The 144,179-nt window shown below is 36.9% G+C and overlaps 1 long non-coding RNA gene and 1 pseudogene across 1 annotated transcript; one reads left to right on the forward strand and one right to left on the reverse strand.

Moving 5' to 3' along the window:
- The first annotated feature begins 44,156 nt into the window (after positions 1-44,156).
- LOC140818813 (uncharacterized) lies at positions 44,157-52,890 on the forward strand. The gene is made up of 3 exons (XR_012115066.1): positions 44,157-44,227; positions 52,079-52,167; positions 52,761-52,890. It is a non-coding gene; the product is annotated as an uncharacterized lncRNA (long non-coding RNA).
- Positions 52,891-55,863: 2,973 nt separating this feature from the next.
- Positions 55,864-109,666, reverse strand: LOC140817927 (uncharacterized; annotated as a pseudogene).
- Positions 109,667-144,179: the final 34,513 nt, after the last annotated feature.

Genomic DNA, 144,179 nt, shown 5'->3' on the forward strand with positions numbered 1-144,179 from the left:
TATCTCTTGTGTGCGTTGATTAAAAGAGTTGTAATATCAAAAGAGTTGTAGAAAAAGAGTGAAAGTAATACTCTCGAGTGGGTTGTAAAGTTCGTGGCTATCCTTGGAGCCCTCAAGGCCAAGTAGACGCATCGAGGCGTGGTTGTAAAAGCTAGCTTGGAGCTCCTAAAGCCAAGTCGTTATAGTGATACCTAGATCCTCATCGAGAAGGGGAGATGTAGACGATTCTTCGTCGAACTTCCATAAACATCTCTATCCCTCTTTACTTTACGCATTTACTTTATTACATTTAAATTACACATTTATTTTACGCACTTACTTTACGCATTCATTTATCGTATTTATTTGTGATTGTCCCTCAAGTTTTCCGCTTGCAATTTTTGCAAACTCGTTTCAAAAACGCTAAAGGGCCTTAGAGAACCTATTCACCCCCCTTTAGGTTCTTCATATTGGCTTTACCGCCATATTTGTCCATCATTCGTAATGTCTTTCATGTATCGTTGCTACGACGGTATGTAGCATATGAATCACACGTTCTTGGTCCGACAGATGTTCAACTTGAAGAAGACTTGACTTATGTCGATCAGCCGCTTTTAATCCTGGGTAGGAAAGAGAAAAAGCTCAGAAACAAGACCATTCCACTTGTTCTAGTACAATGGCAATGCCGAGGTACTGCAAAAGCGACTTAGGAGTTAGAGAGTCGTATGCGCTTAGAGTATCCTCATTTGTTTTGAGTTGTATTTTATTCAGTTGTATTGTACTTAGTTTTGATTTCGAGGACGAAATCTTTGTAAGGAGGGGAGGATGTAATGACCCGAATCCTTGTTTTCAATGAAGTATTAATTAAAAGATAATTAATAAGTTGTTAATTAAGTTTTAATGAATTGATAATTCGGGATTAAGCTGTTGGTATCCACCGAATTTTAAATGGATAACCCGACCTACTTTGGATTATATTATCTCGAGAAATCCAACTAGACCAATGAGATTCTGACACGTGGCACATAAGATTGGTTCGGATTTTCTGAAATAGTGCGGATGCAGCCTATAAGTGGAAGCCGATTTTTTTGTTTCTTTCACCGCATTCTTCAGAGAGAGTTCTAGTTGAACCATAGTTTCTAGTCAGTTTCAAGGGAACTTTGGTGTCGGGAAGTTTCGGAGCTAGTATCGACTCGAGGAGGGGTCGGTGAACTGAGATCGAGACATCATCAGCGGGCTGAAGACGGACGCAGGTATAATCCTAAATCCTTAGATAGTGATTTAAGGATCATTAGGGAGATCTTTGTAGCATGTTTGATCTGGTTTGTTAGTGATTTCATTATGTTGGTATTGTCTAAGTTCAGAGCTTTCTGTCAGATTGTTTTAGTGAGGTACGTGATGTACTGACTGAGATATTCAAGCATAGTATACACATTTATATGCTGCATATTTATCTGTTGCATGATACATGTTTTACTGCTTTGGCATATTATGCATGACATATCATGTTGAGCCTGATATCTTTTGAGATATACCTCGTTTGTTGGGGCCGCTTAGCCCTATTCTGTTTTGTGGACGATGTGGCATCAAGAGCTACAGTGTCCGACGGGACCCACGGGCTCTGATGACCTGGACATTGCAGGTCAACGTCTTGATGATGAGTCTGGGAGCCAAAACATGCCTAGGGTAGATCAGAGACTACACACTCAGGCGCCTCTAGACTGAGCATCAGATTCTTGACTTGATCCTTGATACCCGAGCATATTGCATTTTGCATGCATTATATAAGTTTGTATACTCGTACATTCTCGTATTGGGTGATTGTTGCTCACGTCCTTGTTTTCATTTTGGGCACCCCATTCCACGGGGCAGGTCTTAGGTTGGACGGTTCGGACGACAGGGCAGTGGCTAGAGCAGTTGGGTTTTCGGTGGTGATCCAGTGGAGGTTATCTGTGGTTTATCGTTTTCTCGTTCAGGGTTACGTTTTGTTTTTGTTATGGTTGTATTAATGTTTAAGACTGCTGTTATTGCTCTGTTTTCGTTTGGGTTGTAAGATGATTAAGTTATTTGGTTTCCGCTGTTTAATTCTTGTTCTTAAGTTTAATGTTTCATGTTTATTAGTCTATTTAGTAGTGGCTCGGGTAAGAACGCTACAAGTTTTATTTGGTATTCTAAAATATTTGTAGTTATAAAAGTTTTATTTGGTATTCTAAAATATTTGTATGGTTAAAACAAAATGTAAACAACAGAAGTTGTAAAAATTTTATTTGGCATTCTAAAAAATTTTGTATGGTTAAAACAAATTTAATCATTTATGCTTATTTAACATATCTTTAGTGAATTAATTACTGGACACCAAATATTTTTGGATTGGTGTAAATAGCTAGTAATTTTTATGAAGAGTCTTCTTAAAATCTTCTTTCTTCAAACAAGTACATGACTGTAATATTTGTTCATCTTCTAAATTGCACTAGAAAGTTTAGAATATATTTAACATTTGAGATCAAAAATTCTTTGACGGCTCAAACCAAAAACCCTTCTTGAGGTGGCCGAATTTTTTAGAGAAATTGACAGGGTATTTCTGATAAACATAAAAATTGTACATTAATTAAATGTTTTATAATATAAATATATAGTTTTTGTTTTATTAAATGTTTAAATATTATATGTTTTATAATAAATTGTATAAAATATAAGTTGTTGTGTAATTATAAGTTTTTACTATTTTTTACAGGTTCGATAAAACAAGAATAACCTTGGCGTTGCAAATGGGATTAAGATGATTCTTGGACCTGTAGAAAGTTGATTATAAGATCTACAATATTGTTGCCAAGCATGAGATAAAAATCCTCTCACAAGTGGGATCAAATTAAGCAACAATTAAAGTTACCAAAGGAGTGGCAGTTTTACCATGCTCTAGTATTTTGACCATATCTCTCAAATTACTTGGTCAAATATTCTGAAAAAAATACCACAACTAGACAACTCAATTATCCACATGTTTCATTTTATGTGAAGAAGCAAATTCGGAGAAGAAGATTTTCAAAAGTGGTGTGTAATATAATATAATATCTTGGAACACCAATGAAGACTTTTGTGTAAAAAAATAATATTTTATTTGTGGTTGTCTCCCCAAATTTGGCTATAAATAGGGGTGCATTGTAATGTATTGAGATATCCCTCATTCTATGAACAAATCTTTGAGTTCATAATATTTCTCTCTATATTTTTCTTTTATTTCTTCATTTAAATATAATTAGCATGTTAATTTCATATTCAAAGTTTTACACTTTGAATAATGAATAGCTAACTTCCTAAAGTTGAGATGATAAGGTGAAGCTCTTGGCATGATAATAAGGTTATTATAAGGTAATAATCTATGTTTTATATTATTTAATCATTATTTATTGTTTATGTTATATTTATTTCTTTAAGCATTTTTATACCCTACTTATAAGTGGGAGTTTTGATTTATTGTTGCTATATGTTACACTAAATTCTTGGAACCATTTAAATGTTAGTTTGGTATTACCAACCATTTAAAGTGGATGCCTTGAGTTATTATATATAAATATATTATAATATTAAATTCTTGGAACCATTTAAATGTTAGTTTGGTTTTACCAACCATTTAACTTGGATTCCTTGATTTATTATATATGAATATATTATATTATTAATTTATTGGTACCATTTAAATGTTTGTTTGGTTTTACCAACCATTTAAAGTGGGAACCTTGATTTAGTGTTTACAAATATATATAGCACAATAAATACTTGACCACATTTATAAGTTTTGGTATATATTATATACTTATAAGATAATAATTTATAACATAATATAAATATGATTATTTAATATATTGGAACCATTTTATTAAGTGGATTTCAATATTGTTCGTTAATGTTAACTTTATTATAATACCAAGAGTGGATCCTTTAATCTCAACTACTTAAATTTAAAATTGAACAATTAAAAATATTACCAATTAAAGATTCAAACAACTAAAAGAAAAAAATAAATAAAAAGACATTGTAGTGGACTTGTAATTACCTTAGCTTCCTCGTGGATACGATATTCGGACTCATCGAATTATACTACTTGTGGACAACCTGCTCTTGGGAGTGCAACAATCAAAGTCGCAACAAGTTTTTGGCGCCGTTGCCGGGGAAGTATAATTTAATTTCAAGTCTATTTAATTTCTTTTATAGTTTATTTTTCTTTATTTGAATTTTTATTGCTTTTGTGTGTTTTTATTCTTTTTCGTTTGCATTTGCATAAGCATTTGGTCACGTACACTTAGTGGTCGACTCATTCGAAATAACCCTTTATTTTTACAAAACATGGCGGAAGAACCCATCCAAGAAAATGAAGATGAAATTCAATCTCAACATGATCATGATAGACGAAAAACACTTAGAGATCACATGAATCCTACACGTACTAGTGCACCTTCATATCTAGTTTTTCCCCCTGATGCATCTCATTTCAATTTTAAGCCTGGTATTATCCAACTTTTACCCAACTTTCATGGCTTAGATTCTGAAAATCCATACATGCATTTACGAGAGTTTGAAGAAGTGTGCAACACATATAATGATCTAAATTGTAGCATGAACACCATTCGCCTTAAGCTTTTTCCTTTTTCTTTAAAAGATAAAGCTAAAACTTGGCTACAAAATCTTAGATCGGGATCCATTCGAACTTGGGATGAATTGCAACAACAATTTTTGAAAAAGTTTTTTCCATCTCATAGAACAAATTATTTCAAAAGGCAAATCATCACTTTCACTCAAAAACAAGGAGAAACTTTTTATCAGTGTTGGGATAGATACAAAGAATTGCTTAATCTTTGTCCACATCATGGTTTTGAAATTTGGAGAGTTGTTTCTCAATTTTATGAAGGCTTAACACCTAAAGATAGGCAAATGGTTCAATTTATGTGTAATGGAACATTTGAAGATAAAGATCCAAACGAGGCAATTGAGTATCTCGATTAATTAGCTGAAAATGCTCAAAATTGGGATACTATAGGTACAATCGAAACATCAAACAAGATTCAATCTCCTACATCTGGTGGAGGTATGTACACTCTCAAAGATGAACATGATCTTCAAGCTAGATTTACCTCTTTGGCAAGAAAAGTTGAGGCACTTGAATTGAAAAAGAATGGTCAATTAAAATCTGTTCAAGAAATTGCGTGTCACATCTGTGATACAAGTGATCATTTTACAAAAGATTGTCCCACTTTGCCCTCTTTTAAAGAATGTCTCCATGAACATTGGCTCAAAAGGCCAAATTTTGAACCATTTTCTCAAAGTTACAATCCAGGTTGGCGAAACCATCCAAATTTTAGTTGGAGGAATGATAATGCTGCACAATTTCCGCAACCACATTTTCAAAATCAACAAATTTTCAAAATTATGCACCTTATGTTCCTCCGCCGAAAAGAAATTTGGAAGATACATTGAATTCTTTCATTGCAAAGCAAGAGTCTATCAATACTCAAACTGCTCAAACCATGACAGATTTGAAAGATACTCTTGCTAAATTTGCATCTGCACTTAATGTTCATGAGAAAGGTAAATTTCCTTCACAACCTCTACCTAATCCCAAGGATCATCATTCACAAACTGGAACTTCTGGAACTCAACCGATGGATCAGGTAAAATCTGTTATTACCCTTCGAAGTGGTAAGGTTGTGGAAAAATCCATTCTTGAACCTTGTGAAGATGATGATAAATCAACTTCAAAGGGTAAGGAAGTGGAACCCATAACTTCCGAAGAGGAGATTCAACAGACAGTGTCACCACCATTCCCTCATGCATTGAAAAATACAAAAAAATCAAATTTGAATTCTGATATATATGATATTTTTAAACAAGTAAAAGTTAATATTCCTTTATTAGATGCAATAAAACAGGTACCATCATATGCTAAATTTTTGAAAGACTTGTGCACTGTGAAAAGAAAATTGAATGTGAAAAAGAAAGCATTTTTAGCAGAACAAGTAAGTGCAATCATTCAAAATAATAATGCTTTGAAATACTAAGACCCTGGTTGTCCTACTATTTCATGTATTATTGGAGAACGAAAGATTAAAAAAGCCTTGCTTGATCTTGGAGCTAGTGTTAATTTACTTCCATATTCAGTTTATCAAGAACTCAATCTAGGCGAGTTAAAACCTACTTCGGTGACACTTTTACTTGCCGATAGATCTGTTAAAGTGCCAAGAGGTATGGTAGAAGACGTGTTGGTCCAAGTTGATAACTTTGTATATCCTGTCGATTTCATAGTTTTAGATACACAACCTATCGAAGCTTGTAATGCAATTCCTGTAATTTTGGGTCGTCCATTTTTAGCAACTTCTAATGCTCTTATAAATTGTAGGAATGGAATAATGAAGTTGTCATTTGGTAACATGACCTTGGAGCTCAATGTTTTTAATCTTTGTAAGCAACCATATGACAAAGGAGATGAAAGTGAAGATGAAAATCTTATTGAAACTCTTGTGGAAGAAAACATTCAAGAAGGGAGTACTCGTGATCAATTAGATATTTGTTCAATTGAAACTGTTAAAGAAAATATTGAAATTGATCTTGATGATTTTATCAGGTATCACTCGTTACCAGGATCAGAGAAAGAATTTGAGGCAAAATATGAGAACAAAGACGAACCACCCATATTGGAGTTAAAACCCTTGCAAGAAGAATTGAAGTATGCATTTCTTGGAGAAGATGAAACATATCCGGTGGTAATTTCTTCCAAACTAGAAAGTGATCAAGAAAGTAAATTAGTTGAAATGCTTAAAAGACATAAAAATGCAATTGGTTGGACACTAAAAGATCTTAAGGGCATTAATCCACTAATTTGCACACACAAAATTCACTTAGAAGAAAATGCAAAAACATCTCAACAACCACAAAGGAGATTAAATCCACACATGAAAGATATTATGAAAACTGAAGTTCTCAAACTACTTGATGTTGGGATTATCTACCCTATTTCTGATAGTAAGTGGGTAAGTCCAACACAAGTAGTTCCAAAAAAATCTGGCATCACAGTGATAAAAAATGAAAAAGGTGAATTGTTAACAAGTCGAGTCCCATCTAGTTGGCGGATGTGTATTGACTATAGAAAATTAAATGATGCCACTAGAAAAGATCATTTTCCATTACCATTTTTGGATCAAATTTTAGAAAGAGTAGCTGGTCATCCCTACTACTGTTTTCTTGACGGATATTCAGGCTATTATCAAATTCCCATTGCACTCGAAGATCAAGATAAAACTACATTCCCATGTCCTTTTGGAACATTTGCATTTAGAAAGATGCCATTTGGATTATGCAATGCCCCAGCAACATTTCAAAGATGTATGCTAAGCATTTTTTGCGACATGGTTGAAAATTGTTTGGAAATTTTCATGGATGATTTAACTGTCTTTGGGAATACATTTGATAATTGTCTTGAAAATTTGGAAAAAGTTTTAAAAAGATGCGAGGAAAAAGGTCTTATTTTAAATTGGGAAAAATGTCATTACATGATTACTTCTGGAATTGTTTTGGGACATGTCGTGTCATCTCATGGAATTGAAGTTGATAAAGCAAAAGTTGATGTCATTGCCAATTTACCCCCTCCAAAAACCATTAAAGAAATTCGCTCATTTTTTGGACATGCTGGATTTTATAGGAGGTTTATAAAGGACTTTAGTTTAATCTCTAAACCCATTTGTAACCTCTTAACAAAAGACACTGTATTTGAGTGGACTCAAGAATGTCAAAATGCTTTTGATAAAATCATTCGACATTTAACATCAGCTCCTATCATGCAACCTCCTGATTGGTCTTTACCATTTGAAATCATGTGCGACGCGAGTGATTATGCAGTCGGTGCAGTACTGGGTCAAAGAAGAAACGGTAAGCCTTATGTGATATATTATGCAAGTAGAACTTTAAACAATGCTCAAATGAATTACTCCACAACTGAAAAAGAACTACTTGCTGTAATATTTGCATTAGATAAATTTCGTTCTTATTTGATTGGATCAACGACTATTGTGTTTACTGATCATTTTGCTATTAGATATTTGTTGACGAAACAGGATGCAAAACCACGACTGATACGATGGATTTTGTTTCTCCAAGAATTTGACATTGTGATCAAAGATAAAAAAGGAACCGAGAATGTCGTAGCCGATCATTTATCGAGACTAGTAACAGGATCATCTTTTGAAATGACACCAATTAACGATAATTTTCCTGATGAACATCTATTTTCAGTTACTACTACACCTTGGTTTGCTAACATAGTAAATTTTCTTGTGACAGGAAAAATGCCACCGCAATGGAGTTCCCAAGATAAGAGAAAATTTTTGAATGAGGTAAAAAACTTTTATTGGGATGATCCGTATCTGTTCAAGTACTGTCCAGATCAAATTTTTCGACGTTGCATACCCGAAAATGAGGTAAGTAGTGTCATTAAATTTTGTCATTCAGAAGCATGCGGAGGACATTTTTCTTCAAAGAAAACGGCTGCAAAAATTTTGCAGTGTGGATTTTATTGGCCCACTTTGTTTAAAGACACCCACGAAATCTGCAAGATCTGTGAAAATTGTCAAAAATTGGGTGCAATTTCAAAAAGAAACATGATGCCTTTAAATCCTATCATTGAAATTGAAATCTTTGACTGTTGGGGAATTGATTTTATGGGACCTTTTCCACCATCGTTTGGATACTTGTATATTTTAGTTGCAGTTGATTATGTTTCCAAATGGATAGAGGCAATTCCATGTCGAACAAATGATCATAAAATCGTCATCAAATTTTTGAAAGAAAATATTTTTAGTAGATTCGGAATTCCTCGAGCTATGATAAGTGATGGGGGAACTCACTTTGTTAATAAACCATTTGCTTCATTAATGAAAAAATATGGTATTACTCACAAAGTAACAACTCCTTATCATCCTCAAACAAATGGACAAGTTGAATTAGCTAATAGGGAGATAAAGCAAATTTTGGAAAAAACTGTTAACTCAAATAGAAAAGATTGGTCTCTGCGACTTAATGATGCACTTTGGGCATATCGAACAGCTTTTAAAACATCATTGAATATGTCTCCCTATAGGTTGGTTTATGGAAAACATTGTCATTTGCCTGTAGAATTGGAACATAAAGCTTATTGGGCGATCAAAACTTTAAATTCAAGCATGGATGATGCCAACAAATTGCGTAAATTGTAACTTAATGAACTTGATGAACTCAGAAATGATGCGTATGAGAATTCAAGGATTTATAAAGAAAAAATCAAATCATTTCATGATAAAACAATTCTTAGAAAATCTTTTGAGATTGGTAAAAAAGTTTTGCTTTATAATTCTCGACTTCACATATTCCCAGGAAAATTACGATCAAGATGGACAGGCCCATATGTTGTAAAGCATGTGTATCCTTATGGAGCTGTGGATATTGAAAATCCTAAAAATGATGATGTTTTTAAAGTGAATGGACAAAGGCTTAAACCATTTTTGGAAAATAAATCTTTCAAGAAGAGTTTATTTCCCTTTCTGATCCTTAAATTTTTATGTTGCATTTAATTTTGTTTGTTTTTATTTTAGGTTTCCTTAATCTTTTTATTTTCCCGGTTAAATGGCGGATAACGGTACTCCGTGACTCTCATAGTCGGTTAAATCAGTTTCCCACAATTGCTGATACAAAAAAATAAAAAAAAATCATTTCTTTTCTTTTCAAAATGGATGAAATTCTCTCAAAAATTTGTAAATATTTTCCCTCTGTTTCTGAAAATGTTCTAAGAAAAATTTATGCAGGAATGTGTGAAAGATTGAGATTGCTAATGCAAAAAGGAATTCCAGAAGATATTCGTCTTGTAATAGAAGCTAAGGTCCGATTAGGAGGAGAAGTTCCACAATCATTGCTCATTCGATATTTGCCTGGATTAGGAAAAAGCACTTATGCGAAAAAACGAAGGGCCAAAAGGTTAGGGGTTTGTCATAAGTGTGCAAGATGGACTTGTGACAAACGATGCAGATCTTTAGGATGTGTTTCCGATAACAGAGAAGATAAAATTGATTTCATTAAGAATGGGCTGAGTAAGGAGTCTTTGGATAACATCGTATTGACTCTTGAGACGCATTCTAGTGGACATGTGCATATTGAACTTCTCCGTTTATGGAAACAATTCCAAGATGAGCGTCATAGTCTTGGGAATCTGACTAAAAAAGACCCTGTTTGCCAATTTACAAGAAAATTGGATGGGAAGCATATCCTCGACTCATAGAAGGCGTTGAAGCCGTTTCTGGACGTAAAACCAGAGGAAAATTGTGAGCCACAATCACACTATTGTTTATATGCATGTGTGTCATTATTGTTTTTACTATTTATTCTGTTTACAGCTGTGACCCATAGTTTTGTCATGATAACATATTACCCTTATAAAATCTCTCATCTTTCTCTCTATTTTCGCAGAAAAAAAAAAGAAAGTAAAAACATGGCTGGATCCTCTGCACAAACATTGAAAAATATTTGTGTATTTTGTGGGTCGAGTCCTGGAAAACATGAAGTGTTTGTAGAAGCAGCGAATAATCTTGGAAAGATATTGGCTGAGAGAAAAATTCACTTGGTATATGGGGGAGGTAATATTGGGTTAATGGGATCTGTTTCAACATCTGCTCATCTTGGAGGTAGTCAGGTTTTGGGTAATATTCCTACAGCTTTAGCTGAAGGAAATATTACAGGTGTTACGATTGAGGAAGAATTAAAAGTTTCTTCTATGTATGAAAGAATCACCAAAATGATTGAAAATTCTGATGCTTTTATCGCACTACCAGGTGGTTTTGGTACATTAGGAGAAATTTTTCACACTGTTTCTTGGGCACAACTTAATATCCATAATAAACCTGTGGGCTTGTTGAATATCAATAATTATTATGACAGTTTGTTGACATTTCTTGATAAAGCTGTGGAACAGAATTTCATTTCAGAAAATTCACGACGGATGCTCATCTGTGCTTCGACTGCCGATCAATTAATTGATGATTTGGAAGCTTTTGTTCATAAGCCTGATCCGATGATAACAAAGATCAATTGGTCACAATCAAGCAATAAGAAAAGGAAGTTGGATCATTGATTCAAAAGTCGTGGATTGGTTTGCGTTTGTTTCAGTTTGTTATCTTCAATAAAATTCCAGGTGATATCTCTTTCATTATGTACTCTTTATTAATAGCTATTTTGACATTAGGGACAATGTCATATTCTGATTGGGGGGAGAACACATTTTAAAAAAAAAAAAACAAATTTAAAAAAAAATTAAATATTATTTTAAAATAAAACCATGTTTATTGTTTGTACCTTAGTAATTTTTGCAAAAATGTCATACATTACATATTTGAAAGATTTAAATTAGAACATGCATTAATCTATTTAAGAATGTTTAAATTTTTATTTGAAAAAAGGTCATTTTTAATATTCTGATCAATATAAAAATATGATTTATGAAATCTTTTTGAGTGATTAACCATTGTGATAAAATTAGGTATTAAAGTATATGGCCCAAGATATACCTTATAAGAGTGCCTAAGATTTTTGAACTCACACATATTTTGTGAGTGAGTGGAGAGGATTGAGAAAACAGCTTGCGAGCCTTTATTGATCATCGGAGAGGCTATCAATTTTTTAGATCTTGAGTTCTTATTTTGAAAAAAAAAATTTGATATTTCCTGAAGAAAAAAAAAAAAGCGAAGGAAAAAAAAAGAAAGAAAGATGTTGAAGATTTTTGTAATTTAAGTTATATGCTGCGACCCATTTTTCTCTCATAAAAATACAAATAAAAAAAAAAAGAAAGAGAGAGAGAAATACATTGTACAAATTAAATAAATATGTGGTCAAGAAGCATAAACTTATTTTGATTCCATGATGTAAAAAAAAGAAAAAAAATGAGGAAAAAAATATATATAATAAGAACAACTGGATTTTAAATCAATGGATTTCCTATCTTTTGATTAGTTTGGCTCGTTTGTCTGTCTGCATTCTGTAAACCATTTTTTTGAGCATTTATCTGTATTCCAACTCCATGAGATAAATCATTGCCATAAATTGAAACATTTATTAACCTGTGAGGATATGGAGTTGAGACTCTTACTAGGAATTTCTGAAGGTCGTGTATATTTAACTACCTGAAATAAGCTTTGAATTAATCATCTCAAATTATTTCATAAATTATAATTATGATGATCTTGATATAACTTTGACAGTTTTCAAATTTAATTTAAACACTTAGATAGTTCTGATTACATTTCTATTTAATTTAATCAATATGTTTTGTATTGCTATTAACGCTTAAATTGCTAGGGACTAGCAATAAGCTGGTTGGGAGGTGTGATAAACATAAAAATTGTACATTAATTAAATGTTTTATAATATAAATATATAGTTTTTGTTTTATTAAATGTTTAAATATTATATGTTTTATAATAAATTGTATAAAATATAAGTTGTTGTGTAATTATAAGTTTTTACTATTTTTTACAGGTTCGATAAAACAAGAATAACCTTGGCGTTGCAAATGGGATTAAGATGATTCTTGGACCTGTAGAAAGTTGATTATAAGATCTACAATATTGTTGCCAAGCATGAGATAAAAATCCTCTCACAAGTGGGATCAAATTAAGCAACAATTAAAGTTACCAAAGGAGTGGCAGTTTTACCATGCTCTAGTATTTTGACCATATCTCTCAAATTACTTGGTCAAATATTCTGAAAAAAATACCACAACTAGACAACTCAATTATCCACATGTTTCATTTTATGTGAAGAAGCAAATTCGGAGAAGAAGATTTTCAAAAGTGGTGTGTAATATAATATAATATCTTGGAACACCAATGAAGACTTTTGTGTAAAAAAATAATATTTTATTTGTGGTTGTCTCCCCAAATTTGGCTATAAATAGGGGTGCATTGTAATGTATTGAGATATCCCTCATTCTATGAACAAATCTTTGAGTTCATAATATTTCTCTCTATATTTTTCTTTTATTTCTTCATTTAAATATAATTAGCATGTTAATTTCATATTCAAAGTTTTACACTTTGAATAATGAATAGCTAACTTCCTAAAGTTGAGATGATAAGGTGAAGCTCTTGGCATGATAATAAGGTTATTATAAGGTAAGAATCTATATTTTATATTATTTAATCATTATTTATTGTTTATGTTATATTTATTTCTTTAAGCATTTTTATACCCTACTTATAAGTGGGAGTTTTGATTTATTGTTGCTATATGTTACACTAAATTCTTGGAACCATTTAAATGTTAGTTTGGTATTACCAACCATTTAAAGTGGATGCCTTGAGTTATTATATATAAATATATTATAATATTAAATTCTTGGAACCATTTAAATGTTAGTTTGGTTTTACCAACCATTTAACTTGGATTCCTTGATTTATTATATATGAATATATTATATTATTAATTTATTGGTACCATTTAAATGTTTGTTTGGTTTTACCAACCATTTAAAGTGGGAACCTTGATTTAGTGTTTACAAATATATATAGCACAATAAATACTTGACCACATTTATAAGTTTTGGTATATATTATATACTTATAAGATAATAATTTATAACATAATATAAATATGATTATTTAATATACTGGAACCATTTTATTAAGTGGATTTTAATATTGTTCGTTAATGTTAACTTTATTATAATATCAAGAGTAGATCCTTTAATCTCAACTACTTAAATTTAAAATTGAACAATTAAAAATATTACCAATTAAAGATTCAAACAACTAAAAGAAAAAAATAAATAAAAAGACATTGTAGTGGACTTGTAATTACCTTAGCTTCCTCGTGGATACGATATTCGGACTCATCGTATTATACTACTTGTGGACAACCTGCTCTTGGGAGTGCAACAATCAAAGTCGCAACAATTTCCAAAATCATCAAGTGGAGGTTAGGGTTTGTGTCTTCTACTTATCATTAGCCCTAAACCTAGTTTTATTTAATTATAGTGTGACGTACCGTACTTTTTAATACTTGAAATTTGCGGAAAAATTAAAAATTTTCTTAAATAATTCGTGAACCTTCAAAATTCGATAAAATAAATTGTACGTCTCAAAAGTTGTTGCAACAAAAGATCTGAAAACAAAGTTTGACAAAAGTATTTGAACATTTTCATAAAAGCTTAAAACTTGGGCGGTCCTCGGGTTTAGCCTCCTGCTCAGTCCAAGCCAGCTCACTGGTCCTCACCCCTCGTCTCCTCAAATGCATCCTCATCTGCATCGATCAAGTCTAGTGAGTCTAAAGACTCAACATGTATAAATTGGGAGTAACGAGTAATACTTAATAAATTCACATGAAACTTTAAAATAGAGCGTACGTACTTGAAACTTGAACTTGCATACTTAAAAACTTGAACGTAACATACTTGAAACTTGTGCATACATACATAAACATAGACGTACCATCATCATAAGACTTTTCTTAAACATGCTTGCATACTTGTACATACTCGATCATATACTTCATCATTCCGCGTAGAGGTATGTTTCAAAGCAAGTGACCCATAACATAAATCGCCTGATCAGACTAAACCACAATACTGGGTTGACAGGGAAGAATCCACTGCCACATACATGATATTTCCGTTCATGCTTTAACGAGTGTATTGGTCCCCGTTCATGCTTTAACGCTTTCCAATCGTGATCTAAACTCGTTCATGCTTTAATGGGATGGATTGGTCCACATTCATGCTTTAACGATTTCCAATCCCATACATAAATTTGGTCACAAGACATTTAGCATACCTCAAAAACTTGAAATATTTTCTTTGTACGTCAACATGCTTACTTGGTGTTGAGGAATTCATTGGATCTCACTTGGGGCCGCTATTGCACATACTAACATGAATTTAAATACTTAACTTCCATGTTTTAGCCGTAGGTAACTTGTGTTCGCCACCGAAGTAAATAAATAGCTTATGACATTCTAGATCACTCGGGACTCGACCTCGTTTAATAATCGTACTAAGCCATGATATAGAACCCCAAAACAAATCTTATATTTTTACATAAATAAATTTTAACCATCGTACTAAATCATGATATAGAACCCCGAAGCAAATCCTAAAAAAATAAATAAAAATTAATAATTTTTTTAAAATTTTTTTATTAAGAGGGGATACAAAGACCCCGTGTAGGAGTCCGTGTACGGGTTCGGGTAGGCACTGGAATTTTGTATTTTTGAAGGAAATAGGACACGGACTCCGTACCGGGGTTCGGGAAGGGGTCCGGGTACCCTCTGTATGTGGAAAATCACGAAAATTCACTAACTTAATCATTCACCCTTTCAATCCAAGCCTAAGGACCATGAACCAACACCTTGAGACTCATCTTAGGATGCTATTACATTGATTAGAACCCGTACAAACACCACAAACATCCCCAAGCATCGACAAGTAACTTCAATACAACAATAACCCATAATTTGGCATCGTTTCGCTTTCTACGACTTCTATTACATCCCAAGCCAATCCCGACCCAAACGAAAAACCAAATAACACCTAAATACATCCCATAACATATCTAAATACAGTAGAACAAGCTCGGCGATGCCCAACAAAGCTTCAAAAAATAACTTCAAGAACATGTTAAGAACATATTTTCATAAAAGTCGTAGTTTGAGCAGTCCTACGAAAACAATCATAACTCACTCATTTCTTATCAAAATATTTCTAATTTACTGTCAAATCGAAGGTAACTAAAATTTATACATTTTCATGTTGAAATTTTTCTCAAAATAACGACCAAAAAATTGTAGTTTTTAAATATGACAACAAAAACGAGATTTGTGATCCAAAAACCATTTCAAAATTTATCCAAACGTCATTGCTCAAACTTCTACATATCACACATGTATTTTTACGAATAAATAACAACACAACGCATAATATAACGAGATTGGTGTAGAAATAACAGAATATACGTGCTTTTAGATCTTTAACGTTACTGAACGATGATACCTAAGCAGAAACGGAGCGAGGCTTGATCCGGAACGATTGTGGCACTAAAATTGTAATGCCCGAGATTTAATCACGGTTAATTAACAATTATTGAGTACGAATTTAATGTGATTATGAAAGGGCTAACCGGGACACGAAAAGAGATCGCGTGTGAAAATTGATGTGCGAGGACAGTAGCATCGGCGCACATGCGCGAGGGTTCCAGAAAGATTGGCGCACATGCGCGATATGAATGCGCGCACATGCGCGGGACATAAAGAGAGGTCGGCGCACATGCACGACAGGTATGCGCGCACATGCGAGGGAAGTCCAGAAGACTTCGCGCATATGCGCGGGGATAAATCGCGCATATGCGCGAGTTGCCGAGAGCTTCAGCGCGGAGACTCGAATGTCTCGCGCATATGCGCCGAGGAAGTCGCGCATATGCGCGAGACGTGTTAAGCCAAGATCGAGCCACTCGTCCTGATGCATGTTACAGATATATATATATATATATATATATATATATATATATATACACATGCGAATTTTCCTCAGAATCTCAGAGGAAAAGAACGAGAGCTTCCGGGGAGAAATCACGTTTAATTTGATTTCGAGCAATCCGTCCGTTAGATTTTAAATCCGACTTCGACACTGTGTTCCTAGCAACGCAGGCTACTACAGGACGTAAGTTTATTACGTTTCGACATGTTTTGAAATTATGATGTTGTTAGATATGAATACACGTCATATATGTTGTTCTTGACATGTTAGACAGCGTAGAATCGAAGTCAGATTAAGAAACGGACTGAATATGGAATTGTTATGAATTTCAGAATGAAATTGACTAGAATTGATATCAGATTGGTACAGTGGGTGATTGTAAATGATTGGAATTGATATAGACTGATATAGTATTATCAGTATCGCAAGATTGTACTGTTGTACTGTCAGAATTTGATAAAACAGAGATGTTGTGATTTGATTAGAATATTGATACAGTATATTGGTATTGTCATTGCCAGATTGAATAGTGACAGACTTCGATTGTATCAGAGCTACAGCAAGAAAGGTATAAATAAATGTTGATTCGGGATTGCACAACTCGGGTTAGGTTTGACTTGAGTTTCCCTAAATCACATACTTTATTTTATTGCATTGATATTTGCAGATTATCAGATTGATATGTTAATGTATTGACTTAGAACAGAGTCAGAGTCCGAGTCTAGGGCAGACAGCCTAGCTAGGGCAGAACCGCCAAGTCTTTCTCAGAACCGATAAGACTCTAGACTTACAGTGTATCGAAGAGCTTAGATGTAGATCGACGTCTATCTCAGACACTCGATACAGCATACCAAAGTCTAAATTAGATTGGGATCCCTAGATTTGAGATAAGATAAGATTAGATCACGAGTCATTGATTCATGTAGTCAGATTAGATACATGTTTTGATGTTTGTTTATGCTTTTATATATGTTTTAATTGATTGCATTAATACATTGTTTATACTGGGATATTTATATCTCACCGGAGTTATCCGGCTGTTGTCTTGTTTGTATGTGTGCATGACAACAGGTGGGACAGGTACAGGGTCACAGAGATGAGGACAGATCGAGATTAGAGTGGTGATTCCGGACTTGGACTAGAGATAGAGTTTAAACACTTGATAGTAGTTGTTGAACCTGAGTGTGTATGTTTGTATATTTTATCAGATTTATACTTTTATACTGATATGTGTAGGAGTTTGATTCCATTACCTTCCGCATTTTAAAAAAAAAATTAAACCATGTTTATTATAATTGATTTAGTCCCAATGACGATTAAGAACTTGATTAGCATCCGGGTCCCCACAACAGGTGGTATCAGAGCGATAGATCCTTTAGATTGAGATAGAAGAGGCTAGTGAGCGGGGTAGATTGAGGTTTTCTTTCCTGCTTTTGAATGCTAGCATGTCTTACTGCTTTATTACATGTTACTTGTTTATCTGATTTGATATAGTAATATGTTTTATTGTGATTGGATCAGTATTGATTCTAGATCAGCAGTAAGATGATCAGAGGAGGATTGCAACAGAATTGTGGTATTTGTTGTTAATCTATTTGATTCTCAGATATGCCTCCGAGACGAGTACCAGAACAGGGAAGTACATCTAATCCTCCAATGGATGTCACTCCGACTCCAATGGAAACGTTACTGAAACGATTTCAGTCATTTCATCCGCCAACCCTGAAAGGCATAGAGAACGCTGTGGAATGCGAGAGTTGGCTCGATGATATAGAAATGTTGTTCGAACCCTTGGAGTATACGGATGAGAAGAGAGTGAAGTTGATTGGACACCAGTTACACGAGGTTGCCAAGGACTGGTGGATTACGAGGAAGAGAGCCATGGAGCATAGATGTACGAATATTACCTGGAATATATTTAGAACTGAATTCTATCAACGTTTCTTTCCAGTGTCGTACCGGAAGGACAAGGGAGCGGAATTTGCCAATTTAAAGCAGGGACAGATGAACATAGAAGAGTACGTGTCAAAGTTCTCCTCCTTGCTGAAATTTGCTCCACATGTGGCTGACAGCGAAGAAGCTACTGCTGACCAGTTCATCAATGGCCTGAACCCCGATATTTTCTCATTGGTGAACACAGGACGACCGAATAATTTTACTGATGCCCTGAACAGAGCCAAGGGAGCCGAAGCCGGTCTGATGAGACAGAAAGGGGCTTCATTTGTGTCTCCAGCACCGAGACCACAGCAGACACCTCCCAGGTTTGAGAGCGGCAGCAGTAGTGGAGGAAAGAAGGAATTTTTGAAAGCCCGGGGAAAGCAATTCAAGAAATCTGGCAGTAGTTCTTCCAGCTCCGGTGGTTCCAGACTGAGCCAGAGTTACACTGGAGTTTATTGCAAGACTTGCGGAGGAAGACATGCAACCGAGCAATGCCAGGGAGTGACTGGTAGTTGCAACTTCTGTAAACAGCCGGGACACTTTGCTAAAGTGTGTCCACAGAAAGGTTTGCAGAGAACTCAGGGGGCCGAGTCATCGGGATCAGCAGCACAGACTGAGAGACGATCAGCTGCTGTCCGCACATTTCAGCCAGCGCCAGCTCAGTCATAGCAGAGGCCCGGAGGAAGCCAGACAGTTGGTCAGCCTCCGAGACAGCAGGCCAGAGTCTTCGCTTTGACAGAGGAGCAGGCCTAGGAAGCCCCAGATGACGTGGTAGCAGGTAACTGTTCGTTATGTGGTTACTTTGCTTATGTACTGATTGATACCGGTGCTTCACACACATTTATTTCTGAACGATTAGCATTGAGTCATGCATTGCCTGTAGAGTCTTTAGCTACTGTAGTGTCTGTTTCTTCTCCGTTGGGGATGGGTTTGATATCCGTAAATTCGGTTAACCATTGTGTACTACAGTATGACGGGCATGAGATTGAATTAGATTGCATCGTACTTGGATTGTCCGATTTTGATTGTATTATCGGTATATACATGCTAACCAAGTACAGAGAAACAGTTGATTGTTTCTACAAGATAGTAAGATTCAGACCAGATATGGCTGAAGAGTGGAAATTTTACGGTAAAGGTTCTAGATCGAGAATTCCTTTAATATCCGTATTATCTATGACTCAATTGTTACAAAAAGGAGCAGAAGGATTCCTTGTATATTCAGTAGATTTAGTGAAGTCGAGTCCAGCATTGGCAGATCTGCCAATAGTACGTGAGTTTGCTAACGTCTTCCTAGATGAAATCCCGGGATTACCTCCAGTTAGAGAGATAGACTTCAGCATTGAACTGATGCCAGGTACAGTGCCGATCTCAAGAGCTCCTTACAGAATGGCACCAGTTGAATTGAAAGAATTGAAGGACCAGCTTGAAGATTTACTGGCCAAGGGGTACATCAGACCGAGAGTGTCTCCTTGGGGTGCTCCAGTACTATTTGTAAGAAAGAAAGATAGTTCGATGAGACTCTGCATCGACTATCGGCAACTGAACAAGGCAACGATAAAGAATAAATATCCTTTGCCTCGTATTGACGATTTATTTGATCAGTTGCAGGGTTCTTCAGTATATTCCAAGATTGATTTAAGATCGGGATATCATCAGTTGAGAGTCAGAGATTCTGATATCTCAAAGACGGCATTTAGAACCAGGTATGGACACTATGAATTTATTGTCATGCCGTTTGGTCTGACGAATGCTCCAGCTGTATTCATGGGATTGATGAACCGTGTATTCCAGAAATATCTCGATGAATTTGTGATTATTTTCATCGATGATATCTTGATTTATTCAAAGAATATGAGTGAGCATGCCGAGCATCTAAGAACTGTATTGCGAATTTTAAGGACTGAGAAATTATATGCTAAACTTTCGAAATGTGAGTTTTGGCTAAGACATGTAGTATTTCTGGGTCATATTATATCCGGAGATGGAATATCAGTTGATCCCAGTAAAGTGGAAGCCGTGATTTCTTGGCCAAGACCGACATCAGTGCCCGAAATTTGCAGTTTCATGGGTTTAGCAGGATATTACCGTCGTTTCATTAAAGATTTCTCGAGTATAGCTAAACCAATTACTCAGCTGACTCAAAAGAATGCTCCATTTGTTTGGTCTGAAGAATGTGAGACCAGTTTTCTGGAGTTGAAGAAGAGGTTGACCTGTGCACCGGTGTTGACTATTCCCTCCGATACCGGTGATTTTGTGGTTTATTGTGACGCTTCTCACAGAGGGTTGGGATGTGTTCTGATGCAACGAGGGCATGTTATTGTGTATGCCTCAAGACAGCATAAACCACATGAGACCCGTTATCCAATTCATGACCTTGTATTGGCAGCCATTGTCTTTGCATTAAAGATATGGCGACATTATCTTTATGGTGAAAAATTTGAGATATATTCTGATCATAAGAGTTTGAAATATCTGTTTTCACAATTTGAATTGAATATGAGGCAGCGAAGATGGCTTGATTTGCTTAAAGATTTTGATTGTGAAATCAAATACTATCCAAGAAAGTCTAATGCAGCAGCAGATGCATTAAGTCGCAAGGTATGTTCTTTATCCTTGTCGACGATAGGTGTTTCAAATATGATAGAAGACTGCTGTTTGTCTGGATTAGCATTTGAAACAGATTATAGACCGTTGAGACTTTATACGGTGCAAGTAGAACCAGAGCTGATTATGAAAATTAAGGCAGCTCAGAAAGTTGATTAGAATGTACAGAAATCAATTTCGATGGTTAGAGCAGGACATCGATCAGAATATCAGGTACGGGATAACGTTTTGTATGTGAATAATCGTCTGGTTGTGCCGAATATTTCAGATTTGAGACGACAGATATTGTCAGAAGCGCACAACAGTCGATTTAGTATTCACCCTGGTGGCAGAAAGATGTATAATGATTTGAAAAGACAGTTTTGGTGGAAACAAATGAAGACTGACATCGCTGAATTTGTTTCCAAATTCCTGAATTGCCAGCAGGTGAAAGCAGAAAGAAAGAAATCAGGAGGTTTATTACAGAGCTTGTCCATTCCTGAGTGGAAATGGGATTATATTTCCATGAATTTTGTGACGCAATTGCCGCGTTCCTCCAAAGATTGTGATGCGATTTGGGTTGTGATTGACAGATTGACCAAATCCGCATGTTTTATTCCGTACAAGATGACGTACAGATTTGACCAGATGGCAGAGATATATGTCAGAGAAGTGGTCAGATTGCATGGAGTGCCGAAGTCGATCGTATCAGATCGTGATCCTCGATTTACTTCGCACTTCTGGCAGAGTTTGCAGCAGGCTCTTGGTACGAAGTTACATCTGAGTACCGTATATCATCCACAGACCGACGGACAGTCAGAGCGGACTATCCAGATACTGGAGGATATGCTGAGAGCAGTAGTGCTAGATTTTGGCACTAATTGGCAAGATGCATTGCCTCTTTGTGAATTTTCGTACAACAATAGCTATCAGACTAGTATTGAGATGGCACTATTTGAAGCGTTGTACGGAAATAAGTGTAGATCCCCTCTATATTGGGATTATATCTCTGAAGTTCCTGAAATTGGACCAGATATGATCAGAGATATGACCGAAAAAGTGAAGCTAATTCGAAAGAAAATGAAGGCAGCGCAAGATAGACAGGCCAAATATGCCAATGTTCGACGTAGACCGTTGGTGTTTGGCGTAGGAGACCGAGTATTTTTGAAGATTTCACCTTTCAGAGGAGTTGTCAGATTTGGCAAGAAAGGGAAGCTGTCTCCACGTTATATTGGGCCTTATGAGATTCTCGAGAAGATAGGAGATCGTGCCTATCGACTCGCTTTACCGCCTTCATTATCCGAGATACATGATGTCTTTCATGTATCGTTATTAAGGAAGTACCTTCCTGATGCTTCACATGCTATTCAACCAGACGATGCCGAGCTGGATGAAACATTGAGCTATGTTGAAAAACCGATTCAGATTATTGATCGCAAAGAAAAACAGCTCAGAACGAAGATGATTCCACTTGTGAAAGTGCAATGGACTCGTCATGGTATAGAAGAAGCAACCTGGGAAACTGAATCAGATATGAGACAAGAATTCCCAGAGTTATTTCGATAATGTAAATTTCTTATACAGTTTGTATATATACTCCTTATTGATACGAATGAAATGCTTGTGATTTCGAGGACGAAATCGTATCTTAGGGGGGGAGAAATGTAATGCCCGAGAATTAATCACGGTTAATTAACAATTATTGAGTACGAATTTAATGTGATTATGAAAGGGCTAACCGGGACACGAAAAGAGATCGCGTGTGAAAATTGATGTGCGAGGACAGTAGCATCGGCGCACATGTGCGACCGGATGCGCGCACATGCGCGAGGGTTCCAGAAAGATTGGCGCACATGCGCGATATGAATGCGCGCACATGCGCGGGACATCCAGAGAGGTCGGCGCACATGCGCGACAGGGATGCGCGCACATGCGCGGGAAGTCCAGAATACTTCGCGCATATGCGCGGGGATAAATCGCGCGTATGCGCGAGTTTCCGAGAGCTTCAGCGCGGAGACCCGAAGGTCTCGCGCATATGCGCCGAGGAAGTCGCGCATATGCGCGAGACGTGTTAAGCCAAGATCGAGCCACTCGTCCTGATGCATGTTACAGATATATATATATATATATATATATACATGCGAAATTTCCTCAGAATCTCAGAGGAAAAGAACGAGAGCTTCCGGGGAGAAATCACGTTTAATTTGATTTCGAGCAATCCGTCCGTTAGATTTTAAATCCGACTTTGACACTGTGTTCCTAGCAAAGCAGGCTACTACAGGACGTAAGTTTATTACGTTTCGACATGTTTTGAAATTATGATGTTGTTAGAATTGAATACACGTCATATATGTTGTTCTTGACATGTTAGACAGCGTAGAATCGAAATCAGATTAAGAAACAGACTGAATATGGAATTGTTATGAATTTCAGAATGAAATTGACTAGAATTGTTATCAGATTGGTACAGTGGGTGATTGTAAATGATTAGAATTGATATAGACTGAATAGTATTATCAGTATCGCAAGATTGTACTGTTGTACTGTCAGAATTTGATAAAACAGAGATGTTGTGATTTGATTAGAATATTGATACAGTATTTTGGTATTGTCATTGCCAGATTGAACAATGACAGACTTCGATTGTATCAGAGCTACAGCAAGAAAGGTATAAATAAATGTTGATTCGGGATTGCACAACTCGGGTTAGGTTTGACTTGAGTTTCCCTAAATCACATACTTTATTTTATTGCATTGATATTTGTTGATTATCAGATTGATATGTTAATGTATTGACTTAGAACAGAGTCAGAGTTCGAGTCTAGGGCAGAAAGCCTAGCTAGGGCAGAACCGCCGAGTCTTTCTCAGAACCGATAAGACTCTAGACTTACGGTGTATCGAAGAGCTTTAGATGTAGATCGACGTCTATCTCAGACACTCGATACAGCATACGAAAGTCTAAATTAGATTGAGATCCCTAGATTTGAGATAAGATAAGATTAGATCACGAGTCATTGACTCATGTAGTCAGATTAGATACATGTTTTGATGTTTGTTTATGCTTTTATATATGTTTTATATGATTGCATTAATAAATTGTTTATACTGGGATATTTATATCTCATTGGAGTTATACGGCTGTTGTCTTGTTTGTATGTGTGCATGACAACAGGTGGGACAGGTACAGGGTCACAGAGATGAGGACAGATCGAGATTAGAGTGGTGATTCCGGACTTGGACTAGAGATAAGATTTAAACACTTGATAGTAGTTGTTGAACCTGAGTGTGTATGTTTGTATATTTTATCAGATTTATACTTTTATATTGATATGTATAGGAGTTTGATTCCATTACCTTCTGCATTTTAAAAAAAAATTTAGACCCTGTTTATTATAATTGATTTAGTCCCAATGACGATTAAGAACTTGATTAGCGTCCGGGTCCCCACAAAAATCTTGGGATGAAATTAAAGAAAAGTTGCTGGAAAATTTTGGAGGAGGGGGCGCCCGCTTCAAACTTGAGGAACCTTAGGTTTTGCTCTCAAATTTCTGAAAAATAAAAATGTGTAGGTGTGTGTTGTTTGTTTTGGTGTGTGTAAAAATGTGTAAATGTGTGTGATGTGTGTGTTTTTTAATTAGGAGTAATTGGTGCTAATTTAACTAATTAAAAATGCTAACAAAAGTTAAATCACACTAATTTAATCAAACTTCTCAATTAAAAATAAGTACACATTAATTTTAACTTTTAAAATCTTAAAATCATCTAATAATTAAATTGGGTTATAAACTTCTAAACTTATTTAAAATTCCCCAACCTCAACTTAAAATAAAAATACTGCACTTAAAAATTGCCAAACTCGTCACCGGTCTCTATTCCTCGATCCTGCCTCGAATAATTGCCTGAAACATGACACTTGAAAAAATATTTTAACGTGCATCACATAAACATTAAAATAATGCAATTTAAATAAATCATACATCACTATAATCATTTTAAACTTACATAAAATATTTAACAATTAAATAAATGAATGGGTTTTACGTGTACTGATTTTGGGCTTTACAGTTCTTCCCCCAGTTATATAAATTTTGTCCTCGAAATTAAGTCTTACCAAACACTCTGGGTAGCGGCTTATCATATCTGCTTCGGTTTCTCAAATGGCCTCCTCCACTGGTTGATTCAGCCACCAGACTTTGACCAACTTGGTCACCTTGTTCCGAAGTCTGCGCTCATGTCTGTCTAGGGTTTGGATGGTTCTTTCTTCATAGATAGCTCTGGAGCCAACTGCAACGTCTTATAACTCAAAATGTGCGAAGGATTCGCTAGGTACTTCCTCAGCATCGAGACGTGGAACAGATTGTGTATACCAGTCAAATTCGACGATAGGGCTACACGATAAGCTAGTGTCCCAACTCTCTCAAGAATCTTGAACGGTCCAATAAATCTCGGACTGAGCTTGCCTCTCTTCCCAAATCTCATAACACTCTCTATAGTGCTAACTTCACGAAAATGTGATCGCCTACGGCAAACTCGAGATCACTTCTTCTCTTGTCAGCATAACTCTTTTGAAGACTCTTGGCGGTCTTCATCCTGACACAGATCTTGACCACCACATCTGCAGTCTGCTGAACAATCTCTGGACCAAGTTCTAATCGCTCACCGACTACATCCCAATGAATCGGTGATCTGCACTTCCTTCCATACAATGCTTCGTAGTGAGCTATACCTATAGATAATTGGAAGCAGTTGTTGTGAGTAAACTCCAGAAGAGGTAGCTTCGATTCCCAATTACCATAGAAATCGAACACAGAGGCTCGCAACAAATCCTCCAAAATCTGAATCAACCGCTCAGACTGGCCATATGTCTGAGGGTGGGAAGCTGTATTGAATAGCAACTTCGTCCCCATGGCTTCATGTAAACTATTCCAAAAGGATAGATGTAAACCTCGGGTTCCTGTCGGACACAATAAAAACTGGGATCCCGTACAATCGAAATATCTCCTTGATATAGAGCTTCGCATACCGTGTCATGGAGAAAGTCATTTTCACTGGCAAGAAGTGTGCCGACTTAGTTAGTCGATCCACTATAATCTAAATAGCATTGGATCTCCTGACTGACCTTGGCAATCCAGCTACGAAGTCCATAGTGATATTCTCCATTTCCACTCGGGGATAGAGAGTGGCTTAAGCATTCCTGCTGGTCTCTGATGCTCAGCTTTCACTTGCTGACTAGTGAGACATTCCAATACGTATCGGTTGATGTCTCTCTTCATAGCTGGCCACCAATACAGGATCTGCAAATCCTTGTACATTTTGGTACCTCCTGGGTGGATGAAATACAGAGATGCATGTGCCTCAGACAGAATATCCTCTCTGATGGAATCAACATTAGGCACCCACATTCTACCTCTATATCTCACAATACCATTAGACACTGTGTAGAGTACACTGCACTTGGCTTCATCTTTCAGTCTCAATTTCTGCAATTGCTCATCTGAAGACTGACCTTTATGGATTCGGTCAAACAACGAAGACTGGACTGTCAGATTAGACAGCCTAGGAGCTCTACCCTTATGATAAACTTCTAAACCAAATCTCTGAATCTCAGCATGAAAAGGTCTCTGCACTGACATCTGCGTTATGACTCCAACTTTCATGTTCAAGGCGTCTGCCAAAACATTAACTTTTCCCGAATGGTAGCTAATTTCGCAATCGTAGTCCTTTACCAATTCCAACCATCGTCTCTGTTTCATATTCAGCTCTTTCTGCGTGAAGAAATACTTGAGACTCTTTTGATCAGTAAACATCTGGCATTTCTCTCCGTACAAGTAGTGTCTCAATATCTTCAACGCAAAGACGACAGCGGTTAACTCAAGATCCTGAGTCGGGTAGTTCTTCTCATGCACCTTCAACTGCCTGGAAGCATAAGCTATCACCCGACCATGCTGCATCAAAACTGCACCTAAACCGAGCTTAGATGCATCGGTGTATAACACCAAGTTTCCATGCCCCGATGGCATGGCTAACACTAGCGCTGAGATAAGAGCTAGCTTCAAAATATCGAAGCTCTTCTGGCACTCGCCACTCCACACGAACTTAGCATTCTTCTTTGTCAGTGAGGTGAGCGGCACTGCTATTGACAAAAACCCCCGAATAAACTTACGGTAGTAACCTGCTAAACCTAGAGAACTGCGGATCTCTGAAGCATTCTTCGGCTCAACCAATTCCTTAACGAGTGCTACCTTAGCTGGATCCACCTCGACACCACTACTAGATATTATATGACCCAAAAACGCTACCTTCTCCAACTAGAATTCACACTCAATAAATTTTGAAAACAACTTGCGACTCTGAAAGGCCTCATGGCTCTTCAAGTATATGAGGATGTCGTCAATGAACACTATGCCGAACTGATCTAGATAGGGCTGGAATACTCGGATCATCAAGTCCATAAAAATCGCTGGAGCATTCGTGGCATCACTAAGAAAGCGTAATGCCCTAATCTAGTTCTGAAGGCTGTCTTAGTTTTACTTTACTATGAACTCGAGTTCTGGCTTTTCTCACAATTCCCAATATTAGAAATGGAGATTCAAACTTATCGTATCTTTCCTTCCTTATACTATACCCGTAATATTCATCGATCTATTACATTAGCATTTATGCAGTTAATCTAAGTAACCTTAGTACCAAAAGTTACTGATCAACTTCTATCCTTGGTACTACACTCAAAAGTTAAACCTTATCTTAACCCCATAATAATATTGACCTATGATCCTTGAATCGATTCTTTACCTTACGACACCAACTTACGTAACTTAGCTGTTTACAAGTACATCAAAAATAAAGATTGCTGCTAATCTTAAATTTCGAGTAACACTAATCCATAAAATTCCAAAATATACAATATCGATATTCTGTTTAGATAATAAAACCTTCCTAGCATCAAACACATGCTTAAGCTATTTCCTTCACAATTACATTATAGTTAAGGCCTAAGACACTTAAACATTCCTCATTCGAATGAATATCACACTTTGACGTATCCTCAATACTTAATTCATTCTAACGTATAAAGATTAATAAGTTTACCCCTGTTAATGATGGACTAATTCTAATAAATCAACTTCACTTGTAGCCCACAAAATTCTAGAATCCTCATATAAAGATTTTGGATTTCTTACTCGATAAAAAATCTTAATATTCGACATTGGTAACCTATGTTGAATATAACTAATTCCATTTTTATTTCACCCAATATCCACGTATAATCACCTATTCCATAAATTTGAAATTAAAATTACACGACCCAAGTAATCTTAGACAACCTAATTCCAATACTCATATCCACTTAATCCTACGTTTCTTAATGACTTACAAAGATTCCTCAAAACAAAGTGCCTGATAGGGCCTCTTGCCAAGCCTATCGTCCTCAATGTCTCTTTGGTTCTGCCCTGCCGCCAAAGCTCTCGACACGGCAACTGTATAAGTCATAGGACCAGCAAATCAAACATCACGGCGCAAGATCGGCCACAACCCATCCATAAAATGCCTCATCTTCTCTCGGTCATCATTTGCCATCAGGAGATCAAAGTGACACCCCTTCTCAAACTTCTTGATGAAGTATGCCACGCTGCTATCTCCCTGTCGGAGCGACATGAACTCCCTCGTCAGGCGAGAGCGTACTTCTTCAGTGAAGTACTCTGAGTAGAAAACCTCCTTGAACCCATTACACGTCAGTGTTTGTAAGTTCACTGACACTAACGCGCTTTCCAACCAAAGCTTTACGCATCCAGTCAACATGAAAGTGGCACATCTAAATGTGTCAGCATCCTGTAGCTCCATACATGCAAAGATTACCTCGATGTACTTAATCCATCCTTCCGCTATCATCGGGTCAGTGATCCCCGAAAAATCCTTCGGATTCATCCTCCTAAATCTTTCATAGACTGCCTCCAGTCTGGGCCTCGCTCCTGTGTCTACTGCAGTCTGGTTCCCCGCAAACTATGCGAAGAACTGGGTCATCCCTGCAAGCATCTGAGCCTGCCTATCTGGGGTAGACGAGGAAGAGTGGCCCTCTCCCCATCCTGGGCTTTCCTATTCTCATCGCCTGCTTCACCCACAATCCTACGTCTGGGAGGCATATTGTTCTAACATTTACCCAACACGTAAACCAAACATGCATGAACTTAATACCAATATCATAAGATGCATGTAGTTTGAAATTAAAACATGCACATGCTGAAATCATGACTTAATGCTTACTACATGAAATAATTTAAAACCTTAAAACTTACAGACTTGATGTGTGACTTCGTGAGCTTCTCGCAACTGGCAGTAGGCATAACCCTTTACAAGAACACCGCCATGATACCAACTGAAACGTACCGTACTTTTTACTACTTGAAATTTACGGAAAAATAAAAATTTTCTTAAATAATTCGTAAACCTTCAAAATTCGATAAAATAAACTGTACGTCTCAAAAGTTGTTGCAACAAAAGATCTGAAAATAAAGTTTGACAAAAGTATTTTAATATTTTCATAAAAGCTTAAAACTTGGGCGATCCTCGGGTTTAGCCTCCTGCTCAGTCCAAGCCAGCTCACTGGTCCTCACCCCTCGTCTCCTCAAATGCATCCTCACCAGCATCGATCAAGCTAGTGAGTCTAAAGACTCAACATGTATAAACTGGGAGTAACAAGTAATACGTAATAAATTCACATGCAACTTTAAAATAGAGTGTACGTACTTGAAACTTTAACTTGCAAACTAAAGCTTGAACGTAACATACATAAAACTTGTGCATACATACATAAACATAGACGTGCCATCATCATAAGAGTTTTCTTAAACATGCTTGCATACTTGTACATACTCGAACATTCAAAAAATTCATCATTTCGCGTAGAGGCATGTTTCAAAGCAAGTGACCCATAAGATAAATCGCCGGATCAGACTAAATCACAGTACATGGCTGACAGGGAAGAATCCACTGCCACATACATGATATTCTCGTTCATGCTTTAACGGGTGGATTGGTCCTCGTTCATACATTAACGCTTTGCAATCCTGATCTAAACCCGTTCATGATTAACCGGAATGGATGGGTCCACGTTCATGCTTTAACGATTTCCAATCCCATACATAAATTTGGTCACAAGACATTTAGCATACCTCAAAAACTTGAAATATTTTCTTTGCACGTCAACATGCTTACTTGGTGTTGATGAATTCATTGGATCTCACTTGGGGCCGCTACTGCACATACTAACATGAATTTAAATACTTAACTTGCATGTCTTAGACGTAGGTAACTCGTGTTCGCCACCGAAGTAAATAAATAGCTTATGACATTCTAGATCATTCGGGACTCGACCTCGTTTAATAATCGTACTAAGACATGATATAGATCCCCAAGAAAAATCCTATATTTTTACATAAATAAATTTTAACCATCGTACTAACATGATATAGAACCCCGAAGCAAATCCTAAAAAAATAAATAAAAATAAATAAATTTTTTTTAGAGGGGATACAAAGTCCCCGTGTAGGGGTCCGTGTACGGGTTCGGATAGGCACTGAAATTTTGTATTTTTGAAGGAAAAAGGACACGGAAACCGTAACGGTGTCCGGGTACCCTCTGTATGTGGAAAATCACGAAAATTCACTAACTTAATCATTCACCCTTTCAATCCAAGCCTAAGGACCATGAACCAACACCTTGAGACTCATCTTAGGATGCTATTACATTGATTAGAACCCGTACAAACACCACAAACGTCCCCAAGCATCGACAAGTAACTTCAATATAACAATAACCCATAGCGACATCGTTTCGCTTCCTACGACTTCTATTACATCCCAAGCCAATCCCGACCCAAACGAACCACCAAATAACACCTAAATGCATCCCATAACATATCTAAATGCAGTAGAACAAGCCCAGCGATTCCCAACAAAGCAGCAACAAATAACTTCAAGAACATAATTTCTTAAAAGTCGTAGTTTGACCAGTCCCACGAAAACAATCATAACTCCCTCATTTCTTATCCAAATATTTCGAATTTACTGTCAAATCGAAGGTATTGAAAAGTTATACATTTTTATGTTGAAAGTTTTCTCAAAATCACGACCGAAAAATCACAGTTTTTAAATATGACAGCAAAAACGAGATTTGTGATCCAAAAACCATTTTAAAATTTATCCAAACGTCATTGCTCAAAGTTCTACATATCACACATGTTTTTTTACGAATAAATAACAACACAACGCATAATATGACGATATCGGTGCAGAAATAACAGAATATACGTGCCTTTAGATCTTTAATGTTACCGAACGACGATACCGAAGCGGAAACGGAGCGAGGCTTGATCCGGGACGATTGTGGTACTAAAATCTTGCGATGAAATTAAAGAAAAGTCGCTGGAAAATTTTGGATGAGGGGGCGCCCGCTTCAAACTTGAGGAACCCTAGGTTTTGCTCTCAAATTTCTGAAAAATAAAAATGTGTAGGTGTGTGTTGTTTGTTTTGGTGTGTGTAAAAACGTGTAAGTGTGTCTGATGTGTGTGTGTGTTTTAATTAGGAGTAATTGGTGCTAATTTAACTAATTAAAAATGCTAACAAAAGTTAAATCACACTAATTTAATCAAACTTCTCAATTAAAAATAAGTACACATTAATTTTAACTTTAAAATCTTAAAATCACCTAATAATTAAATTGGGCTATAAACTTCTAAACTTAATAAATTATTTAAAATTCCCCAACCTCAACTTAAAATAAAAATACTGCATTTAAAAATTGCCAAACTCGTCACCGGTCTCTATTCCTCGATCCTGCCTCAAATAATTGCCTGAAACATGACACTTGAAAAATATTTTAACGTGCATCACATAAACATTAAAATAATGCAATTTAAATAAATCATGCGTCACTAAAATCATTTTAAACTTAAATAAAATATTAAACAATTAAATAAATGAATGGGTTTTCCGTGTACTAATTTTGGGCTTTACAGTTACTCCCCCACTTATATAAATTTCATCCTCGAAATTAAGTCTTACCAAACACTCTGGGTAGCGGCTTCTCATATCTGCTTCGGTTTCTCAAGTGGCCTCCTCCACTGGTTATTCAGCCACCAGACTTTGACCAACTTGGTCACCTTGTTCCGAAGTCTCCGCTCATGTCTGTCTAAGGTTTGGACGGTTCTTTCCTCATAGACAGCTCTGGAGCCAACTGCAACGTCTCATAACTCAAAATGTGCGAAGGATTCGCTAGGTACTTCCTCAGCATCGAGACGTGGAACACATTGTGTATACCAGTCAAATTCGACTATAGGGCTACACGATAAGCTAGTGTCCCAAATCTGTCAAAAATCTTGAACGGTTCAATAAATCTCGGACTGAGCTTGCCTCTCTTCCCAAATCTCATAACACTCTTTATAGGTGCTAACTTCACGAAAACGTGATCGCCTACGACAAACTCGAGATCACTTCTTCTCTTGTCAACATAACTCTTTTGACGACTCTGGGCAGTCTTCATCCTGACACAGATCTTGACCACCACATCTGCAGTCTGCTGAGCAATCTCTGGACCAAGTTCTAATCGCTCACCGACTACATCCCAATGAATCGATGATCTGCACTTCCTTCCATACAATGCTTCGTAGTGAGCTATACCTATAGATCATTGGAAGATGCTGTTGTACGTAAACTCCAAAAGAGGTAGCTTCGATTCCCAATTCTCATGGAAATCGATCACACAGCCTCGCAACAAATCCACCAAAATCTGAATCACTCGCTCGGACTGGCCATATGTCCGAGGGTGGGAAGCTGTAATGAATAGCAACTTCGTCCCCATGGATTCATGTAAACTATTCCAAAAGGATATATGTAAACCTCGGGTCCCTGTCGGACACAATAAAAACTGGGATCCCGTCCAATCGAAATATCTCCTTTATATAGAGCTTCGCATACCGCGTCATGGAGAAAGTCATCTTCACTGGCAAGAAGTGTGCCGACTTAGTTAATCGATCCACTATAACCCAAATAGCATTGGATCTCCGGACTGACCTTGGCAATCCAGCTACGAAGTCCATAGTGATATTCTTCATTTCCACTCGGGGATAGAGAGTGGCTTAAGCATTCCTGCTGGTCTCTGATGCTCAGCTTTCACTTGCTGACTAGTGAGACATTCCAATACGTATCGGTTGATGTCTCTCTTCATAGCTGGCCACCAATACAGGATCTGCAAATCCTTGTACATTTTGGTACCTCCTGGGTGGATGAAATACGGAGATGCATGTGCCTCAGACAGAATATCCTCTCTGATGGAATCAACATTAGGCACCCACATTCTACCTCTATATCTCACAATACCATTAGACACTGTGTAGAGTACACTGCCCTTGGCTTCATCTTTCAGTCTCAATTTCTGCAATTGCTCATCTGAAGACTGACCTTTATGGATTCGGTCAAACAACGAAGACTGGACTGTCAGATTAGACAGCCTAGGAGCTCTACCCTTATGATAAACTTCTAAACCAAATCTCTGAATCTCAGCCTGAAAAGGTCTCTGCACTGACATCTGCGTTATGACTGCAACTTTCATGCTCAAGGCGTCTGCCAAAACATTAGCTTTTCCCGGATGGTAGCTAATTTCGCAATCGTAGTCCTTTACCAATTCCAACCATCGTCTCTGTTTCATATTCAGCTCTTTCTGCGTGAAGAAATACTTGAGACTCTTTTGATCAGTAAACATCTGGCATTTCTCTCCGTACAAGTAGTGTCTCAATATCTTCAACGCAAAGAAGACAACGGTTAACTCAAGATCCTGAGTCGGGTAGTTCTTCTTATGTACCTTCAACTGCCTGGAAGCATAAGCTATCACCCGACCATGCTGCATCAAAACTGCACCTAAACCGAGCTTAGATGCATCGGTGTATAACACCAAGTTTCCATGCCCCGATGGCATGGCTAACACTAGCGCTGAGATAAGAGCTAGCTTCAAAGTATCGAAGCTCTTCTGGCACTCGCCACTCCACACGAACTTAGTATTCTTCTTTGTCAGTGAGGGTGAGCGGCACTGCTATTGACAAAAACCCCCGAATAAACTTACGGTAGTAACCTGCTAAACCTAGAAAACTGCGGATCACTGAGGCATTCTTCGGCTCAACCCATTCCTTAACGGGTGCTACCTTAGCTGGATCCACCACGACACCACTACTAGATATTATATGACCCAAAACGCTACCTTCTCCAACTAGAATTCACACTTAATAAACAACTTGCGACTCTGAAAGGCCTGCAAAAACTGTACCCAAGTGCGGAATGTGCTCGTCATGGCTCTTCAAGTAGATGAGGATGTCGTCAATGAACACTATGCCGAACTGATCTAGGTTGGGCTGGAATACTCGGTTCATCAAGTCCATAAAAATCTCTGGAGCATTCGTGGCATCACTAAGAAATCGTAATGCCCTAATCTAGTTCTGAAGGCTGTCTTAGTTTTACTTTACTATGAACTCGAGTTCTGACTTTTCTCACAATTCCCAATATTAGAAATGGAGGTTCAAACTTATCGTATCTTACCTTCCTTATACTATACCCGTAATGTTCATCGATCTATTACATTAGCATTTATGCAGTTCAATCTAAGAAACCTTAGCACCAAAAGTTACTGATCAACTTCTATCCTTGGTACTACACTCAAAAGTTAAACCTTATCTTAACCCCGTAATAATATTGACCTACGATCCTTGAATCGAGTCTTTACCTTACGACACCAACTTACGTAACTTAGCTGTTTACAAGTACATTAAAAATAAAGATTGCTGCTAATCTTAAATTTCGAGTAACACTAATCCATAAAATCCCAAAATATACAATATCGATATTCTGTTTAGATAATAAAACCTTCCTAGCATGAGACACATGCTTAAAATATTTCCTTCCTAATTACATTATAGTTAAGGCCTAAGACACTTAAACATTCCTCATTCGAACGAATATCACACTTTGACGTATCCTCAATACTTAATTCATTCTAACGTGTAAAGATTAATAAGTTTACCCCTGTTAATGATGGATTAATTCTAATAAATCAACTTCACTTATAGCCCACAAAATTCTAGAATCCTCATATAAAGATTTTGGATTTCTTACTCGATAAAAAATCTTAATATTCGACATTGGTAACCTATGTTAAATATAACTAATTCTCTTTTTATTTCACCCAATATCCCCGTATAATCACCTATTCCATAAATTTGAAATTAAAACTTACACGACCCAAGTAATCTTAGACAACCTAATTCCAATACTCATATCCACATAATCCTACGTTTCTTAATGACTTATAAAGATTCCTCAAAACAAAGTGCCTGATAGGGCCTCTTGCCAAGCCTATCGACCTCAATGTCTCTTTGGTTCTGTCCTGCCGCCAAGCTCTCGACACGGCAACTGTATAAGTCATAGGACCAGCAAATCAAACATCACGGCGCAAGATCGGCCACAACCCATCCATAAAATACCTCATCTTCTCTCGGTCATCATTTGCCATCAGGGGCACAAAGTGACACCCCTTCTCAAACTTCTTGATGAAGTCTGCCACGCTGATGTCTCCATGTCGGAGCAACATGAACTCCCTTGTCAGGCGAGAGCGTACTTCTTCAGTGAAGTACTCTTAGTAGAAAACCTCCTTGAACCCATTACACGTCAGTGTTTGTAAGTTCACAGACACTGACGCGCTTTCCCACCAAAGCTTTACGTATCCGGTCAACAAGAAAGTGGCACATCTAAATGTGTCAGCATCCTGTAGCTCCATACATGCAAAGATTACCTCGATGTACTTAATCCATCCTTCCGCTATCATCGGGTCAGTGATCCTCGAAAAATCCTTCGGATTCATCCTCCTAAATCTTTCATAGACTGCCTCCAATCCGGGCCTCGCCCATGTGTCTACTGCAGTCTGGTTCCCCGCAAACTATGCGAAGAACTGGGACATCCCTGCAAAGCATCTGAGCCTGCATATCTTGGGTGGACGAGGAGAAGTGGCCCTCTCCCCATCCTGGGCATTCCTATTCCCATCGCATGCTTCACCCACAATCCTACGTTTGGGAGGCATACTGTTCTAACATTTACCCAACACGTAAACCCAACATTCATGAACATAATACCAATATCATAAGATGCACGTAGTTTGAACTTAAAACATGCACATGCTGAAATCATGACTTAATGCATAATACATGAAATAATTTAAAACCTTAAAACTTACAGAATTGAGGTGTCACTTCGTGAGCTTCTCGCAACTGGCAGTAGGCATAACTCTTGTACAAGAACACCGCTCTGATACCAAGTGGAACGTACCGTACTTTTTACTACTTGAAATTTGCGGAAAAAATAAAAATTTTCTTAAATAATTCATGAACCTTCAAAATTCGATAAAATAAACTGTACGTCTCAAAAGTTGTTGCAACAAATGATCTGAAAATAAAATTTGACAAAAGTATTTTAACCTTCAAATTTCGCGTAGAGGCATGTTTCAAAGCAAGTGACCCATAACATAAATCGCCTGATCAGACTAAATCACAGTACAGGGCTGACAGGGTAGAATCCACTGCCACATACATGAGATTCCCGTTCATGCTTTAACGGGTGGATTGGTCCCCGTTCTTACTTTAACGCTATGCAATCCTGATCTAAACCCGTTCATGATTAACCGGGATGGATTGGTCCACGTTCATGCTTTAACGCTTTCCAATCCCATACATAAATTTGGTCACAAGACATTTAGCATACCTCAAAAACTTGAAATATTTTCTTTGCACGTCAACATACTTACTTGGTGCTGAGGGATTAATTGGATCTCACTTGGGCCTCTACTGCATATACTAACATGAATTTAAATACTTAACTTGCATGTCTTAGACGTAGGTAACTCGTGCTCGCCACCGAAGTAAATAAATAGCTTATGACATTCTAGATCACTCGGGACTGGACCTCGTTTAATAATCGTAATAAGCCATGATATAGAACCCCAAAACAAATCCTATATTTTTACATAAATAAATTTTAACCATCGTACTAAATCATGATATAGAACCCCGAAGCAAATCCTAAAAAAAAAAAATAAATATTTTTTTTAAGAGGGGGTGCAAGGACCTCGTGTATAGGTCCGTGTACGGGTCCAGGTAGGCACTGGAATTTTGTATTTTTGAAGGAAAAAGGACACGGACTCAGTGCCGGGGTCCGGGAAGGGATCCAGGTACCCTCTGTATGTGGAAAATCACGAAAATTCACTAACTTAATCATTAACCCTTTCAATCCAAGCCTAAGAACCATGAACCAACACCTTGAGACTCATCTTAGGATGCTATTACATTGATTAGAACCCTTACAAACACCCCAAACGTCCCCAAGCATCGAAAAGTAACTGCAATACAACAATAACCCATAATTCGACATCGTTTCGCTTCCTACGACTTCTATTAAATCCCAAGCCAATCCCGACCCAAACGAACCACCAAATAACACCTAAATACATCCCATAACATATCTAAATGCAGTAGAACAATCCCGACGATTCCCAAAGAAGTTGCAACAAATAACTTCAAAAACATGTCAAGAACACAGTTTCATAAAAGTCGCAGTTTGAGCAGTCCACGAAGACAATCATAACTCACTCATTTTTTATCCAAATATTTCTAATTTACTGTCAAATCAAAGGTATCAAAAAGTTCTACCATTTTTACACAGAAAGTTTTCTCAAAATCACTACCAAAAAATCGGAGTTTTTAAATATGACAGCAAAAACGAGATTTGTGATCCAAAAACCGTTTCAAAATTTATCCAAACTTCATTGCTCAAACTTCTACACATCACACATGTATTTTTACGCATAAATAACAACACAAAACATAATATGACGAGATCGATACAGAAATAACTGAATATACACGCCTTTAGATCTTTAACGTTACCGAACGACGACACCGAAGCGGAAACGGAGCGAGGTTTGGTCCGGGATGATTGTGGCACTAAAATCTTGCGATGAAATTAAAGAAAATTTGCTTGAAAATTTTGGAGGAGGGGCCAGCCGCTTCAAACTTGAGGAACCCTAGGTTTTGCTCCTAAATTTCTGAAAAATAAAAATGTGTAGGTGTGTGTTGTGTGTTTTGGTGTGTGTAAAAATGTCTAAGTGTGTGTGAGTGTGTGTGACATGTGTGTGTGTTTTAATTAGGAGTAATTGGTGCTAATTTAACTAATTAAAAATGCTAACAAAAGTTAACTCACACTAATTTAATCAAACTTCTCAATTAAAAATAAGTACACACTAATTTTAACTTTTAAAATCTTAAAATCACCTAATAATTAAATTGGGCTATAAAATGCTAAAATTAATAAAACCTTAAATTAAATTAAAAATACTGCATTTAAAAATTTCCAAACTCGTCACCTGTCTCTATTCCTCGATCTCGCTTCGAATAATCGCCTGAAACATGACACTTGAAAAATATTTTAACGTGCATCACATAAACATTAAAATAATGCGATTTAAATAAAGCATGCATCAGTAAAATCATTTTAAACTTAATTAAAATATTTAACAATTAAATAAATACATGGGTATTACCTGTACTAATATTGGGCTTTACATATAGATTTATGGTTCTTTAATTAATATTAATGAGCTTAGTTTATTAATTTGACTAGTCCAACTAGTTTAATTAATTAATATATTAAAATTCATTAAAAACTTAATTATTTAGAATGTACAAGCTCATTATACATAATTCTCAAAACATTTAATTTAATATTTTATAAACTCAACTTCTGAGTTTAATAATCTAAACTCTAAATTTTCATAAATTCAAAATTTATTCTCTCCTAATTTTAATTATCATAAATTCAACTTGTTGAATTCTCTCATAATTTTATATAAATTCAACTCCTTGAATTTATTGTCTCAACGTGAACAAATGATCATGTGCTAGTGTGATCTTCAATGGTTCAGGGATACAGCTAGCCATGAGTTCACAATTCTTTGTGATCCAGGACATTTTTCTTTATTAGGGTTTACCCTAATTTGCCTCATTTCATACACCAACATTTGATCATGAGAATTTCAAAAATCATTTTCTGATTATACCCATCGAATCATGGTAAGAGAGTCTAGTAGCATCATCTCATCTGATTAACATACAGTGCGGTCCCTTTATCACATAAATCCCGATCGAATATGCAATCATTGGTTCATCGAGGGTTGCATATTAGATTCGATAGCTATGCGATACAATCATGAAATTTTCATAGTGTCGTTGCATGCAAAACTAGAGAATCCTTGTCCTTAATGTAAATCTCATACTCTGGCAAGAGATTTCATACAATACTATTTCGTTAGATCACATAAGATATCCGCACCTGTAGGTGAGCGGTGAATTCCTGACTACAATGCACTGACTCCTACACATGTCGCAATTGCACCCAACATTGCCACCTTGTGACCCTCGCGGTGTTGGTAAACAAGTCAAAACACAATCCTAGTATGTAGAGCTTCACTGTTGTCTCGGGTCGTAAGGACTAATGATCTACAATCACAAACATATAATTTTTCTCTCAATGAATGATAGCCATTTGGAAGTCCGGGTACAATCATCATATGATTATCCATCTGAATGATTAGACATCTATATACCCTTAACATTAAACACGATATACAACATCACAAATGCCAGTATCAAGCTCAAGCAGCCTTTATCCTTGTTTATAGGCAGCTGAATCGAACAAATTTAGAATATACTGTGTTTACAAATGAGTTTCAATATCGAAGTACGATTCATTTGTGTTAAAGTATAATCAAGTCTTTTATCTATGTCAATTACATGAGTACACAGATAAAGTAAAACGAAATCAAGAAATGTAAATTATATTAAAATAAATACTGTTTATTACAACTGAGTCAATAAATTCCTTAGCCAACTGTTGGCTTACAAGACATCTACTCTAACAATCTCCCACATACCCTAAGGCAAATACCCACAAACTTTAATCCAATTGTTTCTCGATGCTTCCCAAACAATGGTCCTGACAAGAGCTTTGTAAGTGGATCAGCAAAGTTATCTGCAGAGGCGACTCTCTCGACTGAAATATTTCATGTTCCCATAATCTCCCGGATGATATGGAATTTTTCAGTATATGTTTGGATTGCTGATGAGACCTTGGTTCCTTTGCTTGTGCAATGGCACCAGTGTTGTCGCTGTACATTGGGCTGGGTCAACTCTATTAGGAATAACTCCCAACTCTTGGACGAAATTCCTCATCCAAACTGCCTTTTTGGCTGCAGTAGATGCAACAATGTATTCGGCTTCAGTGGTGGAATCCGCAACGGTGTTTTTCTTGGAACTCTTCCAAGAGACAACCGCACCATTGAGCATGAATACAAAACCAGATCTTGATTATGAAACATCTACATCACTTTGGAAGATAGAAATAGTGTAGCATTCCAATTTTAATTCTTCACCCCCATAGACTATGAACAATTTGTTAGTCCTCCTTAGGTACTTAAGAATATCTTTCACAGCCTTCCAATGCATTGAACCAGGGTTCCCCTGATATCTGCTTGTAACACTTAGAGCGTAAGCAACATCAGGGCGTGTTGATATCATACCATACACGATATTACCAGTGGCTGACGCATATGAAATACATGTCATCATCTCTATCTCTTCATTATTTTTGGGGCACATTGTTTTAGATATAGTAACACCGTGACACATCGTTAAGTATTCTCTCTTGGACTCTTCCATAGAGAATCTTTTCAGAATGGTATCAATATAAGTGGTTTGGGTCAGTCTCAATATCCTCTTTTATCAATGTAAATAGATTTGTATTCTAAATACGTAGGATGCTGCACACATGTCTTTCATAGAGAATTTATTTTCTAACCATACTTTAGTTGATTGCAGTAATCCTATATCATTCCCAATTAATAGGATATCATCAACATAAAGTACAAGGAATTTCACTGCACTCTCACTAACTTTATTGTACACACATGGTTCCTCATGTTTATTAGCAAAACCAAATTTCTGAAAGTGTTGCCAAATCTTAGGTTCCAACTTCTTGATGCTTGCTTGAGACCATATATTGATCTATGAAGTTTGCATACATTATGCTCACTTTCTATTGATGTGAATCCCTCAGGTTGAGATATATAAATATCTTCGTTAATGTCTCCCATCCGCCCCAAGCTTTATTTTGTAGATCCATTTGCATCCTTTGGGGATGATTCCCTCAAGTAGATCCACTAATGTCTAGACTTGGTTTGAATACATATTGTCCATTTAAGACTGCATGGATTCAAGCCATTTGGATGAATCATTATCAGTATAAGATATTGCTTCTTTGAAGTTCATTGGATCACATCAATCACAAGGCTCATCATGGCCTTGTTCAAAGTGTATATCTAGCAATTGGTCCCATAATCCTATCAGACCTTCTAGGTGTGCGTACTTCAACTCCTGGCTCTTGGGGATTAGGTTTAACTTCTATTGTTGGAGGATTATCTTAAATTTATTTAAGTTCAATCATCTCACATTTTCTGTCTAATAGAAATTCCTTCTCTACGCATGTGGCATTTCTTGAAACAAACACTTTTGCTTCCTTAAACGAATGTGTAGCTCCTGAATCTAGCAATGCATGCGTGGATACACCTGAAATATATATTCTTTCTGCGACAAAACATACCATCATTTCTGATCGCGTTGAAACTTTTTTAAAAAAATTCTTAACAATCATTATCCCAAAATCCTCAAAAATTCCCTGACTTAATCCCAAGTATCCCACGAAAAGTTCAAAAATAATTCTTAAAATTAGGAATTTGCATTTTAGCCCTTATAGTTTCGAAAATTGTACTTGGACCCTTACCAAATTTTCCGAAATTTGCAGTTCGACCCCTCAATATTTTCCAATTCTAACCCCAAAAATCGTAAAATTCTCGAAATATTAGAATTAAATCTCCAAAAATTAAGAAGTTTCGAAAATAGCCCCCTAAAAATCTCGATTTTAGCAATTAGGTCCTCATATATCAGTCGTTACACTCGGGTCCTTAAATTTCTCAAATCATGCAATTAAATCTTTAATTCCAGCGAGGTAGAGCATGCATCCTAATTCCTTCTATGTTAACAACCCATAAATTAAATCTCATAATAAACATATAACCCAAGTAATCAAGCGATAAATTAAAATCTTAAACATTAGGGTTACCAGTAATCAGGGTCGAATCTGGCTCTTCCTCTGCTTCCTCGGCATGCATCACATATGTTCGGCCAGTAGTGGGGCCCTTTTTCCTAGGGCAATCTGCTGCCTTATGGCCCTCCCGTCTGCAAATGAAGCATTTATAGGTCCCCTACATGCACTTTCCGAAATGGAACATGTTACACTGTCTGCAAGGCTGTCCATCCTCTGGCTTAGATGCCCCTGGCGCCTGAGGATATCTCTGCTGCTGGGGCCTCCTAACCTGTCCCTGGGGCTTCTGCTGCCCCTACTGCCTCAATATCCCTGTAAACTGTTTTTTCTGCAGCTGGGAACTGGACTGAGTCTGCCGTCTCTTCCGCTGCATATCAAAATCAATGTCTTGCAGCGCCTGCTCCGCCTGAAAAACACACGCGGTGGCTGTTGCGACTTTTATTGTTGCACTCCCAAGAGCAGGTTGTCCACACAAGTAGTATAATTCGGTGAGTCCGAATATCGTATCCACAGAGAAGCTAAGGTAATTACAAGTCCACTACAATGTCTTTTTGTTATTGTTTTTGTTTTTGTTTCTTTTTAATTTTAATTGTTTGAATCTTTAATGGGTAAATTTTAATTTATGTAGTTGAGATTAAAGGATCCACTCTTGGTATTATAATAAAGTTAGCATTAACAAACAATATTGAAACCCACTTAATAAAATGGTTCCAATATATTAAATAATCATATTTATATTATGTTATAAACTATTATCTTATAAGCATATAATATATACCAAAAACTTATAAATATGATCAAGTATTTATTGTGCTATATATATTTGTAAACACTAAATCAAGGTTCCCACTTTAAATGGTTGGTAAAACCAAACAAACATTTAAATGGTACCAATAAATTAATACTATGATATATTCATATATAATAAATCAAGGAATCCAATTTAAATGGTTGGTAAAACCAAACTAACATTTAAATGGTTCTAAGAATTTAATATTATAATATATTTATATATAATAAATCAAGGCATCCACTTTAAATGGTTGGTAATACCAAACTGTAATGCCCGAATTTTGAAAATGTGATAGTAGTTGTGATGGTTATGACCTTACGTTATGGTATGAATGGTAATGAATGTTATTGAATGGAATAGATAATTGATGGTAAGAATCAAATGTTGAATTTGAGCTAAATAGGTGATGGAAGTGCAGAAACGGTATGAAAAATATGGAAGTAGTTGTGGTTTTTAGCATAATGTTTTGTATATTGATCCAATTGATGTGAGACCACTTCCATTAGAAAGATATGACATAAGGCTATAACTTTCCAGTTTTGCGTTTTGGTCAAATCATTAGGGAAGACGAGCCAAAAGTGCCCCGAAGTGTGTCGTGCGTATCGTCGTTCCTATAATGACACATGTTGGGAGATTTAGCATAACGTTTTACTCAGAACTCCAAATTATCTGAAATTTTGAGGGGTTAAAGAAACGACATAGATCTACAACTTTGTAGTTTACCACTTTCGCAAATTCCGAAGTTAAAAAGGTGTTTTGGACAGAATACGGCGCGCCCCTGCGCCAGAATTCGCGCGATAGCGCGCCGGGCAGTATGGTGCGCGCCCCAGCACCAGATCTCGCGCGATGGCGCGCCCAGTACTGATTTTGTTGTTGTTTGGAGCAGAATGGAGCGCGCGGCAGCGCCAAATCTCGCGCTATAGCGCCCAACAACAATAATAAAAACGTGTTTTGGTGTTTGGGAAGGCATAAAATAGAATGGTATCATATTTTTCCACATTTTCCTTCTCCTTCTCTTCTCTCTATCGGTTTGGAAGCTAGGGTTCTCTTCTTCCTTTTTATTTTCTAATTTATGCTTCAATCTATGGGAGATTTGTTCAAGGAAATTATGAAATGAAGTTAGATTTGTGATCCTCTCTCCAAGATCTTCAAGATGGTGTAAGTATGTTATATTTTATTCAAGTTTGGAAATGAGATGAAGTTTAGAATTGATATTTGTGGGGACCCGGACGCTAATCATCTTCTTAATCATATTTGGGATTTAATGATCAGTTCTGATAAACAGGGTCTAAAAATTTTTCTTTTTAAAATATAACTGCGGAAGGTAATGGAATCTAAACAATATACATCTCTGTATAAAAGCTACAGTTCAGTAGAAAAGTACAATACTGTACAACCTAAGTCTAAGGTTCAATTACTAAATTCAAGTAATAACCAAGTCTGCTACAAGTCCGGAATCACCACGCTAACTCGTCTTCTCTCATCGTCATCTCGACCCTGATCCAGCCCCACCTGTTGTCATGCACACATACAAAACAAGACAACAGCCGGATAACTCCGGTGAGAATAAATCCCAGTATAAACAATGTAATCATGCAAGCATATAAAACATATATAAAAGCATGAATTATATCTTATCACATGTAGCATAATCAACAACATGTATCAGTACAAGTCTGTAAATAAAACATGAATCGTAATCTACGAGACATAATTACTACGGATCTGTAAATCAAACTCTAGTCTCACTATCTAAGACTTGACTCATCTCTCATTCTAATCTAGGGATCCCGATCTAATTTAGACTTCGGTATGTTGTATCGAGTGTCTACATTAAACGTCGATCTACATTTAAGCGCGTCGATACACCGTAAGTCTAGAGTCTTATCGGTTCTGAGAAAGACTCGGCGGTTCTGCCCTAGCTAGGCTGTTCTGCCCTAGACTCAATCTCTGGCTCTGCTATTAATCAATAGATTTAAAACATATCAATCTGATATTATGCAAATATCTATGCAATAAAGTAAAGTATGTGATTTAGGGAGACTCAAGTCAGATCTAACTCGAGTTGTGCAATCCCGAATCAACATTTATTTATACCTTTGTCGTCCCGGTCTGACGAAGACGAAGTCTTGTATTCTGATCTGTCCATACCCGGTCTGGCACTGACAATCACATAAATACAATATCAGTATATAATTCAATTCAGAACCTGTTCTGATCAATACTCAAATCAGTATATAATCTGATCCATATCTGAACAAGGTATAATCTAATTCATTACTGAATCTGATCAATCTAATCAACTGATGTTTCCACGGCATAACAATACAGTCTTGATACCCCGTTAATCTCAACATCACAGATATACTATCAGAATTCATAATCAGTATCAGTACAATTCATAATCTCTATATCTGTACAGTCAGAATCAATATCAACACAAATCTGATATCAAATCTCAATCAATTTCACTCTGAAATTCATAACAATTGCATAATCAGTCTATTCTTAAATCTGACTTCGATTATACAATCTCTACTGTAGCAGAAACACTATATCTGGTTTCTATTCAATTCTGACAACATCATAATTTCAAAACATGTCTAAACGTAACAAAACTTACGTCCAGTTGTAGCCTGCTCTGACAGGAATACAGTACCGAAGTCGGATTCAAAATCAGACGGACGGATTTCTCGTAATTCGAATTCTAAAATCAAGAAGTAAAACTTCCCCTCAATTCTCGATTTCTGCTGATTAACGTTTGTATGCATGTATATATATATATATATACATAACTCGTGCATGTCATAAACGTGGCATGTTTTGGTTCTGCATGACTCGCGCTCGAGCGGTTAAAAATTATCGCTCGGGCGCGGAAGTCTCTGTCCAGATCCTCAACCGAGCATCTCCTGGCGCTCGGGCGGTAATATTCTACCGCTCGAGCGCCAAACATTCTGTCCCAAAAATAAAATTGGCGCTCGGGCGGTGCTTTTCTACCGCTCGGGCGCGAGATGTTCGGCCTAACATCTTGAGATGTTCGATTGAACATCTTGTGTTAAATAAACCAACGCCCGGCTTCGTCATTTGAGTTCCTATGATCTTTGTTAATCACAATTCTGACAATTAATCGACGTCTGATTACAGTAATTAAGTCTAGGGCCTTACATTTCTCCCCCTCTTAGACCTGAGTTCGTCCCCGAACTCGCAACAATCGTTTCAGAAGAAATGTATACAGAGTTTAAATCCAAAAACTCATCTCCATGAATCCATTCTGAAATCTCAATCTCACCATACTGGCTATACAACATCTGTATATACAGCATCCGTATATATCAACCATAGCTCATGACAAATCACTGCCATCAGTGGTTATCAATTCTATCTAGCCCATTCTCGGATATATTCAATCTTTGTCTTCAACTACCAACTGTCACCATCCGACGTTGGCATGATAAGTCCGTCTGATCTAAGCTATCTCTATTCTATTCTGAATTAGCTATCTTTTCTTTGTCATATCTCTGATTGTATCAGCCCCTATCCCAAGTATCTCTGAGGTATTATTTTGATTCAAAGAATCTATAGTACTTGCTGTACAATGTCTTATCTGTACCTATCTCATTACCCCTCTAGTAATCTGATAAATACCATCATATCATAACTTACACAGTGACAATCTGTCATATCAACTAGTGTTAGCATCCAGCACTACAGCTTTCTGGATATCTTTCTATATCTGGATAGCACATTCTGGCTATTTTCTAGTCAATCTGACCATTTCTTTGACCATTGACATCGATCTTTGTCATCTGGCCAGGTTTGTACGTGATCTGGTACAAACTAATAGATATAGATTGAACAATCTGTCAATCACAATCATATCATATTACAATCTGGAAAGTATTGTAGTGATCTTATTACGAAATTCATCGAAATATACTCCCCGTGTCTAATCAGAAATATACAAATTCTGTATAACGCTTCTGATTGCTATCTTTCTGTCTTCATTTATTGGCAATTCAGACATTTCAGTACAATTTCTGCCAACAATTCAGCATAAATTCTGCCATAACTGACTGAATCTGTCTATATCAAAACTGTCTGTTCGAATACTGTACATTCTCAGTCATCAAACTGAAAACTGAATCTAATACTGTCTGTTTCGGACACCATCTGTCATTTCAGATTCGAACTATTTGGTATAAACAACTCAGTTAATAATATAATTTAAAGAAAAATACCTACCTGGTATGCGGCTCTGGCTATCAATATCAATTTCTGAACATTCTGATTACATTTCTGAATCACTGAAATTCTCGAATTCAACTCTGATTCGGATTGAACTGTATATAATCTCAACGGTTCATACTGATTTGTATCAAATACTGACTCAGAAAAACAATAATATCAAGTCAGAGACGAAATATCAATATCCTATACAGATCTAGTGAGTTCAATGAACTCATAAAATAAGGATTTCTGGTAAATATCTCCATGCCGTTCCGATCAACTAGTATATCTCATCTGCAAATAAAATATGCTCCCCAAAACAATATAAGATGTCTCAAATACTGATTTAGAACAATACAATATTCAACAGATATACACCGCAATCATATACGATAATCTATCAATTCAGACCGAAAGGAAATTTCTGACATATCTGACATTTCTGAAATTTCTGACTTTTCTGACCTTTCTGATCCTTCTGACATTTCTGATCCCTCTGATCTTTCTGATATCTGTATCATTCTCTGTTACTGACCCAGATCTCAACTGTGCTAAAATCAATCTGTATACTGACTTCAGATAACCCATATTCTGAATACAATCTATTTCAAGCAGGATTTCTATCTGAATACTTTCTGTATACAATAACCACAGTTCTCAGCATATTCAATATCATTCTGTATTGAATTCTACAACAACAATTAATATCTGATCTGAATTCAATTCTGGAATCCATTTTTCTTTCTGATATCCAGCCATTCTAAAATCTTATCTGGCAATATCAATCAAGTCTTATATCATTGACAAATCTGCCAATGCTATGCTCGATTTCAGCAAATCTACTGAATACGTAAGGATACCATCTGTTCCTTTCTGTATTAATCGAGTCATAGACTATACAAGTATCAAAGGAATTCTGAATCTAGAATCCTTATCGTGAAACCTTCACGCATCAGCCACATCTGGTCTGATTTTTATACTCTAGTTCTGTACTTGTTTAGCATATTAATATCAACAATGCAATCAAATCTGAAAACACAAGTACATGCTCATCTAACTCGATCGCATTCTTATCTTACTGTAGTTTATGCTATTTCACAGAAATCTCTGATATCTATCTTTCTTTCCTAACACCAGGAAATTAATACTACAGTACAACCAGACTCAACAGGTACAGCATATATCAATGCACTCAGTCAAAGATAATCGTAGAGAATGCATTAGTACATATCAATACATATGCAACATAATCATTAAAGAACAGTACCTGTCACTATGTCACCTAGTGGGTCCTAGGTCTGTCCCTCGATCACCATATCCAGATGGTCCGGCTCCCTGAAATCTTCGGGAACCTCTCTGGGGACAAACTCTAGCAAAGTGTCCTGGCTGTCTACAAATATGACAACTACCAGTCACTCCCTGGCATTGCTCTGTGGCATGTCTTCCTCCGCAAGTCCTGCAATACACTCCAGTATAACCTGGACTAGAACCACTGGAGCTAGAGGAACCACCCAGTCCACTCCCTAATTTCTTGAATGGCTTCTTCCGAGCTTTCAGCAAATCTTGCTTTCCACTCGTACTGCCCCGATCATATCGAAGAGGGGATTGTTGTGTCTGAGATGGCTTCACACACAACCTTGTCAATTGTCTAATCAGACTTGCTTCCGCTCTCTTCGCTCTACTCAAGATATCAACAAAATGGTAAGGTCGCTGCAAATTCATAAATGCGACTATCTCCGAGTTCAATCCTCTGATGAACTGATTTACTACAGCTTCATCATCTCCAGCTATCTGAGGAGCAAAACGCAGTAAAGTAGAGAATTTAGCAGCATAGTCATCAATATTCAATTGACCTTGACTCAAATTCTCAAATTCTACTTTCTTGTCCTCTTGGTACGAAACTGGGAAAAATCTTCGATAGAATTCAGTTCTGAATATATCCCACATGATCACCGTACCACGTTGTGCTAGTACTCCTCTGATTGTAATCCACCAACTTCTGGCAGCTTCTTGTAACTGGTGAAATACCATCTTCACCCTCTGTTCACCTGTACAATCAAGTAAATCGAACAATGTTTCTATGTCATCCAACCAGTTCTGGCACTCTTCAGACGTCTCTGTACCACTCAAAATCGGCGGCTGAAATAACTGCAATTCTGCCAACTTTACTTCTATCTGAGTTTCTGATGCATCTATCTGTTCAGAGGAAGTACTACCCCTTTCTGGAATTCTCCGAGGCGGTATATCTGATTACCAAAACATTAGTAACCCAAATACAACAAATCTGTGGAAATCTTTCTCTGATCATCTTACTGCTGATCGAGAATCAGTTCTGACTCAGGTTTAACAATTACATGCTGCAATCAACTCAGATACAGACAACACGTAATAGGGAAAGCAGTAATTCATGCTAGCACACACTATGCCAATCAACATTAACATAACTCTCATGCTAGCAATCACATGCAAGGAAAGAAAATTCAATCTACCCCGCTCATCCTTTTTTTATCTAAATCTAAAGGATCTATCAGCTCTGATAATCTCAGTCTCAAGGAACTATCGCTCTGATACCACCTGTTGTGGGGACCCGGACGCTAATCATCTTCTTAATCATATTTGGGATTTAATGATCAGTTCTGATAAACAGGGTCTAAAAATTTTTCTTTTTAAAATATAACTGCGGAAGGTAATGGAATCTAAACAATATACATCTCTGTATAAAAGCTACAGTTCAGTAGAAAAGTACAATACTGTACAACCTAAGTCTAAGGTTCAATTACTAAATTCAAGTAATAACCAAGTCTGCTACAAGTCCGGAATCACCACGCTAACTCGTCTTCTCTCATCGTCATCTCGACCCTGATCCAGCCCCACCTGTTGTCATGCACACATACAAAACAAGACAACAGCCGGATAACTCCGGTGAGAATAAATCCCAGTATAAACAATGTAATCATGCAAGCATATAAAACATATATAAAAGCATGAATTATATCTTATCACATGTAGCATAATCAACAACATGTATCAGTACAAGTCTGTAAATAAAACATGAATCGTAATCTACGAGACATAATTACTACGGATCTGTAAATCAAACTCTAGTCACACTATCTAAGACTTGACTCATCTCTCATTCTAATCTAGGGATCCCGATCTAATTTAGACTTCGGTATGTTGTATCGAGTGTCTACATTAAACGTCGATCTACATTTAAGCGCGTCGATACACCGTAAGTCTAGAGTCTTATCGGTTCTGAGAAAGACTCGGCGGTTCTGCCCTAGCTAGGCTGTTCTGCCCTAGACTCAATCTCTGGCTCTGCTATTAATCAATAGATTTAAAACATATCAATCTGATATTATGCAAATATCTATGCAATAAAGTAAAGTATGTGATTTAGGGAGACTCAAGTCAGATCTAACTCGAGTTGTGCAATCCCGAATCAACATTTATTTATACCTTTGTCGTCCCGATCTGACGAAGACGAAGTCTTGTATTCTAATCTGTCCATACCCGGTCTGGCACTGACAATCACATAAATACAATATCAGTATATAATTCAATTCAGAACCTGTTCTGATCAATACTCAAATCAGTATATAATCTGATCCATATCTGAACAAGGTATAATCTAATTCATTACTGAATCTGATCAATCTAATCAACTGATGTTTCCACGGCATAACAATACAGTCTTGATACCCCGTTAATCTCAACATCACAGATATACTATCAGAATTCATAATCAGTATCAGTACAATTCATAATCTCTATATCTGTACAGTCAGAATCAATATCAACACAAATCTGATATCAAATCTCAATCAATTTCACTCTGAAATTCATAACAATTGCATAATCAGTCTATTCTTAAATCTGACTTCGATTATACAATCTCTACTGTAGCAGAAACACTATATCTGGTTTCTATTCAATTCTGACAACATCATAATTTCAAAACATGTCTAAACGTAACAAAACTTACGTCCAGTTGTAGCCTGCTCTGACAGGAATACAGTACCGAAGTCGGATTCAAAATCAGACGGACGGATTTCTCGTAAATCGAATTCTAAAATCAAGAAGTAAAACTTCCCCTCAATTCTCGATTTCTGCTGATTAACGTTTGTATGCATGTATATATATATATATATATATATATATATACATAACTCGTGCATGTCATAAACGTGGCATGTTTTGGTTCTGCATGACTCGCGCTCGAGCGGTTAAAAATTACCGCTCGGGCGCGGAAGTCTCTGTCCAGATCCTCAACCGAGCATCTCCTGGCGCTCGGGCGGTAATATTCTACCGCTCGAGCGCCAAACATTCTGTCCCAAAAATAAAATTGGCGCTCGGGCGGTGCTTTTCTACCGCTCGGGCGCGAGATGTTCGGCCTAACATCTTGAGATGTTCGATTGAACATCTTGTGTTAAATAAACCAACGCCCGGCTTCGTCATTTGAGTTCCTATGATCTTTGTTAATCACAATTCTTACAATTAATCGACGTCTGATTACAGTAATTAAGTCTAGGGCCTTACAATATTTGTGTTGATATTTGAGATGTTGGAGATGTTGAGATTGTGTTGGTTTGAATTTAAAATGGAATTGAAGACAATGGCAAAGTAAAGGAGCTAACTCTTTAGGACACATGCCATGTGTTTGATAGAATGATTCAATGAATGTTTTTATGGCATATTAAGGTTAAGAAATTTATGGATCTTGATTCGAAGCGATATGGAACTAATTATGAATTTTAAACAGAAATTACTCTGTTTTGATAGATGATCAGAGTTATTGAATTATAGTAGAATCCAGAGGTTCAAGACTTCTCACCTACGCATTTCGATCTTCTTTTGGTAATAATTGAAAGGTATGTTACGGTCGATAACATACGAGGTAAAAGTATCATTTTTATTTTAAATTGAAAACTCTTTGGCTTGATGAACTATTGGTGATTTGATGATGATTGTTGTATTGAGATGAGTTGATTATGATATCGAGATGATGATATTGATTTGCATCATGACATTGCATATTGAGCCACTTGTTGATTCAGATTTGATATGGCGGAGGTCGCCTTGATTTATTGATTTGTTGGACATATGGGGCTATAGTTGAGTTGGCATAGTGTATGCGGAGGTCGCTGCTATGGCCTGAACACTCTCTATAGGCGCACCATAGTCTTGGGATTGTAGAACACAGCAACCCACCTCGAGCGGATGAGTCGGTGGATATTGCTGGGAGATTCTCTATCCTTGGGTACCCTATGACCAGATGATTCACTTGATCTTGAGATTTATTGATAGCCCACAGCTTCTGATCATGCATTGCATTATATTGCATCTTTATGAATTCATATGAAATATTTGAAATTTTAATTCTCATATGTTATTGATTGTATCATACTGGGTTTATACTCACCGGCGTGTCCGGTACCTCTTGTTTTCATGTGCTTGACGGTAGGTGAGGCGAGGCTTGGGATGCCAGAGTCAAGCTCCAGGCGAGGAGATGCGAGTTAGAGTGGGATTCTCGGGTCTTAGGAGCATTTGATGATGTTGGGAAAATTTGGTTCACAAGTTTATTTTGACATGTTGAAAACTTAATAGTTCAAACATTTAAATTATTGTGACAATGTTTATGTGGATTTGTGAACAACGAATTATGTATTTTATTAAATCGTTTAGTTATTACTTTTATAATTATTGGTATTAGATGTCGGACCCGAGGCCCCACACAAACTAACATTTAAATGGTTCCAAGAATTTGGTGTAACATATAGCAACAATAAATCAAAACTCCCACTTATAAGTAGGGTATAAAAATGCTTAAAGAAATAAATATAACATAAACAATAAATAATGATTAAATAATATAAAACATAGATTCTTACCTTTTAATAACCTTATTATCATGCCAAGAGCTTCACCTTATCATCTCAACTTTAGGAAGTTAGCTATTCTTCATTCAAAGTGTATAACTTTGAATATGAAATTAACATGCTAATTATATTTAAATGAAGAAATAAAAAAAAATATAGAGAGAAATATTATGAACTCAAAGGTTTGTTCATAGAATGAGGGATATATCAATACATTACAATGCACCCCTATTTATAGCCAAATTTGGGGAGACAACCACAAATAAAATATTATTTTTTTACACAAAAGTCTTCATTGGTGTTCCAAGATATTATATTATATTACACATCACTTTTGAAAATCTTCTTATCCGAATTTGCTTCTTCACATAAAAAGAAACATGTGGATAATTGAGTTGTCTAGTGTGGTATTTTTTTCAAACCATTTGACCAAGTAATTTGAGAGATATGGTCAAAATACTAGAGCATAGTAAAACTGCCACTCCTTTGGTAACTTTATTTGTTGCTTAATTTGATCCCACTTGTGAGAGGATTTTTATTTCATGCTTGCCATCAATATTGTAGATATTAACATCAACTTTCTACAGGTCCAAGAATCATCTTAATCCCATTCGAAACTCCAAGTTTATTCTTGTTTTATCGAACTTGTAAAAAACAGTAAAAACTTGTAATTACACAACAACTTATATTTTATACAATTTATTATAAAACATATAATATTTAAAAATTTAATAAAACAAAAACTATATATTTATATTATAAAACATTTAATTAATGTACAATTTTTATGTTTATCACACCTCCCAACCAGCTTATTGTTAGTCCTTAGCAATTTAAGCGTTAATAGCAATGCAAAACATATTGATTAATTAAAATAGAAATGCAATCAGAACTATCTAAGTGTTTAAATTAAATTTGAAAATTGTCAAAGCTATATCAAGATCATCATAATTATAATTTATAAAATAATTTGAGATGATCAATTCAAAGCTTATTTCAGGTAGTTAAATGTACACGGCCTTCAGAAATTCTTAGTAAGAGTCTCAACTCCATGTCCTCACAGGTTAATAAATGTTTCAATTTATGACAACGATTTCTCTCATGGAGTTGGAATACAGATAAATGCTCAGAAAAATGGTTTACAGAATGCAGACAGACGAGCCAAACTAATCAAAAGATAGAAAATTCATTGATTCAAAATCTAGTTGTTCTTATTATATATTTTTTTCCTGATATATATATATATATATTTTTTTTCATAACATCATGGAATCAGACTAAGTTTATGCTTCTTGACCACATATTTATTTAATTTGTACAATAAATTTCTCTCTTTCTTTTTTTTTTTTATTTTTTTTTTATGAGAGATATATGGGTCGTAGCATATAACTTAAAAATTACATAGATCTTCAATATCTTTTTTTTTGTATTTTTCTCCTCTTTTTTTTTTTTTTCGGGAAATATCATTTTTTTTCAAAATAAGAACTCAAGATCTAAACAATAGATAGTCTCTCTCATGATCAATAAAGGCTCGAAAGCTGTTTTCTCAGTCCTCTCCACTCACTCACAAAATATGTGCGAGTTTAAAATTTTAGGCACTCTTATAAGGTATATCTTGGGCCATATACTTTAATACCTGATTTTATCACAATGGTTAATCACTCAAAAAGATTTCATAAATCATATTTTTATATTGATCAGAATATTAAAATTGACTTTTTTTTTTTCAAATAAAAATTAAACATCCTTAGATAGATTAATACATTTTCTAATTTAAATCTTTCAAATATGTAATGTATGATATTTTTGAAAAAATTACAAAGATACAAGCAATAAACATGATTTTATTATAAAATATATATATATATATATATATATATATATATAATTTTTTTTAAATTTTTTTCTCCCCCCAATCAGAATATGACATTGTCCATAATGTCGAAATAACTATTAATAAAGAGTACATAATGAAAGAGATATCACCTGGAATTTTATTGAAGATAACAAACTGAAACAAACGCAAACCAATCCACGACTTTTGAATCAATGATCCAACTTTATTTTCTTACTGCTTGATTGCGATCAATTGATCTTTGTTATCATCGGATCAGGCTTATGAACAAAAGCTTCCAAATCATTAATTAATAGGTCGGTAGTCGAAGCACAGATGAGCATCCGTCGTGAATTTTCTGAAATGAAATTCTGTTCCACAGCTTTATCAAGAAATGTAACCAAACTGTCATAATAATTATTGATATTCAACAAGCCCACAGGTTTATTATGGATATTAAGTTGTGCCCAAGAAACAGTGTGAAATATTTCTTCTAATGTACCAAAACCACCTGGTAGTGCGATAAAAGCATAAGAATTTTCAATCATTTGAGTGATTCTTTCATACATAGAAGAAACTTTTAATTCCTCCCAAATCGTAACACCTGTAATATTTCCTTCAGCTAAAGCTGTAGGAATAATACCCAAAACCTGACTACCTCCAAGATGAGCAGATGTTGAAACAGATCTCATTAACCCAATATTACCTCCCCCATATACCAAGTGAATTTTTCTCTCAGCCAATATCTTTCCAAGATTATTCGCTGCTTCTACAAACACTTCATTTTTTCAAGGACTCGACCCACAAAATACACAAATATTTTTCAATGTTTGTGTAGAGGATCCAGCCATGTTTTAACTTTCTTTTTTTGTCTGCAAAAATAGAGATAAAGATGAGAGATTTTATAGGGGTAATATGTTATCATAACAAAACTATGAGTCACAGCTCTAAACAGAATAAATATTAAAAACAATAATGACACACATGCATATAAACAGTAGTGTGATTGTGGCTCACAATTTTCCTCTGGTTTTACGTCTAGAAACGGCTTCAACGTCTTCTATGAGTCGAGGATATGCTTCCCATCCAATTTTCTTATAAATTGGCAAACAGGGTCTTTTTTAGTCGGATTCCCAAGACTATGACGCTCATCTTGGAATTGTTTCCATAAACGGAGAAGTTCAATATGCACATGTCCACTAGAATGCGTCTCAAGAGTCAATAAGATGTTATCTAAAGACTCCTTACTCAGTCCATTCTTAATGAAACCAATTTTATCTTCTCTGTTATTGGAAACACATCCCAAAGATCTGCATCGTTTGTCACAAGTCCATCTTGCACACTTATGACAAACCCCTAGACTTTTGGCCCTTCGTTTTTTCGCATAAGTGCATTTTCCTAATCCAGACAAATACCGAATGAGCAATGATTATGGAACTTCTCCTCCTAATCGGACCTTAGCTTCTATTACAAGACGAATATCTTCTGGAATTCCTTTTTGCATTAGCAATCTCAATCTTTCACACCTTCTTGCATAAATTTTTCTTAGAACATTTTCAGAAACAGAGGGAAAATATTTACAAATTTTTGAGAGAATTTCATCCATTTTGAAAAGAAAAGAAATGATTTTTTTTTTTATTTTTGTATCAGCAATTGTGGGAAACTGATTTAACCGACTATGAGAGTCACGGAGTACCGTTATCCACCATTTAACCGGGAAAATAAAAAGATTAAGGAAACCTGAAATAAAAACAAACAAAATTAAATGCAACATAAAAATTTAAGGATCAGAAAGGGAAATAAACTCTTCTTGAAAGATCTCGTTTTTCAAAAATGGTTTAAGCCTTTGTCCATTCACTTTAAAAACATCACTATTTTTAGGATTTTCAATATCCACAGCTCCATAAGGATACACATGCTTTACAACATATGGGCCTGTCCATCTTGATCGTAATTTTCCTAGGAATATATGAATTCGAGAATTATAAAGAAAAACTTTTTTTACCAATCTCAAAAGATTTTCTAAAAATTGTTTTATCATGAAATGATTTGATTTTTGCTTTATAAATCCTTGAATTCTCATACGCATTATTTCTGAGTTCATCAAGTTCATTAAGTTGCAATTTACGCAATTTGTTGGCATCATCCATGCTTGGATTTAAAGTTTTGATCGCCCAATAAGCTTTATGTTCCAATTCCACAGGCAAATGACAATGTTTTCTATAAACCAACCTATAGGGAGACATATTCAATGATGTTTTAAAAGCTGTTCGATATGCCCACAGTGCATCATTAAGTCGCAGAGAACAATCTTTTCTATTTGAGTTAATAGTTTTTTCCAAAATTTGCTTTATCTCCCTATTAGCTAGTTCAACTTGTCCATTTGTTTGGGGATGATAAGGAGTAGTTACTTTGTGAGTAATACCATATTTTTTCATTAATGAAGCAAATGGTTTATTAACAAAGTGAGTGCTCCCATCACTTATCATAGCTCGAGGAATTCCGAATCTACTAAAAATATTTTCTTTCAAAAATTTGATGACGATTTTATGATCATTTGTTCGACATGGAATTGCCTCTATCCATTTGGAAACATAATCAATTGCAACTAAAATATACAAGTATCCAAACGACGGTGGAAAAGGTCCCATAAAATCAATTCCCCAACAGTCAAAGATTTCAATTTCAATGATAGGATTTAAAGGCATCATGTTTTTTTTTGAAATTGCACCCAATTTTTGACAATTTTCACAGATCTTGCAGATTTCGTGGGTGTCTTTAAACAAAGTGGGCCAATAAAATCCACACTGCAGGATTTTTGCAGCTGTTTTCTTTGAAGAAACATTTCCTCCGCATGCTTCTGAATGACAAAATTTAATGACACTACTTACCTCATTGTCGGGTATGCAACGTCGAAAAATTTGATCTGGACAGTACTTGAACAGATACGGATCATCCCAATAAAAGTTTTTTACCTCATTCAAAAATTTTCTCTTATCTTGGGAAATCCATTGCGGTGACATTTTTCCTGTCACAAGAAAATTTACTATATTAGCAAACCAAGGTGTAGTAGTAACTGAAAATAGATGTTCATCTGGAAAATTATCGTTAATTGGTGTCATTTCACAAGATGATCCTGTTACTAGTCTCGATAAATGATCGGCTACGACATTCTCGGTTCTTTTTTTATCTTTGATCACAATGTCAAATTCTTGGAGCAACAAAATCCATCGTATCAGTCATGGCTTTGCATCCTGTTTCGTCAACAAATATCTAATAGCAGAATGATCAGTAAACACAATAGTCGTTGATCCAATCAAATAAGAACGAAATTTATCTAATGCAAATATTACAGCAAGTAGTTCTTTTTCAGTTGTGGAGTAATTCATTTGAGCATTGTTTAAAGTTCTACTTGCATAATATATCACATAAGGCTTACTGTTTCTTCTTTGACCCAGTACTGCACCGACTGCATAATCACTCGCGTCGCACATGATTTCAAATGTTAAAGACCAATCAGGAGGTTGCATGATAGGAGCTGATGTTAAATGTCGAATGATTTTATCAAAAGCATTTTGACATTCTTGAGTCCACTCAAATGCACTGTCTTTTGTTAAGAGGTTACAAATGTGTTTATAGATTAAACTAAAGTCCTTTATAAACCTTCTATAAAATCCAGCATGTCCCAAAAATGAGCGAATTTCTTTAATGGTTTTTGGAGGGGGTAAATTGGCAATGACATCAACTTTTGCTTTATCAACTTCAATTCCATGAGATGACACGACATGTCCTAAAACAATTCCAGAAGTAATCATGTAATGACATTTTTCCCAATTTAAAATAAGACCTTTTTCCTCGCATCTTTTTAAAACTTTTTTCCAAATTTTCATGACAATTATCAAATGTATTCCCAAAGACAGTTAAATCATCCATGAAAATTTCCAAACAATTTTCAACCATGTCGCAAAAAATGCTTAGCATACATCTTTGAAATGTTACTGGGGCATTGCATAATCCAAATGGCATCCTTCTAAATGCAAATGTTCCAAAAGGACATGTGAATGTAGTTTTATCTTGATCTTCGAGTGCAATGAGAATTTGATAATAACCTGAATATCCATCAAGAAAACAGTAGTATGGATGACCTGCTACTCTTTCTAAAATTTGATCCAAAAATGTTAATGGAAAATGATCTTTTCTAGTGGCATCATTTAATTTTCTATAATCAATACATATCCGCCAACTAGATGGGACTCGACTTGTTAACAATTCACCTTTTTCATTTTTTATCACTGTGATGCCAGATTTTTTTGGAACTACTTGTGTTGGGCTTACCCACTTACTATCAGAAATAGGGTAGATAATCCCAACATCAAGTAGTTTGAGAACTTCAGTTTTAACAACATCTTTCATGTGTGGATTTAATCTCCTTTGTGTTTGTTGAGATGTTTTTGCATTTTCTTCTAAGTGAATTTTGTGAGTGCAAATTAGTGGATTAATGCCCTTGAGATCTTTTAGTGTCCACCCAATTGCATTTTTATGTCTTTTAAGCATATCAACTAATTTACCTTCTTCATCACTTGCTAGTTTGGAAGAAATTACCACCGGATATGTTTCATCTTCTCCAAGAAATGCATACTTCAATTCTTCTGGCAAGGGTTTTAACTCCAATGTGGGTAGTTCGTCTTTGTTCTCATATTTTGCATCAAATTCTTTCTCTGATCCTGGTAATGAGTGATACCTGATAAAATCATCAAGATCAATTTCAATATTTTCTTTAACAGTTTCAATTGAAAAAATATCTAATTGATCACGAGCACTCCCTTCTTGAATGTTTTCTTCCACAAGAGTTTCAATAAGATTTTCATCTTCACTTTCATCTCCTTTGTCATGTGGTTGCTTACAAAGATTAAAAACATTGAGCACCAAGGTCATGTTACCAAATGACAACTTCATTATTCCATTCCTGCAATTTATAAGAGCATTAGAAGTTGCTAAAAATGGACGACCCAAAATTACAGGAATTGCATTACAATCTTCGATAGGTTGTGTATCTAAAACTATGAAATCGACAGGATATACAAAGTTATCAACTTGGACCAACACGTCTTCTACCATACCTCTTGGCACCTTAACAGATCTATCGACAAGTAAAAGTGTTATCGAATTAGATTTTAACTCGCCTAGATTGAGTTCTTGATAAACTGAATATGGAAGTAAATTCACACTAGCTCCAAGATCAAGCAAGGCTTTTTTAATCTTTCGTTCTCCAATAATACATGAAATAGTAGGACAACCAGGGTCTTTGTATTTCAAAGTATTATTATTTTGAATGATTGCACTTACTTGTTCAGCTAAAAATGCTTTCTTTTTCACATTCAATTTTCTTTTCACAGTGCACAAGTCTTTCAAAAATTTAGCATATGATGGTACCTGTTTTATTGCATCTAATAAAGGAATATTAACTTTTACTTGTTTAAAAATATCATATATATCAGAATTCAAATTTGATTTTTTTATATTTTTCAATGCATGAGGGAATGGTGGAGACACTGTCTGTTGAACATCCTCTTCGCAAGTTATGGGTTCCACTTCCTTACCCTTTGGAGTTGATTTATCATCATCTTCACAAGGTTCAAGAATGGATTTTTCCACAACCTTACCACTTCGAAGGGTAATAACAGATTTTACCTGATCCATCGGTTGAGTTCCAGAAGTTCCAGTTTGTGAATGATGATCCTTGGGATTAGGCAGAGGTTGTGAAGGAAATTTACCTTTTTCATGAACATTAAGTGCAGATGCAAATTTAGCAAGAGTATCTTTCAAATCTGTCATGGTTTGAGCAGTTTGAGTATTGATAGACTATTGCTTTGCAATGAAAGAATTCAATAAATCTTCCAAATTACTTTTCGGTGGAGGAACATAAGGTGCATAATTTTGAAAATTTTGTTGATTTTGAAAATGTGGTTGCGGAAATTGTGCAGCATTATCATTCCTCCAACTAAAATTTGGATGATTTCGCCAACCTGGATTGTAATTTTGAGAAAATGGTTCAAAATTTGGCCTTTTGAAATTGTTCAAAACATTGGCTTGTTCATGGAGACATTCTTTAAAAGAGGGCAAAGTGGGAAAATCTTTTGTAAAATGATCACTTGTATCACAGATGTGACACACAATTTCTTGAACAGATTTTAATTGACCATTCTTTTTCGATTCAAGTGCCTCAACTTCTCTTGCCAAAGAGGTAAATCTAGCTTGAAGATCATGTTCATCTTTGAGAGTGTACATACCTCCACCAGATGTAGGAGATTGAATCTTGTTTGATGGTTCGATTGTACCTATAGTGTCCCAATTTTGAGCATTTTCAGCTAATGAATCGAGATACTCAATTGCCTCGTTTGGATCTTTATCTTCAAATGTTCCATTACACATAAATTCAACCATTTGTCTATCTTTAGGTGTTAAGCCTTCATAAAATTGAGAAACAACTCTCCAAATTTCAAAACCATGATGTGGACAAAGATTAAGCAATTCTTTGTATCTATCCCAACACTGATAAAAAGTTTCTCCTTGTTTTTGAGTGAAAATGATGATTTGCCTTTTGAAAGAATTTGTTCTATGAGATGGAAAAAACTTTTTCAAAAATTGTTGTTGCAATTCATCTCACGTTCGAATGGATCCCGATCGAAGATTTTGTAGCCAAGTTTTATCTTTATCTTTTAAAGAAAAAAGAAAAAGCTTAAGTCGAATGGTGTTCATGCTACAATTTAGATCATTATATGTGTTGCACACTTCTTCAAACTCTCGTAAATGCATGTATGGATTTTCAGAATCTAAGCCATGAAAGTTGGGTAAAAGTTGGATAATACCAAGCTTAAAATTGAAATGAGATGCATCAGGGGGAAAAACTAGACATGAAGGTGCACTAGTACGTGTAGGATTAATGTGATCTCTAAGTGTTCTTCGTCTATCATGATCACGTTGAGATTGAATTTCATCTTCATTTTCTTGGATGGGTTCCTCCGCCATGTTTTGTAAAAATAAAGGGTTATTTCGAATGAGTCGACCACTAAGTGTACGTGACCAAATGCTCATGCAAATGTAAAAGCAAAAGAATAAAAACACACAAAAGCAATAAAAATTCAAATAAAGAAAAATAAACTATAAACAAAATTAAATAGACTTGAAATTAAATTATACTTCCCCGGCAACGGCGCCAAAAACTTGTTGCGACTTTGATTGTTGCACTCCCAAGAGCAATTTGTCCACACAAGTAGTATAATTCGGTGAGTCCGAATATCGTATCTATAGGGAAGCTAAGGTAATTACAAGTCGACTACATTGTCTTTTTGTTATTGTTTTTGTTTTTGTTTCTTTTTAATTTTAATTTTTTGAATCTTTAATGGGTAAATTTTAATTGTTCAAATTTTAATTTAAGTAGTTGAGATTAAAGGATCCACTCTTGGTATTATAATAAAGTTAGCATTAACGAACAATATTGAAATCCACTTAATAAAATGGTTCCAATATATTAAATAATTATATTTATATTATGTTATAAATTATTATCTTATAAGCATATAATATATACCAAAACTTATAAATATGGTCAAGTATTTATTGTGCTATATATATTTGTAAACACTAAATCAAGGTTCCCACTTTAAATGGTTGGTAAAACCAAACAAACATTTAAATGGTACCAATAAATTAATACTATGATATATTCATATATAATAAATCAAGGAATCCAAGTTAAATGGTTGGTAAAACCAAACTAACATTTAAATGGTTCTAAGAATTTAATATTATAATATATTTATATATAATAAATCAAGACATCCACTTTAAATGGTTGGTAATACCAAACTAACATTTAAATGGTTCCAAGAATTTAGTGTAACATATAGCAACAATAAATCAAAACTCCCACTTATAAGTAGGGTATAAAAATGATTAAAGAAATAAATATAACATAAACAATAAATAATGATTAAATAATATAAAACATAGATTCTTACCTTTTAATAACCTTATTATCATGCCAAGAGCTTTACCTTATCATCTCAACTTTAGGAAGTTAGCTATTCATCATTCAAAGTGTAAAACTTTGAATATGAAATTAACATGCTAATTATATTTAAATGAAGAAATAAAAGAAAAATATAGAGAGAAATATTATGAACTCAAAGGTTTGTTCATAGAATGAGGGATATATCAATACATTACAATGCACCCCTATTTATAGCCAAATTTGGGGAGACAACCACAAATAAAATATTTTTTTTTACACAAAAGTCTTCATTGGTGTTCCAAGATATTATATTATATTACACATCACTTTTGAAAATCTTCTTCTCCGAATTGCTTCTTCACATAAAAAGAAACATGTGGATAATTGAGTTGTCTAGTGTGGTATTTTTTTCAAACCATTTGACCAAGTAATTTTAGAGATATGGTCAAAATACAAGAGCATAGTAAAACTGCCACTCCTTTGGTAACTTTATTTGTTGCTTAATTTGATCCCACTTGTGAGAGGATTTTTATCTCATGCTTGCCATCAATATTGTAGATATTAACATCAACTTTGTACAGGTCCAAGAATCATCTTAATCCCATTTGAAACTCCAAGTTTATTCTTGTTTTATCGAACCTGTAAAAAATAGTAAAAACTTGTAATTACACAACAACTTATATTTTATACAATTTATTATAAAACATATAATATTTAAAAATTTAATAAAACAAAAACTATATATTTATATTATAAAACATTTAATTAATGTACAAATTTTTATGTTTATCAGTGGCCTCATCATAGCTCGCCGGTCTCATCAACATAACATCCCGGCGCAGGGTTGGTCTCAGTCCGTCCATAAAATGTCTCAGCTTCTGAACGGCATCTCTAACTATAATGGGCACAAAATGATAGCCCCTATCAAACTTCCGGATAAACTCCACCAGAGATAAGTCTCTCTGGCGGAGACTCATAAACTCCCTCGTCAGGCGGCCCCTGCGATCGGCTGGGAAATAATTACCATAGAACGCCTCCTTGAACTGATCTCATGTAAGGGTAGGCAGATCATGTCTGTGCGTTTCTCCCTCCCACCAAAGGTATGCATCATCTCTCAACATATATGCGGTGCACCTGACCTGGTCGCCATCCGTCATGTCCAAGTACTGAAAATGAAGCTCCAAGGATCGAATCCAACCCTCTGCTAGGAATGGATCAGTGGTGCCCCCGAACTCCTTTGGGTTGAGCCGTCTAAACTGCTCATAAACATCTGTCTGAGGTCAGGGAGCCTGCTGCACCTGCTCTGAAAGGCTAGCCATACCCTCCAGTACATGGATAGCTGCATCTCCTGGCGGTGGTGGTCGTCCCCTGCCCCATCCAAGAATATGGTCCTGTCTTTCTGCATTGGGTTCACGTTTGGGAGGCATGATATCTGAATACAATCCCAATTCCAAACGTAATCTATCATGCAATTTAATCTAGTTTTAAAATAGTAAATCCTTAAATCAAAAAAGCTAAACATGCAATGTAAATCATCGTAAAATGTATATCATGTAAACATGCTGGTGATAACAGTAAATCATTTAAAACAGTTAAAGCTTACAGACTTGAGGCTTGAAGACTGAGCTGCAGAAGCTGGCAGTGGCACAACCTTTTACAGGATCCTTGCTCTGATACTAACTGTAATGCTCCAGATTCGACGACTGACCTTACTGTATCAAGACGGTTTTTTCCAGTCACCTTGGAAAACTTCCGTGGGGGTCACCCATTCCAAAATTACCCCAAGTCAATCACACTTAACTTTGGAGTTCTTATGTGATGAGCTACCGAAAAGAAGATGCACCTGCTTGATATGAGTAGTACCAATCAAATATTTTAAGCCAACTTCAACTGTACATTCTTATACCTGAACAGTTTTGGAATCCCTCTTTTTCTGGTGTAAGATCGGTTCATTCATGTTCTCTCTGCCTAGAAGCCTGTCAGGAGCCTCTCACTGTCCGTGCAACTTCATGGCACTGGCGATCACCCCCCGCCCTCTTCAGCCTCGGGCTTCACATGCCCACCAGCTTCCACTTGGTTCGTCCCGAACCGCACGTCTAAGAGAGGTCGGCTCTGATACCAACTATTACGTCTATTAATTTAAAATGATACAATTTTTTTTAAAAGCTCACATTTTCGAAAATAAAAAATTAAATATTTTGCATGCATGCAACCCTATTGAAAAATACACCTTTTAAAAATAATCGTAATCAAATGACAATTTAAAATACAGCAGTTTAAAATCATTGCCAACTCGACCATCGTTAATGTGCGTAGAAATAAGGCAAGTAAAAATCCTGGAAAGCAACAACATATCGTAACAACAAAAACTGATCATGTCTACTCATAACTCAAAAACGTGATGTGCAGAAATATGTGGTCCTCGGGTCGTGTGCGCACATCCATCCCTGCCTACTCAGAATTCGGCACCTCATGTCTCCTCATCGACATGTTCACCTGCATCATTCACAACTAGTGAGTCTAAAGACTCAACACACCTGTACAACGATAATAAATACATATACATAGAACACAGCAGTGAAATATTATAATCAAAATACACTTCATGAACTTAAAAGCATAAACGTAAACGTGTCGTATAAAATCATAACGTGTCAAAACGTGCCTCAACATATCATAATATACGTATACATTTTCTTTTAATTGAATTCAGTTCTTTAGCTGTGACTTTCATATCAGCTCTATCGTATCAGCTCTATTCGATGAATTCATCTAATAACCGCGATACCCGGGGACGGGGATATCAGCGACAACATTACCCGTCCACTGGGCCTTGGCCTCAACTCATAATATCTCATATAATTATGTTAGTCACAACCAATTCTCATCCTTCAATACGTGTCATCATATTCATCATTTAATAAAAACATGCATTAAATTTTCCTGAACATCAAGCATGCACCGTATTTTTCATAATTACATAAAAATCATATATATGATGCACAAACATGTAAGGACATGATAAATTTGTGCTCAGGGCGCTGCCAGGACTAAAAACTCACCCCTGGTGCAAAATGACCAATTTTGCCCCCGGAAACCCAAAATGACCATTTTACCCCTTGACCTCTAAGTTTCGAACCGAAGCTTACCAAACTCCTGAAAACATCCCAAAATATATTCAAAAGTATTTTTTAGATGTTACTCGAACCTGTTTCAAAACTTAGTCGACTCGTTTTAAAACTTGAATCGGGTCATGGTTCTAACCCGAATCAGCCCAAAAATTATTCAAATTTTTCCCCAAACCTTTACCACACTTAAACACATTCTAACAGTCCATAAGCCAACAAGAGCAGATCCCCAAGCCTTTGAACAGTCGATGCAGCTGATGGACTACTCGGCCCCTTGCTTCCTTTCGAACCCTAGTCGCACCATACCCATAATTGTTCATCCTAGCCCTAACCCTTGAGGAGCTGCCTTCCTAACCACCCATAGGACCCTAATGGATCTACTACCTCATGGACACAACCCCATGAAGCTGCAGCACGCCAATAGCCGTGAACTCCCAAGGACACCATTACCCGCGACCTTTCCCTCTCACCACGATCAGCTGGCTTCAGGGCTGTTTCCAACAGGGGTCAGACCCTCACAGGCCTTGTCTCAGACCCACCACGGCCTGTTATGTGGCTTGGATCGGTGCTTGCACCACTGGCTCAGCCCCTTACACGCTGTCTCTCCAAAACCGCAACACCCATGGGTAAATAAACCCTCGGCCTACAACAAGCTCTCAACGTCTCGACTCCAACCTATGGCCACCTTGATACTCGACATGTTCAGCCTCTTAGGACCCTAGATCGACAGCCGCTTGCACCATAGTAAAAAAAACGTGAGTGTATGCAACAACATGCGGATTTCGTGTCAAACCAAGGGCAAAAAACCTTTTTCATGAAAATACCAAACAATACATATACATAACACACATGAAAACATATTTACTACGTGAATGATGCGTAAAAGAAGATACATGGCATGCCTTGATGATTTTATGATCGAAAGCTAGAAGAAAAGCGCGTCGAGGAAGCACCGGAGGAGCGGGGAGGGTTTTCTTGAAAGAAAAAAGCTATGGCCGACTTGCTGCTGAAGAAAACGATGGGGAATGCTGCAAAATGTGGAGTGAACGGCTTCTAGGTATAGGGGTATGTTTAGGGTTAATTAGAGATATATATATAAATAAAAGGCTTAAGCTTAAATGGGCCCTTAATTATAATTAAATGTTTTAAAAGGTTTTTGGGCCCATTAATCACTAAACAAACCCATCAAGACCAAAAACACTCCCGAATAATATTTCGTTTAGATACGTTTTTGAAACTATTGTCAGATCCCTCAAAAAGTCCTCTGATTTGATAAAATTTGCGTACCGATTAAAAATATGACCCGACGAGTAAAAATAACCACCAAAAGAACAATTTTTCAAAAACACCCTTAAAACACCTCATAATAATTAATTAAAATTAATCATGTAATAAAAATATTTTTCCTGATAATCCCCGGTCTCCGTTCCTCATCCGAGCGTGAAATGCGTCTAAAAACCCTAATGCATGAAGTTTTAAAAATATCGTGAAATTAATCATAGACATGCAATAATTATGAATTAAATGCATAAAAATAAATAAACACATGATTTAAATAAAATCCTAGATGGCATGCATTCAATTTACGTAAAATTTAAATTTCCTGGACCTTACAGTTGGTATTAGAGCAAGGGTCTTGTACAGAGTTGTGCCACCGTAAGCTTATGCAGCTCGGTCTTCAAGCCTCAAGTCAGTAAGTTTACATGTTTTAAATATTTTGAAAGTTTTAATGTTATCACCTGCATGTTTACATTATATACGTTTTATAATTCCGTCTTATCTGTCGTTATGTTTTGGGATTAGATGCTCTAAAATTTTTATGCAAGTAATGACATGAAATGATAAATTTTATGATTTTCATTCATGCTGGCTTGTGGTGAAATTGTACGTGATTAAGAATTTGGCTATTGTGTGTTAGGAAAGGTTGAAAAAGATTTGACTGTATTGATTTTTGGTTAGTAAGTACTGATATTCTAATCTTTGGGTCATAAGTTAGTAATGAAGATTATGAATGATTTTGGGACTTGTAGATTTTCTAAGAAAATACTAATGGTTCGCATTTAATAGTTGAGTTAATTTTCGAGAAATTCATATATGGAATAATGAATCGAAGGCTACGACGATCTTTAGAAGTATAAAAACGTATAATTTGGGATTTTAAGTATTTATGGAAATGTAAGATTGGTTATGAAAATTGATTTTGGGTTTAATAAGCATAAAATTATTGAACTTTATGTTACGAGAAACCTATAATATAGAATTAGGAACACCAAGAACTTATAGGTATTTGTAGGATTTTCGAAATTAAGGACAAATTTGATAATTTTCGAGGAAATTAAGAATTAATTTTGTAATTTTTAAGAAATTTGGGGACTAGTTTAGCAGTAAGTGAGAATCGAATGGTTTAAAGGATAGGAATTTTCGATGATTTATACTTGAAGGGATATTTAGAAACTTGAAATATCTGGTTTATAATGTTACGAAGAATGATAATCAAGGACATTGTAGGATGAGTCGATATTGGGCTTAAAAATCTAACCATTAGTAGAATAATATTGTGGTAAATTACGAATTTAAAGTGATGACAATTTAATGTAAAGTTGATCAACAAGTTAAGTTATAAGGTTATACATTTAGTTAAATTATTTTTGGGGGAACTTAAGGAATGATGTAGCATAAATTTTAATCATGATCTTAAGAGTTAAAATTATACCTTTGTTAGGGTTAAATTTTTCTAGAAAGTCGGGTATGACTGATGGTTAAGTTACATGAGAGACATGTAAGAAAGTGAGATAGACACCATGTCTGGGAGAAATAAAAAATGTCGTTCTTAAAAGTCTAGCAATATAGTGATACTTGGAAGTAAGCATATATGGTATACTCATAAACGTTTAAATGTTATGCTTTATAAGGAATAAAGGAACTTGAGGAATTTTTGAAAATCATTAAGAAACTTGGGATTAAGCGGATATGTGTGTTGAAATTAGGTTATCTAAGATTATTTTGGATTTGGTAAGTTTGAATTTCAAGTTTATGATATAGGTGTTCATATGAAAATTTTGGGGGAAATAAAAACAAAAAGAATTAGTGGTGTTCAACATTGGTTACAAATGAACAAATATTTAGATTTTTATCAAGTAAGTAACCTTAAATCTCGATAGGTGGATGTTAGAGTAGGAGCCCGTCGAGCCAAGTGTTGGCCGAGTGTTCACAATGAAACTTTATGTATAAAAAGTCTTTATTTTAATAATATTTGAAATTATTATTTTGGCACATCTTTATCTGTATACCCATGCTAGTTGCATAGAAAAAGCCCTTGAATATACAAATAGTAGAAAGAATATGAGATGCTCATATGCTGAGTATCATGAAACTCATATTGGGAATACTGTATATTCTAAATAGTTCCTAGTCGATTCAGCCGCCGCTAAGAAGGATATAGGCCGCTCGAGTTCGAGACTAGTATCTGCGATGTGAGTACCATGTTTGATTGGTAGGGGACATTGTGATGTCCGAGCATGCAGATAGGTGCTCCTGGTAGAGTGCACTGAACAACCCTTCATAAAGGACTTTCCAAGTGGTTCTCACTTATCGAGTGGAAACGTCATAGTTTATGGTTGTACACCATTAGTCCTTATAACCCGGGACAACATTGAGACTCTATGTACTAGCATTACACTTTGACTTGTTTACTGACTCTCAAGGGGTTATCAGGTGGCAAGGTTGGGTGTTTTGTCGAAACATATAGGAGTCGATGTATTGTAGTCGGGGATTCACCGCTTACCTTCGGGTATGGATATCCTATGTGTATGTAGTATGAAATCTCTTATCAGAGTATGGTGGTAATTATGAAAGGGATTTCATAGATTACACCATCGATGAAACTACAACATGACACATAGTATCGATTCATTGACAACTCTCGATATACCAATGGTTGTCGAATCGATTAGGATATATGAGTTGAAGGGACCGTACTGTACGCTAACCATAATTGAATGGTTCTTGCAGGCACTATCATTTGATACCTAGGGAATCATGTAAGCGATGCTGCTAGGCGTTTAACATGATTGGTTGGGTACTATCAGACTAGAGTTCTGACATTCTTGTTATCAAGGAGTTGATAAGTAAGAATGGAGCAATTGGGGTATGCTCATATAAGGACATGTTTAGTCCGAATCACATGGAGATGTGAACCCACGGCTAGTTGTATCAATGAACCATTGAGGGCCACACAAGTACTAGCTTTGTAGATCCCGTTGAGAAGTAAAATAGTTCAATGTGTTGAAAGGCTTATAAAGGAGTTTATAAGCGTAAAATAAAATAGAAGTATGACTTCTCTGAGGGAAATGTAACTTTTAATTTGTGGAAGTGTTCCTAAATTAAAAGTTGGCCAAATAAATAATGTATTAGAAAATTGTGATTTTCATAAACATTATCATGGACTAAATTAAATTAATTCAAGATTTGAATTAATTAAAAATTAGTGGGCCTAGTAGAGTCCAAATAATTAAATTAATTCAAGTGTTGAATTAATTAAATCATATTGGGTCTTGTAGAGCCCAATAGTAAAATAATTATTCAACTAGTGACTTGAGTGAATTCAAGTAATGTTTAATTAGTCTCAAATTTGTTTGAGATAATTAAATTAAGTCCATGGATTTTTAATTGTTAAAAAATCAAATAACATTGCATGCATGGGAGGTGAAGGGTTGGAGACTACTTTTTCAATCTCCAAGGCTTGGCATGCTAAATGGTGTTTTAGCTTTTTACACTAACAAGACAAGTCTCCCTCCCATTCACTCCATACATGCCTTGGCCGAAATTTTCTAGCCTTTTCTCCCTCATTTTTCTCCATTTTGTTCTTCAATTGTTGAGGAAGCAATATACTTCTCTTTGAAAAATCCTCGTATTTTTTTAGTGCAAAATAAGAGGGGTTCTAGCTAGTTGGTGGTGGGCCTAATTTTGGAGCAAGGAGAGCTTGAAGATTATCTTGCCATCAAGAGCTTAGTTGTATATCAATTAAGTTGGAGCCAACATCAATCTCAAGGGATTGATAGGTAACGATTTCTTAACGCCATATGAATGTCATAGTTGTGTTTTTGTATATGTTACATGCTAGTACATGAGGTGTTCAAGAAATTTTTCCTTTAAAATTTCGGTTTTCATGCCTTGAAAACATTTTGAACTTCCCTTGCACATTTGAGCACCTAAAATCGATCCCTTTTAAGTGGTATCATGAGCTAAGGGTACTAGTTTTTGTAACATATACATGATATTATATTGAGGTCGATTTATAACCGCATGAGATGATTTTTGCAACAAAATACAAAGCCATGTGAGGGGTTATTTCGGGCAGCATGTTGCTGCCCATTTCGGGCAGCTCGGGCTGCCCAAGGGGCTGCTCGAAACCCTCTATTTAAAATTTAAAAAAAATTTGTTGTTGGCCGGAATCCGGCGACGGAGCTCCGGCGACGGCGATGACGACTAGGATTTTGAAAAGGTGTTTTAAAATATCAAAGTGTCATGGGCCTTGAGTTGTTGGGCCATTGGATGGCTAACATATTTGTGAATTTTAAATGTGCCAAAATGTTTTTGGTGAAAAATGAGTTTTTTGGGCCCTTAAGTTTAAAATTACAAAATTTGCAAATATTTTCTCATAAAATAAATAATTGAAGTTGGACTTTAATTATTTATATTAAATTGTGATTTACAAGAAATTTGATTATAAATAAATTAATTGGAAATTAGACAAAGGTATTTGTATACTTTGTTAATTTAGTTTATAATCGTGGCGGTTAGTGATTGGATCAAGATATATACTATTGGATAAATTAATTATTGTGATAATTAATTGATGATGTATGATATGTGATATTTGCATGAAGGATGATCAAAAGCCCAAGCCCAATTTGCTAGGTGTATGCTAGGATATTTTGTGTTGAATGATTGTAATAATTATCAAATTTAAAGTGGGCTTGGTTTATGGCCCGTTCCCACTCAATGAGATGTATCCCTATTTGCCATGAATATTTATTTGTAAATATTAGTATAGTGGAAGATCAAGCTTGGAAGATGGTGGCCTTGATGATGATGAAGATCGAAGACATGTAAATATTGGAGGCTAATGTAATAGTTGCATTTGCATCCCATGCATTTCCCTAGGATTGGACCTAGGCCCGTGTTTAACTCACATGGGTCATTAGTTTTGGGGCAATTGATCATCCTTGTTTTTTTATTGTTTATAATATATGCATGATATGTTATAAATAATGAGTATGTGCGTTATTATTATGATAATAACAAAGCTACATGAATTCGGCAAAAATACGATCAAACATGGCGAGCTTTTAAATAAAATTAATGATGAGACCTTTCAAAATTAAAAACCCTCATTTTGAATAAAATTCAAAATTAATATCAAGCCCGAAAAGAGGAATTATAAATTTGTTTATAATTTCCATGTCTTCCATCGACAATGGGTGCATGATGAACGCTAGCCGTGCTCGGGGCTCGGCTCATATTATTGGGGGGCCCTGGGTGCTGGAAAGCTGTGACATCCATTGACATGGTGATGTGAACTACGTGGAACTCCCATGATTTCGGCTCATATTATTGAGAGAACTCATGGCGACCGTCCATTAAGGTTCAACATCGATGGGTAAGGCTTGACACGTAAAGATGAACGACGTCATATTATTGGGTCCTAATCAAGCGTGAGACAAAAGTCTACGTAGAGGGTTGCATGGTGATGCAATTGGAAACTACCTTTTAGGAATTGTGATTGGCTGATATTATTCGGGATCATAATTCGCTAATTGGACCTTGCGTACCTACTGAGGAAAGGAGTTTCCCGTTTTCACTAGAGGGTAGTGAAAGATGTCAAAACAGTGGGAGTAAAAATTTATGAAGTAAAAGTCCATACTTCATATTTTACTAAATATTTTAAAATAGTCATTAACATTTACTTTTAAATATTTTTTGACAATGTCTTCGATTCGCAATTCGCTATATGTAATACTCGACAAACACGTATTAACCAAACCTAATTAACTCAATTGGCTAGAAATCTGAAAATCGTCTTGAATTCGGAAAGGATAGCGTATACACTTACTAAGTCGTCCCTTGTGGAGGCTTCGACTGACTGCACTCCCGAAGAATTGCAGACTTACAAGGAATGGTGTGACCATGACTTGAAAGCAAAGTGTTATATGCAAGCTTCTATGAAAGATGAGAAGTCGGTTCTTTATGTGGGCTATTCATCTGGTACGAAGACTGGTCCACCTGGGAAGGGAAAGAAGCGTTCTTTTCAGCGTCCCAAGAAGAACGTGCCCTTGAAGAGGCAGACTCCGGGTCCCGTTGTGGCAGCCACACCAGTGAAGGCTGACAAGACTGTTGACATCTGTCATCACTGCAAGAAGCCTGGACATTGGAGGCGTAACTGCAGGGAATATCTTTGCCCAGAAGAGTTCTGGAAACGGTATGTTCTATATTGAAGTAAACATTTCAATTAACTCTACTTCTTGGGTATTGGATACCAGCTGTGGCTCACATCTCTGTAATGATTTGCAGGCGATGGGAAGAAGTAGGAGGTTCAGGGAAGGTGAGACCTTCTTGAGGATGGGCAATGGAGCAAGGGTTGCTGCTAAGGCCGTAGGAGATGTTTGCTTGTATTTGAACAATGATTTTAAGTTATTTTTGAGAGATGTTTTGTTTGTACCAGATTTGGTGAAAAACATTATTTCCATTTCTATGCTTGATAAAGATGGATTTTCTTGTTTATTTAGTAAAGGTGTTTGCAATATTTACAAGAATGAATGTTTAATTGGTACTGGAGAACTTGAAAACGATCTCTACACCTTAAAATTGAAAGATATTCTACTAAACAATGTCCAAGTTATAATAACAACAAATAAGCGCAAACAAGATACTCTAAATTCGGCACAATTGTGGCATGCTCGATTAGGACATATTTCCCTAAGAAGGATGAACAAGCTAGTGGGAGTGGGCATGTTTGATATGTCTGATATTAATCCTCTCACGACTTGTGAATCCTGTCTAAAAGGAAAGATGACCAAGATTCCATTTAAGGGCCATGTGGAGCGAGCTAAAAGGTTATTGGATTTGATCCATACCGATGTGTGCGGTCCGCTTAGCATCACCACTAAGCATGGACATGCCTACATCATCACCTTTACCGATGACTTTTCGAGGTATGGGTATGTGTATTTGATGAAATACAAGTCTGAAGCCTTTGAAAGGTTCAAAGAATTCAGAAGTGAAGTAGAGAAACAGTTGGGACGAAACATCAAGACACTTCGATCGGATCGAGGTGGTGAGTACTTGAGTGTTGAGTTCCAAGAGTATCTTAGGGGGAATGGGATTCTGTCGCCGTGGACTCCGCCCGCTAAACCACAGTTGAATGGTGTTTCGGAGCGTCGTAACCGGACTTTGATGGACATGGTTTGGTCTATGATGGGGTTCACGGAGTTGCCGCCATCCTTTTGGGGATATGCGCTTGAGACAGCGGCACTGTTGTTGAACAATGTCCATTCAAAGGTAGTTGACAAGACACCATATGAGATATGGATGGGTAAGCCACCCAAATATTCTTATCTTAGAATATGTGGGTGCCCTGCTTATGTGAAGCAGGTAGTGGGAGATAAATTGGATAGTCGATCCATTTTATGTTACTTTGTGGGATATGGAAAGAATTCTGTTGGATATTACTTCTATCATCCCCAAGAAATGTAATGCCCGAGATTTATGGTGTTATTAATCTAAGATTATTGATCTTGAACTGATATGATCATAGATAGATCCTCCCGAGACCAATTGGGCGAAAAATATGAAATGTATAATTTTGGGCCGAATGCTTCGCGCCCGGGCGGAGGTTTTTGACCGCCCGAGCGCGTTTGTGCAAAATGCGAGACGTGCTGCACAAAGGAGTGTGCCACGTTTTTTACATGCATGGTGTATATATATATATATATGTACATTGAATCTCCCATTTCAGAAAAGGAATAACCGAAGAAAGGCTGAGGGAAAAGCTTTCAGGTTCCTTCGAAGCTTATAACGTGATTTGTGAAGAATCCGTCCATTCGATTTTGAATCCGACTTCGGTACTGTGTTTTTTTCAACGCGGGCTACAACTGGACGTAAGTTTTTTTACGTTTAGACAAGATTTGAATTTATGATAATGTCAGAATTGAATATGATTCAGATATGGTGTTTATGCTACCGTAGATACCGTATAATTGAATTCAGACTGAAGAACAGATTGGTTATGTATTTGTTATGATCTTTGGAGTCGATTTGACTGAGATTTCATAGCAGAATTGTATTGTTATTGAGATTATGACTGGTATTGTTATTGATTACGAAGTCTGATATTATATCTGTGATGTTTAGACTGACGGGGTTGTCGAGACAGTATCGTTATGCCGTTGAAACATCAGTTAAATTAGATTGTTCAGATTCAGATTTGATTTCGATTGTATTACAATATCGTTGATATAAATCAGATTGTATTTTGTTCAGATATTGATCAGATTATGTACTGAGTTGAGTATTGATTAGAACAGATTGTGAATTGAGTTATTCATTGATACTATGTATTCGATATTGTCTTTTCAGATTGGATATGGACAGATTTGAATACAGGTCATGGTCTTCGATAGACAGTGATATGAATCTTGACACGAATTAATAGCAAACACGATTAAACAATCGCACCCTCTATTTAATTACGATAATAAGACTCGTGTGTTTTCCCGATCTTTTGAATCAATTAATTTGATGTGTTATTCACCTCTAAACTATAAAAGTTTAGCAACAAATAAACACGAGAATAACAATCGAAATTTGATACGAACCTTCGAAGAACGACGCCTACGACAATCCGCACAAGCACGATCGACAAACGCCACAAAGTTATAAACTTTGATAAGTTTGATTTAATTTTGACAAAGCTAAAGCCTTGAAAAAGTTGAGAGAAAATTCTCACAAGTTTGATAAAACTCAAAATAATATGTGTATTGTGTGTAATTTTTCGTCCAAATACATTATAATAAAGAAAAGATATCAAAAATCTAGTCTCCCAAAATAATAAAACTCTAGAAAAGGAAACAAATCCGCGCAGAAAACATAGGACACGGACCCCGTATAGGCCTCCGGGTGAGGGTCCGTGTAGGCTCTGTAAATCTCAATCCCGAATGTATGAGACACGGACCCCTTGTACAGGTCCGTGTACACGTCCATGTAGCCTCGGTCAGCTTCTACTTGATTGTGATGCAACCCGAACCCCTCGAGCCTTGTTTCCAAGCCTTCATTGGTTGGATGAAGGGCAACATTCAACATCTTCAAGCGTCCTCTCGGGATTGGTTATTGAAACGCATAGTGGCTGGCTAGATTCATATCATACAGGGAAGAAAAATGTATAATTCATGTGATATTCGGGAAGACACAACTCAAATAAGATATCATTTGAGTTTCCCAACCAAAATCACATACTAGAATTTGTTGTATATATGGTAACATGTTTATGAATTGTTTATAGAATTATATTCAAATCTTGTAACATGATTATGCTTTGATTATAGAATTGTATTCAAGCATATAAGGTCATTGTGATATTCAGATATGAATATGAGCATGCTTGATTTACAGATTGATATTCATTGCATTTAAGATAAGAGAGTCGTTGACAGCTATTGTCAAATATCTAGATGTTCGGTGTATCCCAGCTTAGGAGCAGCTCTGACTCCTATTGCAGCCGTCGATACAGCTCAGACCGAAGTCTAGGAATAAGACGTACAGTCACCCCGAGTGGGAGGGTAGGTGACAGCCATTGACGTCTTATTCACACCGGGATCCCTAGAGTTATAGTTGAGTCGAGTCTAGACATGATTTGACTAGAACTGCATGCGTATATGGAAGAGGTTTCATAGATTATGAAACCCATTATTATTGCTTTCAGTCATGATAGCATGTGTTTATGATTTGATTTAAATTGCATGTTTATCTGAATTGAGTTGCATGCTTATTTTGAGTAGATTTCATAGATTATGAAATCTATTACTTTGAATATATTCATGATAGCATGTTTTATGATTTAGATTGTTTATATACATGCTTACCATGTTTTATACTGGGATTTATTCTCACCGGAGTTATCCGGCTGTTGTCTTGTTTTGTATGTGTGCATGACAACAGGTGGGGCAAGATCGGGGTCGAGAAGATGGTGAGAGAAGACGAGTTTAGCGTGGTGATTCCGGACTTGGATAGATTTGGTTTTATTACTTGAACTTTAGTAGTTGAACCTTAGATTAATTGAAAATACTGTTGTACATTATTGTACCTTTATACTGAATTGTAGTTTTATACAGATATGTATATTATGTAGTTGCCATTACCTTCCGCACTTTATTTTAAAAAGAAAAATTTTGAGACCCTGTTTTATCTTAATTGATAATTAAATCCCAAAGATGATTAAGAAAAAGATCAGCGTCCGGGTCCCCACAACAGGTGGTATCAGAGCGATAGATCCTTTAGATTGAGATAGTCAGAACTGACAGATCCTTTAGATTGAGATAGTCAGAACTGATAGATCCTTTAGACTGAGATAGTCAGAGTTGATAGATCCTTTAGATGGAGATAGAAGAGAATGAGCGGGGTAGATTGAATTTTCTTTCCTTGCATGTGATTGCTAGCATGAGATTTATTTCAATGTTGACTTACATTGTGTGTGCTAGCATGATTTATTGCTTTCCCTATTACATGTTATTTGTTATTTGAGTGGATAACAGCTTGTAAGTACCAAGGCTGAATCAGAACCGAGTCTGAATCAGAGAGATATGATCAGAGGAGGGCTGAGACAGATAATATAGATTGTGTATTGATTTGTTTGATATTCAGATATACCTCCACGGCGAATTCCAGAAAGGGTAGTACTTCTTCTGAACAGATAGATGCATCAGAAACTCAGATGGAAGTAAAGTTGGCAGAATTTCAGTTATTACAGCCGCCGATTCTGAGTGGTACCGAGACATCTGAAGATTGTCAGAACTGGTTTGATGACATAGAAATACTGTTCGATTTACTTGATTGTACAGATGAAAAGAGAGTTAAAATGGTACCTTATCAGTTACGAGAAGCCGCCAGGAGTTGGTGGATTACCAGTAGAAGAATGTGGGAACAGAGAGGTACAGTGATTTCGTGGGAAATGTTCAGAACTGAATTTTATCAAAGATTTTTCTCCGTTTCCTACCGAGAGGACAAAAGAGCAGAATTTGAGAATTTGAGCCAAGGACAGCTGAATATTGAAGGATATGTGGCTAAATTCTCTACTCTACTGCGTTTTGCTCCTCATTTAGCTGGAAATGATGAAGCTGTGGTGAATCAGTTCATCAGAGGGTTGAATTCGGAGGTAGTTGCCTTTATGAATCTGCAGCGACCTTACCATTTTGCTGACATCCTGAGTAGAGCGAAGAGAGCTGAGGCGAGTCTGATTAGACAGCTAGGGAGGTTGTGTGTGAAACAACCCCAGACACAGCAATCCCCTCTCCGATTTGATCGAGGCAGTACGAGTGGAAAGCAAGATTTGCTCAAAGCTCGGAAGAAATCATTCAAGAAACTAGGAAGCGGTTCATCTAGCTCCAGTGTTTCTGGTCCAAGCCATACTGGAGTGTATTGCAGGAGTTGCGGAAGGAGACATCCCACCGAGCAATGCCAGGGAGTGACTGGTAGATGCAATGTGTGTGGACAGCCGAGACACTTTGCTAAAGTCTGTCCCCAGAAGTGTTCCCGAAGATTGTAGGGAACAGAGTTCAATTGAAAACACAGATCCAGAATTCACAACAGGTACTATTCTTTATGATTCTATTGCATATGTATTGATGTATACTAATGCATTTGTAAGAATATCTTTGACTGAGTTGCATGGAAATATGTTGTATCTGTTTGGTTGGTATGTACTGTAGTATTGATGTCCTTGCTTGTTGAGGAAATGTTGATATCCGAGATTTCTGTATATATTATATACTACAGTAAGATGAGAATGAAATAGAGATAGATTATGATGTACTTGTGTTTTCTGATTTGAACGCATTATTGATATGTATATGCTGAACAAGTACAGACATATTGTAGAATTTGTCCAGAAATGGTAAGAGCCAGACCAGAGATGACTGATCAGTGGAGATACCACGATAAGGATTCTAGATTTAGAATTCCTTTGATATCTGTATGGTATATGACTCGATTAATACAAAAAGGAGCAGATTGCATCCGTATGTATTCTGTAGACCTACTGAAATTGAGCCTAGCATTGGCAGATTTGCCAGTGATATAGGAGTTGGCTAATGTTTGCCTAGATAAGATTTCAGATTTATGTGATCTCAAAAAGATAGACTTCAGAAATTGAATGAAAATTAGGTACGGTTTGTATGTTAGAATTTAGTACAGAATGATATTGAATGTACAGAATGATACAGAATGAACTGAAAGATCAGTAGAAGAGTAGAGACCAGGAGTTACATCTGATTTAGTGTTGCTCTTTAGCATGTTTTAGTATATTCATAGATGTTCTGATGATTGTATGCTCGTTATATCTATGAGATTTTGATATAATTGCAGCATTTGATTGATCGAATAGAATATCCGAATATTGTATTGAATATTCTGAGAACTGTAATGATGGTATACCGAAAATATTTAGATAAGAATCTTGCTTGAAACATATTGTATTCAGAGTATGCGTTATCTGAAATTAGTATACAGATTGATTTTGACACAGTTGCGGTTATGATCAGTGTCTGAAATATATGGAGATCAGAAATATCAGAAATGTCAGAAATTTATGGTGTCTGATTTGACAGATTATCTCATTCAACTGTTGTTTTGTATCTGCTTGTGTATTGTTATGGTTCTAAATCAGTATTCGTGATACCTTATATTGGTTGGGAGCACATTTTAGTTGCAGATAAGATATAGCAGTTGATCAGAATGACATGAAGATATTTACCAGAAATCATTGTTTTATGAGTTCACTGAACTCACTAGATATGTATAAGTTACTAATATTTTGTATCTGATTTGATATTACTGTTGTTTTGAATCCGTATATGATACAGGTTGTTGTAAACCGTTGAGAATATATACAGTTCAATTGTATCAGAGTTATTTTCGAGAGGTACAGCTATTCAGAAATGTGCTCAAAATGTTCAGAACTTGATTTCGATAATCAGAATAGTGTATCTATTAGAGTAACAGATATGTGATTCTGTGTTTTGTAATAGAACTGATTATCTTGTGATGTCAGAATGTTTCAGAATTGTATAACAGAATTGATATCGATAGTCAGAGGCGAATATCAGGTAGGTATTTCTTCTTTAAATTATGTTATTAACTGATTTAGTTATGTTAGTAGTTCGAAGTTGAAATCACAGATAATGTCAGAAAGGCGCTGTAGTGACTTCAGTTGTCATGTTTGTACCTAAGAATGTATGATATTCGAGCAGACAGTTTTGATATAGACAGATGAGATCAGTTATGACAGGAATTGTATTGAAATATTGGCAGAATTTATGTGGAAATGCTCAATCGTTCACAGAAAATACAGAAAGATAGAAATCAGAAGATTATTACAGATGTGTATGTTTCTGAATAGAAATGAGAGTGCATTTCTATGGCTTTCGTAATGAAATTACTGCCATTTTTCTACAGATTGTGATATGATACGATTAAGATTGACAGATTGTTTAATATATATCTATCAGTTTGTACCAGATAACGTACAAACATGACCAAATGACACAGATCGGTGTCAGAAAAGTGGTCAGAAAGATCAGAATGTCACAGTAGATTATGTGGGGACCCGGACGCTAATCATCTTCTTAATCATTGTTGGGATTTAATTACCAGCTCTGATAAACAGGGTCTAAAAATTTTTCTTTTTAAATGCAAACTGCGGAAGGTAATGGAATCTAAATAATATACATCTCTGTATAAAAACTACAATTCAGTAGCAAAGTACAATACTGTACAACCTAACTATAAGGTTCAGTTACTAAATTCAAGTAATAAACCAAGTCTACAGTAAGTCCGAATCGCCACGCTAACTCGTCTTCTCTCATCGTCATCTCGACCTTGATCCAGCCCCACCTGTTGTCATGCATACATACAAAACAAGACAACAACCGGATAACTCCGGTGAGAATAAATCCAAGTATAAAACATGGTAAGCATGTATATATAAAAAATGAATCATGAAACGTTCTATCATGAATAAAATTAAACATAGTAGATTTCATAATCTATGAAATCAAATCAAAATAAGCATGCAGCTCAAATCAGATAAACATGCAATTCAAATCAAATCATATAAACATGCTATCATACTGAAAGCAATAAACATGGGTTTCATAGTCTATGAAACCACATCTATAAACACATGCAGTTCTAGTCAAATCATGTCTAGACTCGACTCAACTATAACTCTAGGGATCTCGGTGTGAATAAGACGATCTGTCACCTACTCTCCAATCGGGGTGACGGTACGTCTTATTCCTAGACTTCGGTCTGATCTGTATCGAATAATCTACAATAGGACGGTGTCTGCTCCTATGTAACGATACACCGAACGTCTAGAAGTCTGCCTGTTTCTGTCAAACTTTCCTATCTTAAATGCAATGCATATAAATCTATAAACAAAGCATTAACATATAAGCATATAAACAAAGCATATTCAAATCAGAATATAACAATAATCTAGTATGTGATTTTATTGGGAAACTCAAATAGGATCTTATTTGAGTCATGTCTTCCCGTATATCACATGAATTATACCTTTGTCGTCCCGGTCTGACGATGACGAAGACCTGTATTCAAATCTGTCAATCTCGAATCTGAAATGACAATATTGAATACGCTGTATCAGTGAATAACTCAATATACAATCTGTTCTGATCAATACTCAATTCAGTATACAATCTGATCAATGTCTGAACAAGATACAATCTGAGTCATATCAATAATATCACAATCTAATCGAAATCATATCTGAATCTGATCAATCTAACTCAACTGATGTTTCGACGGCAAAACAATACAATCTGAATAACCCCGTCAATCTGAACATCACAAATATCATACTGAAACTCATAATCGGTGTCAATACAATCATACTCTGAATACTAACACAATTCTGATATATAATCTCAGTCAATATCTTTCAAACATTATAACAATTACATAAACAGTCTGTTCTTTAATCTGACTTCAATTCTATAATGTCTACGGTAGTAGAAACATCATATCTGAATCATATTCAATTCTGACAATATCGTAAATTCAAATCATGTATAAACATAACAAAACTTACGTCCAGTTGTAGCCTGCGTTGATAGGAACACAGTACTGAAGTCGGATTCAAAATCAGTCGGTCTCTTTCTACCGCCCGGGCGCCACGAGTTCTGTACAAAAACCTTGTTTTTCTTGCACCGACGCCCGGCCTCGTCATTTGATTTCTTATTAATCTCAATCATGTTAACTAATCAATGTCTGATTAAATAATTAAATCTCGGGCATTACAGATTATGTCAGATTGTAATCTGGTTTGAGTTTGTATTCGTGATAGAATATATCATGAACTCTCTCTTAGATTGTTTTACACATTGACAGACAGTCAGAATGTATTATCCAGATATTAGAAGATTTTGGAACAACTTTAGTGTTGGATGTTAGCACTAGTTGTTATGATTTATTGTCACTGTATAAATTACTGTATGACAATAGCTATTAAGACAGTTCAGAATGAACAGATTTAAGAACCCAACGTCGGATGATGACGATTGTTATTGGAAGCTGAAGACTGTATATGTCCTGGAATGGGATAAATGAACTTGATAGCAGCTGACGATAATGATTTGTTATGAGCTGTGGTTTGGTATATACGGATGTTGTATAGCTAGTGTTGCGAAATTGATTTTCTCAAAGCTATTTTGAGAGATCAAATCGAGAATAGAAGATTAAGATTTCAGAATAGATTCATTGAGATGAGTTTGATTTAAACTCTGTATACATCTCCTCTGATATATCGGAGTTGATTACTTGCGAGTTCGAGGACGAACTCAGATCTAAGAGGGGGAGAAATGTAATGCCCGAGATTTACAGTGTTATTAATCTAAGATTATTGATCTTGAACTGATATGATCATAGATAGATTCTCCCGAGACCAATTGGGCGAAAAATATGAAATTTATAATTTTGGGCCGAATGCTTCGCGCCTGGGCGGAGGTTTTTGACCGCCCGAGCGCGTTTGTGCAAAATGCGAGGGCCGAGAGTTCCGCGCCCGGGCGGAACTTTATGTCCGCCTGAGCGCGAGACGTGCTGCACAAAGGAGTGTGCCACGTTTTGTGCATGCATGGTGTGTATATATATATGTACATTGAATCTCCCATTTCAGAAAAGGAATAACCGAAGAAAGGCTGAGGGAAAAGCTTTCAGGTTCCTTCGAAGCTTATAACGTGATTTGTGAAGAATCCGTCCATTCGATTTTGAATCCGACTTCGGTACTGTGTTTTTATCAACGCAGGCTACAACTGAACGTAAGTTTTGTTACGTTTAGACAAGATTTGAATTTATGATAATATCAGAATTGAATATGATTCAAATATGGTGTTTCTGCTACCGTAGGTATCGTATAATTAAATTCAGACTGAAGAACAGATTGGTTATGTATTTGTTATGATTTTTGGAGTCGATTTGACTGAGATTTCATAGTAGAATTGTATTGTTATTGAGATTATGACTGGTATTGTTATTGATTACGAAGTCTGATATTATATCTGTGATGTTTAGACTGACGGGGTTGTCGAGACATAATCGTTATGCCGTTGAAACTTCAGTTAAATTAGATTGTTCAGATTCAGATTTGATTTCGATTGTATTACAATATCGTTGATATAAATCAGATTGTATTTTGTTCAGATATTGATCAGATTATGTACTGAGTTGAGTATTGATTAGAACAGATTGTGAATTGAGTTATTCATTGATACTATGTATTCGATATTGTCTTTTCAGATTGGATATGGACAGATTTGAATACAGGTCATCGTCTTCGACAGACAGGGAAGAAAAATGTATAATTCATGTGATATTCGGGAAGACACAACTCAAATAAGATATCATTTGAGTTTCCCAACCAAAATCACATACTAGAATTGGTTGTATACATGGTAACATGTTAATGATTTGTTTATAGAATTATATTCAAATCTTGTAACATGATTATGATTTGATTATAGAATTGTATTCAAGCATATAAGGTCATTGTGATATTCAGATATGAATATGAGCATGCTTGGTTTACAGATTGATTTTCATTGCATTTAAGATAGGAGAGTCGTTGACAGCTATTGTCAAATATCTAGATGTTCGGTGTATCCCAGCTTAGGAGCAGCTCTGACTCCTATTAAAGCCGTCGATACAGCTCAGACCGAAGTCTAGGAATAAGACGTACAGTCACCCCGAGTGGGAGGGTAGGTGACAGCCATTGACGTCTTATTCACACCGGGATCCCTAGAGTTATAGTTGAGTCGAGTCTAGACATGATTTGACTAGAACTGCATGCGTATATGGAAGAGGTTTCATAGATTATGAAACCCATTATTATTGCTTTCAGTCATGATAGCATGTGTTTATGATTTGATTTAAATTGCATGTTTATCTGAATTGAGTTGAATGCTTATTTTGAGTAGATTTCATAGATTATGAAATCTATTACTTTGAATATATTCATGATAGCATGTTTTATGATTTAGATTGTTTATATAGATGCTTACCATGTTTTATACTGGGATTTATTCTCACCGGAGTTATCCGGTTGTTGTCTTGTTTTGTATGTGTGCATGACAACAGGTGGGGCAAGATCGGGGTCGAGAAGATGGTGAGAGAAGACGAGTTTAGCGTGGTGATTCCGGACTTGGATAGATTTGGTTTTATTACTTGAACTTTAGTAGTTGAACCTTAGATTAATTGAAAAGACTGTTGTACATTATTGTACCTTTATACAGAATTGTAGTTTTATACAGATATGTATATTATATAGTTGCCATTACCTTCCGCACTTTATTTTAAAAAGAAAAATTTTTAGACCTTGTTTTATCTTAATTGATAATTAAATCCTAAAGATGATTAAGAAAAAGATCAGCGTCCGGGTCCCCACAAGAAACAAAGGTGTTTGTTTCTAGGAATGTAACCTTTTTGGAAAAGGAATTTGTATTGGATAGAAAAGGGGAGATGATAGAACTGGAAGAGCGAAGAGAGGAGATACAAGCTCCTAGAAGATCCGAGAGAGTCTCGAGACCCCCAATGAGGTATGGTCTGCTTCTTGAAGAGGGCCCTGATGAGCCTAACCATGGATGTGATCCAAGGACCTTTAGGGATTATCTGATGCCGATTCATCCAAGTGGCTTGAAGCAATGGAATCTGAGATGAATTCCATGCATTCGAACCAAGTGTGGAATCTCGTGGATCCACCTGAGGGAATTGTTCCCATAGGGTGTAAATGGATTTAAAAGAAGAAACTTGGGGCGGATGGGAAGGTATTGACCTTCAAGGCGCGATTGGTGGCAAAAGGCTATACTCAAAGACAAGGAGTTGACTTTGAGGAAACTTTTTCTCCAGTTGCAATGTTCAAGTCCATAAGGATTTTGCTAGCCATAGCTGCATGGTATGACTATGAGATATGGCAGATGGATGTTAAGACAGCCTTTCTTAATGGGGATATTAAGGAAGAGATTTACATGTCTCAACCCAAAGGGTTTACATCTGTCGGAAGTGAGCATATGGTATGCAAACTTCAGAGATCTATTTATGGTCTAAAGCAGGCATCTAGGAGTTTGAACCTTAGATTCGATAGTACAATCAAAGAGTTTGGTTTTACTAAGAATCCTGAGGAACCCTGTGTGTATAAGAAGGTCAGTGGGAGTGCTGTGACATTCCTGATGCTGTATGTTGATGACATTCTACTCATTGGGAATGATGTAGGAATGTTGCAATCAACTAAGATATGGTTAGCGAGTAATTTCTCGATGCAGGACTTGGGTGAAGCATCTTTTGTATTGGGAATACAGATCTATAGAGATAGATAAAAAAGATTGATTGGTCTCACCCAGTCCACATACATTGATACCATCGTGAAGCGGTTCTCGATGGATGAGTCCAAGAAAGGACATCTACCAATTTATGTCTACCAAGACTGATGCAGAGATAGCGGCGATGACAAGCATTCCTTATGCATCTGCGAATGGTAGCATCATGTATGGGATGATATCTACACGTCCTGACGTGGCTTTCGCACTAAGTGTAGTGAGTAGATATCAATCGAACCCTGGTCTTCCGCACTGGATAGCTGTGAAAGACATCCTCAAGTATTTGAGAAGGACCAATAAGTTGTTCTTGGTCTATGGGGTGGAGAACTGAAATTGGAAGGCTATACCGACTCTAGCTTCCAAAGTAATATCGATAACTCGAATTCAACCTCTGGGTTTGTATTCATGCTCAATGGTGCTGCTGTCTCTTGGAAGGGTTCCAAGCAAGACAGTACTACGGATTCCAGCAAAGAGGCCGAATACATTGCTGCATCAGATGCAGCAAAGGAGGCTGTTTGGATAAGGAATTTTGTCCAAGAGGTGGACGTCATTCCAAATGGAGTTGCTCCTGTCCCGGTGTTGTGTGACAACACGGGAGCTATAGCTCAAGCAAAGGAGCCAAGGTCTCATCAGAAATCAAAAAATGTATTGAAAAAGTACCACATCCTCCGAGAGATTGTAGAAAGAGGAGATGTCTCGATGACAAAGTCGGCTCCGCAGATAATGTTGCTGATCCACTAACTAAGCCTTTACCTGGACCATTATTCGAGATGCATCACGAATCAATGGGTTTGAAGCATATGGGTAGTTGGCTCTAGTGCAAGTGGGAGATTGTTAGAGTAGGTGCCCGTCGAGCCAAGTGTTGGCCGAGTGTTCACAATGAAACTCTATGTATAAAAAGTCTTTATTTTAATAATATTTGAAATTATTATTTTGACACATTTTTATCTGTATACACATGCTAGTTGCATAGATAAAGCCCTTGAATATACAAATAGTAGAAAGAATATGAGATGCTCATATGATGAGTATCATGAAACTCATATTTGGAATACTGTATATTCTAAACAGTTCCTAGTCGATTCAGCCGCTGCTAAGAACGATATAGTCCGCTCGAGTTCGAGACTAGTATCTGCGATGTGAGTACCATGTTTCATTGGTAGGGGACATTGTGATGTCCGAGCATGCAGATAGGTGCTCCTGGTAGAGTGCACTGAACAACCCTTCATAAAGGACTTTCCAAGTGGTTCTCACTTATCGAGTGGAAACGTCATAGTTTATGGTTGTACACCATTAGTCCTTATAACACGGGACAACATTGAGACTCTATGTGCTAGCATTACACTTTGACTTGTTTACCGACTCTCAAGAGGTCATCAGGTGGCAAGGTTGGGTGTTTTGTCGAAACATATAGGAGTCGATGCATTGTAGTCGGGGATTCACCGCTTACCTTCGGGTATGCATATCCTATGTGTATGTAGTATGAAATCTCTGATCAGTTTATGGTGGTAATTATGAAAGGGGTTTCATAGATTACACCATCGATGCAACTACAACATGACACATAGTATCGATTCATTGACAACTCTCGATATACCAATGGTTGTCGAATCGATCGGGATATATGAGTTGAAGAGACCGTACTGTACGCTAACCATAATTGAATGGTTCTTGCTGGCACTATCATTTGATACCTAGGAAATCATGTAAGCGATGCTGATAGGCGTTTAACATGATTGGTTGGGTACTATCAGACTTGAGTTCTGACATTCTTGTTATCAAGGAGTTGATAAGTAAGAATGGAGCAATTGGGGTATGCTCATATAAGGACATGTTTAGTCCAAATCACTTGGAGATGTGAACCCACGGCTAGTTGTATCAATGAACCATTGAGGGCCACACAAGTACTAGTTTTCTAGATCTCGTTGAGAAGTAAAATAGTTCAGTGTGTTGAACGGCTTATAAAGGAGTTTATAAGCGTAAAATAAAATAGAAGTATGACTTCTATGAGGGAAATGTAACTTTTAATTTCTAGAAGTGTTCCTAAATTAAAAGTTGGCCAAATAAATAATGTATTTGAAAATTGTGATTTTCATAAACATTATTATGGACTAAATTAAATTAATTCAAGAATTGAATTAATTAAACACTAGTGGGTCTAGTAGAGTCCAAATAATTAAATTAATTCAAGTATTGAATTAATTAAATCATATTGGATCTTGTAGAGCCCAATAGTAAAATAATTATTCAACTAGTGACTTGAGTAAATTCCAGTAATGTTTAATTAGTCTCAAATTTGTTTGAGAAAATTAAATTAAGTCCATGGATTTTTAATTGTTAAAAAATCGAATAACATTGCATGCATGGGAGGTGAAGGGTTGGAGACTACTTTGTCAATCTCCAAGGCTTGGCATGCTAAAAGATGTTTTAGCTTTTTACACTACCAAGACTAGTCTCCCTCCTATTCACTCCATACATGCCTTGGCCGAAATTTTCTAGCCTTTTCTCTCTCATTTTTCTCCATTTTGTTCTTCAATTGTTGAGGAAGCAATACACTTCTCTTTGAAAAATCCTCTTATTTTTCTAGTGCAAAATAAGAGGGGTTCTAGCTAGTTGGTGGTGGGCCTAATTTTGGAGCAAGGAGAGCTTGAAGATTATCTTGCCATCAAGAGCTTAGTTGTATATCAACTAAGTTGGAGCCAACATCAATCTCAAGATATTGATAGGTAACGATTTCTCAACATCCTATTAATGTCATAGTTGTGTTTTTGTATATGTTACATGCTAGTACATGAGGTGTTCAAGAATTTTTTCCTTTAAAATTTCGATTTTCAAGCCTTGAAAACATTTTGAACTTCCGTTGCACATTTGAGCACCTAAAATCGATCCCTTTCAGTGGATTCTAGAATTCCATGGGTTTTAAGTGCATTCGAATTATTGGAGTTATTCTAACATTAACGTGGGATTACTTTTTAAGTTTTATACGCTGAAGTTAGTTAAGCATTAAGGATATGTCAGAATACGACATTCATCTCAATAAGGGAAGTCCAAGCGTCTTAGGCCTCAACTAAATTGTAACCGGAAAAAAATAGTTTAAGCATATTATTGAGGCTAAAAGGAGTTTTATGGTATAGGTAGAAGATGGATATTGGGTATTTTGGTTTTATAGATTAACGTTACTCGAGTTTTAAGATTTGCAACAATTTAATATTTGGGATGTACTTGTAAATATTTAAGTTACGTAAGTTTGGTGCCGTAAGATAAATATTTGATTTAATGATCTTAGGCTAATATTATTATGGGGCTAAGATAAGGTTTAACTACTAAGTGTATTAGCCATGATAGAAGTCGATTAATAAATTTTGGTGCTAAGTACTCTTAAGTTGAACTGCATAATTGCTAGTATTTGGATTTAAACCCTTAGCATACCTTGAGTTCAATAAATTTAAGAAATGATGCTTTTGAGATTTTAATGTTGACATATAATAGGGCGATGAACATCTTGGGTATAGTATAAGGGTAGTATGATATGATAAGTTTGGACCTGTATTTCTAGCACTAATAATTTCGAGAAAGTCAAGATTCAAGGTCATAGTAAAATAGAACTCAATCACCATAGGTCGTTTTAAGTTTCGTTTCACAAGCGAGGATTTTGAAGGTAAATGTAATTGGGATTGAGGGGATGTAAGGACAGATTAACACTTATTTTATCAAAGTATCACAGCGAAAGCGTGAATTATTGGGATACTAGAATTAAAAGTCTAAACTTTTGATTATCGAGGATAAGCGAATTTCGAGGACGAAATTCAATTTGAAGGGGATAGATTGTAACATCCCGAAAATTTGAAAGTTCACGTAAACCACATGCATGCAAGTTATTAATTTTTTTATATTTTATTAAATTTTTTTGTCCATTAAATTCATCTTTATTTCATGAATTTGTGTTGTAATTCATGGTTTATTTAAAGTTTCATGCATTAGGATTTTAAGTTGCATTTCGCGCTCGAACGAGGAATGAAGACCGGGGATATTCAAGAAAAATATTTTTATAGAATAATTAATTTTAGTTATTTAATATGAAGTGTTTTTAAGGGTGTTTTCGAAAATTGGGCTTTGGTGGGTATTTTTACTCGCCGAGTCGTATTTTTAACTGGTACCCAAAATTTAGAGAATTGGGGAACTTTTTGAGGGTTGGGGCAATATTTTCAAAAACTTACCTAAATGAAATGTTTTTCGGGAGTATTATTAGGCTTGATGGGTTTATTTTAGTGCTTAATCGTACCAAAACCCTTTTAACGCTTTAAATTTTAATTAAGGGCCCATTTGTGTATTATATTTTGAACTAAACCTCATAAACAAAACCCTAACCCTATTATATTGAAGTGCCGCCCCTCCATCATTCATCAGCAATATTTTCAAAAAAATACAGCAGCCACTTAAAGGTTCTCTCAAGCTTTCAAGAAAAAAAATCCTTTCCCACTCCTCTGGTTCGCGTTCTTCGCAAAGGCCTTCAAGTTTTCGAGCATATAAATGCAAAGACACTCATGTATGTTCCTTTTCTATTCATTCACGTCAATATTATGCTGAATATTATGTATTTGCATGAAAATTTTGTGATCTATCTTGAGTTTGCATTTTGTTACAAGTTTGACATGAAAGTTGCATCATTTTTTGACTCAATCTAACGTTTTCATGTATTGTTGCAAGGTTCTGCCGATTTACATGAGTTATAAGGGGCATGGGTGCTGTAATTTAAGGTGACATGGTGCTGGAAGTCTAGGATGTGCACGGTCTAGGTGAGGACCGAATGGTGGCACTAGGCGGCTAGGGTTTTGAGTAGTTTGGTGAGGGTTTTTGGTGGACTCGGCTGTGGGAGGGCTGAACCAAGCCAAGGTGCAATCCAGGAGGGTCCAACAAAGGTCTAGGGGAGGTCCATAACCAGCTGGTCTTGGCTAGGAAGGAGGTGGATTGGATAAGGGCCGATTGTGCTTCGAGTGAGGCGCGGCCGTGCGTTTTCTTGGTGGTTCGAGTGGTGCGCTTGCATGGGGCTGTGGGCTGGACTTAGGTTGGTCCAGTAGGTTCCTAAGATGGGCTAGGAGAGGCTGGTGCGAGGCTGGACACGTCGTATTTTGGCTAGTATCGGTAATCGCACAGCTTGGTGCATTAGGGTTTGTAGGAATTTCAAAGTTCCGAAAATCCAGCAACTTTCAGGTTCTCTACAAGAGGCTTACGTGGACTGGTATTGATGTAAGGGAATTTAGGATGTGTATAAGGTGTGGCAAAAATTTGGGAAAGTTTGGTTAAGTTTCGGGTTGATTCAGGTTAAAACCGGGACCCAGTCCAATTTTTAAAACGAATCGTATAAGTTTTGAATCGGGTCCCATTTTATGTCTAAGAAATGTTCAAAAATATTTTTTGGAGGATTTTAAGAAGTTTAGTAAGCTTCCGATCTAAATGTAGAGGTCCAGGGGCAAAATGGTTCTTTTGGGTTTCAGAAGAAAAATAGTCATTTTGGGCCCGAGTCGAGATTTTAGTCCTGGCAGCGCCCTGAGCATAATTTTGCATGTTTTATTTAAATGATTTTGTATCACGAATGCAATTTTTGTGAAATTATGGAAAACACGTTGCATGCTTGGTTTTAAAGAAAATTACGTATATGCATAATTTTGATAAGTGATGAAAATGATGATATTTTTGAAGGATGAGAATTGGTTGTGACTGACGATATATGTATATAATGATTATGAGGCCTAGGCTCAGTGGATGGTATTACTGTCACTGATGTTCGACAGCTGTTGGGTACCACGGTTATACGTAGATGAATACGTCGAATAGAGCTGATACGAAAGCCACAATGAATGAACTGAATTCAATTAAAGTAAATGTATAAGTATATGATGATATGATGAGCTTTTTTGACACGTATGCTTTTACGATATGTTTACATTTACGTTTTTAAGATCATGAAACGTATTTTTATTTCAGTACCTTTCACTGTTGCTTGTTATGTATAAGTATTTGCTATTAACAGTATAGATCTGTTGAGTGTTTAGACTCACTAGGCATGTATGATGCAAGTGAGCAGATTGATGAGGAGGCTGGAGGTGTCGAAATCTGAGTAGGCAGGGCTGAATGTCGCACATGACGCGAGGACCATATTTTCCGCACATCATGTTTTTATGAGTTTAGAGTGGGCATGAACATTTTTATGCACTGGTTTTGACATGTTGAAAATGGCAAACTTGTTTATTTTTAAAGTAAACAATCGGCCCTGTTGCATCGAAGCACAATCGGTTAAAATAAACAAGTAAAAGTTTTTAACTACAGTGTTTAACAAGTTAAAAATGGCCAACTTGTTTATTTTTACACATTTTTTGATGGACAAGTTGGCCATTTTTAACTACAGTGTTTTATCTGTTATTTGATTATGATATTTTTTAAAGGGTATTTTTCAGCAGTACTGCATCCATGCAAGATTTTAATTTCAAAATTAAGTTTAAAAAAATTAACAGCATTATAAATAGTAGATGTTTCAGTTGGTATCAAAGACGACCTCTCCTAGTACGGTGTGGTTCCAGGACGAACCAAGCGGAAGCTGGTGGGCATGTGAGGCCCGAGGCCGAAGAGAGCGGGAGGTGATCGTCGATGCCATGAGATGCACATACAATGTGCGGCTCCTCGCAGTCTTCTAAGTGAAAAGAACATGAATGAACCGATCTTACACCGGAAGGAGAGGGATTCCAAAACTGTTCAGGTATGAGACTGTGCAGTTGGCGAGGGCTTAAAAAGATGCGATAGGTAATAAAAATATCAAGAAAGTGCATCTTATTTTCGGTAACTCATCACATATGAACTTCAAAGTTAAGCGAGCTTGACTTGGGAAATTTTGGGATGGGTGACCCCCTATGAAGTTTCCCTGGGTGCGTGTGAGTGAGGATATAAGCATGCTGGAAAGACCCGTCTTGGTACGATGGGGACAGTTGTCGAATTTGAGGCATTAAAATATTAGTCACAACCAACTCCCATCCTTCAAAACATGTCATCATATTCATCACTTAATAAAATCATGCATATACATAAATTTTCCTTAAAACCAAGCATGCAACGCATTATTCATATTTATATAAAAATACGTGTGGAGACTCGGACGCTAGTTCATTTCTTAATCATCTTTGGGAATAAATGGATCAATTAAATAATTTGAATCTAATTTTTTTTAAATACATAAGTGCGGAACATATAATATTCCATTTTATATAAGCATTAAGAGTAAAGTATAAGTCTTGTACAACAGTACGTCATAACAAACTACTGTTCTTTCACTACCTATCAATTAATGAAAACAACTCTACTTCTGGGTCTGAATCTCCACGCTAAACTGTGATCTCTCATCCTCTTCTCGACCCTGATCCTGTCCAACCTGTTGTCATGCATACATACAAACACAACAACAGCCGGATAACTCCGGTGAGAATATAATTCCCCGTATAAACAACGTATACATGCAATTATATAAACATATAGAAAAGCATATAACAATTATCAATAACATGTATCAAGTCTGAAAAACATGAAATAAGATAAAACTGTAAATCAGACTCATATCTCTGACTCTACTCTGATCTAGTCTAGTCTAGGGATCTAGGTTCCAGACGTTGGTATATTATATCGAATCTCTGAAATATAAGTCGATCTGCTCCTAAAAAAACATCGATATAACCAAACATCCAATGTCTAGGCACTTCTGCCCAATACTTGGCATCTCTGCCAATGACTCGTTCTCAATATCTATCTTCTTTTCTCTGCTATTCTATAAGTGAATAGAATAAGCATATACAGTCAAGTAATACAAAGGTATCAAAACAATAACAAACAAGTATGTGGTTTTGAGAAACTCAAGTCAAGTCTAACTCGAGTCGCATCTCCCGGTTAACATTGATTTATACCTTTCTTTTGTCGATTTGAAGAAGTCGAAGTCTTGATTTATACCTCTTCGGCGCATATGCGCGAGACCTACTGTTCTCTGCGCATCAACATTTACAGCTCACGCATATGCGCGCCTTGACCCCACGCATATGCGCGAGACCTACTGTCTCGGCATTTGTCCAGTGCACCAGCTCCCGCATATGCAAGCCCTCTCTTCGCGCATATGCAAGAGGTTCTCTGCCCATCTCGCACATATGTGCGGCGTGTCACTCATATGCGGGAGACCTTCTGTCCTCGTACATAACCATATCACACGCTATCTCGAATCGTGCCTCAGAGTGGTCCTTCTATAATTACATCAATTCATCATCAATAATCTCAGATTAATTGGATATAAATCTCGGGCATTATATTTCTCCCCCCCTAAGATACGATTTCGGCCCGAAATCAAAGGCAGTCAAATCATATCAAATAAGAAATTTATAACAAAAGCTAAATATAAAACTCACATCAGTGAAATAACTCTGGGAATTTATGTCTCATACCTGATTCAGTTTCCCAGGTAGCTTCTTCGATGCCATGACGACTCCACTGAACTTTCACAAGCGGAATAGTCTTCGTTCTGAGTTAATTTTCTTTACGATCGAGAATCTGGATCGGCTTTTCAAAATAACTCAGAGTCTCATCCAGTTTTTCTTCATCTGGCTGAATAATATGTGAAGCATCAGGAAGATATTTCTACAGTAAAGATACATGAAAGACATCATGTATTCCAGATAGAGAAGGCGGTAAAGCATTCGGTAGGCACTATCTCCTATCTTCTGGAGAATCTCATAAGGACCAATGTAACGTTGAGACACTTCCCTTTCTTGCCAAATCTGACAACGCCTCTGAACGGAGAAATCTTCAAAAATACTCTGTCTCCTGCTTCAAATACTAGAGGTCGACGACGAACATTGGCATATTTGGCCTGTCTGTCTTGAGCTGTCTTCATTCTCTTCTGAATCAGCTTCACTTTCTCTGTCATCTCTCGAATCATATCAAGCCCAATCTCAGGTAACTCAGAAATATCATCCCAATACAGAGGAGATCTGCATTTCTTGTCGTACAACGCTTCAAACGGAGCCTTCTCTATACTCATCTGATAGCTGTTGTTGTAAGAAAACTCACAAAGTGGCAAATAATCTTGCCAACTAGTGCCAAAATCTAGCACTACAGTTCTAAGCATATCCTCCAATGTCAGGATAGTCCGCTCTAACTGTCCTTCTGTCTGTGGATGATATGAGGTACTCATATGTAATTCGTACCTAGAGCTTGCTGCAAACTGTGCCAAAAGTGCGAAGTAAACTGAGGATCGCGGTCTGATACAATCGACTTCGGCACTCCGTGCAATCAGACCACTTCTCTGACATAGATTTCTGCCATCTGGTCATGTTTGAACGTCATCTTGTACGGAATAAAACATGCTGATTTGTTCAATCTGTCAATCACAACCCAAATCGCATCGCAACCTCAGGAGGAACGTGGTAGCTTCGTCACAAAATTAATAGAAATGTGATCCCATTTCCACTCTGGAATGGATAAGCTCTGCAACAGACCTCTTGGTTTCATTATTTCAGCTTTCAAATGTTGGCAATTTAGAAATTTGGATACAAAATCTGCAATATCTGCTTTCATATGTTTCCACCAAAATTGTCTTTTCAAATCATTATACATCTTTCTTCCACAAGGATGAATACTGAATCGACTACGGTGCGCTTCTGATAATATCTGTCGTTTCAATCCTGAAACATCTGGCACAACTAGAACATTATTCACATATAATACACCGTCACGAACCTGATACTCGGATTGATGCCCTGATCTGACCATCATAATTGAGTTCTGAATATTCTGAGCAACTTTCTGAGTTTCTTTAATTCTCAGAGCTTCTTTAATTCTCAAAATCAGCTCTGGTTCAACTTGAACGGCATATAATCTCAGAGGTTTACAATCTGTCTCAAATACCAATCCAGAAAGACAACAATCTTCAATCAAATTCGAAACACCAATCATCGATAAGAATAAAGAACATACCTTTCGAATCAGTGCATCAGCTGCTGCATTGGACTTTCCCGGATAATATTTGATTTCATAATCAAAATCATTCAATAAATCAATCCATCTTCGTTGCCTCATATTCAATTCTGACTGTGAAAATAGATACTTCAGGCTCTTGTGATCAGAATAAATCTCAAATTTCGCACCGTATAGGTAGTGTCGCCAAATCTTCAATGCAAATACAATTGCAGCCAATTCAAGATCATGAATTGGGTAGCGAGACTCATGTGGCTTCAATTGTCTTGAGGCATAAGCAATGACATGTCCTCGCTGCATCAGAACACAACCTAATCCTCTGTGAGAAGCATCACAATAAACAACAAAATCACCAGTACCTGACGGAATAGTTAACACCGGAGCACTGGTCAATCTTTTCTTAAACTCAAGAAAACCGGATTCACATTCTTCTGACCAAACAAATGATGCATTCTTCTGAGTCAGCTTAGTAATCGGCTTGGCAATACTGGAAATATCTTTAATAAATCGACGATAATAGCCTGCTAAACCCATAAAACTGCTTATCTCTGGCACTGATGTCGGTCTCGGCCAATTAATCACGGCCTCAACTTTGCTATGATAAAAAAAAATCCCATCTCCAAATATGATGTGTCACAAAAACACAACCTGTCTCAGCCAAAATTCACATTTCGAAAGCTTGGCATACAGTTTCTCAGTCCTCAGAGTTTTCAAAACAATTCTCAAATGTTCGGAATGATCATTCAAATTCTTTGAATAAATCAGAATATCGTTGATAAAAATAATCACAAACTCATCAAGATACTTCTGAAATACACGGTTCATCAGACCCATAAATACATCTGGAGCATTCGTTAAACCAAACGGCATGACTATAAACTCATAATGGCCATACCTGGTTCTAAAAGCTTTCTTCGATATATCAGAATCTCGAACTCTCAGCTGATGATATCCATATCTCAAATCGATTTTGGAATACACAGAAGAAACTTGCAACTGATGAAATAAACCGTCGATACGAGGCAAAGGGTATGTGTTCTTTACCGTAGCCTTGCTCAGTTGCTGGTAGTTTATGCAGAGTCTCATTGAACCGTCTTTCTTCCTAACAAACAATACTGAAGCACCTCAAGGAGAAACACTCGGTCTGATGTACCCCTTGGCTAGTAAATCTTCTAACTGCTCTTTCAATTCCTTCAATTCAATCGGTGCCATTCTGTATGGAGTTTTTGAAATAAGAACCGTACCTGATACCAATTCAATGCTGAAGTCTATCTCTCTGACTGGAGGCAACCTCGGAATCTCATCTGGGAAGACATCATTTTGTATGGAGTTTTCGAAATAAGAAACGTACCGGGTACCAATTCAATGCTGAAGTCTATCTCTCTGACTGGAGGCAACCTCGGAATCTCATCTGGGAAGAAATCAGCAAACTCGCATACCACTAGTAGATCTGCCAATGATGGGATCGATTTCAATACATTTATTGAATACACAAGGAATCCCTCTGCTCCTTTATGTAATAATCGAGTCATAGACATAACATATATCAAAGGAATTCTAGATCTAGAACCCTTATCGTAAAATTTCCATTCATCATCCATCTCAGGTCTGAATCTCACAATCTTATGAAAACAATCTACGGTAGCTTTGTACTTGGTCATCATATCGATACCAATAATGCAGTCAAAATCAGATAACCCAAGTACAATATAATCTAACTCAATCTCATGCCCGTCATACTGTAGCATAAAATGTTTAACAGAATTCACTGATATCACACCTTTCCCCAAAGGAGAAGAAACAGATACTACAGCAGATAATGACTCAACATGCAAAGCATGTATAAATGCAAATCTTTCAGATATAAAAGTATGAGATGCAGCCGTATCAATCAATACATAAGCAGGGTAACCACAAAGAGAACAGTTACCTGCAACAACATCATCTGGTGCTTCATGGGCCTGTCCTTCAGTCAAAGCAAATACCCTGGCCTGCTATCTAGGAGGCTGGCTAACAGTCTGGCTTCCTCCTGGCCTTGGCTATGACCGGGCAGGTGCTGGCTGGAACGTGTGAACAGCAGATGATCGTCTATCAAGCTGAGCCACTGATCCAGATGATTCAGCTCCCTGGGATCTTTGGGAACTTTGCTGTGGACGAACTCTAGCAAAATTTCCCTCTCGTCTACACATGTTGCAACTACCAAATACTCCTGGGCATTGCTATGTGGGATGTCTCCCTCCAAAATTTCTGCAATAAGCCCCTGTATAACTCTGTCTGGAACCACTGGAGCTAGAAGAACTGCTGCAAGACTTTTTAAACTGTTTCCTTCTAGCTTTCAACTGATCTTTCTTTCCACTGGTACTGCTACAACTCTCAAATCTGGGAGGCGGTTGGTGGAACTGAGTAGTAAGTGGTTGCTGCTGTTTCTGTACTGGAGCAACATACGAAACTCTTTTATGTCTGATCAGACCTGCTTCAGCTCCCTTGGCTCTGTTCAAAGCATCAGCAAAGTTATTTGGTCGCTCGGTGTTCACCAATGTAAATATCTTAGGATTCAGCCCATCGATGAATTGATCAGCAACAGCTTCATCATTCTCAGCCACGTGTGGAGCAAAATGCAACAAGGTAGAGAATTTAGCCACATATTCTTCAATGTCCAGTTGACCCTGTCTCAGATTAGCAAAATCTGCTCCTTTGTCTTTTCTGTACGATAATGAGAAAAATCTTTGATAAAACTCAGTCTTAAAGATGTTCCAAGTAATCACTGTACCTCGATGATCCAAAGCCCTCTTTGTTGTAATCCACCAATTCTTCACGACATCATGCAACTGGTGCCCAATCAGTCTGACTCGTGGCTCATCAGTGTAATCCAATGAATAAAACAGCATCTAAATGTCATCTAACCAACTCTCACAATCAACAGAAGTTTCAATGCCTTTCAGATTCGGTGGTTTAAACGACTGAAACCTCTTCAGTAGTGTTTCCACCGGTGTTGCTGTCACATCTAGCGGATTCACAGAGGTACTACCCTGTTCTGGGATTCTTCGAGGAGGCATATCTGATTATCAAAAGGGTTAGTAATCAAACCTGACAAATCTGTCTCAGTCCCCTTCTGATCATCTTACCTCTAATCAAGAATCGGTTCTGATTCATTCTCAAACAATACATATTTCCAATCAAATCAGATAATCTGGTAAACATGTATTAAAGCAGTAAAAGATAATGCAATGCTAACATACAACATATGCAATTCCACATCATCGTCAATTGCATGCTAGCACCACAAAAGCAGGAAAGAAATCTCAATCTACCCCGCTCATTCTCTTCTATCTCAGTCTAAGGAACCTCATGCTCTGATACCACATGCTGTGGGGACCCGGACGCTAATTCATTTCATAATCGTCTTTGGTAATAAATGGATCAATTAAATAATTTGGGTCTAATTTTTTTTTAATACATAAGTGCGGAACATATAAAAATCCATTTTATATAAGCATTAAGAGTAAAGTACAAGTCTTTTACAACATTACGTCATAACAAACTACTGTTCTTTCACTACCTATCAAGTAATGAAAACAACTCTATTTCTGGGTCTGAATCTCAACGCTAAACTGTGATCTCTCATCCTCTTTCTCGACCCTGATCATGTCCCACCTGTTGTTATGCACACATAAAAACACAACAACAGCCGAATAACTCTGGTGAGAATATAATTCCCAGTATAAACAACGTATACATGCAATCATATAAACGTATATAAAAGCATATAACAGTTATCAATAACATGTATCAAGTCTGAAAAACGTGAAATAAGATAAAACTGTAAATCAGACTCATATCTCTGACTCGACTCTGATCTAGTCTAGTCTAGGGATCCTGGTTCCCGAACTTTGGTATATTATATCGAATCTCTGCAATAGAAGTCGATCTGCTCCTAAGCAACATCGATATAACCAAACATCCAATGTTTAGGCACTTCTGCCGAAGACTTGGCACCTCTGCCAATGACTCGTTCTCAATATCTATCTTCTTTTCTCTGCTATTCTATAAGTCAATAGAATAAGCATATACAGTCAAGTAATACAAAGGTATCAAAACAATAACAAACAAGTATGTGATTTTGGGAAATTCAAGTCAAATCTAACTCGTATTGTATCTCCCGTTTAATATTGATTTATACCTTTCTTTTGTGGATTTGACGAAGTCGAAGTCTTGAATTCGAAGCTGTCAATACTCAATCTGGCAATGACATTCGAAATATACTATATCGATACACTACTCAAATCAAACATTTCAATCTTATCAAATTCTGACGGAATAACGGTACAATCTCGAAATACCAGCATACAAAATCATTATATACCAATCAACAATTCATAATCAATCAATAACATAATCTGATACCAAATCTGTATAATCTCAATCCAATTAATTCTGAAAATCATAACAATTTCATACGGTATCCGTTCTTCGATTCAGTTTCGATTATACGATGTATAATATCTCAAGAACACCATATATTAATCATATCTGATTCATTCAATATCTTATTTTCAAATCGTATCAAAACATAAGGAAACTTATGTCTTTGTGAAGCCTTAGTCTAGAGGAACACGGTACTGAACTCAGATCGAAAATCGGATGGCGGATCTTTCGCAAATCAAATTCTAAAATCAAGGAATTGAAAATTCTTGCAGAGACTCTCGGTTCTTCTTGTTGCTAATTCTGAATAGGTTTAATGAAGTGGCGATAATGTAATGCATGGGAGAGACCAAGTGGCTTAATATTCTTGTTGCACGTCTCGCGGATATGCGCGACCCTCTTCGACTCATATGCGCGAGACCTACTGGTCTCTGCGTATCAACATTTCCAGCTCGCGCATATGCGCGCCCTGACCCCGCGCATATGTGCGAGACCTACGGTCTCGGCATTTGTCCAGTGCACCAGCTCGCGCATATGTGCGCCTTCTCTTTGCGCATATGCGCGAGGTTCTCTGCCCAACTCGCGCATATGCGCGGATCATGTTGCGCATATGCGCGAGACCTTCTGTCCTCGCACATAACCATATCACACGCCATCTCGAATCGTGCCTCGGAGTGGTCCTTCTATAATCACATCAATTCATAATCAATAAAATCAAATATACAGGATATAAATCTCGGGCATTACAAGTCGTATACTTGATAACATAAACGTTTAAAAGCATGAAAAATTGTGCTCTGGGCGCTGCCGGGACTAAAAACTCGGCAAGCGTGCAAAATGACCATTTTGACCCTGAGAACCCAAAATGACCGTTTTATCCCTAGACCCGAAGCCTACAAAACTTCTTAAAGCACCTAAAAACATAATAATAAGCATTTCTTAGACGTAAACTCGAGCCCGTTTCAAAAATTATACGATTTTTTTTATAACTTGGACTTGGGTCCCGAATTTAACTTGAATCAACCCGAAACTTAACCAAAATTTTCCCAACTCAAACCATGACTCAATACTAGATGACCAGCCTCTAACCCACTTATTTTAGACAACTTAGGACCTAGAAACCACGCCCAAAGGTTTCTGGAAATTTCCAGAGCATGTGTACTCGAACCCTGACGCACCAAGCTCGCAATTATTCGATCCTAGGCCCTACCAACTCGGACCAATCTTGGACCAACCCTTCCTAGCCCACCATAGGACCCTCCTAGACCGACCTAAGTACCACCCTTAGACCCATGCATGTGGGTCCCTATTTTCACCAAGAAACGATCGAACCTAGCCACAAACGTAGCCGATGTGTCTGCTAGCTTTGATCCACGCATGGTCGCGCTGCCAGCCGGCCATGGACCGACCCGAGGCCTCGTCATGACCAATCACATCCTTAACCAGCCCCTGGAATGAGCCATGCCCCACTTCACCGCACCCCTTACCTGATCTAGCCATACCAAACCTAAATGACACTAGCACCGATCGGCCTTCATACATCCTCACCTAAACAACCCAAGCTTCGACTCCAGCACCTAGATCCCTCCATCATGGACATGTCCAGCCCTGTAGCAGTGTAGATCGACAGCCCCTTACACAACAATGCAAGAAAAACCTGAGTTATGAATGAAACGCGTATTTTGTGTCAAACCTTTGCACAAAAGAGCTACATGATAGATCCATGAGTTTTACATGAAAGTACATATACATCAGCATATATATGGTGTAAATGATTATAGAAAGAAATTTATGGTGTGCCTTTGCGTTTAAACGCTTGAAAACTCGAAGACCTATGAGTAGAACGTGCACCGGAGAGGCGGGGAGGAAATCCTTTGAAAGAAGCTTGAGAAACTAGAGAGAAAACTTTCTGAAATATTCAAAATCGGCTGCTGGAAATGGAGGGATGGCTGAATGGTTAGGGTGGAGAGTTTAGGGTTTGGATAATGATGTTTTAGTGGTATAATTATGCACTATTGGGCCCTTAATAAAAAATTTTAGGGGTTAAAAGGATTTTGGCCTATTAAGCAACAAAATAACCCCAGTAAGCCCAAAATATTTTCGAAAATATTTCGTCTAGGTACGTTTTTGAAAATATTGTCTGAGCCCTCAAAAAGTCCTCTGATTCGCTAAATTTTGCGTACTGTTTAAAAATATGACCGACGAGTAAAAATACCCAACCAAGGCCCATTTTCAAAAATCATATTTAAATACACCATATATTAAATGATTAAAAATAATTATTTAATAAAAACATTGTTGAAAACTAAATTCTGGAGTTTGACAAAATATGAACCAACTGAAAATTCGAACAAACTGATCAACCAACTGATACGCGCAAGTACATTCAACAACTGGACTTAACAACTGAAATCAACTGACTGATCAATTGGAAACTGATCAGTTGATATATTCAGCTGTATGCTAAGCACTCTTCAACTGAACATATCTCGGGAAAGAACATTCAACCGACAAAGAGATATTAAAGCCGCACCTTAATCAAGACAGCTTAGAAAAATGCATTTCGGCGAAAGCAGTTAAGACGCCGCATCACAATAAATGAAGTAAACAATGTCCAAGGAATAATCAAGTAGAAATCAATGGATTCAAAGATTCAAATTCATCTCAAGTTACCGTTGGAGAAAAGAAGCTTATAAATATGACAGAAGAACAGCTGAAGGTGACAACTCGATTAACAAGCTTACTGTCACTCTGTCAAAATCTTAGCTCACTTTTACTTGGTATATTCGTAGCAGTTAAGGCTACAATTTGAGCTCACTAGCAAGCTGTAATAATCGTTGAAAATCGATAGTGCTAAGATCAGTTACACACTGAGAACATTCTGTTAAACTAAGAGCTTCAGTTTTTGGCAGTGTTAAGTCCAAACTGAAGTGGGTCAGTACAATTATTGTATTTGATCAAAGTTTTTTAGTGGATATCCTATCTGCTTGAGACAGAAAGGGTGACGTCGGAGTAATTAAATTCTCCTAGCATCCAGAAACAACTCTTGCCTACTTTATTTCAGTTTCGTATTCTATCTTTCAGTCAGTTATTTTCCGCAACTACTTTAGTTTAACTGATTGTCATTGACCAACAAGATTCCGAGAACCAGTTTGTCACCAAACTGAACTCAAAATTAGAAAAGACCAGTTTTAACTGTGAGTGTTTATTCAACCCCCCTTCTAAACACTCTTGATATGTTAATCGATCCTATCAAGTGGTATCAGAGCAGTTGAATCTTGTTCTTGAATACTTTTGATCTATAAACTTTCCAGCATGACTTCATTCAACAAAATTCCTATGTTCTCCAGAGAAGAATTTGATGATTGGAAAATCAGAATGCAGGCTCATTTAGCTGCACAAGATGACGACATGTGGTATATCATAACTGATGGACCCATGAAAATTCTAAAAACAAATAGAAAAGCGAAAGGGGTGGCACCGCAAAGAATAGAAAAGCCCAGAGATGAATGGACAACTGAAAATAAAAGAAACGTGAATCTTGATAATGTGGCTAAAGACATTCTATACAAAACGCTGGACAAAGTAACCTTCAGCAAAATAAAGATGTGTAAGACAGCCAAAGAAATTTTGGAGAAGCTGATCCAGCTGTATGAAGGTTATCAAACCAAGGAAAATAAACTTTCTGTTGCTACTCAAAAGTTTGATAACATGAAAATGAAAGCAGGAGAATCAATGCACGAGTATGCTGAAAGAGTAAGCAGTGTCATCAATGAGTTAAATGCACTTGGAAAAGTGTATACCAACAAAGAGATTGCACTAAAGATAATGAGAGGTCTTCCCAAAGAATTGGATGTCAAGACCATGGCATTGAGAGAGTCCAAAGATCTAAACCAGATTGAACTTCATGATTTGTTTGCTGATTTAAAGGCTTATGAGTTCGAGCTGCAGACCAGAGAAGGAGAACCATCTACCCCTGCAGCCACAACTACTCTAGCTGTTGTCAGAACTGAACAAATCAGTTCAGTCGAAAAATCTGCTGATCAGTTGAGTAATGATGCTATGTCATTGTTCATCAAAAAAATTGGAAGGTTCATGAGAAAGAATCAAGGGAACTTCCAGAAGCCATAACAAAGGAACAATTCCAAAGATGAACCAAATGTCTGCTACAAATGTGGCAAATCAGGTCACTTTATTGCTGATTGTCCTAAAACGAAGAAGGATAGTCAAGTCTCAACTGATAGAAGAAAGAAATCATATGAGCACAAAAGAAGACCCAAAGAAGATAAGAATTCCTTCAGAAAGAAACATGAAGTACTCTTAGCTGAAGAAAACAAATCCAAATGGGCAGAAACTGACAGTGAGGAGTCACAACTAGAAAGCTCATACAGCTCCAGTGATGATGAGGAAGTCAAGTGTTTGATGGCTAATGATGCGGAAGAAGAGTCATCTAGCCAACATGTATTTGATTTCAGTTCAACTGATTTTACACGAGAAGAACTCATTCTAACACTACATGACATGGTAAATGAGTATCAAAAGCTTGCATCATCATTTGAAAAAATCAAAGCAAAGCAAACTGATCCCACAGACAATAAAATCAAAACTGATGAATCAGTTGATGGGTTGAGTCTACAAAGGGAGATTGCTGAGTTAAAAGCAGAGATAAATAAAAATCAGTCATTAATCCAGAAGTTGATGCTTGAAAACTCAAAAACAGACTGAGCTCATTCAGTCTTGGAACAAGTCATCAACTGCACTAAGTGAGATGTAGAATTCACAAAAATCAGTTTCTGATAAAACTGGTTTAGGGTTCAACACTCAAGGAGAAATGTATCCAAATGATACTCAACCAAAGACAAAAATAGACAAAGGAAAAAACATTAACTTTGTCAAAGCAACAGTGGTACTAGAACAAATTGTGCCCAGTAAACTGATTGAGAAAACTACTAAGAATATGAGTAAGACTAGAAGATATGGGATTGGTTATAACCAAAAATTTTCAACTGATTCACAAAGTCAGTCATCAAAAAGGCTTCACAAGAACTATTCGAATAGCTATTTCAATTACTATAACTGCAAGCCAGTTCAGAAGAGATATAGACTGAATAATCTGTTTAATAAAGCTAAATCACATATTGTATCATCTGTACACTACACACCAAGCACACAAAAGCCGAGAAAAACCATTTGGAATACAGCTACTAGAAAGTCTGTTAGACTAAACCAAGTATGGGTTCCTAAGGGACTAATCAGTTCAGGACCCAAATAAGTATGGGTACCAAGTTATATTATGGTGTGATTGCAGGTAACAGGTACAAAAAAGAACTCAATATGGTATTTAGACAGTGGTTGTTCGTGGCATATGACAGGAGATGCAAGTGTGCTATCTCAACTTATCAAATACAATGGTCCAAACATCAGTTTCGGGGACAATTCCAAAGGTAGAACTGTGGGTAAGGGTAAGCTTATCCATGGTAACTTTACTTTTAAAGATGTTCTATTAGTAGAAAACCTGAAGTATAACTTGATTAGCATCAGTCAGTTATGCGACAGTGGATTCTCAGTACAATTTGACAAAAAATTATGTTCAGTCAAAACTTCAACTGATAAAGTCATACTAACTGGCAAACATTGTGGAAACACATATAAAGTCAGTTGGAATGATCAAACTTATACACTAGTTTGTTTTATTGCTTCCAAATCATCTAAAAACAGGTTGTGGCTCAAGAGACAAATTCATCTAAACTTTAAATCCATTGCCTATCTGAGTAAACATGAACTTGTAACTGGTTTGCCCAAAATAGAATTTTCAAAAGAAAAACTTTGCTCAGCATGTCAGTTTGGAAAACAAGTAAAATCTTCTGATAAAAACAAGGGCTGTAAATCTTCATCCCGATGCCAGTCATGAGTTTAGGGGGAATGAAATACACCTTGATATTTGTTGATGATTTTTCAAGATTTACTTGGGTTATCTTTCTCAAATCAAAAGACCAAACTGCTGCACAACTGATCAAGATTTTCAAAAGACTTTTAAATGAAAAATCAGTTGGAATTGATCGAATCAGATCTGATCGAGGAACTGAATTCATCAATCAAACTCTTTCAAATTTCCTAGAAAATGCTGGAATCAAGCATGAGCTCTCAGAAGCCAGAACTCCTCAGCAAAATGGTGTAGCTGAGAGAAGAAATCGGACCCTTAAAGAAGCTGCTAGAACGATGCTTGCTGATTCTGGTATTTCTCTAAGATTTTGGGCAGAGGAAGTAAAAACTGCGTGTTATACTCAGAACAGGTCAATGATTAATAAAAATCATATGAAAACACCATACGAGATCTGGCATGGAAGAAAATGTACAATTACTTATTTCAAAATATTCGGCTGCAGATGTTTTATTCTTGATAATTATAAAAATTATTTAAAAATGTTTGATGCTAAATCTACATAAGGAATATTTCTTGGATATTCATCAGTTAGTATAGCTTATAGAGTCTTCAACAAGAAAACCTTAAATGTTGAAGAATCTGCTCATATTGATTTCGATGAAACTGAACTAACTGATAAGCCAACTGATCAAGTTGATCTAGTTGATCGATTTACAGATATCCGTTTGGAGGATGATGATGAAGAAGACAATCATATTAATCAAAAAAATCTCCAAACACCCGAACCAGAAGTGTCAGATCAATCAGCTGAACCAGAAGCCATTCCTATTGATCAGTTGATAGAGCAAACTGATAACATTCAGTCACCAACTGAAGAAATTGCTGATACAATAAATACTGAGTACAGATGGAGAAAATCACATCCACCTGAATTGGTAATAGGAAATCCATCTGATCCAGTAAGAACTCGCAATCAAATACTAAACTTATTTATTTCAGCTTTTGTTTCACAACTAGAGCCAAAGAAAACTGATAAAGCTCTTGCTGATCCTAACTGGGTAAATGCAATGCAAGAAGAGCTAAATCAGTTTACTCATAACAATGTCTGGAACTTAGTTCCAAGACCAGTTTCAAAAACTGTTATAGGTACAAAATGGGTGTACAGGAACAAACTGAACGAGGATGGTTCAGTTGTGCGCAATAAAGCGAGACTAGTAGCACAAGGATATAGGCAAGAGGAAGGAATTGATTACGATGAAACATGTGCACCAGTTGCAAGACTGGAGGCAATCAGAATATTCCTTGCCTATGCTTCCTTCAAGAACTTCAAAGTCTATCAAATGGATGTCAAAAGTGCATTCCTAAATGGTCAACTACAAGAGGAAGTATATGTTGAACAACCCCTAGGTTTTGTAAATCACAACTTTCCTGATCATGTATATCATTTGAACAAAGCCTTATATGGTCTTAAACAAGCTCCCAGAGCTTTGTACGAAACTCTTTCAAAATTTCTTAATGATCATGATTTCTTTGTTGGATCAATTGATAAGACCTTGTTCAAATTGTCTAAGAATTATCATGTTTTATTAGTTCAAATTTATGTTGATGATATCATATTTGGGTCAACTAACCCCAAATTATGTGAGAAATTTGATAAGTTGATGTAGGAAAAGTTCGAAATGAGCATGATTGGTGAACTGACATTCTTTCTTGGACTACAAGTGAAGCAACTGGAGACTGGTACATTCATCAGTCAGACTAAATATACAAAGGATCTGCTAAAGAAATTTGGCATGGACTCATGTTCAGCTGCAAATACTCCCATGAGCTCATCAGTAAAATTGGACACTGATTAAGGGGGAATATCAGTTGAGGCGACATTATATCGAGGTTTAATAGGCTCATTGTTGTACCTTACTGCCAGTCGCCCTGATATTGTATTTGCTGTCTGTATGTGTGCTAGATTTCAAGAAAATCTAAGCAATCACATTTATCAGCTGCTAAAAGAATTTTGAGATATCTTAAAGGAACACAAAATGTTGGGGTATGGTATTCTAAAGACTCTACTTTCAATTTAGTTGGATATTCAGATGCAGATTATGCAGGATGTAAGCTTGATCGTAAAAGTACAAGTGGATCTTTTCAGTTTCTAGGAGACAGGATGATCTCTTGGCTCAGCAAGAAGCAGACATCCATAGCTACCTCAACAACTGAAGCAGAATATCTTGCTGCTGGTAGTTGTTCTGCACAACTGATCTGGATCCAGCAACAACTGAGAGATTATGGAGTAATTACAAATGAATCGCCCATATTTTGTGACAATACAAGCACAATTGCCATCACCTATAATCCAGTTCTTCACTCAAGGACAAAGCATATAGATGTCAAACACCACTTTATTAGAGATCATGCTTTGAAGAAGGACATTAGACTGGAGTAAATATCAACTGAGCAACAAGCAGCTGACATCTTCACCAAACCATTACCCGAGACTAATTTTTCTCACTTTCGCAATATTCTTGGTTTAATTGATCTGTCTTAAAATTATTACTAATGTTGCTTTATTAATAGAATTATCTGCAGAAAATAAGAACACAACAAATTGAAAATAATACTTTATTAAGAATACCATCGATCCCAGTTTACAGAAGATATCATAGAACCAACTAAATCATGTCATTCTCTAATCCAATTATTCAACTCATAAATTTGGATTCTAGAAAATTACCTAGTCGTAGAAATCTTCTCAACCACATGCCATTCCTTCCATAACATTGCTTCTAACAGACATTTGTCATCAATCAGATCTGTAACATGCCTAAATTCAAGACGATCAATGTATTTTCTTGCTGTTGCTGCTTGAGCACGAGTAGGAACATCACCACTACTACTTACCCTCTGCAAATCATGAATCTTGAACCGTGTTGACATCACTTTCATCAAGACATATTCTTCCATTGTCTTCTTCAATTCTTCTAAATAAGGACTTAATTGCTCATTAACTTGAATATGCGAACTATTGAATGCATCAGAGTTAATTGAATCCGACATATTGAACTGTTATTGTCTCACATTTTATCTCTCTCGTCTTACTCATAGACAGGTGACATTAAATGTTGAAGAAACCAAAGAGTCTCAAGTCAACCGAAGCGTTTTTCCTATTTTACCCAGACTTTTTTATCAGTTGTTAATTATCAACTGATATCAGTTTGTCATCTATTACTTAATGCTTAACTAACTTCAGTTCATAGTCAACTTATATCAGTTCGTCTTTCATCAGTTTAAATTCGTAATTCATATATAACAACTGATGGAATTTATCATTTGCAGAAAGAGAAGAACAAAGATAACAACATATAAATACTTCATTCAACGATAAATATTTGCTTGGATTCCATCATTATATTTTTATTCTACAACAATTATCCACATCTTCAACCAAGCGGATAAAGGGCCGGGAAATGTCTTGACAAAGATCTGACAATCAGCTATGCGCTTCAGGATTTTCAGTTCCTTTCGAAGCATTAACTGATAGATATGACCATCCTTAAAGACATCTACCCACACAGCTATGTTCAAGTGCTCCCGCACTTTTCTCAACTCTGCCACCAGTTTCGGAGTAGTAGCCTCTCCAGTATTATACAGGAGCTCATGCCTCTGTAATTTTTCCCAGTAATGAAGACTCTTATAGAAGACTTTATCTTCTATAGCAGCCTTCCTATTCTCCAGAGAAAACGGCAAAGCACTCGAGCTACTCGCATCTGCCATTCATTTGTCTTGAATATTTTCACTAATATTACTGAAACTAACCATGTTACTCCTATTTATAGGCGAAAAATCATGGAAGCTGAAGGGCCATCAATGTTTCAGCAAATGACTTTCTCTAATCTTTAAATTTATATCGTCACTTTAATTATTCTATGCACCGATTAAGGGGGAATATCAGTTTTTAAGAAGTTAACTGAGAAGATAATTGTTTGTGAACTCTCAACTGAAATGAATCAGTTTCCCAACTGATCGTTCAGCTTGATAATTTACAAATCTTCTCACATAAGTTAACTAATTTAAAACTTATTATATTCCAAATCAACTGACGTGACTGCAGTTTCATAACGTGGCCTATTTTAAACCGTTCATTTCTTTTTCACAAACGCCCACAACACACGTACACATAGTTTTACTCAAAATTTTTAATGGACTGACACATGTCCCGAATTTGAACAATCACGAACAACTGTACTAAGCCCGCTTCAATTCAGTTTTCTTCTTACGCATACAATCAGTTTCTAATAACATACTAATTCAAGAGCTTATCGTTTACGAATTTCAGATCATTTTATCTGTCGAAATGGCGAATCAAATCCCAGCTTACATGTTGAACGCTATGGCCATTGATTTTGACTCAGTTTTATCAGTTCAAGAAGCTGATGTTAAGAACGTTTTTCTGAAGATTGAATCTGCTGGTCTCAGGATGTTTTTTGGACAATCTTCGCAGGAAATATAGCCCAAGGAAGTAAATGAATTCTATATGAAGGGGTTTGTCACTGCTGATGGAAGTATCTCTGTAACTGTCAATAATCAGCTGTTGATCCTATCTGAAGAAACCTTCGGAGAAATTTTCTCTTTGCCAACTGATGGGTACGTATACGTCTCTGAAATCAAAACATCTGACATTGAGCAAATGCAATCTTTGCTGTCTGCTGATGGGAGGAAAATCAAAGTTTTCGATCCAAAGAAAGAACTGAAATCAGAAATTCAATTACTAGTCGACATTGTGGCAAAAGGCATATTGGCTAAGGCTGGATCTTATGCTGCCCTTACACTTGAGAAATTCCAAGTGATGACCATCATCATGGGAGAAAAGAAAGCCAACTGGAGGCATATTATTTTCAATATTCTGAAGAATATGCTTCAATCAAACAAACAGTCAAGAGGCTTTGCCATCCCAATCAGTTATCTTTTGAGACTAAAGGGATTGGTAGCTGACAATGCTTGAACATCATCAAAGTTCAAAGTTTTCACTACTAGAAACATCTTGCCATCAAAAACCAAACAGGAGATTGGATCGCAATCACCTGCTCCAAAATCAGCTAAGAAGGCCAAAACTTTGGCCCAACTGAAAACTGCAAAACGGAAACTGATTCTCAGTGAATTAGATTCCGAGAAAACTCCTTCTCCTAAGCTTGTTAAGAGACCGAGGACGCAAAGAACTAAACCAATAACAGCGGTGGAAGTCATTCCAACTGAGAAAATTGCTCAATCAGCTGCCCAACAGCCTAATCATGCTATCCTTTTGCAGGTAGTCCCACCTGATGATTCAGTTACTAAAGAAAAGGCACCCGCTAAGGTAAGAGCTCCTTTGACTCATATAAATCGACCTACCATTTTGCCTCGGGCCAGATCTAAAGGTGTTATATTGAGGGAACCAGTGGAAACCACTCACTCTGGTTTGGATATTCCTCACACTCTCACAACTGAAAAAGGAAAGGGCAAGCTAGTTGAAGAACCAAGACCATCTAATGCCATCCAAACTCACATTGACCTAGTTTGGGAACAAGTAAATGCTTTTGCCACATCAAAACTAAAATCTTTTGATAGTTGGAAGAGTTTTAGGACTGAAATTTTTGCCAAAGAGCTGAAGCACAAATCCCAACTGAAAAAGTTTATTAAACTTGAAGATAATGTGCTGAAAATAGTCAAAGCTGCTACTATTGGCCAGGCATTGGAAAGACAAAAATATTTCTTTGATCAAATTCGAGCCAAAAAGCTGACTAGAATGATTGCAAAGCTGAAATCCAACTACAATCCCAAAGGTACAACTGCATATAATGATAGAGCTGTGTTCACCCAACTGGAAACAGATCTCAGTGGTCTACAAGGTGAAATCAGATTTTGGGAAAAGGATCAGGAATTTGTCCTTCCTGACAAATCCTCCAATTCAAATGCAGAAAAAGATTCATCCTCCTCCCAACAGAACAAGCCATCTCCACAACCGGCTGCTGAAGAGCCAGTTCAGGATAGGCCTCAATCTTCTCAGGTTGAAGATCAGTTGTATTCTAAAACTGAACTATCTATTGCAAACATTGATGAAATCATTCAGGCTGTAGCTCTGGAAGCTCAGCTAGAAGAAATACATTCTGAATCAGTTGTTCCTTCAACTGAACAACCAGAACAAGAAGTTCAGATATCAACTAAAGAACCAGTTGAGTCTCTTGTTGCTGAAAATAAAGAACAATCTGAAGAACCCATCCAAACTTAAGAAAAAGAACTAACTGAATCGGAGAGAACTCAATTAATCATTGAGAATTTTCCACCTAAAGAGCAAGCCCCAGATTTGGAGCAAGAACAACAAGAGGTACAAACTCTTGTAGTTACAACTCAAACTGCAGAAGAAGTCATTGAATCAGAAGTCCCTGATCTTACAACTGCTGAAATGGGAGTCCAGAACAGAACTCTAGTAATTTCCGGTCAAGCATCTAAAGATCAAACACAGGGAACATCTGATCAGTCACCTCCTCTTCAATCCACAGATATGGATCTTGTTCTTGAGGAAATACAGAATATGCAGCACAATATGCAGCAAATGCTCACCGAAATAAAGAAAATTCAATCCACACAATTTTCTCATACTGTCAAATTGGATTCCTCGATTGAATTTAATACAGCAAAACTGAAAGCCATCCAAGCCAACATGGAGTCTCTTACCCAAGTTGTGGATAAGATGAAAAACAACAGAGGTCTAGCTCAAAGTATATTTAAAACTCAAGATATAATCAGCAAACGAATTGAGCGATTGGAAACTTCTGTTTCTAATAAAATGGAACTGCTGCAGACTTCTTTACAAATTGTTGTCTCCAGTATCTCCTCAGATGTCAAAATTATGTCCACTGACGTTCGAAGATTATCTATGAAGATGGATGAGTTTGACAAAAAGGGGGAAGAAATCAAAGAGCATCTTGAGAAACAGCAGAAGAAACCATCTTGTTAAAAAGCAGTTAATCAAATTATTATATTCAGCTGTTATTAATTCAAGTCTTCTATCAGTTCAATAAATTCAATTTCTTATCTTATCTACAATGAATTCAGACGTTCAGTTATTATTTACCAAGTTTTGTCAAACACCATAAAGGGAGAAATTGTTGGAAACTAAATTCTGGAGTTTGACAAAATATGAACCACCTGAAAATTCGAATAAACTGATCAACCAACTGATACGCGCAAATACATTCAACAACTGGACTTAATAATTAAAATCAACTGACTGATCAGTTGGAAACTGATCAGTTGATATATTCAGCCGTATGCTAAGCACTCTTCAACTGAACATGTCCCGGGAAAGAACATTCAACCGACAAAGAGATATTAAAGCCGCACATTAATCAAGACAACTTAGAAAAATGCATTTCGGCAAAAGCATTTAAGACGCCGCATCACAATAAATGAAGTAAACAATGTCCAAGGAATAATCAAGTAGAAATCAACGGATACAAAGATTCAAATTCATCTCAAGTTACCGTTGGAGAAAAGAAGATTATAAATATGACAGAAGAACAGCTGAAGGTGGCAACTCGATTAACAAGCTTACTGTCACTCTGTCAAAATCTTAGCTCACTTTTACTTGGTATATTCGTAGCAGTTAAGGCTACAATTTGAGCTCACTAGCAAGCTGTAATAATCGTTGAAATTCGATAGTGCTAAGATCAGTTACGCACTGAGAACATTCTGTTAAACTAAGAGTTTCATTTTTTGGCAGTGTTAAGTCCAAACTGAAGTGGGTCAGTACAATTCTTGTATTTGATCAAAGTCTTTTAGTGGATATCATATCCTTGAGATAGAAGGGGTGACGTAGGAGTAATTAAATTCTCCGAACATCCAGAAACAACTCTTGCCTACTTTATTTCAGTTTCGTATTCTATCTTTCAGTCAGTTATTTTCTGCAACTACTTTAGTTTAACTGATTGTCATTGACCAACAAGATTCCGAGAATCAGTTTGTCACCAAACTGAACTCAAAATTAGAAAAGACCAGTTTTAACTGTGAGTGTTTATTCAACCCCCCTTTCTAAACATTCTTGATACGTTAATCGATCCTATCAAACATTTTTCCCCTATCGGAATTGAGTAGTTGAGTAGCATTTTAGTCTTTTGATTTTAAGAAGATAACCCAAGTGAATCTTGAGAAATCATCATTAATAACTAGAGTGTATTTCATTTATCCTAAGCTCATGACTAGAATGGGAACAAACAAGTCCATGTGCAACAGTTCTAAGTTTCGAGTTGATGAGTTACATAATTTGTTTTTAAAAGATGACATAACTTGATTTCTAGACCGAGACGCTGAACAAATTTTGTGTTTAGATAATTCAATTTTTGGAAGACCAATAACCAAGTAATTTTTGATCAAATTTGCAATGGCTTTGAAATTTAAATGATTCAATCTTTTGTTCCACAACCAGTTCCCTGAAAGGTTAGAAGCCATGGAGAACACTGGTTTATTCAGTTGTGTGGTCCAACTAATTTTATATGTGTTGCCACACATGTAAAATGTCATTATAATGCATCCAAAAATACCTCTAAGAATACACCTATGCTTACTAAACTCAAAAGAATAATCATGATCACACAACTGACTTATGCTAATTAAATTATACACAAGATTTTCAACAAGTAATACATCATTAATGATAATGTTAGCATGGATAAGCTTACCCTCATCCACAGTTTTACCTTAAGAAGTATCTCCAAATGGGATATTGGGTCCAGTAAATTGAAGCAGTTTTAATAACAATTTATCTTCACCATTCATGTGTCTTGAACATCCAATGTCCCAAGTACCAAACATATTTTTTTATCAATTCAGTCATTGTGCCCTGCAATCAAAAGTTACGAATAACTTTTGGTACTCATACATACTTGGGTCCATACGGGATTAGTCCTTTTGGAACCCAAATATGGATCAGTTTAACTAATCAACCATATGTTGTATTGTATGTAGGTTGTGAGTATGAATGTGTGTGATGTGTTACGTGTGCAGTAGAAACCACATGTTATTTACCCTTTCCAGCTTCATTGATCCACCTATATCTTTTCTGAGCAGACTTGCTGATAAAGTCTTCTTGTTTAACAAGTCAATTTGTTTTGTTTTAATTTCCTCAAATGATTAAGTTAGAATTTGGTACTCATTGACCATGTCATAAAGTACATTGACAAGATCTTCTCGTGAGAAATCAGATGAGCTAAAGTCAAATACATGTTCACTGGCAGATTCTATCTTAGCATCATTGGCCATTAAGCACTTTACTTCATCATCATCACTGGAGCTACTTGAGTCTTCTGATGCAAATGACTTAGTCTGAGTCAGCCCATTTTGACTTGCCTTCTTCGGCCACCAGCACTTTTTGGTCATTATTCTGCTCAGAGAAGTTGTTTTCATCCTTGGATCTCCTTCTGTCAAATGATTTCTTACCTTTTCAGATGACCTCCTGTAGAGGTCCGAAATTCGTATTTGAAAATTTGCGGAAAAATTAAAAATTTTCTTTCAAAATAAATAAAATGCCTCATTGATAAATAAACTGATAAAAAAATATTCAACGTTTAAAGTAGCAGCGGAAGTAAATGTTTGTTTCAAAGTAACAACTTAAAATATTTCAACAAAATAAAATATGAGTTTGAAATAAAGATGTAAGTGCTGAAAATGAGGTCCTCGGGTTCCTACTACTACTGACCCAATATGGCTCACTAGTCCCGCCCTCGGTCCCGACCTCATCAGTACCTACAACAATCAAATCTAGTGAGTCTAAAGACTCAACATGCATATATCGTAGATAACAAGTAAATATATCCCAAAATTTCATGCCGTGTAAAGATGTCAAGTCGTAAGGCGTAATGTGAAAATATCTTGTCATGAGTAATTATAAATACGTGCATAACTGAACTGAAAATCATAGTGAAATGTGGCTAGATAGAGCCCTGTCATGAAATAGCATATAATAATTTTCTGTTGAGAATATGTTCTACGCAAGTGACCCATAACGTGAAATGAATCGTCTGATCAGACTAAACCACAGTATACTGGGCTGTAGAGATCTACCAATACATAAACATCAACCGCTCAGTGACCACCGGATGAAGTGATAATCCCATGATAAGCTGCAATCCCATGAACGTGAAGTGGCCACAAGCAATATCGCATATATATCAAAAATGAACATTTTATATTTTTATGCACGTAATATAATTAAAAATCTTGTATTATTTTACCGAATGGGTTGGATCGTTCCCAGGCTTGATGCGACCTAATTCTAACATGAAAAATATGCAACTGAACTTAACTTGACTAACACTTCAAAATCAACCCAAAAACTAGATAATTACACCTAACTAACTTAGTATTCAACCATGGCTTCGTACCAACCTGAACCAACATCGAACCATCATTTAGACATGGTTAAAATACTCTTAAAATCCTGGAAAACATAACCATAGGGCTGTAATATACGAAAATTGCGCAATGGATGCCAAAATCATGAAACGCTCTTTCGAGAGTCACTTTGGCACATTGCACCGTAAATCCTCGTACGACCTCTAAACTTAACCGAATCACGAACGGCCAAAAACATGACCTTCCTAACTCGATGAGGTACTGTCCAGTCCAAGACCATAGGTTAAAAGCCAACCAAGAACTCGAAACACACCTCTGAACCGTGGGTACAGTTGCTGTAAAAAATACAGCAGTTGTTGGTGCGTTTCCTTGCGTCGTTTGCATGGATAATGGCCATTGGAACTTGAACCACCAACCAGAGCCTCTTCCCAACATCCTAAGGGTTGGCTTGAACCATGGCTAAGGGCCCTAGGCCAGCCACAATCTAAGCAACACCAGAAACAAATCACACATTCCACTCGAGAGCAAAGCTACACGCGTGGGACACCTTGCTTGTTCTTGCAGTCATGTGCCATTCCAGTGGCCATGTGATCGAGTGTGGCATGACCTAGACACCATGGGCTATTTAGTGAACCATGCCTAAGGGCTAGAAGCCAACCAAGATCCAACCAACACCACAAAACCGAACACCAACTCACACACCCGAAAATCTGAAGACAGAAATCGAAGGGGCTGTTCTTGTTTTATTTAAAAAAAACTGATGCGGCAATGAACTAAGCAATGAAAGGCGGACTTGGTCAAGTCCTAGACATGTCAAGGAGGGATTCTAACCATGGCTACAGCCCCTAGGGCAACCAAGATCAGATCTCTCCCTTAAACAACCCAAAAAAGCAAAAATCGAGACATAAAAAAAATTACAGCATCGTGTGTTGCTGTCAAAGTGGTTTGGTTGGGTGCATGGACCGCAACCAATGGACCAACATGATCCTAATACACCCTAGTACGCGTCTAGAAGAAGCCTTGAGCCCCTGGAATTCGATCCATACCCTGAACCATCAAAACAGCAGAAAACGTGAAGTGCACAAGGAAAGCCGAAAGAAATCTGTACATGTTTCAAAAATGTTATTGTCATGAAATTTCGGTTTTCTTGCATTTAAATCAAGTACATGTGATGTTTAAAAATACCTATATGGCTTGATCGAAGAGTGAAAGAAAATATAAACATGCATTGGTTTGTTTTGAAAGAAAAAAACGAAACAACGACGCGGCGCGGAGGAGATGGAGCGCTTTACTTTCGACTAGTTTTTTCTCTTGTTTCCTCACTATTTTCTCATGGTTTTCACTTGAAGTTTAAGCTCTGAAGTTTCGAAAATGGAGAGAAGAAAGTGTCTAGGAAGTGAAGGAAATGTTGCAAGATAAAAGTGAGGAATGAATCTTTCTATCTTTCTAGTTTGTGAGATAAAGAATGATTTGATATCAAAAGATTTTGAAGGATAAATGAGGGTGCACTTGATCGATTATTTGGTCTAGGAACGAGGGAGAAAATTTATTAATTATTTAATTGATGAGGATGTAAAATGAAGGGGATTAATTACCATGAGAGGGATAGGGAAAAGAATCAAATAATAGTGACTTGTAAATTAATCCAATCTTCTATGGTGAGGGTCGAAATCTAGATAAAATGGGAGGGAAAATATTGTTAAATATTGATTTTTAATTCTTTAGAGTTTTATCCACCCACTAAATATTTTATTGAATTAATAAATTAATTAAGGAATTATCTTGCATGCATGGCTAAATCTTTAAATTAAATTAATAACAGGTTAAGTTGAAATTTTTTAATTAAAATAAATCTAGATTAACTTATCTCAATTGGTCACATATTTTAATATAGGCTTTTTTATTAATTATTGAACCTAAAGGAATTTATTTACTACTTATCTTCTAATTAATTAATTAAATTCTTAAACTTTATTTAAGCCTTCTTTCGAATTAAATTAACTATTATTTATCTTAAATAAATTCTAGGAATGTTTTCTAAATATTAAATTTTATCTCAAAACTTCAACTCCAGTCCGGCCTCACTTAATTAGCTGAAAAGATAATAACCAAACTACTGCATAAAATAATTAAATTTAAAGAAAAGAATTTAAATCTTCATGCAATAAAATCATTTTAAATTTAAATACTAGAAATTATGCATGGCTTATACGTAGTCTGATTAAACGGGTTCTACAACTCTCCCCCCTTAAAATAAATTTCGTCCTCGAAATTAAAACATACCGAATAACTCGGGATACCGACTCCTCATCTCTGGCTCAGACTCCCACGTAGCTTCCTCCTCTGAATCATTAAGCCATTTGACTTTCACTCGCTTAACCAGCTTGTTCCGAAGCTTAGTCTCCTGTCTGTCTAAGATCTGCACTGGTCTCTCTTCATAAGACAGGTTCGGAGTAAGCTGCAACGGCTCAAAGTTCAAGACATGCGAAGGATTTGCCATATACTTCCTCAGCATAGAGACATGGAACACATTGTGTACTCCGGCCAAATTCGGCGGAAGAGCAACACGATAAGCTACCGTCCCAACCCTGTCGAGGATCTCAAATGGTCCAATGAATCTCGGACTGAGCTTTCCTTTCTTCCCGAATCGCATGACACCTTTCATAGGTGCTACCTTCACAAAAACATGGTCGCCAACGGCAAACTCTAGATTTCTCCTCCTCTGATCCACATAGCTCTTCTGTCGACTCTGAGCAGTCCTCATCCTGTCACGGATCTTGACTTCTACATCGGCAGCCTGCTGAATAATCTCCGGACCCAATTCTGATCTCTCCCCTACTTCATCCCAATGAATAGGGGATTTACACTTACGGCCATACAGTGCTTCAAACGGAGCCATACTAATAGACGCCTGGAAACGGTTGTAATAGCTGAACTCTACTAATGGCAAATTCGACTCCCAACTCCCTGAAAAGTCGATGACACAAGCATGGAGAAGATCTTCCAAATCTGGATAACTCTCTCTGACTGACCATCTGTGTGAGGGTGGAAAGTTGTGCTAAACAACAATTTCTTACCCACTGTTGAATGCAGACTCTTCCAAAATGCGGAAGTGAATCTAGGATCTCTGTCAGAAACTATAGAAACTGGAATACCATGAAGTTTGACTATCTCTCAGATATACAACTCTGCATACTGAACCATGGTGAAAGTCGTCTTGATAGGCAAGAAGTGCGCTGATTTGGTAAGACGATCAACAATCACCCAGATAGCATTCTATCCTCTGACTGACTTCGGCAAACCGGTCACGAAGTCCATGGTGACATTCTCCCACTTCCACTCGGGAATAGGGAGAGGCTTGAGCAAACCTGCTGGTCTCTGATGCTCTGCTTTCACTAGCTGGCACGTCAGACACTCGGATACGAAACGCCTGATATCCTTCTTCATTTCGGGCCACCAATACAACAACTGCAGATCTTTGTACATCTTCGTACTCCCAGGATAAATAGAGTACGGCGACATAGGGGCCTCGTATTGAATATATGCTCGGATAGAATCACTGCTAGGAACCACTTGTAACGTCCCAGATTCGATGACTGTCCTCACTGTATCAAGACGAGTCTTTCTAGCATACTTATGTCCTCACTTACATGCACCCTGGAAACTTTTTAGGAGGTCACCCATCCCAAAATTGCCCCAAGTCAAGCACTCTTAACTTTAGAGTTCTTATGTGATGAGCTACCGAAAAGAAGATGCACCTTCGTGATATGAGTAGTACAAATCAAATCTTTTAAGCCTTCTTCAACTTTACAGTCCATTACATTGAACAGTCTCGGAATCCCTCTCATTTCCGTGTGGGTCGGTTCATTCATGTTCCCTCCACTTAGAAGCCTGTCAGGAGCCGCTCATTGTCCGTGCAACTAATGGCACCGGCGATCACCCCCCGCCCTCTTCGGCCACGATACTCACATGCCCACCAGCTTCCGCTTGGTTCGTCTCCGAACCACACCGTACTAAGAGAGGTCGGCTCTGATACCACTGTAACGCCCCAAATTCGACGACTGTCCTCACTGTATCATGACGGGTCTTTCCAGCGTGCTTATGTCCTCACTCACACGCACCCTGGGAAACTTCCCATGAGGTCAACCATCCCAAAATTGCCCCAAGTCAAGCACGCTTAACTTTAGAGTTCTTATGTGATGAGCTAGCGAAAAGAAGATGCACCTTCGTGATATGAGTAGTATAAATCAAATCTTTTAAGCCCTCATCAACTGTACAGTCTATTACATTGAACAGTCTCAAAATCCCTCTCATTCCCGTGTGGGTCGGTTCATTCATGTTCCCTCCACTTAGAAGCCTGCCAGAAGCCGCTCATTGTCCGTGCAACTGACGGCACCGGCGATCACCCCCCGCCCTCTTCGACCCCGGGCCTCACACCACATCTTGTCTCTGTATCTCACAATCCCGTCGCTAATTGTATACAAGATACTACCCTTGGCCTCATCCCTCTGCCTCCCCTTTGCCAACTGCTCATCTGCTGACTGACCACTGCGAAAAAGGTCTAGAAGAGAAGACTGAATCGTCAAAGTAGATAGACAGGGAACTCTACCTTGAGGATAAGTCTCTACATCAAACCTCTGCATCTCAGACTGAAGAGGACTCGAAATCGCTAGATGAGCCATCACTGCGACTTTTCTGCTCAATTCATCCGCAACTACATTAGCTTTACCCGGGTGGTAACTAATGTCACAATCATAGTCCTTCACTAGCTCCAACCAACGCCTCTGATGCATATTCAGATCTTTCTGCGTAAAGAAGTACTTGAGGCTCTTATGGTCGGTAAAGATCTGGCAATTCTCTCCGTACAAATAATGCCTCCAAATCTTCAAGGAAAATACTACGGCTGCCAACTCTAGATCATGGGTAGGTAATTCTTCTCATGGACTTTCAACTGTCGAGAAGCATACGCTATCATCTTCCCATACTGCATCAATAATGCGCCTAGACCGAGCTTCGAAGCATCGGTATACAAAACAAAGTCGCCGGGCCTTGATGGCATGGCCAACATTGGCACTGAGATAAGAGATTTCTTCAAAGTATCGAAGCTCTTCTGACACTCATCGCTCCACACAAATTTAACATTCTTCTTTGTTAATGACGTGAGTGGAACTACGATAGAGGAGAATCCCTGAATAAACTTCCGATAATATCCTGCCAGCCCAAGGAAACTACGGATCTCTGATGCATTCTGCGGCACAACCCAATCTCTGACTGCTGAAACTTTAGCTGGGTATACCTCAATACCGCTGCTAGAAACGATGTGGCCTAAGAACGCCACCTTCTCTAACCAGAATTCGCATTTACTGAACTTTGCAAATAGCTTATGCTTCTGTAGGGTCTGCAAAACTGCGGTCAAATGTCTGCTATGATCCTCTTGATTCTTAGAGTAGACGAAAATATCGTCTATGAATACTATCACGAACAGATCAAGATACGGCTGAAATACGCGATTCATGAGATCCATGAAGATCGCTGGCGCATTCGTCAGACCGAACGGCATCACAAAGAACTCGAAGTGGCCATATCGAGTCCTAAAAGCAGTCTTGGAAACATCGGCATCTTCACCCTCAACTGGTGATAACCGGATTGCAGATCAATCTTTGAGAACACTGAAGCTCTCTGCAGCTGATCAAATAGATCTTCAATCCTCGGGAGTGGGTATTTGTTCTTCACTATAACCCTATTCAACTCCCGGTAATCAATGCAAAGTCTCATTGTACCATCCTTCATCACAAACAAGACTGACGCGCCCCATGGTAAAAAACTCGGGCGAATGAACTCCTTGTCAAGAAGTTACTGAATCTGCTTCTTAGGTTCTGCCATCTCTATCGGTGCTAATCGGTACGGTGCTTTTGAAATCGGAGCCGTACCTGGCATAAGTTCAATAGAAAACTCCACCTCTCGCTCGGGTGGCATACTAGAGACGTCCTCAAGGAAAACGTCTAGAAAGTCCCTAACAATTGGGACATCGGAGGCTGACTGACTGGGTGTCTCGGGAACGGATACAAAAGTTGCCCAAAACGCTCGACACCCTCTATGCATGAGCTTCCTAGCATGGACACAAAATATCAAACTCGGTAAATGAAAGTACCTATCTGGGACGAATAAGAACTGCTCCATCCCAGGCGGGCGGACTAGAACAGATCTCCGCTGAAAGTCGATCAAAACACTGTTCCTTAATAGCCAGTCCATACCCAGAATGATATCAAACTCTGGCATCGGCAAAACGATAAGATCCGCATAAAAAAGGTTGCCATGAAGTTCGAGGTCTATGTCTCGGATCACATTAGTAGCTGTCATTTCCTCTCCTGAAGGCAATACTACTGAATAGGCTATATCTAGCCCAATGGTCTTCACCTTGAGAAAATTAGCAAAGGTCTCCGAAATGAATGAATGAGTAGCCCCTGAGGCTATCAAGGCTTTCGTAGCTGACCCGGCTATAAAAATTCTCCCTGAAAGATTGGAACACTAGCTGAACCCATTAGTTACAAGAACTAAACTTATAGACATGCAAAGGCCAGAGTTCTTCTAAACTAAATTCCCGAAAATAACAATGATTACCGTATGCAATCCTATCGCAATTCTAAGTTCAAAATCTCAACCCAAAACATAAATTCACAAATACAAACTTAAAGCTTAAAGGTACCTGTCATGAGCATGGTGTCTGGGTTCGTCTCCGCTGCATGGAGAGCAAAGACTCTGCCTTGGGTAGGCAGACTCCCCTGTGGGCACTGCTGCAGCAAGTGGTCTGGACTACCTCACTTGTAACACTTCCCTGAACCATACATACACGGTCTAGCATGGCGGCATGTGCACCTAGGACAGACTGGGTGCTCAAAAGTCCTCGGGACTGCGCTTCGCCGCTGTTGTGGCTGTCCGCTGTTCCTGGGTGGGCCGTGTAAATGCCTCTTATTCTGGGGCTGCTGCTGAGGAGGATGGTGGTGTGGCACTTGGACTGGTCGCTTGCCTTGGCGGTCTTTGTCAATATCATGCTGATCCTGCTCTGCAGCTAGAGCTCTGTAGATAGCTACGTCATAAGTAGTAGGTCCAGCCACCCTAACATCGCGGCGCAAGAACGGCCACAAACCATCTAGAAAATGCCTCAGTTTTGCTCCGTCATCGTTGGCAATCAGGGGCACAAAATGGCAACCCCTCTCAAACTTACGGATGAACTCCGTAACACTCATATCTCTCTGCCTCAGGGTCGTGAACTCTCTGGTCAACCTGGAATGCACCTCATCAGTAAAATATTTAGAGTAGAATACCTCGGTGAAGCGCGTCCAGCTCAGAGTAGCCAAGTTCAGGGCTACGGATGCTCCTTCCCACCATAAGCGGGCATCTCCTCCAAATAGATAGGTCGCACAATGGACCCTATCCTCGTCTCTAAGCTCCATGAACTCGAAGATAACATCTAGGGACTTAATACAGCCCTCGACAATCATGGGATCTGCGGTCCCTGAAAACTCCTTCGGTCTCATCTTCATGAACCGCTCATAGGTAACCTCAGGCCCTGCCGGCCTGGTTGCCACAACATTGTTCCCCGCAAACTGTGCGAAGAACTGAGTCATCCCAGCTAACATCTGGGCATTCATGTCCGGTGGAGGTGGAGGTGGTAAATCTCTCTCCTGCCTCTGATTCTCACCGTCCTCCTGGCGAGGCTCATCATCTCTCGTGCGTTCAAGAACGCGTCTAGAAGGCATACTGTTCCATACATAACCCATACGTAACTAACATGCATAATCTCTATTATTTCTTTAAATTTAAATAAATACTGCGTAATCAAGATCTGAACGTAAAATATTTCATGAAAACATGTTGTTAAAATATTTCATGCTTTAAAAGAAATGCGTAAACGTAAAACTTACAGACGAAGACGTGGCTTTGTGAGCTTCTCGAGGTCAGTAGTAGTACAACGCTTTAGAAGAACATTGGCTCTGATACCAACTGTAGAGGCCCGAAATTCGTATTTGAAAATTTGCGAAAAAATTAAAAATTTTCTTTTAAAATAAATAAAATGCCTCATTCATAAATAAACTGATAAAAAAATATTCAACGTTTAAAGTAGCAGCGGAAGTAAATGTTTGTTTCAAAGTAACAAGTTAAAATAATTCAACAAAATAAAATATGAGTTTGAAATAAAGATGTAAGTGCTGAAAATGAGGTCCTCGGGTTCCTACTACTGCTGACCCAAGATGGCTCACTGGTCACCGCCCTCGGTCCGGACCTCATCAGTACCTACAACAATCAAGTCTAGTGAGTCTAAAGGCTCAACATGCATATATCGTAGATAACAGGTAAATATATCCTTAAATTTCATGTCGTGTAAAGATATCATGTCGTAAGGCGTAACGTGAAAATATCTTGTCATGAGTAATTATAAATACGTGCATAACTGAACTGCAAATCCCAAGTGAAATGTTGCTCGATAGAGCTCTGTCATTAAATAGCATATAATAATTTTCTGTGGAGAATATGTTCTACACAAGTGGCCCATAACGTGAAATGAATCGTCTGATCAGACTAAACCACGGTATACTGGGCGGTAGAGATCTACCAATACATGAACCAGTCAGTGACCACCGGATGAAGTGATAATCCCATGATAAGCTGCAATCCCATGAACGTCAAGTGTCCAAAAGCAATATAGCGTATATCTCAAAAGTGAACATTTTATAATTTTTATGCACGTAATATTATTAAAAATCTTGTATTATTTTACCGAATGGGTTGGATCGTTCCCAGGCTCGCTGCGACCTAATTCTAACATGAAAAATATGCAACTAAACTTATCTTGAATAACACTTCAAAATCGACCCGAAAACTAGACAATTAAGCCCAACTAACTTATTATTCAACCATGGCTTCGTACCAACCCGAACCGACATCGAACCATCATTTAGCAATGGAGGCCAAAAATTGCGCAATGGAGGCCAAAATCATGAAACGCTCTTTCGAGAGCCACTTTGGCACATTGCATCGTAAATCCTCGTACGACCTCTAAACTTAACCGAATTACGAACAGCCAAAAACATGACCTTCCTAACTCAATGAGGTACTGTCCAGTCCAAGGCCATAGGCGAAAAGCCAACCAAGAACTAAAAACACACCTCTGAACCACGGGTACAGTTGATGTAAAAAATACAGCAGCTGTTGGTGCGTTTCCTTACGTCTTTTGCAAGGCTAATGGCCATTGAGGCTTGAACCACCAACCAGAGCCTCTTCCTAACATCCTAAGGGTTGGCATGAACCATGGCTAAGGGCCCTAGGCCAGCCACAATCCAAGCAACACCAGAAACAAATCACAAGTTCCACCCGAGAGCCAAGCTGCACGAGTGGGACACCTTGCTTGTTCTTGCTGTCATGTGTCATTCCAGTGGCCATGTGATCGACCGTGGCATGATCAAGACACCATGGGGTATTGAGTGAACCATGGCTAAGGGCTAGAAGCCAACCAAGAGCCAACCAACACCACAAAACCGAACACTAACTCACACACCCGAAAATCTGAAGACAGAAATCGAAGGGGCTGTTCTTGTTTTATTTAAAAAAACTGATGGGTCCATGAACTAAGCCATGAAAGGCGGACTTGGTCATGTCCTAGACATGTCAAGGAGGGATTCTAACCGTGGCTACAACACCTAGGGCAACCAAGATCAGATCTCTCCCTTAGACAACCCAAACAAGCAAAAATCAAGACATAAAAAAAATTACAGCATGGTGTGTTTCTATCAAAGTGGTTTCGGTTGGGGTGCATGGACCGCAACCAATGGACCAACATGATCCTAATACACCCTAGTATGTGTCTAGAAGCAGCCTTGAGCCCCTGGAATTCGATCCATACCCTGAACCATCAAAACAGCAGAAAACGTGAAGTGCACAAGGAAAGCCAAAAGAAATCTGTACATGTTTCGAAAATGTTGCTGTCATGAAATTTCGGTTTTCTTGCATTTAAATCATGTACATGTGATTTTTAAAAATAACTATATGGCTTGATTGAAGAGTGAAATAAAATATAAACATGCCTTGGTTTGTTTTGAAAGAAAAACAAACGAAACGACGACGCAGCGCGGAGGAGACGGAGCGCTTTACTTTCTACTAGTTTTCTCTCTTGTTTCCTCACTATTTTCTCAGGGTTTTCTCTTGAATTTTAAGCTCTGAAGTTTCGAAAATGGAGAGAATAAAGTGTCTAGGAAGTGAAGGAAAGATTCCAAGATAAAAGGGAGGAATGAATCTTTCTATCTTTCTAGTTTGTGAGATAAGGAATGATTTGATATCAAAAGATTTTTGAAGGATAAATGAGGGTGCACTTGGTCGATTATTTGGTCTAGGAACAAGGGAGAAAATTGCTTAATTATTTAATTGATGAGGATTTAAAATGAAGGGGATTAATTACCATGAGAGGGATAAGGAAATGAATCAAATAATAGTGAGTTGTAAATTAAATACAATCTTCTATGGTGAGGGCCGAAATCTAGATAAAATGGGAGGGAAAAATATCGTTAAATATTTTATTTTAATTCTTTAGAGTTTTATCCACCCATTAAATATTTTATTGAATTAATAAATTAATTAAGGAATTATCTTGCATGCATGGCTAAATCTTTAAATTAAATTAATTACAGGTTAAGTTGAAATTTCTTAATTAAAATAAATCTAGATTAACTTATCTCAATTGGTCACATATTTTAATTTAGGCGTTTTAATTAATTATTGAACCTAAAGGAATTTATTTACTACTTATCTTATAATTAATTAATTAAATTCTTAAACTTTCTTTAAGCATTTTTTTACATTAAATTAACTTATTATTTATCTTAAATAAATTCTAGGAATGTTTTCTAAATATTAAATTTTATCTCAAAACTTCAACTCCAGTCCGACCTCACTTAATTAGCTGAAAAGATAATAACCAAACTACTGCATAAAATAATTAAATTTAAATCCTCATGCAATAAAATCATTTTAAATTAAAATACTAGAAATTATGCATGGCTTATACGTAGTCTGATTAAACGGGTTCTACACCTCCTGTCATCCCTTCTAGGTTTAGGGCATTCTGCTATGAAATGATCAGTCTTGCCATAGTTAAAACAGGCATTGGAGTCATAGTTGACTCCTTCTTTTGATATGATCTTCAATTGGAGTTCTTAAAGTTGCCTTGATTTTCTCTTAGAAACTTCTCAAATTTCTTTACAAACAGTGACATAGCATCACTGCTTAATTTTTCAGCTAATTTCTCATTCGAATATGATGGTTCCAGTTTCACAACAATTAAGACCTTAGTAAACTGAGATATAGACTGATCATCTTCCCTTATTTTCAATTCAAATTCATAAGATTTAGGTCTGCAAATAAGTCATAGAGCTCCATTTTGCTTAAATCTTTAGATTTACGCATAATTATAGTCTTGACATCTCATTCTTTTGTAAGTCATTTAATCACCTCGAGAATTACTTCGTGATTGATGTACATTTTTCGAAGTGCACTGAATTCTATTATGATTTCACTCACTCATTCATCAAAATCAAGCATAGATTCTCCAGGCTTCATTTTAATATTGTCAAACTTCTGTATGGCCACAGAGAGCTTGTTTTCTTTGGTTTGCTCATTACCTTCACATAACTTAATTAGCTTTTCCTATATCTCTTTTGCAGGTTTGCACATTTTGATTTTCCTCAACGTGCTTTTGTCAAGAGTTTTGTAGATAATATCTTTAGTTACATTGTCGAGATTTGTTTTGTTCTTATTATCATTTGTCCATTTGTTCCTTGGTTTTTCCAGCATTTGTGGAGCACTATCAGTGATGGCTATAGTTGTATTTTCTTTTAGTATCCTCATTGGTCCATCTGTGGTGAAAAACCACGTATCATCATCTTGAACAACTAAATGAACCTGCGTTCTTATTTTCAAATCATCAAAATCTTCCTTAGTGGACATCGTAATTTTTCTTAATGATGTCATTTGAAGAATGTTCATAGTCAAGAATAAGCCTTCCCTGATACCACTTGTGGGATCGGGTTAAGTGTTTAGAAAGGGGGTTGAATAAACACTTAATACAATTTTGTTTCTTCTGGTTAATTAGCTGGGTTGACAACTAAATCTTATATATTTTGGAGCATCGATGTTAGTTGGATAACAAATAAATGCGAAAAAAGCTAAACTGACATATTAAAACAAAATACAAACATGGTTGTCTAAGTAAACTGAAAGTAGAAAATGAACACATATGTTTTTGGATGTTCAGATATTTAAGCTATTACGTCATCCCTTCTTCCGTTTGGAAGACTAAGACTAGAAAACTTTGAATTATACAATTGATTTGCAAGATATCAGTTCAGTTTGGACTTAAATACTTAAAAAATGAAACTCTTAGTATATCTCTGCTGATAATAGATAGTATGCAAATTGCTATTCGAATGTAATGAGTTACAATATTATCTTAGCAATGATCTTTAATGATAAGATACAATATTTTTGAAAGTGTGATATGAGTTTTGTTCAGATGAAAGCTTGAATACTTGATCTTTCTCAGTAGTTGCCAAACTATCAGTGTTCAGCTGAATTTCTTCTGTATATATAGTTCCTCAAATAAAATCTTTTCCAAAGAAAACTGTCTGTTAGCTTGTTTTTTAGTCCACGTCAACATATTTGCGATAAATTTTGTCTGCTGGTGCAAACTGATTCTAGTAAACTACAAGTGGGTAAACTAAATGAGAAAATTTGATAAACTGATTATAACTATTTCAGTTGGGATCGTATCAGTTTTGTTCAACTGGAACAGTTTTTCTTAATTATTTGTTAAAACCAAAACATAAAATTTATTGATCCAACACTTTTAAAAGTCAACGTTTTATACATTTTTAAAAACTTCAAAAAAAGTTAATTTTGGATACAACTATATTTTCAAAGAATTATAAAAATTTATATTGAATACCTCTTGAGTTTTAAAATTCACAAGACTCTTTAAAAGTCACTAGTTCTCTCACATTGAATACGTCTCAAATCTTGTAAAAAAAATTAAATTTAAAGTTCAATTATTATTTTTTGATTTTTTTTCTAAAAAACTTTTATATAAATTTAATGTTTAATCCAAATATAAAGATCACTTGTCAGCAAAGATTATGTGATCGAGATGATTCTATTGGATAAATAATTGTATGCAAAAATTGTAATATTTTTTATTAAATGAAAAAGTCCTTTTTTAATTTTAGAAAGACACTTTTGGTATTTTTAAAAATTCAATATGACATCAAAGTTATTTATTTTAAGTGCTTCCGACTTTATAAAATATTATAAAAGTATAGACTAGTAATGAAAAGTCTACTACTTAAAATACTACTAGAAATTTTTTTTAAACACAAAAAACTTATTTCCGAAAATATACATCTTTAAGCATGCATGCGATAAAAGCTGAACATTTCATATTTTAAAAATAAAAGTATTCAACTATCAGTAAAAACACTACAGTTAAAAATATGACGAACGTCAAACCCTAGACTGTCAAGTAAAATAATTCAAAAGCGAAGCATGCAAAAATCTTAACTATCATCAAATGAAACGAAAGCGTAAACAAATATACAATTCACTCATATCTCATAAATATGATGTGCGGAAAATACAGTCCTCGGGTTCGCATACGCACATCCAGACTCTGCCTACTCAGTCTTGGCACCTCCAATCTCCTGATCAATAGGCTCACCTGCATCATTCACATCTAGTGAGTCTAAAGACTCAACACACATGTAATAATATAGCAAGTACATATACATAGCAGATAACAATGAAAAGTATTGTAATAAAAATACATTTCATGATCTTTAAAATGTAAACATATTAAAACATAAGTGTCAAAGCATGTCTCAACATATCATCATATATGTGTACATCTCTTTTAATTAAATTTTGTTCATTAGTTGTGACTTTCGTATCAGCTCTTTTCAACATATCCATCTACGTATAACCATAGTACCCGACGGCGGGGACATCAACGACAGTATTACCCTATCCATTGAGCCTTGGCGTTACAGCTCATCGTATACATATATATATATTAGTCACAATCAACTCACTTCCTTCAAAACGTGTCATCATTTTCATCACTTATAAAAATCATATATATACGTAAATTTTCCTTTAAATCAAGCATGTAACGTATTTTTCATAATTTCATAAAAATTCACATACATGATAACATCAACATTTAAAACTTATCAAAATCGTGTTTAGGGAGTTGCAAGGGCTAAAAACTCGACCCGGGTGCCAAATGACCATTTCGTCCCTGGAAACACTAATTGACCATTTTACCTCTGGACCTCAAAATTTCGTCTCGTAGCCAACCAAACTCTTTAAAACACCTCAAAACGTAATAATAAGCATTTCTTAGACGTAAAACTCGAACCCGTTTCAAAACTTACACAATTCATTTTAAAATTTGGATCGGGGTCTCGGTTTTAACCCGAATCAACCCGAAACTTAACCAAATTCTTCCCAACACGAACCATGACTCGAACCTACATGACCAGCCTCTAAACCACTCATTCCAGAACCCTTAGGATCTACGAACCACACCCGAAAGTTTCTGAAATTTCCAGCGCACCTACCACGGTACCCTAGCTTTACCCTAGCCTCGAATTATCGACTCTAGCCCAAACCGACGAGGATCAACTCTGAGCCAACCCTTCCTAGACCACCCTTGGACCCTCCTAGACCTACTTGACCCTACCTTTCAGCCCCATGCACGTCGTTAGGCGTATTAACCCGAGAATCACCCAAAGGACTCCAACCGAGAAAAATCTCAACCAAGCCCCTTCGATAGGTTCCAAGACCACCCCCAGCTATTCATAGCCCTCTCCTAGCCCTGTCACGACCCACGAAGGTCAGTTTCTTGGCTAGAATCATGCCATGCACGGCTGCAACACCCTAACCTCTCCATCTAGCCATCTCCGAGACATACACTCAAGGAAACCAATCGGCTCTCCCAAAAATCTTGAACCCAAACCAACTCCAACCCCTTAGCACCTTACTCCTCGACATGTAAAGCCCCCTAGGACCCTTCCTCGGCAGCCCCTTTCTCAAAGGATCACAAACACGTGAGATATATTCAAAGACATACGTAAAACATGACCAACCGAAGCCAAAAACGATTTAACATGCAAGTATTGTGCAATCTTCAAACACGGAACACATATCAGTATATATACAGCATGAATGATGAGAAAAAGAAGATACATGGCGTGCCTTAAAGTTTTTGTGCTAAAAAACTCGAAGGTATGCACGTAGGACTTGCACCGGAGAAGTAGTCTAGGGAGAAAAGTCGAGATGGCTGTTGGTTTTCATGAGAGTGGAGGCTGCTGAATGAGTGGGGGGGCGACCACTAGGTATAATTAGGTTTAGGGTTTACTAGGGTAGTGTTTAAGTAGAGTAATAATGCACTAATGGGCCCCAATAAAAAAATCGAATGGATTAAAAGGGTTTTGGGTTCATTAACCGCTAAAATGTTTCCAACAAGCCCAAAAACACTCCCGAAAAATATTTTGTTTTGGTACGTTTTAGAAAATATTTTCCGAACTCTCAAAAAGTCCTCCGAATCGATAAAATTTGTGTACCAGATAAAAATACGGCCCGGTGAGTAAAAATACCCAACCAATACCTATTTTCAAAATTCTCCCTTAAATACACCATAAATTAAATAATTAAATTAATTATTCAATAAAAATATTTTTCCTGATTATCCCCAGTCTTTGTTACTCATTCGAGCGCAAAAAACAACTTATTACCCTAATGCATGAAACTTTAAAGTAACCATGAAGCAAACACTTATCCATGCAATATTCATGCATTGAATGCACAAAAATCATTAAACACATATTTAAAATAAAACTCTAGATTGCATGCAATCAGGTACGTAGTTCGAATTTCCAAGATCTTACAAGTAATCATCGTACTTGGTTTCCGCGTGCTTACATAATTTAAGTATTCAAAAAAATTAATTTTTTTTTAAAAAAAAACATGTGAGCTTTAAGATAAAAAGGAATAAGCTATGAAATTAATTGGAAACAGATGGAGAACAGCTAAGAAGATTATTAATACTATCTCACAAAATTGAAAATACACTACGAAATCAAAGTTAGTTATTTTATGTACTTCAAGCTTAATAAAATAGTATAAATAGTGTAGACTAGTAATCATCGTACTTGGTTTCCCATGCTTACATAATGTAATTATTCAAAAAAATTAATATTTTTAAAAAAATACATGTGAGTTCTAAGATAAAATATGAATAAGTTATAAAATTAATTGAAAAAAGATGGAGAACGACCATGAAGATTATTAATATTATCTAACAAATTAATTTTGTGAGCCAATTTTGAAACTTCCACTACTTATTTTTTTAAAAAAAATACTAATATTTTTTTTCCACCTATGCTACCTTCGGCCGGAAATATACAAATATAAATATATTTAAAAAATATATATTTGCAACATTTAAAAATAAATCAACCAATTATTATTTGAAAATCCAAAAGAGATAAATTCAAGCATAAAATTTTCAATCGTTTACCATTCCTAAACTTAGCAATATGTCAAAATAAAACTAACTTTAACATCCTCTCGAAAACCACTAAAAATTATCATAAAAGTCGTAAAATCTTTAATGTAAACTTAAATCACAAACTTAATTTAGATTGCGGAAACTAGCGCTGGTCATCGGGTTGTGTGCACCTTCAGTCCAGTAAGATCAACCAACAATGTGAGGCCCGGGGCCGAAGAGGGCGGGGGGTCATCGCCGGTGCAATGAGGTTGCACGGACAATGAGCGGCTCCTGGCAGGCTTCTAGGTGGAGAGAACATGAACGAACAGATATCACACCGGAATGAGAGGGATTCCGAGACTGTCAATGTAATGGACTGTACAGTTGAAGAGGGCTTAAAAGATTTGATATGTCCTACTCATATCATGAAGGTGCATCTTCTTTTCGGTAGTTCATCACATAAGAACTCCAAAGTTAAGCGTGCTTGACTTGGAGAAATTTTGGGATGGGTGACCTCCTGGGAAGTTTCCTAGAGTGCGTGTGAGTGAGGACATAAGCACGCTGGAAAGACTCGTCTTGATACAGTGAGGACAGTCGTCGAATCTGGGACGTTACAAGTGGTATCAGAGCCGACCTCTATTAGTATGGTGTGGTTCGGGGACGAACCAAGCGGAAGCTGGTGGGCATGTGAGGCCCGGGGCCGAAGAGGGCGGGGGGTGATCGCTGGTGCAATGAGGTTGCACGGACAATGAGCGGCTCCTGACAGGCTTCTAGGTAGAGGGAACATGAATGAACAGATATCACACCGGAATGAGAGGGATTCCGAGACTGTCAATGTAATGGACTGTACAGTTGAAGAGGGCTTAAAAGATTTGATATGTACTACTCATATCATGAAGGTGCATCTTCTTTTCGGTAGCTCATCACATAAGAACTCCAAAGTTAAGCGTGCTTGACTTGGGGAAATTTTAGGATGGGTGACCTCCTGGGAAGTTTCCTAGGGTGCGTGTGAGTGAGGACATAAGCACGCTGGAAAGAATCGTCTTGATACAGTGAGGACAATCGTCGAATTTGGGACGTTACAATCAAGTCCCTCAGCAATATCATTATCATGCTCACCTGCATCGATCACACCTAGTGAGTCTAATGACTCAGTAAACCATAATCTTGGTAACATGTAATACATATACAATCACATGCAACAACGAAAATACTTTGACTTAAAATAGCTTTTCGTGAACATGCATAAACAATTTTCTTTTCATCATATACATTTTCCTATTCATCATATACGTATACGTTTTCATTTTATTGAATTCGGATCGTTAATTGTGATTTTCTTATCAGCTGAAGGTCGATGGATCCATCTACGTGTAACCACAGTACTAGGCAACGGGAACATTAGCGACACTCTCACCCGTCAACTGAGCCTTGGCCTAACATATCATCATAATCATCTTATCATCGTATTAGTCACAATCACTTCACCTCCTTCAACTTCTCGTGTGTGTGTGAGTATATATATATAGATATACATATATATATATATAATTTTTCTTTTAAACCAAGTATAAAGCACATCTTTTAGTTTTAACGTTTCATCCTAAGATTCCACAAACATTTAAAGTAAATATTTTATCATATATTAGATCATTCAGGGCATTGCCAGGACCTCTACTATTTTAGGTGTAAAATGACCGTTTTATCCCTAGACTTAGCTTTGCTCGATTTTAATTTTTTCTTACTTTTATTGATTCTAGACCATCCCAAATAATTATTTAAGCTTAAATTAAATTTCTTATATTTTTATTTAGCTTAAATTCGAGGCTTTTGATTTAATTTCATATTTATTAATTCGTAAGGCGCTTAATCCCTTAATTGATTCGAACTTTAATATTTTATTCCCAAATTTTAATCATAGACTTTTTATACCTAAATCACCCTCGTGAACCATGATTCTACCCCCGTGGATCAAGGTTCGAACCCTTAGCCATTTAAACTCTCTAACCGAACCTAGCATGAAACCCTTGAGCCATCTTCACATTTTCTTAGAGCCACCTCGAGCCAACCCCTGACTAGCCCACCTAGGACCCTATGGACTAGACCTGACCCACTTAAACATCCCCTAGCCCACGCCTTTAGTCCCAGCATGAGGGCAGTCGTTACTTGCTTCCTAGGACTGTAGTTCAACAAGGACTCTACACCTAAGCCAGCACCCGAGCCCCAGCCCTCCGAACCAACCCTGGACCTTCCTCAGACCTAGCCCAGACCACCCAGCCCAAGCTTGGACCCTCCATGCAGCAGCTCCTCGCGGCCGCACCCTATGCGCATGGGAAGAATCCATGCGATCATGGGCTCTTCCCTAGCGACTAGCCACGAGCTAGGACCCCCCAGACCCTTAACCATGACCCTCACAGAGCCCTTTCCCAGTCCTGACCAAGCCCTCGGCGCATAACCCCTTAACCAAACCCTAGTGTACCGTACATGCAAATTTTCGCTGAGGCATTCTCCTATGCGTGTGCAGCCTTTGGTTTGGCTCTTATGGACCAGACATTCGTATGCATATGATGTAAGGTAATGATTATGATTAAGTATGGTTATTATCCCTTTTATGGTTTATTATGATGATTGTTTGGGGATATGTGATGTAATGGTGATGGTTTATGGTTTTAAGATATGACATGAATGGTATTGAATGATATAGAATGGAACAAAGAATGTATGGGTAGAATAGAAAGCTGATCTTTAGCTAAGTAGGTAATGGAATTACTAAAACGGTATGAAAATGTGGCAGTAGTTGTGGGTTTTAGCATAATGTTTTGTATATTGATCCGAATGATGTGAGGCCACCTCCATTAGAAAGCTAAGACATAAGGCTATAACTTTCTTGTTTTGAGTTTTGTTCAAATCATTGTGGAAGACTAGCCTTAAGCGCCCCGAAGATTGTCGCGTGTGTCGTCGTTCCTCCAATGACACATGTTGTGAGATTGAGCATAACTCTTTACTCAGACCTTCAAATGACATGAAGCGAATTGGAGATGCAAGTTAAGACATAGAGCTACAACTTTCCTGTTTACCATTTTTCCAAATTATGACGGGAAGAGGCGTTTCGGAGGCGATCTTTGAGGCGGCAGTGCGCAGAGCGGTGCCCGAGTGGTAATAAATGACCGCCCGAGCGCCACAGGTTATGGAATTTGGTCTTGGACAGTATAGTACGCGCTAGGGCGGCATTTTATGACCGCCCGAGCGCCCAGAGCAGTACCAAAAACGTGTTTTGGGTGTTTTAAGGTATAAAATTGGTTGAGACACAACTTTTCCTCATTTATCTTCTTTTCTTTCTCTTCTCCAACGATTCCAAGCTAGGGTTCTTCATTTTCTTCTTATCCTTCTTTCAATCAAGCAAATTAATCTTCGATTCGGAGTTGGAACTTCATCTTTTTAGCGAAAGGAGAAAAGGTAAGTGGATTTCTTCTTGTTCTTGAGTTATTGAAGATGGTGGAGTTAGGGTTGATAGTTGTGATAGATGTATTGGGTTAAATGGTCATCTAATGTTATTATTTTGGTGTTGATGGTTAGTTATGGGTTTATTGTTGTAGGATCATTGTCAAGGTTTAGGAAACCAAGTGCTCCAAGTGTTGTAAGTGGAATCATTTCTTGAATGCACCACATGAACCTATATGTATGTGTGTTGATGATTTTATGACGTTAACTCCTTTCAAATTCCATTCATAATATATATATATATATATATATATATAATGCCTCAAAGATGTTTGATAAAATGCTTGAATGAAATTTTATATGATTGAAAGATTGGATTGATAGTGATAGTAGCGGTGTTGCCACTACAAGAAAAACTCCATACAACAACACACATACGACAATGGTTTTTGTGAAAAACCGTTGTCGTAGAGTTTTTAACAACGGTTTTAGCAAAAACCGTTGTCTTTTTGGGGTCAAAGACAACGGTTTTAAGAAACCGTTGTCGATTAGCGCGGTTTTTGGACAAACAACAATGGTTTTGGAAAACATTTCCAAATTTAGCGACGGATTATCGTAAAACCGTTGCTAACGTTAACGACGGTTTCCTATAACCGTCGCTAAGTTCACATTCGCGAAGGTTTTGTATAAACAGTTGCTAATTATAGCGACGGTTTTAAATCAAATCGTCGCCTGCTAAACATTAGCGACCGTTTAATGATATCCGTCACTATATTTAGCGACCGTTTTGCATAAACCGTCGCTAAGTCGGAAAATTAAAACATGCGACAATATTTCAAAATCCGTCGCTAAATTTAGCATCGGTTAAACCTAATCCGTCTCAAAATCCAACTCACTATAAATACCCATATTCCAGTCCATTTTCCTTCACAACACTTAAAATTTTTCTCTCTTACACAATTTCATCCCTTCACACAACACTTAAAATTTTACTCACTACTTCACAACACTTAAAATTTTTCTCTCATACACAATTTTATCACTTCACACAACACTTAAAATTTTTATCTCATACACAATTTTATCACTTCACACAACACTTAAAATTTTTCTCTCATACACAATTTTATCACTTCACACAACACTTAAAATTTTTCTCTTTTAAACGATTTTAGTTTCTTTTAGATTTATTAAATTATTAAAAGAATTTTTTTTATTTTTCGAAACAAATTAGCGACGGAATTCTTGATTAAAGATCGTCGCTCAATGTAGCGACGGTTTGTATATGCTGACCGTCGCTAATTGTAGCGACGGTTTTTATATGCTGTCTGTCGCTAATTTTAGCGACAGTTTGAACAAAACCGTCGCTAATGGATATAGCGACAGTTTTGAAATACCGTCGTAAATGCTACCTACCACAACGGATAAAAACCGTTGTCATTGAACGGACTTTCAACAACACCCTCAGTTACAACAGTTTTTAAAAGGCTACGACAACGGATTTTATCCGTTGTCGTATGTCGTTTTTCTTGTAGTGTGCCTCTGGCAATTCTGAATCCGCAATGTAATTGGCCAATTAACGATGAAAACATGTACTCTCTTATAAGATGCATTTTATGCAGAGGTACGTGTCCCTCCTATAAGATTCGTTTTTACGAAGAGGGTTAGCAATGAATGAACTATCTTATAAGAACTATCAATTCTTCAGTTGATCAATGAAATCAATATCATCCCTATGTATTGTTGTATTATGATTCTTGACGGATGATATTAATGATGATTCGAAATTTATGAAATGAAACGGATAATGTTTTCAAAAAATGAAATTTTGGCTACCCATTTTATGTTTTTCAATAAAATGATATATATGTATCTTGTTAGTATTGATTCCATTTGGTGAGTTTTATACTCATTCCAGCTATGTTCATGTGATGCAGGCACAGTTAAGAAAGACTGACCATTCCTGAGTTGTCGAAGCGAGAGAAAGGAATGTGCCAAACTTTGGAGATTTCAATTGGATGCTATTTTGTTATGTTATGGTTATGGTTATTTTGGGAAATATTGTAAACCTTATTTTGGTATTTGAAGTATAAATATGTGTAGATACTATATTAAATGGTATCTCACGAATATGAAAATCTTTTGCATGTATTTTATGTGTTGCTTGAGACAGGTGGCATGTCCTATTTACGGGGGAGATGCTGCCCAAATTTCTTTAAATTACACATTTTCTCCAAATTATATTTTAAAGCTTCCGCACTAATTATGCATTTTAGTCACGAGTGTTACAGAACTGCCACTGTTGATCCTCACGTTCATTTGAGGACATTCCTGGAGTTCACGGATACGGTAAAAATTAATAATGTTCCTGATGATATTATTATAATGCGTTTGTTTCCGTTTTCTCTCAGGGACCAAGCAAGAGGATGGCTCCAATCATTGCCGCTTGGGAGCATCACAACGTGGCAAGAGTTGGCAGCACAGTTTCTGTCTAAATATTTCCTCCTGCAAAGTCTTCACAGTTGAATATTGAGATCAGTACTTTCAGGAAAACTGACTTGGAGCAGCTTTATGAGGCGTGGGAAAGGTATAAAGAGTAGTTGCGGAGGTGCCCGAATCATGGTTTTGAAAACTGGGTACAAATTGAGCTTTTCTATAACGGGATGAATGGTCAAACACTGACAACAGTAGATGCAGCAGCAGGTGGCACGATTTTTACTAAGTCTCCTGCTCAAGCCTATGACTTGCTTGAGCAGATGACAATTATTAGCTACCAATGGCCGTCTGAGAGGTCAGGAGTAAAGAGGATTGTTGGAGTTTATGCTGTGGATCCTATCACATCACTCATTGTGCAAGTATCCGCATTGACTACACAGATAGCGACTATGAATAAAGTGAGTACATCAAACACTGAGGGACCATCAGTTGTTGCTGAAGAATCACAATTTCCTGAAGAAGTTCAATATATCAACAACAAGAATTTTGGAGGCTATGGAGGATATAGATGTGGGGACCCGAACTTAATTCAATTCTAAATCACTTGATGGGAATAATTAATCAATTAAAATAAACAGGGTCTAATTTTTTGTTTTAAAAACACGAGAGTACGCAGCATATGAAATAAATCTCATCTCATTTACAAGATCTCTAATCAGATCTAAGTACAAGTCCTGTACAACAAGAAATCATAATAACTACTGTTTTTTCACTACATCTCAGGTGATATAACAGATATACTCCTAAGTCCGGATCTCCACGCTAACTGTCTTCTCTCATCCTCTTCTTGACCCTGATCCAGCCCTACCTGTTGTCATGCACACATACAAAACAAGACAACAGCCGCATAACTCTGGTGAGAAATACATCCCAGTATAAACTATGTATACATGCAATCATATAAAAACATATATAAAAGCATAATAAAAGTATCATTAACATGTAGCAATTCAACAAACATGAATGATATAACCAATGTAAATCAACATGTCGTATCAGTATCAACTCAATCGACGCGTTATCTCATACTCGACTCAACTGACGCGTCGTCTCAGACTCGACTCAACTTTAACCTAGGGATCCCGATGTCTGGATATTGATAATTATATTGAATCTCAGTCGATATGAATGAATCAATTCCTACACGGCATCGATATAATTCATATATCCAGTGTCTGGGCGAAACAGCCGCAGAATTGACGAATCAGTCAAGAATTAAGCGAATCAGTCAAGAATTAAGCGAATCAGCCAGTAATTAAGCGAATCAGCCAAAGATTAGACGAATCAGTCAATATTTAGACGAATCAGCCAATAACCAGACGAATTAGCCGGTGACTAGGCGAATCAGCCAATGACTAAACGACTCAGTAGTCAATACATGCAATGGCTATAAATCAATAGACTACAAACATCAATCTCATCAATTACAAATATCAATTTAATAAACTACGTATGTGATTTAGGGAAACTCGAGTCAAACCTCACTCGAGTTGTGCAATCCCGACACAACATTAATTTATACATTTTTTTCTGATACTTTGACTCGGTCGCAGTCTCGAACCCCAAGCCTGTCAATACTCAATCTGATAATAACAATATCAAGGGTACGGTATCAATACACCATTCAATCCATACTGGATATAATCAGAATTCAGTCAAATTCTGTTTCAACAACATAACATCATAATTTCAATATATCCAGCACTACCATATCTATCAGATATCAATCCCAACATCTCATAATCAATAACAATTCAATTCTGATATCAAATCGACTCCAAAACTACTCCGAAAATCATAACAATTTCATATGGTATTTGTTCTTCAATCCGGTTTCAATATACGATGTCTTACATGACAAGAACATCATATATGAATCGTATCAGATTCTGACAATACCATAATTTCAAAACATATCAAAACGTAGCAAAACTTACGTCCAGTTGTAGCCTACGTCGATAGGAACTCAATACTGAAATCGGATTCAAAATCGGATAGACGGATTTTTCACAAAATGCGTAAGGATTTTCAACCCTTTTTCAGAAACCTTTTTCTCGATTCTTTCTTCTGAATAATGAAGAATTCGTGTGTGTGTGTGTGTGTGTATATATATATATATATATATACATCCACGTACATGCACAAGGACGAGTGGCTCATCCCACATATAACACGTCTCGCGCATATGCGTGACATCATCGGCGCATATGCGCGACATCTACTGGTCTCGTTGCTCGGCTTCTCGGCAGCTCGCGCATATGCGCGAGACCTACTGTCTCGTGCCCAACCCCCACTGGACCTATCGCGCAGGTGCGTGCTTTACGCTGCGCAGGTGTGCGCAAGGTTCGATCTTGGATCCTTGGTTTCCGCACAGCTCGCGCATATGCGCGCCTACTCTTCGCGCATATGCGCGAGACCTTCAGCTCTCGCACCAACAATCTCACATGCACACTTTTCATTCGTGTCTTGGTTAGCCTTTTCATAATCGTCTCGATTAAAAATAAATAATCGTAATTTAATACGATATTAAATCTCGGGCATTACAATAGAGGTAACCCTCCCCCTAATACTTATCATCCTGGTTGCAAAACCATGAAAATTTTTCTTACGCAAATAATAAGAATGTATTGAATCCTCCACCGGGGTTCAATACATCAAATGGGACAAGGAAACCATCATTTGAGGATTTGGTTGGAACATTTGTTGTTAAATCTTGCAAGAGAATGGCTAGGGCTGAGTCTAGACTTGACAACCTTGAGACACACATGGCGAATAGTGGTGCTTCCTTGAAAATCCTTGAGCCTCATGTGGGGCAGATAACGAAGCAACTCACGTCTCAACCGTCAGGCTCAGTACAAAAGACTACAGACCCAAATCTGAGAGAAGTGAATGTCGTTTTTATACAGCACGAGGAGATTGGTGTGGAAAGTAGAGAAGAGAAAGAGGTTAAACTCACACCTATCCGGGATGATAAGCCAACTCTAACCAAAAGTTTCCGAGGTAAGAAAAATGAGAGGTGTGATTCAAATCAATGCATTGATATTTCTTTACTTCCCTACCCCCATATATTTTTACAATTACAAACGAAATTTCAAAAGAAAAAAGGTCTTGATGATCTAAAAAACCTACACACTAATATTGATTCTGCAGATCAGGGGGAAGTGAAATTTCCATATGGAACACGAAAAAATCTTCCTCAGAAGATGCTATATCCCGGTGAATTTGTTGTGCCATGTGAAATAGGGGGTGAATTGGTGGTAAAAGCTATATGTGATGCAGGAGCAAGTGTGAATATAATGCCAAGTTCTCTTTACGAGAAACTTAGACTGAGCGGGATCAAACCCACAGAAGTAATCTTGCAGCTGGCAGATAAATCGGTGAAGGTGCCATTGGGTTGTGTAGAAGATGTTGAATTTAAAATTGATAAATTGAGGCTTCCAGCAGATTTCGTGGTACTTGACGTGGAGAACAGTAAGAATGTTCGTATCATTCTTGGACGACCATTCTTAGCTACTGCTGGAGTCATCATCGACTTGAAACAACGAAAATTGACAATAGATGTTGAAGGTCAAATGGTGGAAATCAAGGTATCCAAAAGTTCTCACGACCCACCTTGAACAGAATTATTGACAGTCGGGCTGACGACGTTAAACCAAGCGCTTGTTCGGAGGCAACCCAACCAGTATCTTTTACTGCTTTCGTTAATTTATTTTATTTTAGTAGTATAATATCTTTTACGTTTCTTATTTTTTTGAACTCTGCATGTGACGATTAGACATTGATATGTGTTCTCCTATGCAGGTAACAGTTGAACCGGGCATGGAAAAGAGCTTAACTAGACTAAATTTCGGAGGAATCAGCGTCGAGGCACCATACAGCAAGCGCCGCAGCGCAACAACATGCGAAGACTTAGTGCATAGGCCCTAAGAGTCAAGCGCCGCGGCGCCAGATGTTCGAAATAAGAAGCACCTGGCGCCGCGGCGCTAGTTCGTGATATATGAAAAAAACAGAGAAACCCGAGAGTTTATTTTCAGCAGACCTAAGAAGCAAGCGCCGCAACTCCTCTCTTCCCCCCATCGAAGACTCACCCGCACCTTAAATTTTCCACAAATTCTCCATCAACATCACATTACACCACACCAATCATCTTCAACCCACATCTACCAAAATTTCCCACTCCAAACATCTTTTTGGCTCAAAAATTTCAAAGATAATTCTTCAACGAGCCGACACCCGGACGGATTGTATCATATTTTGGTTATTCTATCATAATGTAACAATCTTTTGTGTAGTGATTCTTGATTTTAACGCTTGAAATCCGACAGAATTGATTTTAAATTACGTACACAAGATGTTTGATGAATTGTTTGAGTGAGTTTGTTGTTGATAATTTGTGGATAGGAAGTATTGCATGTTAGAGGAGACTGTTAACTGATTAACTGAGTTAATATTGTGGGTCTTGTATTGTTGGATGATTATTTGAGTTGTGGGTGTAACATTGTTTTTGAGCAAGGTTGTTATTGAATTGAAATATGCCTCCAAAGAAGAAGATCAAGCAGGTTCAGTCTGGGGATGGCGAGTCGTCTACTGTCAGTTTTGATAGACAACAGTTCTGGGATGCAGTGGCACCTGAAAACTATGCTAAGTTGATAGACA

This window comes from Primulina eburnea, chromosome 17 (assembly GCF_022965805.1).
Source record: "Primulina eburnea isolate SZY01 chromosome 17, ASM2296580v1, whole genome shotgun sequence".
Taxonomy (NCBI): domain Eukaryota; kingdom Viridiplantae; phylum Streptophyta; class Magnoliopsida; order Lamiales; family Gesneriaceae; genus Primulina; species Primulina eburnea.